The sequence below is a fragment of the Magnolia sinica genome, chromosome 19 (genome assembly GCF_029962835.1).
Source record: "Magnolia sinica isolate HGM2019 chromosome 19, MsV1, whole genome shotgun sequence".
NCBI classification, from domain to species: Eukaryota; Viridiplantae; Streptophyta; class Magnoliopsida; order Magnoliales; family Magnoliaceae; genus Magnolia; species Magnolia sinica.
This window is the reverse complement of record NC_080591.1, coordinates 19,618,246-19,732,500: the sequence shown is the minus strand read 5'-3', so window position 1 is coordinate 19,732,500 and position 114,255 is coordinate 19,618,246. Positions and strand designations below refer to the sequence as shown.

The following is a 114,255-nucleotide window of genomic DNA, read 5'->3' as shown; positions in this document are numbered from 1 at the left end:
TTGTGTATGCCATCCCATCCATTCAGAAGAGGCAACCAGCCAGATGAGTGGACATCCCAAAATCCCACCATCCCGCGTGACTTTAGAGGTTTTAAGCATGATTTTACATGGTGGGGCCCACCTGAGTATTGGACCGCCCAGGGAGAACCTGATGAGCCGCACATGATGTACGGATTGGATGACATGCACACATCACGGTGGGCCCCACAGAACATCCTAAATTTAAAGAAGAAGAACGGACCTTGATAATCCGGTGGAATATTACGTTGTCGTAATAGCCCCGGCGGGAGAGCTCGACGAAATTTCTGCAGGTTTTCGGGGCATGTTTGTAGTACATCTGCGGGAAAGGGGGGAAGGAAATGAAGAGAAGGATGGAGAATTTCAGACGAAGAGAAGGGTAAAAGGGGAATTGATGGAAAATACCTCGACGGTGAGAGGGCCCATGGAAGTCTCTAGAGTCACCTCCGGAGGGGCGCCTTCCGCAGTTCCCCACATTTTCCTTCCAGGTGGTAGCAGGGAGGGAGAGAGGTTTTTTGAAAGGCTTGTGGTTGTAGCTAAAATACGCAGGGGTCGCTGATTATCAGATTGAGAGCTTGGCTTTGAAATCCATGGACTGTGAGTTGCGTTTTGTGGAAGCGGATTGGGAGGTGTGACGCAACCCCCGGACCTCCATGGGGAAGCGGATTGCGTACTGAGTAAACTCTGTGGGGCCCACCGTCATTTATGCATTTTATCCACTCCGTCCATCCATTTTACCCGATAATTTTAGGGGGTTATGCCAAAAATGAAGCATATCCAAAAATTAAGTGGACCACACCACCGGAAACAGTGTGAATTGAACGTCCACCGTTGAAAAGTTCTCGAGGGCCACAGAAGTTTTAGATCAAGCTGATATTTGTGTTTTCAGTTCATCCATGTCTGTTGATCTTATGAGCACGCTGGATGACCAATAAACATCACTGGAGGCTTTATAAAGGTTTCGACGGTGAAATCAATACTTCCATTGTTTCGTGTGGCATGTTCACCTGAGCTTTAGATATGCTTCGGTCTAAAATGATGAGGAAAACGGATGTGAGTCGTAGGTAAACCATGGGAAATTCAGTGGGCTCAGCAAAGTTTACTCAGTACGATGAGAGTATACTGAGTAAATTAGTAGGCAATCTAATTTTCCTACCTAGTGCAATGTCGTGGCAAAGTTTCATGGGTCCTACCGTGGTTTTTGTTTTAGATGCATGTCGGCTATCCATTTTTTCAAGATTATTTTGAGAGCATGATCCTACAAACACCCCACCCCAAGCTTTATAATCTGATTATAACCAATGGATGGACATCATAAACCTTAATACTAGAGGTTTAAATCCAAAACTATAATCTTAAGTCCTAACCCTATAGGCCTAAACCTTAAGAACCTTAAATTTGACCCAACTCAACCTAATCAACCCAACCAAACTAGTCCTAAATTCTAGGAACCTATAACCCTAGAGCATTGAGTCGACTCGCCGTGTCAATCCATCCGATCATCCTTCTCAGTCGAACAACCCAGTTAGCTCACTTAATAAGCTCAAAATCAAGCTCGAATCAAAGCCCAAAATCAAGCTCAATCACAATACAATGCACGGCCTTAATGCAGTATCCTTCACAATAGAGCATCCACACGAGTGGGAGAAGTAGCTTGCGAAAGAATGAGTCCCATGTGTGGACTAGTGGCAACCTGGTTGCCACCAACCACGTGGCACTCCCCCTCTTCAGGCTGGCATCCCTCAAGCATGTGGAATTTCTCTTTTGTAGCTTTTAAGTGTACGGTCGATGTGTATTTAGTCCGATGCCCTTCTCTTTACCCAAATTTACCATTTTACTACCACATCTAACTCATGAGATGATGCCATGTGGCAATCCCAAATCCAAACCACCAAACCATATTTTGTCCCTTGACTTTGTTGGAATTACAAGAAATCGGATTTATATGCTATAAATAGCCCACTTCCCTTCTCATTTCAAACTTCCAATACACCCAAGAATCAACTTCCATTTTAGAGCCCTCTCATCCCTTAGGGCCTTAGCCATTTAGTCATCCTTTTCACCAAAGTGAGTGTGAGAGTGAGAGGGAGAGTGATATTAGATTGTACATCTCTCCAATTATGTAATATCCTATATTTAGTACCTAGGGCTATATTTAGCACCTAGGATCTTTCTTACCAGCCGTGTATATTGCTTATCAATAGGTTGTAATCATATTATAAAGATGGTATTTTTCCTCCAATACAAAATACACAAAAATTCTAAACGTTTTATGGTATCAGAGCTACTTTGATTAGGGTTGTTGATCCAAATTTTGAACGGTCGGGATCTCTTGACTACTCAAAGTATATACTGATCTTCAGTGTATAATCGTACTAAACACATCTCTACTCCCACCAACCCCATTAGCACGACGGTTCTCATCATCTGCTACTCTCCATCCTCTCATGTGATTTTATCATAAGCTGTCCGACATCTGCCAGCACTAGAATCCAGATTGTCCATCTGTCTAGCTGATCCAGCAGACCGTCCATCTGTCCAGCACATCAAATCATCCATCTAACTAGCATCCAACAACAACAACAATATGGCTACTTCAGAATCTACTAAGTCTGCTATAAGCACTACTCTTACATCACAAGATTCTTCAAATCCACTCTACCTTTATCATTCGGATCAACCAGGTATTGTGTTTGTTTCTCAACAACTTAATGGAGATAACACCACTTAGAGTCGTGCTATGATTGTCGCTCTTAGTACGAAAACTAAATTGTGCTTCGTTGATGGTTCCTACCCACAACCACTTGCTACTTCACCTGATTTTGAATCTTGGACTCAATACAATCATATGGTTCTCTCTTAGGTTCTCAATGCCCTCACAAAAGAGTTATCCAATAGTGTTGTTTACACTGATAATGCTCATGATGTTTGAATTGATCTACTTGGCCACTTTGCTTAAAGCAATGGTCTATGTATATTCCAACTCCAACATTCCATCTGCTCTCATACGCAAAATCAGTCCACTATTGCTTCATATTTTTCTCAGTTGAAATCATACTGGGATGAATTATCTTCTTTCTCTACACTCCCCACGTGTACTTGTGGAGCATCCAAAGATTTCGCTTCTCATCAACAGAAGGAACGTCTCATGCAATTCCTCATGAGACTTAATGAAAGTTATTCTGCTATACGAGGACAACTACTTCTTATGCTTCCTCTCTCGACGATTAATAAAGCATATTCCTTATTGCTCCAAGAAGAGAAACAACACGAAGTCGCTACGTCTCCCAAGCCATCTGACAATACCATGGCACTGGTCGCTGCCAATCATCCATCTCATATGGTTCCCAGTCGCAATCCTGGACGTAACTCTTATAAAGACAACTATGGCAAGTGTCGACTCAATCTCACATGTAATCATTGTGGCTGGATTGGTCACACAAAAGACAAATGTCATGCCCTTCATGGATATCCACCCGGCCATCGTTTACATGGCTCCACTCCATTTAGACCAATCAGACCACCATCTCGTGACAATAGAAGTGCTACCACTTCTACCCCATCTACTCCATCTCTTACTCCAGAGCAGTATCAACAGCTTTTATCTCTACTCAATAAAGGTACAACACAGCCTGAGGCACATCTTGCAGGTAATTCATCTTGTCTCTCTGCTTCCTCCTCTCCTTCCACATGGATTATCGACACTGGTACCATAACCCATATGTCTCATTCTCCATCTTTATTTCATTTATTTACCCAATTTACCACATTCTCCCCCATCACATTACCTAATGGTCATCTTGCCCCTGTTACTCATATGGAAACCATTCCTCTCACCCCATCCATTTCTCTTACTAATACACTCTGTGTTATATCTTTTCGTTTTAATCTTCTATCCGTTAGTCAATTGACTTGTTCATTAAACTATTTCATTACCTTTTTTTGTTGACTTTTGCCTTTTTTAAGACCTAGCTATGAAGATGACGATTGGACTGGGTAAGAAGCAAGGCGGTCTCTACCATTTTCTTCCACAAGCTTCTTCCACTGCTCTATCCACCTCTTCTCCTTCTTCTCCTCAGTTATGGCATCGGCGCCTGGGCCATCCCTCACAAGCTCGCATCCACACTTTATCAAACACTTTACCTTTTATTGTTTTTTCTAAACAATTTAATTGAGATGTTTGTCCTTTAGCAAAATAGACTCGTCTACCTTTCTCTTCCAAATCTATTTCTACTGTTGGTATTTTTGATTTAATTCATTGTGATATCTGGGAACCCTACTCAGTTCCATCTCATTCTGGTGCTTATTATTTTTCAACAATAGTTGATAATTTTTCATGAGGAACTTGGACATATCTTATGCAATCTAAATCTGATACCAAATTTTTTCTTAAATCTTTTTTTGCTATGGTTAAAACCCAATTCCAAACACAAGTTAGACAAATACGCACAGATAATGGAATGAAATTTTTTTCTCATAACATGCACTCATTCTTTCAAGACATTGGTGTTTTCCACCAACATTCTTACACTGCCACTCCGCAACAAAATGGCATCGTTGAAAGAAAACATCGCCACCTCCTTGAAGTTACCCGTGCATTACAATTCCATGCACACCTTCCGCTTGAATTTTGGGGAGAATACATTCTTATTACTATGTATCTTATTAATCACATTTCAACTCTCCTCCATTCTCATCTCACTCCATTCTAAAAACTCACCAAAACCCCCTTCATACAAACATCTCCGGGTTTTTATTTGTCTTTGCTATGCCTCCACTTTGTCTAACCATCGTGACAAATTTCAACCTCGTGCTCGAAAATGTATTTTTTTGGGCTATCCATATGCACAAAAAGGTTAACGTATTTTTGAACTTTTTATCTCTTGGGATGTTGTTTTTCATGATGACACTTTTCCTATGGTGGCTCTTCCCCTCTCTACTCCTCCAATCTTTCTATTTTCCGCTCCAAATATTTTGGACACCTCCATCCCTAACAAACCATCCTCCAACCCACCCCCTGCCTTACTTCCAATGGTACTCTCTCCATCCCCTCTTCCCATTCATCGCACTACTCGTCAGACATCCACCTATTTGTCTTTGTGATTTTGAGTGCTCTAATGCCGCCATGCCTCTTTACCAAGCCTCGTCTATTTTCACGAAGGTCCATCCCTTTCCCTTATCTAATTTTATTTCTTACACTACTTTTTCTTCCTCACATAAATTTTTCCTTACTAGTATTTCTTCTCTTGTCGAACCTACAAGCTATTCTCAGGCTGTGAGAGACCCAAATTGGCACGAGGCTATGGCTATTGAAATTAACCCTTTAGCACAACAAGACGTGGACACTCACTTCCTTGCCTCCTGACAAAACTCTAATTGGTTGTAAATGGGTGTATAAACTCAAGTTTCGTTCAAATGGTACTCTTGAAATGTACAAAGCTCACCTTGTCACTAAAGGCTTTACTCAACGAGAGGGGTTGGATTATCATGAGACATTTGCTCCTATCGCTAAAATGGTCACCATCTATTGTGTAACACCCGTAAATTTTTTAAAATAAATTTTAAATTTTAAATTTTAAGTTTCAAAGTTTAAGTGAGAAACAGATCCATTCGTCATCTTTCCTCTTATCTCGTTCATCGTATCTCGTAGTTCCCTAACCAACCTTCCTTCTTTAAAAAAAAAAAAAAAATGTAAGAGAGTAAGAGTTCTATTAAAACTGGAATAAGTAAAGAATAACTCGTAGAAAAAGAATACGGAAGGGAAAGTGGGAAGGACAAATTTCTTTAGAATTCACTTATTGAGGTAAGTAATTTTATATTATTTTTCTTATTTTATTTATGTAATATGTAATTAGCATGATCTACACATTGGATGGATTGGATCAATAAAAAATTCATTGTGTAGGTTTAATTAATTCATGTAAAAAGGTATGTGCATGACTTGCTAAAGTATAGAACGTGATATTTTAAGGTATGCGCAAGGCTTTAGAGGTAATATGTAGAATGTGATTATTTTTTTTATGGACAGAAACCAGTATGATTCGTACCGTTCATGGGTGTTATGACAATTAATTATATAATATTTTTTTAAAATCAAATTAATTTGACACCTTAATAGACCATACTGGTCATATATCTATCAATCTTCTTCTTTAACTAAAAAAAAGAGAAGATGGAAGAATAATTCTCTGCGCAAAAATACAATTTGGGACAATTATATGACATAATTTAAAATGTATGATTAAATCATCATCATTCATTAGTTCCTTAATATTAAAATAAATTAAAATCTTAAATTCTAGACAGATCAGACCATTGGATGGGCAATATTGATCTGAATAAATAATAGATCATACGTTGTATTCATTATTTGTAATCATAAGATTTAAAGAAAATTCTTATTTATGTGATTTTAGGAAGTCCTAATTCAATTCAAACCGTTGGTTCACGGAATCATCTCCACCACATCAAGGTGAGTGATCCCGATGTGTTTCTCATTCATCAACTTAAAATAGATGGATTGTTTGATGTGTTGTATTATTTTCCTGATTTAATTGATATAATTTAATTACCATAATTTAATTGATATGATTTAATTTCCATGTACTCTTAGTTAATTTAAGGGACTGTGATTTCTGTATTAATAATGATATGATTTGATTAAGGTGTTAGATTATGTTGATTTAAATATGATAATCGAAATAACCTATACAATACACATGATTATATGGTGCATCTATCAATTGCATGCACAACACGTGCTGGATTCCTGGGGGACCTCCCTGGATGGTATATCCTGGTACAATTGTTACCAGAAGCCCACTATACTAGTGGAAGCCTACTCAATGAGTAAATGCGGGCCTTACCTATGCCTACCAGATGGTAGAAGCCTGCCAAGGGGCAAATGTGAGTTGACGGGTTTCTAACTCAAGCAAGTGGACGGATTCCCACTTGATGCATTATTGCATTTAATTTGCATTTAATTTTTTTAATTTATATTGTGCATGATTATTGGGCATTCTATTATAATTTGATGTAAAGAACCATGTCGAAAATTCTCACTAGGCCTGGCCAACTTATCTTTTTTATTAATGGAAAAATCGTACAGATGTGAATAAGGGTGAGCCGGTGGCTCAAAAATAGGAATACATAGCCAAGCCGGAGGAAGATTTAAGAAACACATAGCCTTACTTGACAGAGGAAGAAATTACTGCTTTAGAGTAGCCATGATTTTATCTTATTATATATGATTTTCTTAGACTGTTAATTAATTTTTTCAAGTTGTTGGACATGTTTATTTCATTTCATAAGACCCCGAATGGGAGGGTCCTTAACTATGTTTATGATTAGTTATTTGAAATTAATGGTTATTTCTTGTTTATGAGATGATTCTTAGTATGAATGGAACGTAGATTTACGATAAAGCTACTGAGTAGATGAGTTTTTTGTAAGCAATTTAATAGTTTAAGTACACTTAGTGTACAAGTCATGACATGGATCTCAGGTCCCTAGTATACGCTAGGTACCTGAAATCTGGGTCGTGACACATTGCCTCCTTGCCATTGCTGTCATTCGCAAATGGCCCCTCTATCTATTGGATGTTTATAATGCTTTCCTCCATGGTGACTTGGATGGAGAGGTCTAAATGTCCCTTCCACCCGCTTTTTTCCGAAAGGGGGAGTCTCGAGTTTGCCTTCTTCACAAGTCTCCTTATGGACTCAAATAGGCATCTCGACAATGGTTTGCTAAATTTTTCACAGCCTTACATAGTGCAGGCTACATACAATCCAAGGCTAACTATTCTCTTTTTGCACAACACCATGGCAAAATATTTACTGTCATTTTGGTTTATATTGATGATGTTATTATTACTGGTAACGATCTCCCTCCCATCAATGCTCTTAAAACCTTCTTGCATCGCCAGTTTCAGATTAAAGATCTTGGATACCTTAAATTCTTTCTTAGCATTGAGGTATCTCGTTCCCATCGCAGTATTTATCTAAGCTAGTGTAAATATACCATTGATATCCTTTCTGATTCTGGATTACTTGGTGCCCGACCGACTGAGTTACCTATGGATGTTAACACCAAGCTTTTCTGATGATATTGGCGATCTGCTCTTTGATTCGACCCCCTATTGTCGCTTGGTTGGCCGTCTTATCTACCTTACTATTACTTAACCAAATATTGTCTACTCGGTCCAGACTCTTAGTCAATTCATGAGCAAACCACGACGACTACATTGGGATGCAACACTTCGAATTCTTTGTCATCTCAAGGGAACACTAGGACAAGGCTTGCTTATATCTTCTTCCAGTCCCTTGACCTTGAATGCCTATTGTGATTCTGATTAGGCCAGTTGTCCTATGACTCATCGCTCTCTGACCGGTTATTGCACTTTTCTTAGTGACTCTCCTCTTTCTTGAAAAACAAAGAAGCAATCAACTATTTCTCTTTCTTCTGCAGAAGCCGAGTATCGCTCCATGGCCTCTTCAAGTTCTGAACTCACTTGGCTCCTTTATTTGCTTTATGATCTTAATGTTCGCAATGTCGGCCTAGCCTTATTATTTTGTGATAATCAAGTTGTTTTTCATATAGCTGTTAATCCTGTCTTTCATGAACGAACAAAACACATTGAACTTGATTGTCATCTCGTTCGTGACAAGATTCAATCAGGATTATTTCAGACATCCTATGTTCCATCACATCTTCAAATTGCTGATTTATTCACCAAACCTTTGGGAAAAGAACTATTCCATCATTTGAGCTGCAAGTTGGGAGTCTTTAATGCTCACTCTCCAACTCAAGGGAGAGTATTAGATTGTACATCTCTCTAGCTATGTAATATCCTATACTTAGCACCTAAGACTATATTTAGCACCTAGGATCTTTCTTAATAGCCGTGTGTATTGTCCATCAATAGGTTGTAATCATACTATAAATAGGGTGTTTTTCCTCCAATACAAAATACACAGAAATTTCAAACATATTAAGTGAGAGAGTCTAGCGCTACTCTAGCTTAGCCTAGCCAGAGTTTAAATTTCCTGACCCACCCACGTCCTAATCCAAGCCACTCGATCTTGCCTTTGCGATGTTACTGTATATCTAATCATTCAAGCTTCTCTGAGCTGCATTCAATTATGAGCATTAATATTGTGCAACACTCGTTCCATTTTCAACCATTTGCTCCTCAAATACATTATCACTACATTACATTTCATTATTTTCATATATCTAACTAGCGAGCGTATGTTATGTAGCTTGCCCATACAATTCGAGCCTACCCACCAGAAACTCAGCCAATTAGCCTTTGTTTTGTCATAAGCATTAAACATTTCATACATCATAATTTTAGCATACATTACACTCAGTACTCGGTCAATTTGAACATATACAATGCAGCTTACTAATATAATCGGATCTTACCGATCAGAATTTTAGATTGATTAGCTATCATCATCATTGCATTATATTTCAATCTTTTGTGTGTGTGAATTAATCTTATTTCTCATAAATTAATCAAATCTTACGAAGTAAATACCATACATTTATAAAGGCAGAATGAGTGTCTAACACCTTCCCTCTTTATAACCATGGTCCTTTACTCAAAACCTTTGGAATACAAACTCAATGGTCATATTAGGATTAAGGATCTTCATATTCTCAATAAGGTCTAATTAACTATAAATTCAAAGTAATTGGTTAGTAATGAATCTGGTCAAACACAATACCCTCTTATCCCCAAAAGCCCTTGAGAGACTCGTGGAAAGCGAGTCAATTCTCCCACCCGGAATCCAACGTCCACAAATATTAAGGCAAATCCAAACCTCAACTAGAGCACACTCCATAAAGTAGCGTAGATTGAACACCTATCATTGAAAACATTGAAAATTACTTGGGCAAAAGAAGTTTTCGATCAAGCTTATATTTGTTTTTTCAAATGACGATATGAGCAAGTTAGATTGCAAATAGCGTCAAGGTGGGCCCTAAGAAGGTTTCAAGAGTGGGCTTCATTGTCACCAATGCTTTATGTGATGTAATCCGATTGGAGGTTGGATCTATCTCATTTATGAGCTCATGCACTAAAATGATCTTGCAAAGTCAATGGATGGTATGGATATAACACACACATCATGGTGGGGCCCACAGAACTTTGTCACGTCAACATAGGATGGTGGCCGGTGCACACCATGCAATCGGGCTTCCTTTGTTGTAGAATCCAAAATTTGTTGTAGGGCCCACTGTGGCGTGAAAATGGAAAGGGAGCTGATTAGGTGTTATTTGAGTAACAATGGATAAGGTGTTACCTCCATTCTGCATGCAGAAGCTGCCACGGTGGACATCATCCATCTATTTTCCTATATTATTTTAGGGCCTGACCCAAAAAATGAGGTAAATCTGAAGTTCAAATGGAGTAAACCACAAAAAATAGTGGAGCAAAACTTCATGTAAGCCATAGAAGATTCAGATCAAGCTAATATTTTTGTTTCCCTTCATTTAGGTCCATATGACCTTAGGAACTGGTTAGATGGCAAATAGACGTCACAGAAAGTTTCAACTGTGGGCATCATTGTCCCCGTTACTTTTTGTGGTGTCGTCCACTCATGCTTTGGATTTTGCTTATTGTTTAGACTCACACACTGAAGTGAAATGATAAGATAAATGGACCATATGAATATAACACATATATCACAACAAGGCCAGTCCTAATCCATTCTACCTCACATATTTTCATTGGATACCAAAAATCAGGCCCATGAAAACTCAGGTAGGACCCACCACTGGGAACATATGAGAATCATACTATAAAAACTTAGATGAGAAGTGCACCACACGCACCCACGAGGTTGCCTGGATGGAAGCTATGCGGGGTCAAAGACATGTCCATGACAAATCCACTCTGTTCATCAGTTTCTCAAGATCACACTAATACAAGAATATGAAAAATAGGTAGATTTAAGACTCAGGTGGGCCACGCCACATGGAACAGTGAGAACTAAAACTTCCACCGTTGAAAAATTTCTAGAGATGAACATGATATTTATATGCCATCCAAACGGTTCATAGGTTATTAGTACTCAGTTAAACTGCAGGCTCAAATTTTCATTCTGATAAAATACTTCTGTTGCCCCTACAAAGTTCCAATGGTAACCATTCAATCACTACTGTTTCGTGTGGCGTGTCTCACCAGAGTTTTGGATCGGCTTGCTTTTTGGATATCTGTCCTACTGTGATCTCAGAAACTGATGGATGGAGTGGATTTTTCACAGTCATCTCTGTACCACCAGCTTCCTATCACAGTAACTTCATGTGGCCTGGGCACGGCCATTCTGGTCCCTTGGTATTATGAATCCCACCCGTCCCGTCTAGGAACGGATGTGGCTCTGAGTGGCCATTGTAATATGTGGATTTTATCCCTACCGTCTATCTATTTTTTCAGGACATTTTAGGGTGCAACCCAAAAAATGAAGCAGTTTCAAGGCTCAAGTGGTCTACAAAAGGAGGGATTAAACATTTACCGTTGAAGACTCTTTCAGGACAGAAGTTTTAGATCAAGCTGATATTTATGTTCTCCCTTCATCCAGCCTATGTGACCTTTTGAAGTCGTTGGATGGAAATTAACCACCGCAGTGGGTTCCAGGAAGGTTTTAGGCGTCAATGTCATTATCACCGCTGCTTCCTATGGTGCCATCTACTTGAGCCTTGGATCTAACATATTTTTGGGGTTGTACCCTAAAATGACATGAGAAAATGGATGGACGGTGGGGATAAAAATTGTACATCATGGTGGCCCTCAGAGCCCCTGCCCATTTCTTGCTAGTGACCGGGGCGGTAGCACCCAATCCATGTCTCCTAAAAACCTTTCAGAATGTAGCTGTGGCCCACTCCCATCATCTAATCCATTCAAAAGATGCGTCTGACCAAGATGCATGGACACTCAGATATTTGGCTACCCCATAAAATAAGGTAAACTTTTGATTTTGCAACCCAACTTTTGGAAGTAAGGGTTAAATGGTATAAAAATGCATTAGGTGAAATTAACACCATTATGGCAGAGTGATTATGTCACGCCCTACACTTCGGATACAAAGTGTACACCCTCATACCTGAATTATGATTTATGACTCGTATACTAAGCCACTCATTATATAGTTATTAAGAAGCATAATTTACATATATTCTATACCATCATCACATGAACATTTATATATGTTGATGCAGTTTTTCGGCAAGCCCTCCTTAGACCCTCGAACACCTGCACACAGGAGAATAAAAGGACAAAGGAGACCCCGGCTTATACAGGGGACTCTCCGATGCTTAAGTCAAGAATCCGGGTCTTTGTAGGAGAAAATCTTAAGGAAAAGAGTCATTAGTCGTATTTTAAATTATGAGTTGGGTGTGTATTTTTGTGCGTGAATGCACCTTTCACCGTCTAAAGTTGAGAGGGAAGATCACACGAGCGAGAAATCTTCTCTATTTAGAGGGAAGATCATACCATTAGAGATCTTCCCCGTTGGAGATTTCTGATTCATCGGAGATCTTCCTTAGATCGCGAGTGTCCAAGATCTCTAGGATCTAGATCTTATCCTCTAAGATCTTCGGGGGGAAATCCCCAGGAGAGATCTTCGGACCGTTGGACTTGGATAAGGTCAAACAGTAGTGGGAAACCGATAGGCTTATCCAACCTTTAGGCAAAATCGGATGGATGAGGCGGATGACGCCTCGGAGGCAGACAGTACTAACCTATTTATAGGTCGGTATCATTCCGATGTCAATTTGCTTGTAGTATCCTTGTGATCATTGGCTCCAGTGGTTGTCGAAGGTCGCGCCGACATATGATTGCACCAACCTATGAGTAGGTTGATCTACGGTCGAGTCGACCTGTGACTAGGCCAACCTATGAGTAGGTTGATCTACGGTCGGACTGACCTGTGACCGGACTAACCTATGAGTAGGTCGATCTATGGTTGAGCCGACCTGTGACTAAACCGACCTATGAGTGGGCCGAGCTATCTTATTGGTCAGTTCTTCCCAGTCAGTAGTTCTCTTTCGGGTAGTTTGATCCACGGGTTTATGCTTGTTCTTGGTTCAATTTTTTTTTTTTCGTGGACCATCCTATCTTATCCCTAACAATACATTCAACTGTTTCCACTTCATTTATTAACACTTCATCTATAATATTCTCATTCATAAAATAAATTATCAAAATTAGTTTAAGTCCATTCATTTGAGACTTTATTAAACTAAAATAATCAATCGTCATCTTACAAGTCATGACTATATATATTTTTCAAATTTAATCAAATCAGCAGTAGTTGAAACGAATGGAAATAAAACTCATAAAATCAATTCCATAACCAATTCAACTATCTAATGCAGTGAGCTCATCTTTCATCAAATACAACCATTGGTCTTGAGTTTCACCCACCAACCTGACGTCATTTTTCAGCACTTGATTAGATTATCCTGCATCGTCTGTTTATGTACGGTTGTTAATGCACAACGTTAGTTGGCCAGAGTAGTGAGTGAACCCAACATGGTTCATATCTAGCACAATATAAGATAGCACATTATAATTGAATTAGTGTATTTGTAGTATGAGCATTAATGCAGAAATGTCAAGAGGTTTATGTCGAGTGGGATGATCCTCCACTTGTTTAGGTTGGATATCCGCCAAACTGAAAACCGTGCTATTCAGACATCCACTGTAGGTAGGCATGAGGCAATCTGTACCTATTAGACATCCACCTAGATAGACACGGGTAATCATACATATACTCCATGAGTAGGATTGCAATAATGTACCAGCCATAACCATCCACGGAGATCCCCTAGGAACCCATGCATAATGTGTGCATGCAATCATAATATACACATGTAATGCATGCTCAATGTTAATGCATCATCATGTGTAGGTTAATAGATACATCTCTCTGAAGGGGAAACAACGAATTCCACAATATTAATAATTTGCATGTTCAAATTATAAATCATATGGCAAGAATCATATTAACATAAGCAATATAACATGACAACCATATCAACCCAAACAATCACAACCACCAATACATTTATCTTAATCATACATATATGAAATATATTGGGATTCACTCACCTATTTGTGGTAAGGTTGAATCCTTTGAATGATAGGATGTTTTGGAATCTATACTCCAAATCTCTATTAAGATGATTTAGTATACTACAATTCAATCATATTATTCCAAGAAGTGAGGTCCACATTTGAGTCAAGCAAGACGACCCAACATTAGTTCTTAAATTTAAATTTAGAAAATAACAGAGATCGTCGATCAATACAGTTGATCGACCAAGATAGCTCGAGGGCCCTTAATCGATTGACCATGGATCGATAAAATTCGAATTTAGTCCTTAAAGTCTCTAGACACTTTTGACCATTCTCGATCGATCAAACCTTGCTCGTCAAACGATCGAACTTGCTCATATTAAATTAATTTATTTGTTGAACAAAAATAGTCAACTTTGGTTGATATGTTTGATTGATCGAGACCAATTGAGGTTTTCCTCGATCGATTAAACATTGATGTTGATTAATCGAAACGGATCGCGAATTATGATTTTTGGTCTCTGGATGAAAATCAACATCATCGATCGATCAAAGTCGGAAAGGTTTAGACTATTACACAATTCAAAATTATTTTTTTTCCAACAATTCTAAAGTTTTTTTTTCTTCTTCCTTAGTTTTAATGATTCCCACTGATCATAAAGTTGTGTCCAATCCATCCAATGGTTTTTCTTATAATCAAATTTGGAAAACGAAAGGATCGATCAAAACCAAGATATCTGGGATCTAAAACTTTTAGTTTAAAACTGTTTTCGACAAAACTATAGTTAACTATACGATTTGCATATCACTATGGGAAATCTATTGTCAAATCGACCCCAAGATTTGAGGCCCTAACACGATTTGACCTTAAGATTTGTAGATTCAGGTTTCCTTAGATCAAGGCAATTGAATTTCTCACAGTGGACCATCCTTGCTGCAAAAAACTCATTTAAAACCGATCTCTATCATAAAAAATTGCCTATAGATCAAAACAATGACGATAAGATTGATATATTTCATTCATTGGTCAGATATAAAGCTGATAGATACAATTTTAAAAGTAAAACAAGGAATCTGATTGAAACTTACCGGTAGAGGCTTCTTGTTCTCAAGGCTTCTCTCCCTCTTATGGCTGCTCTTTTGGTTATAGGGTTTTTTATACGAATTTCCTGCATATCTTCCCTTTAATTAGAGGAAGAGTGGAGTTTTGATATAAAAGATTCTATCAGACACTTGAAAATTTTGTCAAAAAATACAATACTTCCAACGTAGGGAATCAATCCACTAACATATCCCTCTACTGAGAGTACTCGAATTAACTATCATCACAGGCTACGCCATCATATCATTATGGGCTATGCTGACCCCTTTATTTTGGTCCACCACATGCCTGAGACAAATTTAGATCAATATTTTACTTTGTAAGCTAGGATTGGACGAACCTCAACGTGGCATGAACTTGGCAACAGATACAAATGCGAAATACTTGGATTTTCCAGTAGAGTGTAATAGATAACGTGGAAGCACTTCTTAATTGCATCCATGGCATGTGAGGAAATCAAGTTAAACCGTTCAAATTATGAGCTAGCCATATTTTAGATTTTTCACGAAATTGAAAGATATCCATGGCTCCATTTTCAGCAGATGCTTGTCCACGAATGAAAGGTTAGAGTTGCTCAAGTAATTTCTTGGGTTATCTATTTAATTTGAATTAATGTAGGTCACCTGTGCAATTTCTAAGTGACTATGTATCAACCATCTTACCATTCTCTTGTATAAATTGTCATGGGTGTAAATTGCTTGTAAACGATGGTTATCGGAATTTGTTGGGATCTTTTTTAGTGACTCATTGAAAAAGCGTCGTAATTAATTCTCACAGATTTGAACTTATTCTGAAAAAGGAATATTTAGTATGCCAAAGCTCAATAAGCCCCACTATGACATATGTGTTTTATCCACGCATTCAATCCATTTTGCCAGCTCATTTTAGGGCATGGCCCAAAAATTAATCAAGCCCAAATCATAGTTCAACCGCACTGCAGGAAAATAGTACTGATTGAGCGTCCACCATTAAAAACTTCCTAAGGCCTGCTATATTGCTTATTTGCCATCCAACCTATTGACAAGGTATGAAGGGAAAATAGTAATATAATCACAATCCAAAACTTCGATGCCCTGATAAAGTGTTTATTTTCCATCTAACCTATTGATAAGGTCACAAAGGCTTGGATGAAGGAAAAATAGTAATATAATCACAATATGAAACATCTATGACCCTGATAAAGTTCCCAATGATAAGCATTCAATCCCCACTATTTCGTGTGGTGTGTTATTATCAATTTCTAGACACGGGCTCCATCCTCGTCAAGGCACATAATTGACGATCCGGATGCAACATGGTACAGTGGATGAGTTCAGCTTCCCATTGACGTGGGATCTGAAAGATCTAAATTGTGGTCCCTATCAAGCATAGAGCATAGGACGAAAATCACACTAAAGAATGATATTAAGAATCCAATTCTACACGTTAATATTGAGCCGCGGATCATTTATTTTCAACCATTCATTTGATTGTAAGAAATTAGGCCGACGTGAAATTTGAATTGGCTGGAAATGTGTAGGTATAACGATTGAATACTAATATAGAAATACTATTTCACTCAGCCCTCGGACCATGTGAGCGCATCTGGTGTAGTGGTATCATAGTACCCTCCCACGGTACTGACCAGGGTTCGATTCCCTGGATGCGCATTCCTTTTTTCTTTTTCTCTTCAGATTTTATTTTATTATTATTGTTTAAATCAACTAAAACTAAAAGTTTCGTGGACACAGGTCAGACGGTTAGATCGCAGGCCACATCCACAAAAAGGACTCTAAGAGTAATATGCACCATTCATCTAATGAAGTTAACGTGGTCGTGCCATGATCCAAAAACCAAAATGCAACATTCCATCAGTTTGAACCGTGCAAATGCAGCCCTCTCTTGTTTGGTCGGGCGTACCAAAGTTAATAGATGGATTCGATCGTTAGATCTTCTTGGCGTGGACCCATGGTCCAATCTATATGGAATGTAAAATGATCTGCACCATTAATCTTATGTGTTGCCATCGATACAGTGTTCTCTAAGATATGAATGAATCAGATGGCAAGGAATTATCTGCACTGAAGTAAGCATGGCCCATTTGTAGATGCCAGACTGCCAGTAGACTATATATCAAAGGATATAACATATGTATATATAAAATCAGATTGGTTAGAAGTGAAGTGAGTAATTGATTGGGCCATGCATGCAGGCTTAAGCTATTAAGGCATCCAATGTGCAAGTTATCACCGTTAAGGATTAGAAGATTGCAAGGAGTTTTAAAAGCTTTTGATATATATAGACACACAATCCTTTAACGGCTTGATCTTTTTAGAAAAAGTGGTTATTTGACATAAGCCTAGCCCATTCCCATTGGAGTTGGGAAAATATATATATATATATATATATATATATATATATATATATATAAACTGTCCTTTATTAATTTATTTTGGTGCTTTGTTAGTGTACCTTTGATAGATATTTTCTTAATTAGACCGCTATGCTGCTACCCATCAGATCCTGATACCAGGGGTGCAACCTGTGTGAATTGGGTCAGGTTGAGGTTCAACCCAAGTCCAACCCAACTTCAAGGACATCCAACCTGACCGGAATTCTAATCCTACGCCCAATTTGAACCTAATCCAAGTCCTCATGCTCAACCCCTCCTAACCTGACTTCAACCCAATTCAAATACATGTGATTATTCCCGACCTGACTCATATGCATGTAATTATTCCTAATGCAAATTTGCTCAACCTGAACCAACACAAAGCCTAACTAGAGTTTGCTCAACCCAAACCCAACCAAATTTCAAATTGGGTTAGCTTTTTTCCATCCTGAATCCAACCCTTGACAATCTGACTCAACCCAACCCGAATTCGGGTTGGGTCAATCAGGTTTGGGTTGACCTAAACCCAAGTTGCAACATATCAAATATGTTTCAGCTCCTCATCTACGAATTTATATGTAATTTCCCCCCTCTTTTATCGGATTATCCATTTCAAGTACCCATTCTATAGATAAATTCGAAACTCTTTGAACTGTTTCCATTAAATTAAATGGATCTAGTAATGCTTGATAGCTCTCGTCTATGAGAAATGTCGACAACGAGAATAGTCTTTTTAAGCTATATTGATGGAATTGTGGTAGAACCTAAATCTAATGGTTAATGGGATCTATAGAAAAAACTATTTGCTAACACAAACAATTTTGATATTGTTTGTGAGGTATGGGCATTCCTTGAGGAAATATATCATCCAAATAGCCGACGAGAAATTTCAAATCAATAGTTGAACCTCTCCATGCAGGAAAAATCAATCCTCTTGAGACTTTCATTCTTCTATGAAAACAAATATGGAATGCCTTAGCCTTCATGGACCATGTTTTAGCTATGGACCAAGTGCCATGGTTGCTGAAATTTGGGTGATTGAGTTTTGTTATAGCGATTTGTCTAGAAGCCATTGGTGTCCATAATGCAATGCAACACTGATAAACTCTTCTTTCCAGCTTGATCCAGACTCTTTCCAAATTGGTTGTAGAATAGTCTAAGGTCAATCTCTTAACATCAGTTCCATGGAAGTGGCATATATGTAGACAAAATTTACTGGAGCCTCTGAATAGAATTTATCTTCTATGCCATCTTAAATGCATCATTCAACGAATTTAATCACCATAATAAGCTTGGTCATATGAAACACACTTGTTGAACAAAAATAAATTAAAAAAATAAGAAGAAGAAGAAGAGCAAAACACATTGTTGCATATGATTGGGCAACATTTAGATGACAGTTTCTGGATTCATTTGTGATGTATGACATGTTATAGATGTATTCATTGTACGGCTAGACAAAAAAAAAAAGAAGCTCAAACGAAAGTGGAAATAGACCATCAAATCCAGGCCATTCTTACATAGGGCATGGCGTAACTGTGCCCAAGGTGCTTCCATTTTGAAAAAAATTATTCTAGTTATGGAGAAATTGTCATTCGAAGTGTAGATCGTAAATCAATCATAACTTTTGATCCGGACATTGTCACAACATGTGTAACCTATCGATCTTTATGTAATGATGTTTGTGGGGCCAATTGGCCCACTACGTTAGCCAAATTCATTCATTTAGCCAGAAAACACACATTTAATTTAATATTGCAATTTTTAGAAAAAAAATATTATTTTTAGAAATTTTCATTTTTGTTTTTTTTTTTGGAGTTTTAGGAATTTACATCTGTTTAAAAGCTTCTCGTAATTAGGTTGATAATATTTCAATAATAACTTTTTATTTTTTGCAAATTAGACTTTAGAAGAGTTTGTTAGAAATTAAGTTTTATAAGAGTTTTGCTATTTTAAATAATTTTAAATTAGAGCTGTTATCTTTCTTTATTAGAGGCGTAATCAAGAAATCATCCACATATTACACATTATTCAATAATACAATTAATTTTTTTTAAAATCTTATAAATTTAAAAATTATCTCGTGGCTTCAATGTTTCACCTACTTAAAGAAGATGATGATCTTCTTTTCATTGTTTTACACTTTTCCTTGCGTTAATTTATCACTCTGGCTACCATGTTGAACTATTACTCTTACATTCAAGTTGTAGTATGCTTTTTAATCCGGCTTCTCTAGCCTTTCCACTTCCTTTGTAAGTAAGCTCACGTTACTTTTCAATTAATAGACATTTGGACTTCGTGCCATATAAATGTTTCTAAAGTTTGAACTATTACCACAGATATTGGCCATCTGGTAGCTTAAAGTTTTCTAGTATTTATCATTTTCCACCTATCAATATTAATATCTTTTAGACAACCAACATATCCAGGACCAGTACAATTGTAACATGATATTTTCTCTCTCTGATTACTGTAGCTCAAAATATCAACTTGTGTTAGCCATGAGCCGTGTCAAATTGAGCTTTTCCAAGTTGAGTAGAGCTGAGTTAACCTAGCTAACTCGGTTCGTGTACAGATCCAGGTGAAACTGGTAGATGGAGTAGATATAACACATGGATAACGGTGGACCCCACATGGCTGACGGCCGCACGAACACCAGGGTTTGTGGACTATACGCGACCTCTGATGACAGCGTGCATGCATGTCAGCGTGTACAATTCGTCAATTCCTCCGTGCAGGCGTCCGGAGCCCTACTCGTCATCCAACCTACCATTTCCTGACCCACGTGATCCGAGACATGTGAAGCCGTATTTAGGTGATTCACACCGTTGATCTGATGTAATGTACAGTTATCGGTAGATGCCTTGAAAATCTTCAAGATTGGAAAGTCGTAATCTTTCATCTAGTGGTCCACAGGAAGTTAAATGGACGGTCCACATCGAAAATAAAGCAGTTGACTGATCTAAGGCTTTAGAATAATCGGTCTAGGAAGATTTTTTTAGTGTATCCCACTCCCTGGGAGGCCCATGATATAAACGGTTTGGATCACTGGAAAAGGTCCCGTGATGTACGGTCCTGCACGTTGACCCTCCAATCCTTCCTCGAGAAAACGCCATGGACCGTCCGGTAAGATGGCGGGTATCCCAACTAGGAAATGATACGGTAGAGCGGGAGGAACCGGAGTACCGTATATCCATCTCTTTAAAGTACAGGTGGAAGGTTAATGTACCAATCGTATCCGTCCGTATATTTATATCCATCATGGATGGCCCACCTGTAAGAAATGAAGCATATGGACAACAAAATCCACATAAAATTTCATTTTCCTGAATTGAATTTTGACCGTCAAAAATATAGATTGACTATCGCCTCAATGAAGGCCACTATCATATGGTATGTCATCTAACGTATGCGTCTACCGAACTATTTTCCATCAAAAGTACGGAAAATTGATGGACGTTCCAGATTGACGGTTCACCTTACCACGTGTGCTGTGTTCTACCGTATGATTTCCTCCCACGTCCCCGTCGGTCTCTGTCCAACCACCGCTTTTATCCTCTGCATTTTGTATTTGAGAGTTACATGATACTCTGTCAGCGCATGACACTTCATACGCAGGTACTGAGAAATTGTACACGTGGCATACACTAGAGCAAGGTAAACCGACTAAATCGTGGAACAACTGTTGCGAAGTCACAGTCCCATAATCAAATTGGTTAAAAAGCTCTAACGTATTATTCTTAGACACGTTAAAATATGACCATTGGATTTTTTTTCATTTCTAACCGTCCGATAAGTGTCCACTAATCCGATGGTAACACAGTCAAATATGCGTAAATTTTTTTTTTAGGTTCACAATACATATTTTTCACAGTTTAATTTAATCTACTTATTTTCCACGTGTAATTTTATGTGCCCTTGTATCATCCATATAATCTTCCAGAGTATCAAATTCTTTTCTCTTTACTGGATTTAATACTCTGTCAGACTGATATGGATGATACGCAAGCACTTAAAATTTAGAGAAATTTAAGACTGTAGACCTTGCCTTTTATCCAGCGTTTTTTATGGAGCAATACAAACTTAACTTTCGAACTTAGACCCGCTCGGACAAACAGCTGTTTTGATGACGAAAATACCCCTCCATTCACGAAAACGGATTCGGTACTCCCCCGCCACCTGCCAATGGCGGATGATAGGTGGTCTGTCGACCCCACCATGCTGTATGCTTTTCATCCATGCCGTCCATATATTTTTCCACATTATTTTATGGTATGAGACCAAAAAAGAGGTATATCCAAATCTCAAGTGTATCACATTACATGAAACAGTGTTGAATGAGTGTTGACCATTAAAAACTTTTGGGGGGCTATAAAACTTTTTAGGGGTCCACTGTGATGTTTGTGAGAAATCCTCCTCATCTAAATTCATTCATAGGGTCACAAAGACATGAATGAAGAGGAAAAACAAATTTCATAATGATCCAAAACTCCTATAACCCCAAGAAGGTTTTCAATGGTAGACGCTCAATTCCCCACTGCCTTTGACAGTGTGGTCCACTTGATAGTTATATCTATCTTATTTTTCGTCTCAAGCCTTAATATGAGCTCGCCAAATAGATGCACGGTTTGGATATAACACAGACCTTGTGATGGGATCCACAAAAGCAACACAAAAGGGGAAAAAAAAAAAAACAGACGGTTGTGGTGCTGAGGAAGTCTGACAATTTTTTTTATTTTTTTATTTTTTTTTACAAGGAGAACTTTTTTTCTCTTACATTTTTCTCTAATACATAATTATGTAAATATGTATATATAAGTATATAAAAATATTTTTCTATCTTTTATTTCATCTCTTTGTCTATTTATTCAATAAGCATTTCTCCTAAACTAGAATGATATACTTAATGTATCACATATGATTTTGGGGTAGGAGAAGCTAATTTAGCCAACCAACCTAATTATTTTCCAATATTCCATCGGATCGATGATTGAAAATCCATTTTATTCACTTCGTGGTTAATTTCAATCACTTCGCGATCAAACTATAAATTGAGCGGGGCAAACATGAAATCAACCGGGGCAATTTAAAAATTCAGTAGGGCAAACTAGAAATTGAGCGAGGTAAACATGAAATTGAGTGGGGCAAACTAGAAATTGAGTGGGCCAAACTTGAATTTAAGCGGGGCAAACTAGAAATTGAGTGGGGCAAACATGAAATTCAATACAATTCTATCTTAAATTGTCTATAATACTTCGTGCTTATAAAACCATATATACCCAATGTGATTAATTTAAACCAATTATTGCATTATCAAATGAAAACATGTCATACATAGCTAATGATTCCAACATTCTCTAACTTGGGATAATCATGATGTTCTTCAATATGCAATGTATTATATGGTAATTCATTAATGATCGAGATTCTACTAGATATTTTAATGGATCCTATAAAGTATCCTGAATTATTTGGTCGATTGGAACTATCGACACTAGACCACAGTAATCATCACCTCATTTATCAAAGTGGGACTAGGCGTGATCACAATATCAGCATTTCCAACGACATAAATACTGAAAACATTAGTGTAAAACACGAAAATCTCATGTTAGGTGTAACTGGCATGCATACTTCTAAGTGATCCAATCATCTCTATCAAGAGATGCCTTAGCTTATCATAGCCATTCATAACTGTTCATTTCACCTTATGCATGCATAATGAGTATATCTAAATAAACAAAAATCAAAACTTGAATCAACGGTTAAATCTTAATTTACTAAAATGCGTATGCCAACTAAATATTTTTACTCGCATTGAACATGAGCATCCTACGATACAATTAATAGATGGGGTTTACAAGCAATATTTGATGATTACAGATCATCTTTCTTTGAAAGAACCTTAATGCATGCTCATTTGTACTGCATTACCAATTCAAAGACCCATGAGAAAATTAGTACAATCCACTGTCAGTACACGCTCCATTATTAGCCACCCCCACTAGGGAATCGATACCAAGACCTCAATGTTGAAACGAGGTATCTTCCCTTAGTCTCCCACTTGAGATATGGCCAAGGGTGTAATCCTTTCAAACACTTAAGCATGTCTAGCAGTAACCCTAATATTGATTACACCAGTATATATAATCAAAATTATAAATAAAAACAAATTGCATAAAAACACTTAAAACCATGTAACCTATCTATCCATCGAGTCAACCAGTCGAAACGCTTTGATCAATCGGGTTGACATGTTAACTAAAGTTTTCGATATGTCGAAAACTCCAAAAATTGTCTAAATTTTTTGTCAAAATTTTAAATTTCTTTGATAACCTTCAACCTTCATGCTTGCCCCCGCTGAATTTCATATTTGCCCCGCTCAATTTTCGGTTTGCCTTGCTGAATTTCTAGTTTGCCCATTGAAATTTATGTTTGCTTTCTGAATTTCTAGTTTGCCACTCTCAATTTCGTGTTTGCCCTCAATTTCTAGTTTGCTCATTCAATTTCATGTTTCCCGCTCAGTTTTCAGTTTGCCCGCTCGATTCATGTTTGCCCATCTGATTTTTAGTTTGCCACACTCAATTTTATGTTTGCCCATGAATTTCATGTTTGCCTTGAATTCCATTTTCCCCGCTCAATTTCAGTTTGCCTATCGATTTCATGTTTGCCGCTCGATTTTGAGTTTGCCGCTCGAATTTCATGTTTCCCGCTGAATTTCTAGTTTGCCTCGCTCGATTTCATGTTTTCCGCTAATTTCTAGTTTGCCTCATTGAAATTTCTAGTTTGCGCTTAATTTCATGTTTACCCCATTAAAATTCATGTTTGCCGTTGAATTTTCGTTTGCCCGTTAATTCTATTTTGCCCCACTCAATTTCATTTTAGCCTCGATTTAAGTTAAATTTTTTTTGAATTTTGTTTGCATACAATGAATAAATGATTTAAGACCTAGAAAATATCTAGTTTTAGCTAAATTACTTTCTATCCAATATTATCAATATGTGAAGTGATTAAGAAATTACCTTATAATTTAAAATAATTGTTGGATAAATAGAAAAAGAAATGAATTAAAAGATAGAAAAATATTTTTATATACTTATATATATATATTTACATAATTATATATTGGAGCAAAATGCAAGGGATAAAAAGTTCTCCTTGTAAAATTTTTTTTAAAAATAATATGCAGGACTGCCGTGCCGCAGTAGTCTCTGTTTTTTTTATTTTTTATTTCTCTCTTCTAAGTTGCTTTTGTGGTCCCATCATGAGGTCTGTGTTATATCCAAACCGTCCATCTATTTGACGAGCTCATATTAAGGCTTGAGACGAAAAATAAGATAGATCTAACTATCAAGTGGACCACACTGTAAAAGGTAGTGGGGAATTGAACGTCTACCATTGAAACCCTTTTAGGGGTTACAAAAGTTTTGGATCATTATGAAATTTGTTTTTCCTCTTCATCCAGGCCTTTGTGACCTTATGAATAGATTGGATGGATAATATATGTTATGGTGGGCCCTACAAAAATTTTAACGGTGAAAATCATATTTCCCGTTGCTCTTTGTGGTGTGGTCCGGTTGATCTTTGGATATGATTTTTTTTTTTTTTTTGGATAATGCTCCGAAATGATCTCGAAATATAGATGAACGTTGTGGATATAATAAATACATAGCTGTGGGGCCATGTAACTTCGATATCTTTCGAGCTGTTCGTACAACTCTCAAAGGAGCGTCTGCCCTCGTCTTCGAAAGGAAGGGAGGGGTATTTTCGTACTCAAATTCGCTGTCCGTACGAGAAGGTCTAAGTTCGCAAGTTAAGTTTGTATTACCTTATAAAAACCGCTGGATAAAAGGTAGGGTCCACAGTCGCAAATTTCTCTAAAATTTACTTAGAAATTGCAACCGTGATATAAATTTAAGTCAAATTAAACTGTCCAAATTGCTTTTCCCACGGTCATACGTACCACGAAGAAAAATTACTGTCATTTCACTATCTAATTATCGGATTGGTGGACATTTAGTGGACGGTTAAAAATGAAAAATATCCAAGGGTCCTACTTCAACGAACAAGTGTTCCCAGATCAGAGTTTAGGATCATTCAAAAAGACTCATTTTGGGGATCGTGAATTATCGATAGTTGGTTCCATAATTTAGTCGGTTTACCTTGAGTGAATTTTTGCCACGTGTACAAGTTCTGAGTGCCTGCGTATCAAGCGCCATTCGCAGCCTGAGTATCATATTACAGCATCTAATTCTTCTTCTCCTCCTCGTCCTTCCCTCGTCCCCTCTCACTCAAAGCCCTTAAAACCCTCTCTTAGTTTCTATATTTCCATGTGATCGTTTTGATCGCAGCCGAGCCGAGGAGATCAAAAGATCGCAGGGAGCGGGTGAGGAAATGGCGATTCTTTACGCTCTCGTAGCGAGGGGAACCGTAGTCCTCGCCGAGTTCAGCGCCGTGTCCGGCAATACGGGCGCCGTAGCCCGCCGCATCCTCGAGAAGCTTCCTTACGAGCCCGATTCCAGACTCTGCTTTTCGCAAGATCGGTACATATTCCACATCCTCAGATCAGACGGCCTCAGCTTTCTCTGCATGGCCAACGACACCTTCGGAAGTAAGTAACGGCTCAGATCTCAGATTCTCTTCTGTGTGTGTGTGTGTGTGTGTGTGTGTGTGTGTGTGATGCTCGATCAGGCTGTCCAGATGGTGGCCCGCTTTGTGAATGCTTTGGTGAAATGTAATTTTAATGATCGTGCTTGATTGGACCGTCATAACTGCCGATTTTTTGCCTATCGAATTTGGACCGTTGATCATTTCTTTCATGTATTGCACATGAAATTGAGACCGGTCGGATTGTGGGCGCCTTCGTGGATGCAGTGGAGTTTAAAAATAATTCACACTGACTGAATGATCTTAACCGTGCATTTTACTATCTGAATTTGAACTGCTGACCAAATGTATGTATAATAAATCCAGACAGTTGGAATCAACTGCTCCTTTGGTGGTGCGGCGTGTACAAAAACGATGCTGGTTCCACAATGTTTGCTACATGTGGCATGTATATATGTTAAATCAAGACCATCCAAATAGTTGGTTTCTTTCTTTGTGAACGATGGTTCCAAAATTGTGCTGATTGGACGATCTTAAATATCTGATTTTACCCTTCTTAATTTTGGATTTTTGACCATTCTGTCTTTATTACAGTTCTTAATTTCGAGTCATTGAATGGTTTTGAATTTGAATAGAGGATGTAGCATGACAGCATTGATAGCATGATCTCTCAAAGTGGTAGGGTAGTTTAGGATCAGACTGGTGAATTGGTCAAAGTCTCAGGATTGGGGAGAACTCGTAGAATTTAGGAAGTCATGTGGAAAAGAGAATAAGAGAGTCGAGGATTCCATATAGAGGCTCAGAGAATATTGAAACAGTTATGGAGTCAAGTTCAATTTTTATCATCCATAGAAGATTCAGTATTGCATTTGGCATTAGAGCTTTGATCAATGGTGGTGGAACATGCTTCTAATAATCCAAGAAAGTAGATCATGGGCTGAAACGGATAATCCACGAGAATTCTGAGGATATCTGAGAGAATTTCATGGAGCAATCAAGCTTTTTCAGACGGTCGGAACCTTATTTGGCGACACACGAATAATATAATAAGTTAATAGCATTTGTAGCTTGGGTTCGAGAAGAATTTTCAATTTGAAGACCAACACATAAGCAATGAAGCTGTACCTCTGGATCTTCATTGAGTTCATTCCAGCAAACAAAAAATAAAAAATAAAAAAGAAGAAAAATCCTCCTGGTTCGTCACAATCTCGAAATATTGAGTTCTAGTGCTTCCATAAAGAATCATTGGCAAGTTGGGTATACTGTTAAGAACAATTTTTCTCCTTCCATCATATTGTCGAAGCCATATCCTCTTAAGGGGTTGTGTGGTAGCATGGATTTTTTTACATTAAGAATCCATATCCAAGATTTTCATTCCATCATGTCTTTGGTATCGTAGATTTTCAGTCCTGACTCCTGTGGAATCCAGAAATTGTGTTTGGTAGCCTGGATTTTGACTTAAGGGGATCCAACATGAGGTAAGTTATCTTAAATATTTCAAATTGACTTAAGTGTGCAACATGTAAGACATTCATTGTACTGATCCCATTGTAAGATAGCCTTGATAAAAAAAATGAGACAATTCCAAGCATTAGGTGACCCAAAAAAGTGTGCCAAATAATTTTATAAATCAAACAAAATCCCAAAGTTAGATAGACAACACCAGATGGATGAAATAGTTGGGTTGGGACATCCACCATTAAAAACATTCTAAGTGGAGAGAGAGGAGTGTGATTAATCTTTTTATAAAAGAGAAGACAATGATAAAAAAATGATTGTTGGTGAGAATTTTAAATTCTCGGGAGATTCTGCATAACTATAAACCAACAAGAAATGAAAAAGACCCAATTTGGAGATTTTGAATCTTAGGTAGATTCAAAACCCTCCAAAATCCAAGTTGCAAAACATGTTTAAGAAAGAGGAATTGAAATTTTGAATCCAATTTTCCAAAATTCGTATGGTGAAACGAACCCCAATATGGACGTGATCATGGCGCATTTTCAGTGACCGTCTTTTTCCAGGATAAAGAGATTTCTCCTAGGTGCTACATATGGTGTACAAGCCACAATCGCAAATTTGAGGGTAGATTTCTAGGAAGAGCTAACAACATCATAAGCAGATCTATACTATGTTTACAAGACTTTAGTCATCATTTGACATCATGGATTTTAGGAGAATTGGATTTAAAATACAAATGCTCCCCTTTTAAACACATTTGATGGTTTGGATTTTGGAAGATATTGAATGTACCTAGGATTCAAAATCCTTGAAAGGGCCCTTTTCGATTATTATCAATTTACTGTAATGCAAAATATCAAGATTTTAAAATTCTCAATAATGGTCATACTTATGATCACCGTGCCTTCTCTTTTATAAAGAGGCTATTTGTGCTCAACTCTCACAAGCTCTCTCTCTCTCTCTCTCTCTCTCTCTCTCTCTCTCTCTAGTAATAACTCCATTTGTAACAACTCCACCATTTCACTAGAATCCACCACCTTGTAAATGGTACACACCCTTTCCCATCTCTCTATCTTCATTTTCTTTTTAATTTGGTTTCTGCGTTGAAGTTGAGAAGGAGACAGTTTCTTTTTCTTGTGAACGAAGAAGAAGACCCATCGATTCGAAGAAGATGGGTTTTGTTTATACTCCAGCTGCATATAGTGCTTAGTACATAGGCACTTCGAAATTGTACATGTCGCATACATTAGCTCAATTTAAACTAAGTAAAGTGCGGACCTTATTTTTGCTAATGCATTGTTCCAAGATCATATTGGTTGATCAATCATAACCTCAGATTCATGGGCACTTCATTGTGGCAAATGGACCGTTGAATATTTTTAACCATCCATTCAATGCGTGCCAATCAGATTGCTAGATAACCAAATGATCAGATTGCTAGATAACCAAATGAGTGTGATTTTTAATTCATGATACATATACTATGGGAACCATGATTTGGAAAGTTTACTTTGAAGATACTATGCAATTTTTAATTAATTTCTAAGTTGGTGCGTATCATCTGTAACACTCGCAAAGTATCAGCATTTTTCTATGAGGCATCCCAATCCCAATAATTCCCTCTGGTGTGGCTCACCAAAGTTTTGAATTGGCCTGATTTTTAGACTATCATTGAACGTGGACATACACATCTTTTGGATGAATTGGATGGCTTGTACAAAACAAGGTGGACCCCAAAATCCGCTTGAATTGTTTTTAATGGTGGGTGTTCCAATGCAACTGTTCTATCTAGAGTGGATACTTGAGTTTTAGATTGGCCTGATTTTTGGCCCACCCATTTGTTGTGGACATAAGAATCTTTGGAATGGATTTGATGGCCTATACAAATTAAAGTGGGCCCCAAAAGCTGTTTGGACTTTTTAATGGTGTATGCCCTAACCTAATTGTTCCATCTAGTGTATACCATTTGAGCTTTGGAATTTTGCTTGATGTACGAAATTATTGGGTCTATTTTCCTGGACTACTTAATGTTTGGAATTGCCTCATTTTTGGGCTAACGCATCTTATAATGTGTTCATCACAAGGAATTCTTACATGTTGCAAACTTATATCATACTAGAATATTTAAGATGATATTCCTCATTAAATTTAGTATCCTGTGAATGTATACAATATAATTCCAGGATTCCTCTTGAGTCAAAATACAGGTTGTCAAACACAATTTCTGAATTCTATAGGATTGAAAATCTACAATATTAATCATATCCCGATTGAATGAAAATCTCAGTGTTTGAAAAATCTTGGTTCTAGATTCTCAAGTCAAAATCCAAATCCATGCTACCAAGTGACCCATTATTGTTATTTGGTTTTGACACAAAAGAGAATGTGCCAACAGGATTTACCCTAACCCGTTTTTAGGTTGTGTAGATTTCTTATATTTGGAGATTGGGACAATCATTTTCTAAGAGCATCCAAGCATGTAATCCCGTTTCCTACTTCCTTTTTTTTTTTTTTTTTGAGAAGTTACTCTGCAATCATCCTTGAATTGAGCATTGAGTGTTGAGGCCCAAGCCCATTCAAAGTGAGTTGATGCGGCTTGAAGGGAATTGTTTCTTAGATTTGGTAGGGGGTGGTGAAACTCTGTTTCAACTGAAGGGTGGGCTGGATTCAGGTTCATGGTGATCCTAAAAAAAATGAAAGAGCTTTTTACAGTTTGGAGGTGAGACCACTTTGGTTCAATGGGGAGCGCCAGGTTAAAGATCCATTAGGAGATTCATGTGTTAAATTGCAAGGAAGCCCGTCAAAATCAAAATTTAGAATAAGTGGTGGTGAAACTCTGTTTCAACTGAAGGGTGGGCTGGATTCAGGTTCATGGTGATGCTAAAAAAACTAAAAGAGCTTTTTACAGTTTGGAGGTGAGACCACTTTGGTTCAATGGGAAGCGCCAGGTTAAAGATCCATTAGGAGATTCATGTGTTAAATTGCAAGGAAACCCGTCAAAATCAAAATTTAGAATAAGTGGTGTTTCAACTGAAGGGTGGGCTGGATTCAAGTTCATGGTGATGCTAAAAAAACTAAAAGAGCTTTTTACAGTTTGGAGGTGAGACCACTTTGGTTCAATGGGGAGTGCTAGGTTAAAGATCCATTAGGAGATTCATGTGTTAAATTGCAAGGAAGCCCGTCAAAATCAAAATTTAGAATAGGCCCGGTCCAAATAATTCAAAATCCGGGCCGAAACCCCAGGAGGAAATAGCCAAAAGAAGATCACAAGATGCAAGAGGAAAATACATGAAGAGGAAATAATGTGGAAACGATGCTCAAGTTAGTGTGGCTAAAGGAGGGAGAAAAACACACCAAGTTCTTCCATAGGATTGTTGATGTTTGGAAAAGGTAAAATAGAATCCATAGCAATGTTGTCATATCGCATATGCGATCATGTTTGATTGCATGTCTGTGCGCATATGCGATCGCACAATCGCATATGCGGTCTCATATTTTAAAAAAAAAAAAATCAAAAAATTTTAAAAAATCGGAAAATAAGAAAAAAAATGAAACAATATAAGAAAAGTATGGAGAACTTTCCTAAGTTAATTGATAACTAATTTTACATGTTTAAAATACATTTGAGTGAAATAAAATCAATTAAACAATAGATTAAACATAAAGTCATCAACATTCAACAATATAGTTAACAAATAACAATTAATACTTTTAAGAACTAAGAAGTAACAAAAGTAACTAAATAAAATGATACTAAATGCTATATACATTGATCTATTTGCCATTGTGGCATTTGATCACCACCATCGTCATCATCATCCAAGTCATCTCCTTCTTCCACATGCACTTCTTCTTCCGTCTCTTCATCATATGTATGTACTAATACTTCATCAACGTCTAACGAGAGATCTTCAGCGTGATCATTGTTTCCTCCTCCTATCTCCTCAATCTTTCATGGGTTGACTGCTACTCCTCCCCCTCCCCTCGAGAGGAAGTAAAAGTACATTCTCCAAGTATCGATTCGTTTGTGGCATTTTCAACTTACGCCCATGTCAGGTCCTCTCCAACAAATACCGAGTCATTCGTCTCTACGAGCCACTTGTTATCTGCATCCAACTCAACTAAAAAGGTCAAAGAAACCGTGCTTTTCTTTCTTAGTCTGGAATCGTTCCCGCAATTTTTGATTGTATTGGACGAACATCATGTCATTGTGTTTTTTTTGCTCAAGGCGATTCCTTTTCTTTGTGTGAATCTGCATGAAAAGAAGTGCATTTGGCATTAGCTATTTAGCTAATTAACTTACAGTTACAATTATCCTAATTTGTGAGTCTGTAACATACTAACATATTAACATTGTCCTTCTAAACTTACCGCCTCGAACGTGCTCCAGTTGTGCTTGCAATATTGGCGGAACACGTGAGTCCAAGAATCCTTATGGCTAACTTCTTTGAAGTTGTATCCTTCTTGTTCAGGTCAACTCTATAGGTAGCCTACTAGTCAGCTAAGAAAAACAGTTTAAGTAGGTTAGACTTTGTAGATTAGGTTGTAAAAATATATATTTGTAGGAGAGCTAAGACATTCATACTATTTACTGGCCATCCATGATGGGATTCATTAGTTGAACCATTCTGATTGTAACGTCACCCCTTTATGTACAAGAGAGATTGTTGATTCATCTTCTGATTATAGTTTCTCAGCTTCCAATGTTTCATCTTCCATTCTTCGGAAATAGCTCTAGGAAGTTAAGAGACCCTCTGACAGAGTATGACACTTGATACACATGCACTCTGTGCATGTGGCATATGCTAACTCAAATTGAAACTAATTAAATTGTAGAACCAAGTGTTGTTCCAAAATCAGATTGGTTGGACAATACTATCCTCTGATTCATGGGCCATACACATAACTAATGGTGACAGTCCCCATCTCAATTTTGCCATGTGGGGTAGCCCACCTGAGTTTTGAATCAGCCAGCTTGTGTCGAAACTCCGTGTGGCAAACTTGATGGACAGGGTGGATCTTGTCCACATGAAGCCGTGTGATCAACGTCAGTGAAAGACATGCCATGCCCTACATGACCACATAAATCAAGCATTTTCCAATTCTCTCATGGCATTATGTTCTTAATAATGGAATTATAGGATAAAATCCTGTCTCAATTCTCATGCAAAATTCTCTCCCATTTCTCTCTTATGGCATTAGTAAAATGTAATTATGACATTAAATTCTCAATACAAAGTAATTATGGCATTAAGTTTCTTAATATTCAAATTACTTCTACGTCCATATCCATTATTAATGTATAATATAGCACAAAGTATTAATCGGGTACCCTTCGTTTACCTGATACTTGACCCGTTCAGGCCCAGTTTTCTAAATGGGTATAATCATGACCAGGTCAGGACAGATCATGAGTGAAATATCATGATCAGGTTGACCAGGTCAGGCCTGATCGTGAGTGAATATAAAATTTAAAATGTACATTACTGTTCCAGCTGAAATACTTGGAATAATTCTATGGCTTGTACGGGGAGTAGGCTTTTTAGTGCTAGCTGAATGTAATGGCTTTTGTGCAACATCGAAAGGTTGTAGTGGGATCGTTCGGATTGCCCAACTTGTGGTCTTCAATCCCACCTGCCTAAAGACTATAGGGAAGAGCAGATCTGTAAATCCCTTCCATTCACTTTCCTTACCCTACTAAATAATCTAGTAGGTTCCCTGGTCAATCAATAAGATCTTATAACTATAAATTGTGGTCCTGAACCTGTCGACTTAATAGACGGGAGATAAAATAGGAGCCAAACCCATTTTAAGCGGGCTGAGGTCCTCGGGTAGCCGCTGGTCCGGGTACCCATTGACAGCCCCAGTCCTGATGGTCTTCTTCCAAGTGTTTTGGGAGACCGTTAAAGGGAACCTATTGCAATTCATCTTCAAAATTTATAGCAGAGGCAAGATTTTAAAGACGTTAGTGCGTCATTTATTAATACCATCCCTAAGGAATGTCTTGTGTGTTTGGACTTCGGGCGAATTAACCTAATTGGTAGCCCATATAAAATTCTTTCTAAGATTATTGTAACAAGGTTAAACAGGATTCTTAGCGGTTCATGTCTAAATCTTAGTGGGCATTCGTCTTTGGTCAGCAAATTATTGGTGGGGCATTGGTTAGGAATGAATGTATCAAATTGAGCTACAAAGAGGGTAAGCTAGGGTTGGTATGTAAGCTGGATGTTTTGCAATATATGCTTCTTTGCATGGGTTTTAGATTAAAATTGTGGCAGTGGATATTGGCATGTGTTTCTTTGATTCAATATTCAGTTATTGTCAACAGAGCGCCTCTTCATGGAATCAAGAGCGGTTCGCCAAGGAGACCCACTTTCTCCCACCTTGTTCGTTGTAATTGCAGAAGTCCTTAGCAAAATGATTGGAAAAGCCTCAAAGGTAGGCTTGATCAGAGGCTTTTAGGTGAGCAAACTCAGTCCACAAGAGACCCACCTTCCAATACACTGATAATACTTTGTTATTATGTGATGCTAAGGAGAACCTGATGGCCAATCTTCGTAAGGTCTAAGGTGATAAGATGGTTCAAAATTGTTTCTGGACAAAAAATGAATATGAGAAAAAGTGAGACGCTTGACATCCATCTTCTTGATTGGTGGTCAACCTCTTCTGTAATTTCTCTTCGATTGGTGGGTCAACCTCCTGTAATTCTTCTTCGATTGGGGTTAATAAAATTCTTTGTTGCCATTAAGAAAAGGATGGTGTGGTGTTCAATGTGGAATGCGGTCTTATGACTACTACATGGTAACTAGGATTTGTCTAGAGATCGCTAGGATGAGGGCTGTGGAAATTTCTGTCTGTTTATTTTATCAATAGCTGAGTAATCAAGAAGAAAAGAGAAGCCAAGGAGAAAGAGAATAAATGAAATTGGCCTGTGAAAAGGCTAAAAGTTGGTTGTAAAAATTGATAACAAACTAGCCAAGGCTGAACAAATAAGCTAAGTAGAAAGAGGCGTTATTACTGAAAAGCCATAGAAACACCAAAAGTAGCATAGTTTAGTTGGCACCCTGGTTAGCCAGTGAATCTGCATCATGTTGCCTTGGGGAACCGAGTGGAGTGGTCCTAGATGTGCACAATGCATGATTGGTACATGGTGCATATTTCATCATGCAAGGGCTTGGTGTTGGAGGATCAATTTTGCTAACTGAATGGAGCATGCTTCCTCTTAAGTGATTAATTATGGAAAAGTCAAGTTGATGATGGTTATCATGGCAAATAATGGAAGCCTATGCATTTATTTATTTATTTTTTAGTTAGATAAAGAGCCTTTTAATACCTTTGTTCTTCCTCAGGCTGGGTTCACTAGTTACCATTTTTACAAGGCTATGGGCGTATTATGGCGGGCAACTGTGAACTCTCAAACCATGAGGAGTTGGAGGGAGTGTATTTTATTGCAGAATTCAGGTGAGGGAAGTACAGGTTTCTCTAGCAAGAATGAGAAAAAGAAAGTCTGTGAGGACAGATGTACCAATAGTCGTGCGGAGGATACTAGCCAGATTAGGTTGGCTAATTAATCTTCCCAAGCAAATATGCGGACAAAGAAAATGCCTGATGAGCAATTTCAAACTTGCTTGAAAGGAAAAGTAGATTCACAAAAGTGCACAACTATCTGGGGATCAAACTTATGGATCACACTATGAAGCTAAGGGGGACAAAGACTAAGACAAGAATGTGGATTTGAAAGATCAGCTTGCCTTCTTTTAATGTTTTGGTCAGTTTGCGCTCATCCTAGGAGGATCAACAATCAAGGTTGTTTTCTTAGATAGTAGATGGAAAAGTATAAAGAGGAGAGAGAATCTACACATGGCTTTTATTGACCTAGAGAAAGCATGTAATGAAGCGTGCAAGATGAAGGTTATGTGGTGAGTGCTGAGGGAAGGGGTCCAAGGAAGATATATTGACATCATTAACATATGTATTAATACAAGGGCATTTTCACATTGGGCTCGAGTAGGGTAGCCTGTGGGATGCGGGAACACACTCGGGGTGGGCGGTCTGTGTGAGGCGGTGCCCATGTGATTTGGGGCCCACGAGAGGGGTTTGGCTGAGGTCCTAACCCATGAGATGTGGGGCCTGGGCTATGAGATAAAGGGATTAAATGCGCCATGCTCTAACAGTTTGAGCTTTTAGAGCAAGTGGTTAATTGTCCTGCATCATGTATGAGGGTGCTATTACCAACTTCAGAATGTTTTGTGGTGAGACAAATGGGTTTACTGCATAGATGGGTCTTCATTAGGGCACAATCCATACCTTTTGCACTTGTCATAGATGATTTAACTGCTAGACTGCTAGTACTTACAAAATGATTCCTTGGTGCGTGATGCTTATGGATGATGTGGTGCTGGCCGGCAACATTAGGAAGGGGCGAATGCTAAAAATTTTGAAAGTTTGGGGGAAAGGTTCTAGAAGTACAAAAAGTTGCAAAACAAAGGCATAGCATGGAAAGCAACTTTAGCAGGACTATTTATAGAGGCAATGCTTTTGTTAGAATCAAAGACCATGTTCTCAAAGTGACATGTTTTGTTACCTTTGTTTTATAATTCAAAAGGATGGAGAAATTGATCAGGATTTTTCCAATAGAAATGGAGCTGGGTGGATGAAGTGGAGATGTGCTTTTAGAGTGTTGTGTGATTGCCGCATGGCAACTGAACTCTAGGAAAAGTTTTATAGTGACTAAATATGCTATATTTGGCAGAGCGTTGAACAATTAGAAGCGACATGAGCAGAGATTGAGCATCCAAAGAAGAGGATGTTGAGATGGATGTGTTGGAAGATGAGGATGGATAAGAATAAAATCATTTTAGGAGTGGCCCTAATAGGAGATTAAAATGACAGAGAGGATATTGAGATGTATTAGTTGTATGCTAAGAAAATTGGAGATGACCCCAATATGGACGAACAATATCTCTATTTTATGTTGAAAGGCCTGAAAGTAGGATGAGGGGAAGATCTAAAGGACTCAGATTTATGTGGTGAGAAAGGATATACATGCTTTTTCACTTAATGAAGAAAGGGCTTTTGATGGAAATGATTCAGAAAACAGAATTCCTAAGGATTTTTGAACCATTGGTATGATCGATCTTCAAACCATGAGCAAAGCTTTATTGGGAAATGGCTTTGGAGATTTGGTAGTGCGGATGATGAGTTGTATAGGATTGACTAGATTCATCACAGATTTCAACCTACAGGTATTTAGCAACTTCAATAGTTCAGTAGATGATGTGACGTAGAAGATTTAGCAACACCTTGTGTGGGATTAAGTAAAAGCACTTAACAATAGTACCACATGGATCGGCCCTTGTCCGTTTGAACACACACACTCCCCTATCATTGTACTTTTCCTTCTACACTTCCATCTCCAGCCCTTCTCCGAATTCACGACTTCCCTTTCTCCTTTTGGCACCACCACACCTCCAAAGGTTGCTGCCTTCGTTTGGCTTATGGCCAGAGGGAAAGTGCTCACTTTAGACAACTTGCAAAGACGGGGGTTGATTCCTCCAAACATATGCCCTCTTTGCAACAGAGATGCCGAGTCTATTTCCCATCTCTTCCTTCTCTGCAGTTTTTCTGTTGGAATCTGGGACAATATTTGCTGTTTCTTTTCTGTATCTTGGGCCATGCCAGGTTCCATGCATCACATCCTCCATGCCTGGCACCACCCCTACCTCAACAAGGATACTACCTCTGTGTGCCGTCTGTTAGGCCCAGTGTTGTCATATGTGATCGCATAATTGCATATCATGGCTCAAATCGCTTATGCCATGATCACATATGCCATGCAGGAAGTATGCCATGATTTCGCATAATGGCCAACAGTCAAGTTTCTTGTAGATTGTAATAAGTTGTAACTTTTAACTTGTATTGTATGCATCAACTCATCAAGATTCAAGTCATCAATACAATTTCTATAATGGTAATTTTCAATAATTAATTCTTTCTTAATGTAACTTGTTAATTATTTAAATTTGTTTTATTATATATAATATAATATAACTCAACATATAGATGGCCTAATAGTCAAACTACAATGACTTTTTACATAAACCCAATCCAATCACTTGTCGTAATTATACATAGTTTTTCTTTTTCTTTTTTCTTTTTTTATGTATTTTTTAACCATTTTTTCGAATTTTTTAATTTTCAAAAAACAAAAAAAAAAGGCCATCAGCCTGGGCGATGGCTTATGCGATTTGAAAACATTGATTAGGCCTAGCAGCTCCGTGGGGAATTTGGCGTAAAACGGAACTTGAGATGTTTTCAAAACATTCTCTCATCCTCTGTTTCAGTTTCTCAACGAATCTTTCGAGAGGCGAAGGAGTGGTCTCTCTGTCTCCCCCTCGAAGACAGACCCACTCCCTCTCCTTCCTTGGGATAAGTTTGTTGGTGGTTTCTGTGTTGTCTCGGGTTGTATAGTGGTTTCCTAGGTTTTTGCCTCTTTTCTATTTCTTTTGTTTGTTCTCTTGTAGTTCTCTTTGCCTTGCTTGGGCTATTTCTTTGTTTTTCCCTCTTCTAATATATTTTTCAAGCTTCAAAAAAAGAAAAAGGAAATTTAAAAAAAGAAAAAGAAAAAGAAAAACTATGTGATTGCTGTCTTACAAATGTGAGATTTTCACTTGTCATCCAAACAAGATCTCTAATGTCGGAACCAAGGGAAAATAGCACTCATGGAAATAATGATTAACTTTTTCCATTTCTTTCCCATTTCTAGTGCAATCCAAACATACCCATTACATTTGCCTTATTTTTCTCATTTTCACTCCTCCTATAGATTATGTTCTTCTTTGAAAGGTGTCTTGTTCCATCTTATTACTCAGCCTTTTTTAAAACTGCTATTTCATGCATACTTTTTGTTTATTCAATGCTTTATTCCAGGGCGAGTTCCATTTTCTTACTTGGAGGATATTCATATGAGATTCATGAAAAACTATGGGAGAGTGGCTCATGCAGCTCTAGCTTATGCAATGAACGATGAGTTCTCTAGAGTCTTACATCAGCAGATGGAATACTTCTCCAGTAATCCCAATGCAGATACTCTCAACCGCATAAGAGGTGAAGTTAGTGAGGCAAGTATTTTGGATTGAACCAGATCTATTTGTTGCTTGAAGATAACAAAAATTCCTTTGTATTTCTAATGGTAGTTTGATATTGCTTTTGCTGAATCAACATTGATGAGGTAATGATTTTAAAAAAAATCATGGTTGACAAGGTGCCTTGCTGGATCAAGATTGTCCAGTCAGTTGATTTTTGAGTTGTGGAATTGCATGGTAGATCCTATCTGTTGACTGTCTGTCTTGATCTCTCCCATGTGTGCCACATGTTTACGGGCATGAAGTTCTGCATCCTTGGACTGACACAAAATTTGGCTCTCAAAGAATTTATCCATTCTCAGCAGTTTGTGGAGCCTTGAACCAGAGTGAGAAATCTGTCTCAGCAATTTTTTGGCCGGGAAATTTCTCAGGAAAATTTCAAATTTTGAGAGTTTTCTCGGGATATCATCGGGAAAATCTTGCAGAAAATAAAAGTATTTAAGAATATTTATTGTAAATTATTAAATAAATTCAAAATAATACATATAATAGATATTTATATAACAAATTCCATAATTTACTCTCTCTTTTTTTTTTCTTTAATTTTTTTTTTTTTTCATGTTAATATTGCGCTAAAAACAGAATATTAAAATCTGCAGAGATTTTGAAATCTCGCGATAATATCGCTTAGTGTATTCTCGTGATAATATTGTGAGATTTTCAAAATCTCGGTGATATTTGTCAAACTGCCTTGAACATGTTTATATTGCTTCATATGTATGTCCTACTCATTTCCACTAAAATTACCATCCAGATGCGCACTATCATGGTGGAAAATATTGAAAAGATACTGGAGAGAGGTGACCGGATTGAGCTTTTGGTTGACAAAACAGCAACGATGCAAGATAGTGCCTTTCATTTCAAGAAGCAGTCGAGGCGTCTTCGCCAAGCTCTGTGGATGAAAAACTTCAAACTTTTGTAAGTACCCAAATCTTGCTATTGCCTATGGCTAAAATTAAGACCACCACTCAAAACAGTAGTGTTTCTTTATTCGGAAAAGGAAAAGAAATGAAGAAAGAAACTGTTTCCATTTCGACAAATTCCAAATCACACACACAGCAAAACAAAAAGAGGAAAGGAAAGCTCTTTTGTTTTTTTTTTTTTTTTTTGCTTAAACAATCTTTGGAATGGTAAGCTGGGTTAGAACCTGCTTCCTCAACATTGGCACTCTAACGTATTAATCACCATTGCACTAGGCTTGATACATACCTCTATGGCTGCTGTACATTTTCTTAGCCAGTCTGAGGATTGTCTTGATCGTTGGCATGCTGAGAGTTGCGGTGGGTTCCCAATATGAAGGCTGCTACTTAGTAAGCCTATGTACAGGCATGCATGCCAACATGTTCAAGATTCAAGATCAACAGGTGGGCCCCAATGTGTGATGCCCTGGTCCAAAAGTTCAAGCAGGTCGATTCCCTATTTGGTGGACCACTTATATGAAAACAACAGGTTGGTTTTAGAAAGTTGTCAACTAGTCACATTCAAACCACTCATGTCACCCAAGGTTCCAAGTATTGGTATCCGAGGGTGCATTGGCCGGGCAGAACATGATACTGTATGGGGCATATCAGATCATATTGGACCGTATCAGCATGATTCATTCTGACAAGCAAATTCGAAAAAGTATCAGAAAAAAGAGATACAAGAATCTAGATTTATTTTTTTGACATATTTTCGATAATTTACCAGACTGTCCAGACCATTCTTCGGCAAGTATGTTGTCCATCTGCCTGATCTGCTGAAAATGAAGTTTTTAGTCTTTGACCTCTAAATTCGGTGTTAAAGCATTTAGGAATTATAAATTCTTTAATTGATCTGTATCCTTACTAGAATGGATCTTGTTAGATCTTTTAACCGACCATCACGGAGATCACAAAAAATTATCCAAAATCCAAACTAGATGTGATTAAGAGCTTTGCTAAGCCCACATGAGCGTACAAGTCACCTAATGCACAAGCTACCACATATGCATCAACATGGCAGACATGTGAAATATCCAAGTCATCCATCAGGTAGACCTCACATGTAGATCTTACTACCCAAGGACAAAGTTTGTCCATTGAGTGGATGTGCCATGATATTAGAAATAAGTTGATGGGTTAGAAAATGTTGGCTGATTTTTTCACAGCCGTACATTTGTTCAGTTAATTGTGGACCAACCTGATTCTTGGGATGTTGAATAACATAGTGGTACCCTGCTGATGGTTGGCTTGGATATTGCACCTGTCCGCTAGTGTCCACCACACTAGCGTATGTGGCGGTGTGTGCATTAGCTGCCTTGTACACACTCATGGGCTTAGCATGGCTCTATGATTAAAATAACAAATGTTGTGAATGTACATATCATGTAATAGACAAACATGCTATTATAAGTAATTATATACAATTAGATCAGTTCCTCTCCACTTCGATTCGATGAATCATGATCGAATATTGTGTTTTGTTCTCCAAAATAGATTTAGATCTAGTTGAAGCTGAGTCCCTAGCATTTACACTTGAAATGTAGAAATATATGAAAATATGAGAAAACAAGAGAGAAATTTGTATAGGCGCTCGCATCTCAGCTGTATCATGTGATGCAAGGAGTGTATTGGGACCTATAAAGTTGCCAACTAGTGTTTTAAATAGCGAATAGTGTGTAGTGTAGCGTTCACTCCTTTGAAGCATGAGGCATAAGCTACCTAGTGTGTAATGTAAGCTACACACTACTTCTAGATTTTTAATCAAGGTTGCGCTTGCTTGCACCAATTTCCTTCTTTCGTGTTTTCTTCTTCTTCTTCTTCTTCTTCTTTTTGGAAAGGCACTTGGTTGCACCAAACATAACCTAAAGTAATAGGAAAGGGCAATGATTAAGTATAAAGGTAAAGAAAGAGCAATGAAACTGATTTAATATTGTTACTTGTACTATTGTACTAAAAGCATGGTAAAGATTACTAATTTTTATTGAAAATAGAAACATGTAACAAATCCTTGAAAACATTAATTGATTTTAATGTCATAGTGAAAATTAATTTTGTAATGTGAGCTTTGTAGCATATGCAAATAATCATGTAGCTTAAGCTACATGCAACTTGAGCTATTTTCATGAGGTACGAAGTGTTAAGCTATGCTATGTAGCGTAAGTTACAGGCTACATGGCGTAGCTATTTAAAACACTGGACTGCCAACACACCCACGGAGCCGATGCAGTCTCGTGTGGGCCAATATGCCCGTATCGGCCAATACAGGACCAGTTTGTGATCTTTTGTTGCCTTCCCAACATTTGCACTAGCCTTCTCTTTTGGCCAGGGAATCCTCCTAGTGGGGCCCACTTCATGTGATACACAACGGCACTTGTCGCTGCATCTAGCCAGGGCTTAACCAAAACCCATAATAGTGCACATCCCAATCCTCGGAAAAATGAGAAAAAAAAGGCTTTGATCTATATGTTGATAACATCTGCAATTTTGGGGCACCATATCAATTTCAGCATGGTTGCATTTCTGTAACATCACTCATGAATACTCTCAGTAACAGGATATAATTTTCGGGCCACTGCAGGGCTTTGTTGACGGGTTTGATAGTGGTGTTGCTGTACATAATCATTGCTGCTTGTTGTGGTGGCATCACCCTTCCATCATGCCGATCTTGAGATACATTACAGTGCGAGCTCCTGTGGCGTTTGTCTTGTAGTTGGTTTTCAGAATTCGCAAGCCTCTTATGTTATGGGAAGAGTTGTCGGTCTTGATGCATCTGGACTGAATGGTATCCTGATTTGGCCATTTGGTACAGGCAGGGCCCATGATGATGTGATCTAGACCATTGATTGGATGGCTTCCATGGTAAATGAGGGTGCTCTAAAATCCTTCTAGGCTGTAAGATCCTTGCCATCCAATTTACATTCTCTAAGTGTCTGGTAATGCAACAATCAAGATGTTTTGATCTTCCAATCTGAGGGATTTTCAGGGTGTCTGCCATTCACCATGGACATGCCAGATCAACAGTCAGATCACCAGACCATAGGCCCACCTATACGGACTGCACATCAGAATGCTATTCACATCCCAATGCATCTGGACCTTGATAATTCCTCCTATGACATGGAGCCTCCCGTCTCCAGTGCCGATTTATCTGGCGAGTTTGCATGCAGAAGTCCACATTCACGGCGGCAGAAATATTCATGTTGAATCTGTTCTTGTTAGGAAGTTGGTATTTGCTTTGTATAATAATGAGTGAAACCTTCTTTTTCTGGTGATTATTCTCTGTAAATTTCAATAATTTTTTGGCATTTTATCATATCGTCATGATTCTTATTTATTTTCTATTTATGTTGGGACGGTTTCTTCTGTGCTTTTGCTAGGTTTATCCAATGAGATATTTGAATTCATCTTCTGCTGTTTTTTTTTTCCCCTCACTGAAATAGTGTCAAAGGCATCTCTCACCTTCAATTGGTTGTATGTGAATTCCTATGCACGTTATGAACAGGATTTAATTTAATTTAATTAAATTTTTTTTTTTTTGAATTCTGGCCCCTATCAAAGATTTGGATGTGAATAGGATTCCCACCTGTGTGCTCTGAATCGTCTGATGGGCGGTGGGATATTTGGTGGAGATGATTGTAGAGAGTGGAACAGCTGAGTTGCTTTAGTATGCAGGTGGCTGGGATATGTTTCACTTTCGGACAATCTCAACCCTCCATTAGACGAGCTTTTAGGGAAATAATGAACATTTGAACTTTCTCCTGCTTTTTCTACAAAGCTTTCGCCAATGGAAGGTGTTAGCTGCCAGCTGTGCTTGTGAGCATGACAGTCTTCAGCCGCTGATGAAATACTACTGCTCATGATTGAAACTCTCACGTCCTACACGAATTTATAATTTGGAAAAAAAAAACGTGTGCAGATCATGAGTTTGATCAATCTCCATTTTTTTAAATGGAAGTGACTGATCCACAATTAATTTGGCACGCATTTGCACTAGTCGGATCTTCCAAAATTGCGGGATCCATCTAGGACTTGACAGTGATTGATTGACCCAAAATTCAATTGGTTTCCTATCAAATGTACTGCTGATCTATGTCGAAATTCAAAGATGGAAATCAAGATTGTTAAGATTACTAGATTAGTTTGTGCTCCACCCAGCAGGCTCATTACAGTGGTTGGGTGCATTGGACCAGCATCACCGTTTTCAAAATGTCTCCTTGTAGATAAAAAGGCAAGTACACAAGTAATTAATTATGAGCTTTCAGTTGTCTCAATGATCCTGTCTTGGTTCATGAATCCCTACCACTGACAAATGATGTGCGGCAGGTGAATCCGAACCATACATCAGGTGGGTCATACAGTGGATGGCCAATGATACCAAAAAAATAAAAAAACCAAATCCAGCTAATCGACTTTTCCTAGTTGAAGATCAACCACTGGCCAATTCAACTCAACATCCATTTGCTGCCAAACCCAAATATTTTGGTTCAAGGGTGCAATGATGATCATGATCTGAAATCCCAAATGGTTGAGAAACCCAGATCATGATCTGCACAGTTCTTTAACCACAGGGGACCACTCAGTAGGGCCCACTAGATAAATGATCTCAACTCACCAAAATATCAAGTGACAATGAACCAAGATAGGTGCATCGAGTAAAGGGACCCAGACTCAAACCAGTGCCTGGTTCCATTTTAAAAAAAAAGGGGTTTCTCTTCCATTACACAAAAAGCAAAGCTGGGATTCCATTGATATCACCAAATGCAAAATAACTCGGTTTGCTATAGTTTGACTAAATTACATACCCATTTCTCAGCGTCCCATTTCAATATTACAAAGCTGCCAATTGGCCAAACCTTTAACATGATGGTCTCAGTGATTAAAAGGACCCATTTTCAGTTGCAGACAACCAAACCAGAAGGCCGTAAGGTTTGGTTGGATCCACTGTTACATTGAATTGCAATGAGTCTAATAAAGTGGAAATAACCAACTTGCAATTACATCTCTTAGCATTCACATTGAGGGAATGGGCCTCAAATTGCACCTAGGTCTTGTTCAGCAGCATGGATAAGAGGGACTAGTGGATTTATTTATTTATTTTTTCTGTTTGTGTGTGTCGGGTTCCAAGCTGCCGAACGAGATTCCAACTTAGATCTAAAACAAATATAACTGCATTTTGTGGGCTACTTCCTCACTGTAAACACTGGGAAACATCAGAGTAGTTGATGTTTGTCATTTCCTCTTTCCTTAAACTGAATGTTCTCAATTCAATTCACTTGCCCAGAAAAAGCAGCCTCAGCCATCCCTTTCTCAGCATCCTCAAAACTCCACATGGATTGGTTGAATAAAGATGGCTGAAGTCCTTCAATGACCCCAGACTAGTTTCGCGATATTCCTGCTGGCAGCTGCACTGATTAGACTACTCTGCTTATTCAACATCTCCTCCTGAGCACGAATGTCGCCCTCCTTCAACAATGCAATCACACCCAGTTTCATTTACTCGAACATATATCATATAAATATTAGACTTCTATAAAATGATTGGGAACTACTTGGTCACTGCTCAAATTTTTGCGGACAAAAGATGTCTAGATGGGCTTCCAAGGATGCATTTATGTGATAAGAAGATTTGGGATGGAAAGGGCAGGAATGGAAACCTACCCGATACGGTTTTCTATGCAGCCTCAAGTGCATGGTGGATTGGTTTCCCATAGAAAAGTGGAACTGACCCCGATCCCCAATTTTTGGAAACATAATAGGGGGCCCGTAGATTAAAAAGGACTACAGTAAAGAGAAAGAAGCATGTTTCTTGCTCTTTTTTTTATTTATTTATAAAAGGATGGGGTTCAAAAATACACTTTAGACTTCTCAAGGAAGACAGAGATACGGTTCATAAACACCGAGCTTTCTAAGCCCACGTGTGTGCAATAAAGCTCATGTATACACCACACGTGCCAGCATGGCATCCATCTGTTAGAAAGGAACCAATACATTGATACCCTGGCCCAAGGAATTAGTTTGATCCACTAATTAGGTGGGCCACATGTTGTAAAAAAAAAATGTACGGCTTTGAAAACTTGGCTGAAGTTTGCTAACCCATCCACCTGTTTACAATATTAGGCCCACATGCTGAGAGGATCAGATTTTATTTAGTAAAAACATATACAAGGTCGGACCAACTTGATGGATGGATTAGATCTTGCACCTATGTGCGATGCGGGCGCATGTGTGGAGTATGCAGGAGCTTTATTGCACTCTTGTGCACTTCAGCAAACCTCCATAAAAACCAAAAAGAAAATGAAAAGATTGTGCGCACTCAGTGTGCACGAAGAGTTGGTGCACACATCTCCCACCACAAAACTGTGGATGGGGATCTTAAAAGCGCATTTCAAAATGATTTTTTTTTTTTTAATAAACATTGATAATTTATTGATGAAAGGCCAAAGCCTAAAGATACAGAAACGGAAGCAAAATAATATTAGAACTCACACCAACTATCCAGAAACTGAATGATGAGCTTCGAAGCTTTTGCCCACTCTAGTTCATTAGATTTAGCCCTTTTGAATACTTCCGTTACTTGCCTTTCCAATTTCTGAAACACCTCATTCCTTTCTAACCATATAAACCATAAGCCCTCTAATAAACTTAATTGCCAAACGTTCCTCCCAATTTTCCACTTTCCCCCACCATGCCACGCCATAAAGAAACAATCAATGGATTTTGGCACCACCCATAGTACTCCAATTAATTTGAAGAAATTGCCCCACAACTCTCTTGCGAAAGAACAGTGTATAAAAAGATGATCTACCGATTCCTCATCTTGATAGCATAATAGGTACTCCAATTAATTTGAAGAAATTGCCCCACAACTCTCTTGCGAAAGAACAGTGTATAAAAAGATGATCTACCGATTCCTCATCTTGATAGCATAATAGGCAAATATTTGGCAGGATCATCCACCTCTTGCGAAGGTTATCTATTGTCAACACCTTATTACTTCCCACTAACCACGCAAACACCGCAACCTTAGAAGGAGCACTGTAGCACCATACAAACTTTGTCAGACTACACCCCTTCTCCGCTGCTCGTCCCGCTTATCTCCTTGTAGAGAGATTTCACTGAAAACTTCCTGGACTCATCTTTGAGCCATCTCATCAAATCTGATTGTGAAGCCACCGGGTGCACTTTAGACAGCAACTCCATAAGGCTAATAAATTCTTCTATCTCCTCGTCTTCTAAATTCCTTCTACACGGCGGAGCCCACACCATTTCCTCTCCTTGAAAAGAGACATCTTTCCACCATCAATTTTACTTCAACCGCAATTCCTGCAAAATGCGGAAAAAATACACTCAATGTTTTGTCCCGCACCCATACCGTCCTCCCAAAACCTAATATTTTTCCGTTCTCCCAAATAGAAAACTACCCCCATTTCCATACTTTCCTTTTAATCGATGCCACCGATTTCCTTATAATCATCATTATCCATACAATGATGACAACAAACCCCCCCCGCCCCACCTATTTCCTTCATGTCACCTCTCTCGATTGAACATTATTTTCTGCCCCAAACCTCCATACCCATCTTCCTAACAAACCTAGATTCATTGTCTCCAACTTGCTTAACCTAGCACCATCTTCTTCCCAAGTCTTGCAAACATCCTCCCATCTCATGAGATGAAACTTTTGCTTCTCTTCTGCACCTTTCCACAAAAAATCCTGCCTTATTTTTTCTAGTTTTTCCAAAACTATTTTCAGACATTTAAACAAAGACATAATATACCGAAAGATTAGACATTGCTGCCTTGATCACCGTAATTCTCCCAACCAAAGATAGGTAATAGGTCTTCCATTGAGACAAATTTCTTTCAAATCTTTCAATCATTTATCCCATAGATGTTTCCTCGGTTTCCCAATGCATAACAGGAGGCCAAGATTTGTTGTGGGAAAGGACCCCTCCCTACATCCAAAAATCCCAGCATACTCCCCCATCTCCTCCTTTGAAATGCCCATCCCCAGGATCTCACTCTTACTAATGGTTACCTTAAGCCTTGATATAGCCTCAAAACAAACTATTATTGATTGGAGATTTACCAATTGGTCCAATTGATGAGCATTTGCCCCCACAAAATACTAATGTATCATCTACATACTATAAGTAACTTGGAAATCTGAGCTATCCACCCCAAATCCTTTCACCAGACCCATCTCTACCTCTTTACCTATAATTCTACTGAGACCCTCCATTATAACCACAAGTCAGTAAGGGAATAGGGGATCCCCTTGAATAAGCCCTCTAAAGGTTGAAAAGAATCCATTCAGGGATCCATTAACCAAGACTGAAAATGTTGCCGACAATACACATGCCGAATCCAAGAGCGCTATTTCATCCCGTTGAACAATTTGCCTACCTCTTTCCTCCACGAACTCAAACAACTCGACATTGTCCTCCAGTTTATTGCCAAAAGAAACCCGCACTATTTGTGCAACCTCCATCGTAAATACCTTAATCCGTTTCATCCCCTGTGCCATAGACATCATTTTGCTCTGTAACTGCAAACCTTGCAAGTGTGACTTCTTCTGCCTCATTCATCAATTTTCTGGGCCTGCTAATGGTACCACCTCTCCCACATTAGCCAATTGCCGAACAATAGCCTATGGAATTATCAATTCAGGGCCCAGACTCCGTATCATTTCCTCTGAGATATTTTCAGACTGGTTACTGAAGTTAGTTACATCTCTGCGAGTCAAAACAACAACTGCTTATGTTTGGTTTACATATGCGTCAGGCCAAACTAAGGAAAGATCGTTTGAAAATTCGTTGTAGGGGATTAGTTGAAGGCCAACATCCTCTTCCTGTTGACCCAAGTCCTGACTACTGTGAATAAATATACCGCTACAGCCCTTCATTCGCACTCTGCTTCTGTTGCGAACTAACGTCGAAATTTGGAAGGCAGTCCCCATCTTCTACGTATTTTGAGATACCACTGCCACATGTGTCTTCTCTTAAGGCTTCCTCCACCCGTGGTATATTATTTAAATCTCCCACATGTGAATTCCTTCACACGTACCTCTGCATTTCCAACGTCGTTATTTTTAAACCCCGACTACATCACATCCCTTAGAGAGAAATAGGCACCAAACTTTCAGTCCGGATCCTCTGTTATTCGGTAAACAGGGATTCCCTGATTGCCTAATTCTCATTAGTCCACGTCCCCACTCACTTAAAATAATAATAATAATAATAATAAACAAAAACTAAAAGAAAAAATCGGACTCCAAACCATTATGAAAAAAACCAAAGGCAAAAAAAAACAGAAACAGAAAACGAGAAGAAACAAGCCAACGGACTCCACTCGTTGCTACGTCCCTCCTCTCCACACTTCTTCACATCTCTCTCTCTCTCCCTCTCACTCTCACTCTCACTCTCACTCATTGCTTCTTCCTCAATTCTCTCCACACTTCTTCACATCTCTCTCTCTCTCTCTCTCTCATTGCATTTGGCTAAACAACGAAAGTTCTCTCTCTCTCTCTCAAAGGAATTAGGAAGGAAATACTTTTGTGGTAAGTAAAATGCTCTTCTTCTTCTTATTTGTATGTATGCCAAAATCCAAGTATTAAATTGGTCCGATTATAAGGCCCGTTTGTTTCTCCATTGTAAATGTAAATGGTAGTATAAAACTAGTTTTCACCGGTGCTTGATAGAGAAGAAAATTACCATTTTAATTACCCTAAAATCGGATGTAATGCTACTAATCGGATAAGAATTGTATTTCATTAAATATGTAGGGCCCACCATAATTTGTGTCTGATCCACGATGTCCATCCGTTTTACTAATTCATTTTATGGCATTAGACCAAAAATGAAGCATATCCAAAGCTCAAATGGACCACACCACAGAAACATGTGAAACAATGATGTCTACAATTGAAAGCTGAAACTTGGATCAGAGCTTACAAGGATGTGCATCTATCATCCAACCTGTTCATAAGGTCATACAAAGATGGAGGAAGGGTAAACACATATATCAACTAGATCCAAAACTTCTATGGCCCTAAGAAGGTTTCAACGGTCTATGTTCAATTCCCTTGTTTCAAGTGGTGTGGTCCATTTGTGAAATAAATGGCCAGTAGCGTGGATTAGACACATACGTAACGGCGTTCCCTGCGGATCTTACTCTTGCATTTTAATTTCTCAATTTTATTGCCGACCAATCCAAACAGTTATAACTGTCAATGTCACACGAAAACATCAATATATAATCCTAAACCTGACTCCCACGGCTGGTTTGGGCCAAAAATTTGAGCCCATTTAAAATTGGGCCTGGTTTAATGTCATATCTTGTCAGGCCGGATGACCCATCTATGATTTCAAGGGCATTTTGGTCTAGATCATGCATGATTGGTACACTTAAGGGGTGTTTTGATTGTAAGTTATTTGGATAAGCAGGACTATCACAAAAAGTATAGCAGTAGAGAGCAACTAGATATAAAAACAGGTGCGAATTTACCCTCGGACAAAAGCTAGTTGTCTTTCAAACAACTTCCTTCTTAATACCAGTGTTCACATTCAACTGTATCTTTTCCCTTCTCAATTTCTTTCTAGGTGTAGTACTGTAATCAGGAAAATCAAAACGTACATTGAGGGAAAACTGATCATCAATAGCCCTTTAATTCTTGTAGCCAATTCAGTTTCATTAAAGGAACAAATCCCCCGTCAACATTTAATTGGAAATTTGTAAAGAAGAAAGATTTTGTAGGAGTAGAAATATCAACTGAAGATAGTCACCAACTTAAAGACCAAAAGATGAAAATGAAATTAATTACTTGCATTAGGTATCATCAAAGAGAAGAAATATGGTTTAAAAAATCTCCCATGTTCGTTCTTTGTCAATTTTCCAAACAATGTGTTTCTTTCATTTGGATAAGTTGAATAGAGGAGGTAAACCACGACTAACAGGAAATATAATAAACCTCCATTCCTAACCATTTCAAACATTGATGATGGTCATTATACAATTAAAAAAGGCCTTCATGTTCAAAAGCAGGGTGAGTATTATGTGCGCCTCATGTGAATTGTTTCAACACAAATTTTTTCTTGCCTGAAGCAATTCATCAAACAAATAATATTCAGATTTCTTTATATAAAAAAGATCAAATACCACATGGAGAAACAAGTGAAGAAAAGAATCCGAAAAAAATAAAATAACATGGCATACAGGTGGCAAGGAATGTAGCCATTCATTGCACAACGTCCATGGCATGGCCTAGCTCTCCACTTAAAACCCATTCACATCCTAAAATGGAACCAAGTTATACTCTTGATCAACCACATCACACATTTGACCATACCATTACACCCTCAAGTAAGCCTCATCACTCAATTTTGTACGTTCCTCAGTCTTTTACTTTGAATATTGATGATTTAGGTTAAAGTTATTTAAAATTTATATATGGATCGGAGTAATTTTTTTTCCTATGTTATCATCAAGTTTTCTCTCATCATTTATTTGTCTTATAAACAGGATTATATTCTCATATTATGACATCATATTGAAGTGGTTTTTGGTATACCATGGTGAGTTATTTTACCCTCTCTTTCAGATAATATCAATCAAATTTAGAATGATTTAATATGCAATATTAAAGAGGTATGTGATGAACTCATTATTAATGTTTCTCATTGAATGTAAGAGAACATTCACTCACAAAAAGTCAATTACACTATTAGATGTGCGTCGTCAAAGTTTTATAATTTTATCAAGAAAGTAAATTTGAAGGATGAATATATTAAAGTGATAGAAGATACTCCATTTAAAAGATTTATACATTTTCCTAAGTTTCCAGTTCAACGCACATTTCTAAATACTCTTCTTACTAGATGGGATGACGAACATAATTGTTTCCTCCTCGGAGGAAAGAAGATCTTTCTTAAACCCCAAGATATTGCCATTATATTGAGATTGAATATGAATGGAGAACATATGGATTTGAGAAGGGAATTAAGTACGAGTGAGAAAGAACTAAAGAAAAAAATATTTTGTAAATGTTTTTCTTAAGAGAGAGTTAATATAGGAGAATATTAAGAATTTGTTGGAAAAAGTTCAGAAGAATCTATATCTGATTTTGCGAAATTGTTCATCCTCTATTCATTCAATACAATTCTTTTTCCAATTGCCAACGAGACAACTCCTATATTTCTCTTGCATTATGTGAATGAGTTGGAAATTTTGCATAGTTGTGCATGGGCCACTGCCATTTGGACATTTCTGGTTAGGAGTATTTCTGAAAGCGTGAGGAAGAAGAAAAAGTACGTGAATGGATGTATCATGGTATTGGAAGTAAGTATTACTTCTTATATTAATGAGGTTGTTTTCAATCAAAAATTTTTTTTTTTTTTCTCTTTGCATGTCTTTCTCATCAATGATATTGTTTTCAACAGCCATGGTTACACGAGCATATTATTCTTCCGTTATGGTGATCAACGAAGATAGTGTATCTACGTATTTTGAGATGAGTCGATAGCAGTTATTGACAGACAGGCACACATAAAAAATTCTTAGACACTCTTATCTGCACACAGGTATATACATTTGTTAAAGAATTATTTGTTTAAACATTCATCACTATTGTATCCAAGTGTACATTTATATTGATATATTTTATTTCTATCAGATTATTGAAGATATAAACCCTACAAATGAGGAGAGTCACCTTTACCTCTCACTGTAAGTGCTTTATATTTATGTTTTTGCCCATTATGTAATTACCCCATGGTTGCACACTTGAGATATATAAGTCTTTGTTGTGATTGACATACAGGAGACATCAAATTCAATCAAAGAGATACATCAATGGTTAAAATCATGTCTTGTGAAGATTGAAGAGAAAATAGTAAATATTCCTCATATAGTGATTATTTTGTTTATATCATAGATTCTTGGTAATATAAATGATCTCACACTTGATCATATAAGTAATGGTTGTGATATTCATATAAGACGCCTGAAGCTTGAATAGAGAAATACGTCAGTGGTTGGAACCCATACTTTTGAAGATTGATGAGAAAATTGTAAGTAAAATTTTATATATTGTCTATATATATTTTTAGATTATATAACTAATTTCACATTGCTTCATATAAGGTGACCTCAAATACAAACAAAGAAATTCATCAGTGGTTGGAACCCATACTTGTGAGGATCGAAGAGAAAATTGTAAGTACTTTTCACATAATGGTTATTTCATTTATATGCACGCACATATTTCTAATTAGAAAATCATTTTGAAATACTTTGTTTTTATTGTGATTTATTTCAACTTGTATTGGATTTTTTACTATTGAAATAAGACTAGTTTATGACTCAGAATAGGAATTACGAAGAGAGCTTACATTATAAAGAAATGTTGAAGGAGCGTAAATAATTATTGGAGGTGTTAAAAGGAATGCAAGATAAGCTAGATGCGCAGGCAGCACTCATCACAGAGATATTTGATAAATTGACAAAGTTAGAGAAGAAATGCAATTATGCTAGTCCAATGTGTGAGACAACAGAGGATAATTGGATGACAGCATATAGTCCACAACTTTCCCCTCCTATAAATGTAATATCGGATACAACATTAACTACAAATAGTCCACATATTTTCCCTCCTATGAATGCGATGGCCACCAAGCATGATTTTGTACTTGTAAGTCCGAGTTCCTTAGTGAAGTGTGAGAAAGAGAGTGGTAGGATTTGAAATGCTTCAAAGGTCTTACAATCACCGTACATGATAACATATCATAAACGTAATACTAAAAACAAAGTAAAATCACCTGATAATGATTCAACAATGGAAGAGAGGGCGGCTGGGCTTATGTTGTTTCAAGAAAAGGATGTTGCAATTAAAAGTTCCGTTAACATGACTGATTGCAAGTATGACACATAAATTAATTAGTTTGTCATTATTCACTTACTTTCATTGTGGTAGTTCCTCACACTAATACCTTATACATGTCTTTAGGGAGGATTCTTATGGACCACTTCATGTCCTTCGAAGTTCATTAAACTTATTTATTAATCCTATAGGATGGCTTGATGATGAGGTATATCCACATATATTGTTTTCATTCTTTTAGTACCTCATGCAGCAGTATATATTAATTTACTATTAATGGATACAAAGAATATAATCATTTAACATATTATATATATATATATATATATAAATTGTGTTTTAGGTTATAGACAAGTATAGTGAATTAAAACACAATTAAACTCTACTCCCCAAATCATAAGGTATCGTCTCAAAGACACGTTGAATTTGAAAACTAAAACTATTATTCGTGTCTTCACTTTTCTTTCTTTTTGCCTTATCATTTCTCCTTGAACATATAAATTGCTGAAATAGTTCAATCAAGAACAAATTAAAATGCTTGTTAAACACATCAATCTTTGTATGAACATTGCACATTTATATGAAAACCTGCATGAAACCAAGTATTAAGGAAATGACATTTTAATAAATCTCGTCTATCTCTATTTTGTCGACTCTTCAGCAATTCACTATACTTGTCTATAACCTAAAACACAATTAAAAATATATATATATAATATGTCAAATGATTATACTCTTTGTATCCATTAATAGTAGATTAATATATACTGCTGCATGAGGTAGTAAGAGAATGAAAACAATATATGTGGATATACCTCATCATCAAGCCATCCTCTAGGATCAATCAATAAGTTTAATGAACTTCAAAGGACATAAAGTGGTCCACAAGAATCCTCCCTAAAGACATGTATATGATATTAATGTGAGGAACTACCACAATAAAAGTAAGTGAATAATGATACACTAATTCATTTATGTGTCATACTTGCAATCAGTCATGTAAACAAAACTTTTAATTGTAACATCCTCTTCTTAAAACAACATAAGCCCAACCGCCCTCTTCCATTGTTGAATCATTATCAAATGATTTTACTTTGTTTTTAGTATTACGTTTATAATATGTTATCATGTACGGTGATTGTAAGACCTTTGAAGCATTTCAAATCCTACCACCCCCTTTCACACGCTTCACTAAGGAACTTGGACTTACAAGTACAAAATCATGCTTGGTGGCCATCGTATTCATAGGAGGGAAAATATGTGGACTATTTGCAGCTAATGGTGTATCCAATATTACATTTATAGGAGGGAAAAGTTGTGGACTACATATTGTCATCCAATTATCCTCCATTGTTTCACACATTGGACTGGCATAATTGCATTTCTTCTCTGACTTTGTCAATTTATCAAATATCACTATGATGAGTGCTGCCTGCGCATCTAGATTATCTTGCATTCCTTTTAACACCTCCAATAATTGTTTACGCTCCTTCAACATTTCTTTGTAATGTAAGCTCTCTTCGTGATTCCTATTCTGAGTCATATACTGGTCCTATTTCAATAGCAAAAAATCAAATACAAGTTGAAATAAATTGCAATAAAAATAAAATATTTCAAAATGATTTTCTAATTAGAAATATGTGCATGCATATAAATGAAATAACCATTATGTAAAAAGTACTTACGATTTTCTCTTCGATCCTCACAAGTATGGGTTCCAACCACTGACGAATTTCTTTATTTGTATTTGAGGTCACCTTATATAAAGCAATGTGAAATTAGTTATATAATCTAAAAATATATATAGAAAATATATAAAATTTTACTTACAATTTTCTCATCAATCTTCAAAAGTATGGGTTCCAACCACTGACGTATTTATCTATTCGAGCTTCAAGCATCCTATATGAATATCACAACCATTACTTATATGATCAAGTGTTAGATCATTTATATTACCAAAAATCTATGATATAGACAAAATAATTACTATATGAGGAATATTTACTATTTTCTCTTCAATCTTCACAAGACATGGTTCTAACGACTGACGCATCTCTTTAATTGAATTTGATGTCTCCTGTATGCCAATCACAACAAAGACTTATATATCTCAAGTGTGCAACTATGGGGTAATTACATAATGGGCAAAAACATAAATATAAAGTGCTTACAGTGAGAAGTAAAAGGTGACTCTCCTCATTTGTAGGGGTCATATCTTCAATAATCTGATGGAGATAAATATATCAATATAAATATACACTTGGATACAATAGTTATGAATATTTAAACAAATAATTCTTTAACAAATGTATATACCTGTGTGCAGACAAGAGTGTTTAAGAATTTTTTATGTGCGCCCGTCTGTCGATAACTGCTATCGACCCATCTCAAAATACGTGGATACACCATCTTCGTTGACAACCATGACGGAAGAATAATATGCTCGTGTAACCATGGCTGTTGAAAACAATATCATTGATGAGAAAGACATGCAAAGCTTTAAAAAAAAAAAAAAATTGATTGAAAACAACCTCATTAATATAAGAAGTAATACTTCCAAAACCATGACATATCCATTCACATACTTTTTCTTCTTCTTCACGCTTTCAGAAATACTCCTAACCAGAAATGTCCAAATGGCAGTGGCCCATGTATAACTATACAAAATTTCCAACTCATTCACATAGTGCAACAGAAATATAGGAGTTGTCTCGCTGGTAATTGGAAAAAGAATTGTATTGAATAAATAGAGGATGAACAATTTCGCAAAATCAGATGTAGATTCTTCCGAACTTTCTTCTAACAAATTCTTAACATTCCCCTCTATTAACTCTCTTGAGAAGAACATTTACAAAATATTTTTTCTTTAGTTCTTCCTCACTCGTACTCAATTCCTTTCTCAAATCCATATGTTCTCCATTCATACTCAATCCCAATATAATAACAATGTCTTGGGGTTTAAGAAAGATCTTCTTTCCTCCGAGGAGGAAACGATTATGTTCGTCATCCCATCTAGTAAGAAGAGTATTTAGAAATGTGCGTTGAACTGGAAACTTAGGAAAATGCATAAATACTTTAAATGGAGTATCTTCTATCACTTTAGTATGATCATCCTTCAAATTCACTTTCTTGATAAAATTATAAAACTTTGACGGCGCAATCTAGAGAAACAATCATGATGAGTTCATCACATACCTTTTTAATATTGCATATTAAATCATTCTAAAATTGATTGATACTATCTGAAAGAGATGGTAAAATAACTCACCATGGCATACCAAAAACCACTTCAATATGATGTCATGGTATGAGAATATAATCCTGTTTATAAGACAAATAAATGATGAGAGAAAACTTGATGATAACATAAGAAAAAAAATTAGTCCGATCCATATATAAATTTTAAATAACCCTAACCTAAACCATCAATATTCAAAGTTAAAGACTAAGGAACTTACAAAATTGAGTGATGAGGCTTACTTGAGGGTGTAATTGTATGGTCAAATATGTGATGTGGTTGATCAAGAGTATAACTTGGTTCCATTTTAGGATGTGAATGGGTTTTAAGTAGGGAGCTAGGCAATGTCATGGACGTTGTGAAATGAATGGCTACATTGCTTGCCACCTGTATGCTAGGTTTTTTTTTTTTTTTTCGGATTCTTTTCTTCACTTGTTTCTCCATGTGGTATTTGATTTTTTCTATATAAAGAAATCTGCATATTATTTGTTTGATGAATTGCTCAGGCAAGAAAAAATGTGTGTTGAAACAATTCACATGAGGCGCACATAATACTCACCCACTTTTGAACATGAAGGCCTTTTTTAATTGTATAATGACCATCATCAATGTTTGAAACGGTTAGGAATGGAGGTTTATTATGTTTCCTGTTAGTCATGGTTTACCTCCTCTACTCAATTTATCCAAATGAAAGAAACACATGGTATGGAAAATTGACAAAGAACGAACATGGGAGATTTTTTAAACCACATATCTTCTCTTTGATTATACCTAATGCAAGTAGTTAATTTCATTTTCATCTTTTGGTCTTCAAGTTGGTGACTATCTTCAGTTGATATTTCCACTCCTACAAGATCTTTTTTCTTTACAAATTTCTAATTAAATGTTGAGGGGGGATTTGTTCCTTTAATGAAACTGAATTGGCTACAAGAATTAAAGGGCCATTGATGATCAGTTCTCCCTCAGTGTACATTTTGATTTTCCTGATTACAGTACTACACCTAGAAAGAAATTGAGAAGGGAAAAGATACAGTTGAATGTGATAACTGGTATTGAGAAGGAAGTTGTTTGAAAGACAACTAGCTTTTGTCCGAAGGTGACTGCGCACTTGTTTTTATATCTAGTTGCTCTCTACTACTATAGTTTTTGTGACAGTCCTGCTTATCCAAATAACTTACAATCAAAACACCCCTTAAGTGTACCAATCATGCATGAACTAGACCTTGAAATCATAGATGGGTCATCCGGCCTGACAAGATATGACACTAAACCAGGCCCAGTTTTTAAATGGGCTCAAATTTTGGGCTTAGACCAGTTGTGGGAGTCAGGTTTAGGATTATATATTGATGTTTTCATGTGACGTTGGTAGTTATAGCTGTTTGGATTGGTCAGCAATAAAATTGAGAAATTAAAATGCAAGAGGAGTAAGATCCACAGGGAACGCCATTACGTATGTGTCTAATCCACGCTACAAGCCATTTATTTCACAAATGGACCACACCACGTGAAACAGGGGAATTGAACATAGATCGTTGAAACCTTCTTAGGGCCATAGAAGTTTAGGATTAAGCTGATATATGTGTTTACCCTTCATCCATCCTTGTGTGACCTTATGAACAGGTTGGATGACAGATGCACATCCTTGTGCTCTAATCCAAGTTTCAGCTTTCGATTGTAGACGTCATTGTTTTACTTGTTTCTGTAGTGTGGTCCATTTGAGCTTTGGATATGCTTCATTTTTGGTCTAATGCCATAAAATGAATTAGTAAAACGGATGGACATCGTGGATCAGACACATAAATTATGGTGGGCCCTACATATATAATGAAATACAATTCTTATCCGATTAGTAGCATTACATCCGATTTTGGGGTAATTAAAATGGTAATTTCCTTCTCTATCAAACACCGGTGAAAACTAATTTTACACTACCATTTACATTTACAATGGAGAAACAAACGGGCCTTATAATCGGACTAGTTTAATACTTGGATTTTGGCATACAAGCAAATAAGAAGAAGAAGAGCATTTTACTTACCACAAAAGTACTTCCTTCCTAATTCCTTTGAGAGAGAACTTTCGTTGTTTAGCCAAATGCAGAGAGAGAGAGAGAGAGAGAGAGAGAGAGAGAGAGAGAGAGAGAGAGATGTGAAGAAGTGTGGAGAGGATTGAGGAAGAAGCAATGAGTGAGAGTAGGAGGGAGAGATGTGAAGAAGTGTGGAGAGGAGGGATGCAGCAATGAGGTGAGTCCGTTGGCTTTTTTCTTCTCGTTTTCTTTTTTTCCTTTGGTCTTTTTCATAATGGTTTGGGAGTTCGATTTTTTCTTTTAGTTTTTTTTTTTTTTTTTTTAAGTGAGCGGTGACCTGGACCAACGAGAATTAGGCAATTAGGGAATCCCTGTTTACCGAATAACAGAGGATCCAGACTCCCAAACTTTTCATTCTCAACAGCATTTAATACAACCCCAGAACTCTCGCCGCGTGTCACTGCATTAGTGAGCCCTTCGCCACCTACCCCCACTAAGTCATTAATGTTTGCTTCAGATGACGATGTCAGTTTCTGTCTTCGATACGTCTCGTAGTCAACAGAGATTTCTGCATTAACTTTATGAAAGCAAATGGGGTTTTGACACCTCGTCTCTGTTGTATCCGGTACCTTGCTGGTATATTTCTTTTGTGCTCCTTCACCGACATTCTTCCTTTCCACCATTGACGGATTCATATCCTTAGCTCCAACTACAAACAACAAATCCTCCCACTCTTATACCACTTTCACAGTGATCGTAACGTCACCAACTCTTAATTTAATCTTCTCCAGTGATGGTTGCAGCTTTTTCTTCCTAATTCTGAGTCTTGCAAATAGCAACTCTTCCCTATCTATCGTGTGAGGATCAATCGCCATCACAGTTCCAATACAGGCTCCAATCTCTCTGAATACAACACTTATCCAAAGCTCCAGAGGGATATCCCAAATTTTGAACCAGTGTTCCTCCATTGCAAATACAGACCACTCATCCCACCATTGAATTTTTTAAAACCATCTCATCCCAATACAAACTGCAAGATAGGTACAGTTGATTAGCGTTCTCCTAGCCACTAATAGAAATCAGCATAGCATCCGACTTAAAACACTTCACCAAAATATCTTCTTGATCTAATCCATTACAATTCTGGACTAGCCAATCCACCATCTCTACATCGATGGTTCCAGGTCGAACAGTGAGTACGAAACTCAATTCCAAGGATTTTATCAGATCCTCCAAAAGATTCCCATGAATGCATACCATTGGCCGCGCCACTGATCTCATCCTCCATATCCCTTTCTCCTTTGTTGATTTCGATGACTCGTCTCTGTAACCCTTTTCAAACCATGTTTTGTAGTACCCGCCACCATGTCTTTGTACGATCTACCCAACTCCATGTCTTTTAACATCAAAGTAGAGCTCTATGAGTAGGGCTGTCAACGGGTTGGGCTTGGGGGTGGCCTCGGCCCGGATTTTGAACTGTTTCGAAACAGACTATTGGGTTGGGCCTATTCATTTTTTTTTTTTGGCAGGCCTGAGCCCGGCCCATTGACAACCCTATCTATGAGCCTTGAATTCTTCTTCCCTCTGAGAGAGAGTCAGCCTATCTGTGTTCCCATACTTCTCCTTCCTATTCCCCCCCTTCTCTGTTTTTTTGTTCTGGTCCAAACCGAGCATTCTGAACCCGCAATTTCATCCCTCTAGCATTTTAACCGCCATAGGCAACTCCAATCTCATTCGGACGAAGGTGAATCCCCGAAGGTCAGAGGTATTCTGTCTGAATACTCTTTTAAAGTTTACCAATAGCCACCCTTCCGGAAACCCTTCCACAATGAGTCGGGTATTCTGACAGATTGATTGAGCCTCTCCTTTCGATTTTCTGTACATTCTTTTCGTTTTTGGAAACTGCTGTCCAACCTTCCTATGACTCTGAGAGCCTATTTGGTAAAACTTATTTTGAGCACTAATCGCTGAAATGAGACATTTCTAGTGAGTTTCCTTGATTTAGATTGTTTGGCAAATTCAAAAAATTAAGTGCTTAATTTGGATTTCATTGAAAAATGTGTTTTTTAATAAGCTTCCCTCACTTAACACTTAACACGGAATGCAGTAAATGATTTGCATTAAATTTTTTTGCTAATTTCGACTAAAATATCCTTAAAAGCATTTACTAAATGACAACTTTGTGCTTTTTCAAGTTACTCCGGTGAAAGCTTTGACGTGGCAAAGATCTGTGGGCCCCACCATGATGTAAGTTTTATATTTTGACACCGTTCATCCATTTTAACAAATCATTTTAGGGCATGAACCAAAAAATGGGGCAAATCCATAGCTCAAGTGGACCACTCCATAGAAAGCAGTGGGGCAATGACGCCCACTGTTGAAACCTTCCTAGGGCCCATCATGATGTTTATTTGCCATCCAACCTATTCATGAGGTCACACAAACCTCAATGAAGGGAAAACACAAATATCAGCTTGATCCAAAACTTCAGTGGCCCTAAGAAGTTTTTTGGTAGGCGTTCAATCAACGCTGTTTTCTGTGGTGTGGTCCACTTGAGCTTTTGCATTTGCCTCATTTTTGGGCTCATACCCGAAAATGTTCTGACAAAATGGCTAGACGGTGTGGATATAACAGATATTTCATGGTGGGGCCCATAGAACTTTGCCACATAAACACAAAAGCAAACTAGGTGCAGTTTCTATGCTTCGGAATCAGAGTCCAACAAAACCAGATTTGGGAGCAGCTACGGGATACCTTGGTAACACATTAGTGGGTGTTGCCCTAACCGTGGGGCCTACCTTGAAGGATGTGTTGTATCCACGCCGCCCATCAGTTTCCACCATCTCACTTTTGGCCATGGTTCCAAAAATGAAGCATATTCAATTCTTAAGGGGACTGCACCACTGGAAACAGTGGTCATTGAACACCCACCATTAAAACTTTCTAGGGCCCACCATAATGTTTATTTGCCATCTAAGCTATTGATAATGTCACACAAACATGGATGAAGGGAAACAACAAATATTGACTTGATCCAAAACTTTCGTAGCCCACGAAAAGTTTTTAATGGTGGGCATTCAATCCTAACTGTTTGGTTAACTTGAGATTTGGATTTGCTTCATTTTTGGGACCATAGCCTAAAATGAGTTGTAAAAATAGATGGATGGCATGGATATACGACACATACATTGAAGTGGGCACCATGGTTAGGGCAACACCCAATAACGGGTAACACCTAATCCACTCCCAAGATGAACGCGGATTAGTTGCGATGGTTTTGCGATCAAATGGTTGATAATCAGGCCCACTGCAAATGACGCACATAACAAGATTTTGTTAAAAACATGGATCCTAAAAAAAAAAATCAATGGATAATCCGGAACCTTCAATTGGGTGGCCAACAATTAGACGGTTGAAAGAAGTGGTTCAAATCCAACTGAGAAAGGGTGAAATATTCTATAGCTAGGATCTTCCAATCTGCGGAATTAGCATGGCTATCCATGGTGAGGCCCATCATATTTATGGATCAGTTAACTATGGGCCACACTCCACCCGTACAACTATCAACCCAAACCTCAATCACACCTCTTCACAAAATAATAGAAAGCAAAGCCGGACTGATTTTATCCTAACAACAATGAATTAAGCACGTCTTCTTGTATGTGGATGTATTTATATACGTTAATAATAAGAAAGAGAGCACTCACAAGAAGAGCATATGCACGAGCAAGTGAGAGAATTGTTGGGTACAGATCTAGAACAGCGAGTGCAATCTCCTCTGTTACCTGCGGAACCTGCATTTGTTATCACAAGGACTGCGTCAAAAATCAAGATGCAAACTAAAACCAGCATAAACTTGACTTTAGTGACATTAGTGGAGAGAGAGAGAGAGAGAGAGAGAGAGAGAGAGACTGAGGTGAAGGGTACGGCTACACGCAGAGAGAAAAAGAGAAGGGTTTCAAGGGTGGGTGACTAGTGCCCACTTTTTCTGGTGTCGCGGCATGCTCCAGCTTTAGATCTGATTCTTTTTTGGGCTGATATCCTAACATGAGCTGGCGCAACAAATGTACAGTGTGGATTTTACATAGTCGTCATGGTGGGCCCTGCAGAGCCTTTGCTACACGGTCCCCCTCATACCCCACTAACATGCAGGCTATATGGAAAGAGGAAGAGAAGTGGAAGTCGGCTACTCTCAACAATAAATTGAAAAGACAAAAATACCTCTCGGCTGAAGGGCCAGTCACACCCAAGAATTACTTGTTAATGCCCCTCCCTAGTAGTAAATGTAGGGTAAAATTGGACAAACGCTACTCACATTTATATATAGTATGGATTATTAAAGATTTTCAGTTAAACTTCTGCAAATTTAAAATAAAGATTTTGAAAAACAGAAATTGTGAATTGAGAAAAGAAAGTGGTCAGGTGGTATGTGGATTGTGGCTCATTTAACGGGGAGGTAAATGTGGAACCCATTTATCCAGTCATTTATTGTCCAATATAATGTTCCACCTCTTCCCAGAAAACGAAGATCTTGATGCATTAACGCAGGGTTAACTGACTCAAAGCTAAAGAGAGGAAAAAGGAATCCACATAACCCATGATCCTTTGTCCAAAATACTGATGACCGTGGGGAGAAAAGGATACTTAATCTCAGTAGTATGCAAGGTATGGATTGTTTACCTGCATGAGCTGTATAGCAAATACATCGCTGATGGTCATTTTGTCAAGATCTTGACACTTCTTAATGAATTCATGAAAGGAAGGGCATATTGTATTGCATTTCTTGACGTCATTGGAAAATTGCATTTTGTAATAATTGCTTATCGCTTGCGTAAGATAGCCATATTTCCTCAGTGTATCATTCAAGCCACTTGTTCTGTGTACATCAAACCCTTCTAGAATCTCTGTTGTGAAACAACTGCAAATACAGAGAAATTTGACATCAAAGAGAAAAAGAGGAAGAGGAAAAAGAAGAAGTAAACTAGCATATCTTTTTAGCCAAATGAGCATGAAATGTATTCACAAGGAATAGAAGTTCACATAAAAGGTGCAAAATTCATAAGGATATATTAAACTCCGTTTAGAATATCTAGGAGTGTCAATGGGCCAGGCTCGGGCCTGCAAAATCAGAATTTTGAATAGGGCCAGCCCGACAGCCCGGCCCAAACAGTTCAAAATCCAGGCCAAGACCAACCCCAGGCCCGGCCCATTGATATCCCTAAGCATATCATTATCTAAGCCTTATCCCAATAATTGGGGCTGGCTATATGAATCCCGTTCCGCCATTCCACTCTATCAAGGGCCAAACCTTCAATTAGACCATAGGTCATCAGGTCTTTTCATACTACCTCCATCCACGTCCTTCTAGGTCCTCCCCTTGCCCTTTTAGAGCCTCCAACTTGTACCACTCAATCCTAACTGGCGCAGTTCTTGGTCTCTGTTGCACATGAGCAAACCATCTAAATCTACTTTCCCTCATCTTATTACCTGTTGGTGCAACTCCTAAGTTCCCTCAAATGCATTCATTTCTAATTATATCCTTCCTTGCCTTTCCACTCATCCATCTAAAAATCCTCATTTCAGCTACACTCATCCGATGAGCATGTTATTCCTTAACTGCCCAACATCCTGTCCCATAAAGCATGGCTAGACTTATAACTATCCAGTAAATTTTCCCTTTCAATCTGAGTGGTACATGACGATCACATAAAACTCAGAGGCAACTCCATTTCTTCCACCTGGTTTGAATTTTGTGGGCAACATCCTTCTCAATCTTTCCACTCTCATGAATTATTGACCCAAGGTATTGAAACTGACCATTTGGGGAAACTTCTTGGTCAGCAATCTTGGCTAATTCCTTATTTTCACTCCTATGCCGCATCTTGTCAATCAAAACTATGTCATCAGCAAACAATGTATAGTATGGAATCTCTTCCTGCAAACTCCATCTAGCATATACAGAGAAAAAGACCAAGTTGAAAGGTATTGGCATCCAGACAGTTTTTGTCTGCCTTCAGATTATTTAAAAGAGGGAGAAAAAAAAACGGCAGTGTGAACCACCAATGAGATGTCAAAAAAGAAGATTATGTTTTCCTTCCATGACCTTTTGCATTCAAAGTGGTAGTTTAGATTATGTGCTGTAATGAGATTTGACAGTTGAAAAAGAAAAGAAGGGGAAAAAAAAAAAAAAGACCCAGGCCCAAATTGGCAGTTTGGAATATGTGACCATTTTGATTCAGCTAATGCCCATGAAAACGCTTTTTCTTGTTGGACATTAATTGTCTTAATTTGGTACCTACATCTTCAGATGACAGCCCAAATACATCTTCAGATGACAGTCCAAATAGCAAAGACCAAGTTCTGTCGAATCGGCTCTCTTGATAAGGTTATCAATGATCCAAGAGGTGGGTGGAAGGTCTGCTGCACATAAGTGAAATTGAGAACTATGAAACAATGAACTGAGATGATATGATGGGTACCCAGTGTATGAATAGAGAGAGAGAGAGAGAGAGAGAGAGAGAGAGAGAGAGAGAGAGAGCGCTAAAAGTAGGGAGGCATTGGATTGAAAAGAAAAGTAATATCAACAAGACCAGGCTAGTCTTCTGCCTTGTGCTTCTTCTTTTGTTTCCTTTTTCTTTTTTAATAGGAAGCTTTGCTAGGTGCATATACAAACTGATTTTTACAGAAAATCCAGCTACATGTGTGACCAGGTGGCTCAAATTTGAGTCTCTTATGTGTGGGTTTGGGTTTGATTTCATATAGGGACTGTAACCTAATTTGATCTAGAGGACCCTTGGCCTCACATAATCTGACCGTTGATTCGATCTGGATCTGTCATCAGGAATCAGTCTGATCCAGATCCTCAATTGAAACAATCTGGACCCTCGATGCGGTCTATATCTGCAATTTAAACGGATGGATAGTCCAGATATTCAACCTGAACAGGTGGACTTTCAAACCAGACCCTCTGAAGGAGCTGATCTGAGCCTGATTTGCAATCGGATTGCATCGTTGATTGGCCAAATAGTGGATTAATCAATAACCCATCTGAATGACGTGTGACCAGGATTAATCAACAACCCAGTGCAGTGAAGGATGTGCCAAACTGTTAATAATATGTCCAGTAGGTTACCCCAAACTGCAGCCCCTTACCCTGCACTTTATCAGCCTCTCAAACTTGTTCCAAAAATTGTCCCCTGGATTTCAGCTCCATTTACATGCCAACTGTTCCCACTACCTGTCCCAGATTTTTGCCCAAATATAACTCCAACACACATGAGTGCGATGCAGATGCACGTGCACACACACGCGTGCATACACATATATCTGACTTACTCATGCGATTTTGAGGAGAAGCAATTCTAACTACCTTACTTGTTCCTTGCAACAATTCCTATCCAAACTCACAAGCTTATTACAGTCATCCTAAATCCTAATCGATCTTCCTATTTTCCCAATCCCTAACTATCTTCGAATTACTGTTTGGAGTCTCATGCCTATCACCTCCAGTTCCTACTTATCATCCTATTACAATTACAGAAAACCCTATTAATTTCCACTCCTTCTTGAAGATCCACCACAATCCATCGGCTATTCAGAAGTGACATCTCGTGGTTAGGAGCCATCACTAGAATCAAAGAAGATTGACAGGACGTGGAAGGAGGTGGAAGAAATCACTGGAAGATGGATGTACTTGATAAAGAGATGGAATTCACCCCAACTTTATGTTAATAGCTAATGTCAAAAGAAAGTTCATGTTGAATCTCAGTCCATAGCATCTCAGACTCAAAATCTAAATAAAGACATGTCAGAAAGTGTCCCAGATGATGAATGCAAAGAATCCCCCGTTAAATTGTTCAAAAGATCCACAAACGGACCATTTAAGAAAAGTACGAATCCCAGAGGGTATATAGAAAATTACGAATCCCGAAGGGTATAGAAAAACCAGATGATGAAACCATGACCGGGTCAAAACACCAGGTGAAAGAAAGATGACTTACTACTCATGGGTCAAATAGGCAAATTCTTATGTTGAAGTTGAGATGGATGCATTAGTCCTAGCCAAATAATGACTAGAGCACACAGATCAGAGACTCATGAACAGAACGAGGATGCAACGTGATTAAAAAAAATTGATCAGGAGCAAGAGAAAGTGCCTCAAGCGGCATTCCAATATTCAAGACCAGAAAACCCATTGCCAAAGAGGAAGCGGAAATCAATGCCCAAGACATAGGAACATGAAGGACAAAAAGTCGAATGATCTACAATGCAAAAGTCGAATGATCTACAATGCAATCTCATATAAGAGATTCCGATCCGACACCTAGGCCTTTCTCTTAAGGAAGTACATGAAAGAGTGAGGCAAATACAGATCATGGTGCTCAAGGACATATTCTTTCCAAAGCTGGTGGAAGCTGATGCAGGACCATCCAATCATCCAACGGGAGACCGCTAGGGGTCCCATTGCTGGTTAATCAAAGACCAGGCCATCAGATAGCAGATATGGCTACCTAGCCCATCCAAAGATCCCTAGTACAGAGCAGGACTATCCAATCATCCGGATTACATAAATGATCATCCAACCATCCATATTGCATATTTGAATCACATTTAGGGTCTAAAATGGCCTTATTATGATCTAAATCAGATCGAATACCTGATGAATTACCAAGACCAACTCAACAGTCTGATTGGACTGCAAGGCCCACAGATCCAATCAGATGGCCCATCCAATGGTTCGACTGACTTGTGGGATCACCCAGACAGTAAGATTTACTAATCAGATACCCCATACGATGCTTTTATACCCTTTCCGACAAACCATATATATAAATGCCAGTAATTGGTACTGAGATTCATATGGTTGGATATAGCTTATTTGCTTGGTTTATTAAGTAGTTTAGCATAGTTGGTCTTATTTTAAATGGACTCTCATCTACTTTTCTTATTTGTTGCCTGCATTTATTGCAATTAGGGGGAAAATAGGCCATTTCTTTGTGAGAGCCACTAGGCTTCTAATTTAGCACACTTCTGTTTTTGGTAGGAGACTATAAATACTATATATGGCTATATAGACCAACGTACGGAGCATTACAGAATTTTTTTTTGAGACAATGAAGATGATTATGATGAATGAATGAGATTTTTAGAAGTTCATTCTTGTTTCATGCAATGGAATTCAAAACTCAATGCTTCTAGAACCCTCGTGACGTGACTCCATAGGTTTTTTGTGGAATGATTGTGCATGTCTATCCTTCTTATTTATTTATTTTATTTTATTTTGAAAGGTAAAACTACTAGGGATTGAACCCTGGATTACTCACACACACTATACTGTCTCTACCAAGCTATATGAATATTTGAATATTTGTCCATCAGAATATAATTGCAAGGTTGGGGAAAAAAAAAAATTGTAAACAGAAGAGACTTTGTCCAACGACAGACACTATGGAAGAGACTATTTGTCGAACAACGATGATCTCTCCCTACCTCCCTCCCTCCCTCCTTCCTTCCCTCTCAAAATAAATGCAAATGAAATCTAAAAGATACACCATTATCTCCAAGAATGTTGGTGCACAATAGAACAATCGAATATGTGTGTACTCTCATATTGAAATACATTGCAATGCACCTACACCAAAGACTGCACTCTAACAATGTTAATCATTACTTTTAATCCTTTATTTTAGGTATCAAATTGCCAATACATTATTTAGAAGAGATTTTGATGAGGACATCACTTCATGTACACCTTTGTGTACGTATCAAAGGAGGAGGCGGGCCGCACCGATTTCCCTATGGCTAGGTGAGTACCCGTGATCATGCTGAAGACCACATGTGCATGTGCGAGCATATGGAAGATCCACACTCGGAAGATGCACATGAGCTACTTTATGGAGTGATCCAGACCGTTGGATTGAAGGGACGTGACGATCAAGCCGTTGGATCACATGATTGGGTCATTGATCGTGGATCATCCACAGTAGATTTTCTTATATTTTATTAACTTATAGGATTTAGTTTTGTTTGTGTTATGTTTGGACACCATTATGAGTGTTTTTAGTTTATTTTATTTAGACTAGGGCTATTTTCGTCAAAATTCAAAAAAGAAGGTGTTTATTGTAATTTTTGAACTTTCTTAGAGCTATAAAAGAAGGTAGGCATGTGACCCTCTCCATCATTAGATTTTGTGATTAAAATAAAATAAAATAAAAAAACATAGAAAAAAGTTATTGCTTTCTTCTTCTTATTCCATCTTCATGAGATTTAAAGATACTTTCATGTGATTTGGAAGGGAGATTGGTGTGAGGCTAATTTTCATCAACAGAGGTGCGAGATGTCCTTCTATCCCCACGTCACCATATCTTTTCCCATCCATCAAGGTATTTTCTTCAAGTTCTTCGATTCTCCCATCCTAAGCCGTCATCTTCTCCTAAACTCATCTTTCCTTTACCTATCTACAATCTCAAACCATAAGAGACTTAACACATTCATCCCACACCACACGTGCGACCGTACGGCCACACATGTGAACCTTCTGGGTTGGTCGTACGGCCACACCTTGTCCTTTTTGGCTTCTTTTCACTCTTAAATCAAAACCCCATTTCCTCTCTACCAAAACTCTAACCCTAAATCTAAAAATCCCCAACTTTCCTAGGTTTTTCCAATTTCCTAAATTTACCATAGGTTGTATTGGGCCTTCTACTTTGAAAATAGACTATACCCAATGCTAATAAGATGTCCCTACATCCATTAAATCATAGTTTCCTTTTATTTAATTATGCATAATGTTCTTTTCGTTTTCATAGTATTCGCGATGATTATGGCAATGTTTGTATGTTTTTGTTAATTGTCTTAATTCTGCTACTTGATCTCACATGTTATTTGGTTCATGCATCAATCCTACATCAGGTTTGATAGCAGCCTAACACCACATGCAGAGCAGAGTTCATGCAATGAGACATCTTACATTGCATAAGCTAGCTCCCACCTCGAATATCCATGTGTGAACATGATGCCGGTCGACTCATCAAGCAGGCTATTCATGCATGCAGATTGTAGACTGTTGGAAAGTTCTCTTGAACCTTTTGTCCTTTCATATAGAAGTGATGCACCTGATGCTTGGACGTTGGACCAGCCTCAATTTTGTGTATGGTGATCTACTAATCTTCAGTGTCAGTCACCTCATGCAACATTCAGATTTCCCACAAGGTTTTCAGTTGGCATGTGTGCTTTTCAGGAGGCTTGCAAACCTCTCACATACATACATCCAATATTTAAATTTCTCAGTTCATCTGATCAGAAACAAGATGCAAAAAATTAAATATGAAAGCCAACGTAACCGAGAAGCAAGGATAAATAAACGCTGCCATTAAAATAAGAAGGAAAATATGTATCTTGGCATAAGTAGCTTTCTCCTATGAGAACTAGGGGAATGAATGGAGCAAATATCACAATCTAAAAATGCTAGCTTGCTGATAGGGCAGGTTGATGCAGAACAATGGTACTTTCTCTGCTTCTATTGCAGATTGCTTCTGACGATTCTAAAGAGGAAATCTTTAACTTATAAAAGGTGTGTACTGTGTAGGCTCACACATAAACCAAACAATGTTTAGCACTGTTGAAGAAATTCTGAAAATAGCTATAGATAATAAGTGCGGACTTGTAAAAATATCCTACAAGAAATCCTTACGCTGTCTTGATGCTTTCGGCTGCTTCACAAGAATTTGGGTCCCCTTCCACCAGATATATTAGCTTCTGAAGTCCACACCTCTACAAAAAAGCATTTAAAAGAGTAGAGTACATAAGAAGGGGGAGGAGAGAGACCTTGAGAGGGTTGGTTGCATGTGTCTCCTTTATTTAATCACTATATTTCAAATAAGCATCTTCTTAGTACAAGATCTCGAGTTTAACAACTGGAACTTAACAGTTAAAATGTTCATTTGAAAAGTACAATGAAGCAGTTGTATGAAACATGAAGGGAAGCAGCAACAAATTCAGGTGCTGGAGCGGGGAAGCTTTTGTTTCAAAATGCTAGCCGCTATAAACAGCTAGGAAGCGGGAGCAAGAGCACAAGTCAATAGTGGGATTTGAATAGAGCGGCGCCTAGTTGAAGGTTCTACAAACACCCCATTTTGGCATCCTGTCAAGTACATTTCAAAAATCGCTTAGAGCACATACATGCACACATGGGTTCATTTCATCCATTGTTTAGGTTTCTAGGTGCACCAAATGATGTACCCTAGAGATGAAAACCACAGAAAAGGTCAAGCATTGCATGCGTTATAGGTTTGAAAACACGAGACAAAATGCCATGCTGTTGCGCTTCAAGTGGCCAACGACGTGGAAGATCATTGACAAGTGGTCGACAAGGGCGTCAACACAATATGTTGGAAAATCATCATGGACTGATCATTTACAAGGAGCTATACAAGGACGGCCAATTTATGCCAATCTTGTAGACTAGAGGCTTGTACATAGTGTGTAGAGAATTCTGAAGTATGGTAGAGTTTTGTATAGTAGTGTGGAGATCTCTAGAATGTTTTAGAGTTCTCTAGTGGCTTCTTGTTGCTAGAGTAGAATACTCTAGAAGATCTCTTAAGTATTCCTAGCCACTAGGTAATCGGCACATAGCATCATCCCATTTATGTAAAGAGAGTAGAAGGTACTTGCCCCTATATAAGAGGGAGGGCTCCTCATTTTGGAGGTGCCTTAGAAATTCTTAGCATTCTTGAGTTCAAGATCAGTATAACTTCTCTTGCCTTCAGCTCTCTAATGTGCAAACTTTTCTTCCAAGTAGCTTAGCTACACAGGTGGTGGGCTGACTCATCCCCAACAAGATTGCCTAAGGTATACAATAACCATAACGGTGGCTGCAATGACCAGCCTTATGGCCATCACATTACGGCCCTATAATGGTCAAATAAAAATTTTGAGGAAAAAACTGTAAAGGCCCCATGTTGCGGGCCTGTATCAGACCCTCACACCCCCATATCGGCCTTCTTTCAGTCAAGTGCTTTCAGCAGTTTCACTGAAATGGGACCGTTACAGCCATTATGGGCCATTTTTTTTTTACAGCCCTATAACACGTAACAGATCCCACCATTGCCGTCGTGTAACGGCCATTAAGTAACCGTTTTTTAATACCATGGGATTGTCAGTCGAGTTTCACACGGTCTACGATTGGGGGAAGCATGTGGGACATGAGAATGTGCTCCATCCACACTAACCCCACAATTAGGACAATCCAAACTGGCTTGCGAGTATGCCAAGTGTATGGTGGATGAGCTACTGCACATTAGTGAGTGCAGCTTGCATGACAGCATGCGAAGAGGGTTCAGGTTTTAGAAGAAAATCTAGGGTTTCAGAAAGGAGAAAGAGCAAGTAACTGAGAGATGAGATTGGAATCCACTAGTTTTGACCCATGAGATGAGAAAGGGGTCGACAAAGTCCACTACAATCTTGTTTGTTGTTTAAGGTTACTCTTTGCTTGGGTTAACAAGCATGACTTGGGGTGGGAAATCCTCAGATCTCTCTTTCCAAATTCCCATAATATTGCATACGGGAGCACTGGGATCGTAAGTCATAAGATGGCATGCAAATGGAAGTTCTTGTAAGAAAATGCAACAAAAGAGAGAATTGTATGATCCTTGGTACGAGGACATATACAATATCCTCAAGTTCAATTTGAAAAATCAGGCCCGTTGTTCGGTGACCTCAGATGGTTGATCTGATGGACCAAACCATGAATGGAAGTTGCCCCCAAAATCTGCCACATTGTAAAATCCCAAGCATCCAATCTTTGGCCTTTTTTCAATTGAGTGTGGATTGTCCCCAACTGAAAGGTTATGTTTATGGGGAGGGGCATCCCATCCTAAAGGATATAAAAAGACAAAAATGCCAATGGTGAAAGAATGCAACTTATTCTCTAAAGAACCACAATTTTGAGGTAGTCAAAATCAACTTATTCCTTCTTTTTGCCTGTCCATTGCCCCATCCTTCAACCTGCAAATCATCATCATCCACATACAACTTTTCCACAACCTTTGTGCATCAACTTTCTTCCAGTTCCCAATCCCAACTGATGCAGTAGAGATAGAATTTGGACCCGGAACCAAAATAGATTAAGGGAGATTGCAAGTAGCAGATTTAGGGCTCAAAAAGGCTAAAGAAGCCATGCAAGTTTTAGAAATTTGAAGGGGGAAAAAAAGGAAAAAGAAACAGGAAACACTTTTGAATGAGATTTGCAATTTCTAGTGGAGTGATTCATCTCTTAAAGTGAGGGAACGTATGTGAGCCTTATGAGAAAGGGGGAGCTAGATTAAGGATTTTGGAAGATATGAATTTAGCTTTGCTAGGAAAGTGGGTTTGGAGATTGGAGTGTAAGAGGGTAGTCAATGGAGGGAAGTGGTGGGAAGGAAATATGGGGTGGAAATTGGGGGTAGATGGACAAAATCTTCATCCTTGTATTGTATAAGACTTCATCTCTTTGGAAGTCGGTGGCCTCATTACAGGAAAAAGGTTTGGGAAGGGATTGGATTTTCTTTGGGTATTGGCGAGAAGATTAGGTTTTGGGATGATATATGGATGGGGGGACAGAAATTGAGTGATATCTTTCCTCATTTTGCAGTGGTTTCAGCGGAGGTGAATTTGTTGGTTGCAGATTGTTTTAGTTTTCATGGCGATCAGGTTGTGTGGTCTCTAGCATGTAGAAGGAATTTTTATGATGAAGAGATTGAGGAGTTGGCCTCTCTTTTGGAATTGTTATCCAAGGTGCTTCTTAGGGTATCAAAAAGGGATTCGATGTGTTGGTTATCTAAAAAATCTGGTTTATTCTCAGTCAAGTCATTTTATATATGATAAGTGGTAGAAATAGCAGTGATGGGGGCAGCCACATGGCTCATATTTTGCGGTATGGTGCTTCTCCAAAGGTGACTATTCTAGCATAGTTAGTGGGAAGGAACAAGGTGTTAACAATCAATAATCTTCGCAAGAGGTAGATGCTTCTCTCAAATATATGTTTGTTGTGCTATCAAGATGAGGAATTAGTAAATCATCTTTTTATCCATTGTCCATTTGCTCGACGAGTTTGGAATAGTTTGTTTACTCTGTTTGGAATTGCATGGGTTTTGCTAAGGTCTATTGATCATCTTTTCTTAGCCTGGCATGGTGGCAGGCAACATGGAAAAGATCGGGAAGAAAGTTTGGAACCTCTGCTTATTAGTTGTGATTTGGTTTCTATGGGTGGAAAGGAATAATAAATGTTTTAGAAACCAAAAAGGGTTAGAAGCGAAAGTTTTTCTAAGGCCAAAATGCATGCAATGGAATGGGCAATTGTTTCTTAGGCGATTGGTTATTTCCCTGATAATTGGTTGCATTTGTAATTTAATTCTTTCTTCCTTTTCTTCTTTTGTATTTCTTTAAGGTTTCTCCTTTTCTTTTTTTAATAAATTATTGTTGTTATAAAAAAAAATCTCCTACAAGCCAATCAAAGACTATTCGTTGTCCTTTCATTCTTTCCCATGCTTATAATACCTGAATATACATTTGAATCTAGTTGGTTTTGTACTAGTTTTTTTAAGAGGTAATGCAAGGGCATTTTCACACTGACCTCGAGTGGGGTGGGCCTATGGGATGCAGGGGCACACTCGGGGTGGACGGCCCGTGTGAGGCGGGTGGCTCGTGTGAGGTGGGCCCCACCCGTGTGAAGCGAGTGGCTTGTGTGAAGAGGAACCCACATGAAGTGAGGCCCACGAGGGGGTTCGGCCGAGGTCCTAACCCATGGGATATTGGGCCTGGGCTATGAGATAAAGGGATTGATTCAACATGCTCTATTAGTTCGAGCTTTTAGAGCAAGTGGTTAATTGTCCTGCATTAAAGTGGTATCAGAGCAGGAGGTCTTGTGTTCAAGACTCCTCACCAGGGGTGATTAATGCAGGGGCATTTTCACACCGGCTTCGAGTGGGGTGGCGTGTGGGATGTAGGGGCACACTCGGGTTGGGCAGCTCGTGTGAGGCAGGCCCACCCATGAAGCGGATGGTGTGAACCGGAACCCATGTGAAGTGGGGCCCACGAGGGGGTTTCGACTGAGGTCCTAACCCATGGGATGTGGGGCCTGGGCTATGAGATAAAGGGATTGATTCGCCATGCTCTATCAGTTCGAACTTTTAGAGCAAGTGGTTAATTGTCCTGCATCGAGAGGTAACAACAATTTTATTAGAAGCTTGCAACATGAGAAAAGAATACAAGCCCAAAAAGACAACAAGCCTGAAAAACCTTCAAAAGGAAGTCAAATCAGCTCTAACAAACACAAATCAATCCTTTACAAGGCCTCCAACTTTTCTAATGACCTCATTAACTCCCTCAACAACATTTTTGAAACATCTTCCATTTCTAAACTCCCAAATAGACCAAAGCACCACCATAAGAGTCAATCTCCAAGAGGTATTCCTAGATTAATTCGTATTCCCACCATGCCAAGCCCATCGCAACTCCTCAACTGATCCCGGAATCAGCCAATCAGTACGAAGCAAAGGAAAAAAGTTACTCCAAACTCTCGCGCAAACAAACAATGGATGAAGAGGTGGTATATAGATTCTTCATTCCTCATACACGTGAGGCATATATTGGGTAGGACCACAACTCTTCTTTGGAGGTTATTGACAGTGAGAATTCTCTTTCAGCCCACTAACCACACGAATATCACCACACAGGGAGCACCATAAAACCAAAAAAGGAATAGGTGTGAGGGACCCAAGCTACGACACGGATCTGAAATCAAGGAGAAAAGCGATCTAGCTGAGAAATTCTCAGAGCGGCTCCTGGGCCAAATCGTCGAATCTTCTAGGGAGGTATTAGGAGTAACTTCCTGAAGGACCTCCAACATATCAAAGAACTCAACGATCTTGGCTTTCGATGAGTTCCTATGACAAGGGGGGGCCCACACTGCCTCCTCTCCAACCATAGAAAAAATGGACTAAAATGAAATGATCGGGAGCAAGCCAAGCGACCCTAGGGAAAAGAGCCCGAACTGACTAATCGCTGCACCAAATGTCAACCTATAAGCGAATGCGAAGCCCATTACCCAACTAAAAAGATATCCCCCTAAGAAACAGGTGCTCGCCTGTTCGGTGCCTGCCACCCCTTTCCATATTGCAGAAGCCCTGTGGATGGAAGATCTCTTCACGAACCAGCCGCCTACCTGGGTACCATACTTGAAAACATTATGCTACCTCCAAAAGACTACTTTCTCAGTCCCAAATCTCCAAATCCATTTGCCGAGCAAAGCCAGATTCACCTTGCAATCTGAGGCCTGCTCCGCCAACCTTTATCGACTTGCACACCTCATCCCACTTAAGTGAAATTACCTCCCTTCGTTAGCTCCTTTCCAAAGAAAATCTCTCAACTTCTCGAGTTTGTCCAACACAGATTCAAGACATTTGAAGAGGGACATAAAGTGCACTGGCATATTGGAGAAAGTTGTCTTGATAAGGGTTAATCGCCCTCAATAGCGGCATTTCCAAGAAACTAACTCCCTTTCTATTCTCTTAATAACTCTGTCCCATAAATGCTTGGGAGGTTTCCCAATACAGAGGGGCAACCCCAAGTATAAAGAAGGGAAACGCCCAGCTTTGCACCCAAAGATGCCCGCGAACCCAATGTCCTCTCTATCTACATGAATCCCTAACATTTCTGATTTTGCCACGTTAACCTTCAAACCAAACATTGCTTCAAAGCAAACAATTAACTTGCGAAGGTTATCGACTGCTTCTTCTTTCACCTCACAAAAGAGTAACGTGTCATACGCATACCGAAGGTGGGAAATTTGTTCGGCATGGGCTGCAACCTTGGAGCCATTCACCAGAATAGAAAAAGAAGCAGAGTGAGTACAAGCTTTTATCCACTTCCTCCACCTTTGCCCAGATCTCGGCCTATGTAGCATATAATCTAGAAACTACAAATCTACGTGGTCATAGGTCTTCTCCATATCTAGCTTGCACACAAGCCTGGATTCTTCTCCATGTGTCTTGAATCAATACATTCAAGAGTTACTAAATCAGAATCCAGAATTTGTCTCCCCTCCACAAACGCGAATTTGTCTCCCCTCCACAAACGCACCCATGTACTCAAAGATAACCTTAGAGAGGCCTTTCTTAAATCTGATTGCAAGAATCTTAGCGAGGATCTTATAAGGATCGCCAATAAGACTAATTGGCCTATAATCTTTCAACTACCATGCCCCTTCCAATTTCAAAATGAGGGTTAAAAATGTAGCCCCAAGCTCATAGGAAAGACGTCCATGTTCTGAAAATTCAGCAAGATAGTTTAGAACATCCCTTCTAATAATTTTCCAAAATCTCTTATAGAATAAAATGGGGAAGCCATCTGGGCCTAGCGCCTTATCCCCACACATCAACCTCAGGGCTTCTTCAACCTCCTCTTCTAAAATGGGTTCTTCTAGCCCGGTCGCTTCCTCGACAATAATCTTCTTGAATTGAAGGTGATCCAATCTCAAAACGAATTCTTCAAAACTATTCTCCGTACTGTTAGAGTGTCTGCTAGAAAGTAAAAGTCTAGGTCCAATCCTATTTCCTGATTTCTTGGATTCCAGTTCCTACTAGGTCCTTCATCACAAAATCTATGATTACGGCCCTCGGCAATAAAATAACAACTCCCAATACCAACCCGAGTAGGGCTCCATCAACCTATTGATTTCCCTTTCTCTTGAACTCCCAAAATTAGGATGCCTCACAAACCTCTTTCCCATCTTCTGAATACACTTCTAACATAGGGACCTATTGAGTGTAAAATATTACATATTTTCTCCTATTTATACCTTGGTTTTATAAACATGATAGTGTTTAATCGATTTAATTATGCATGTTTTCATATGTGAGGTGATTTCGAGAGCTTAAGGTGAAATTGATACCAAAAGGAAGACTTATGCTCAAAAGATTACTAAGTGAAGATTTGGAAGTCATTAATGAAGAATTCACATGCCAAAGATCTAAGAAAACCAAGTGAGGAATGAAGAGAATCAAAGATTTGAAGTGAAAAAAACGAATCCTAAAATTGTCCTGAAAACAAACATATTCCTGAAATTGTCCTAAAAAAACATATTCTAAAACTCGGAGTGTATTTTAGTTGTGTAGAGTGAAGTATATTTTGAGAAACTGCAGAGAGTGCGTAAATCTGAGGCGGTTTCTATATTTTTCCAACTAGGTGTGAAAGTTGGAGTTCCACAACTATAAATAGGACTCCCTAAGATGCTCTAAAGCATCTTCGAGGGTTTGGAAAGGTCTTAAGGAGCATAACAAAGGGGTGGAGCAGCCGCCAAAGAGTTTTTCTTCTTCCCTAGTTTATTTTTCATGCTTTGTTTAAGAGATTTGGTTTCAATCATGTCTATGGTTGGCTAAACTTCTTAGCTAGGGCTAAGAGGTGAAGCTTGTAGCGTGTTGGAATGCTTATTTTGCTTTGATTCTTGTTCTTATTGAACTTCATTGATTTCTAGTTTGATATTAAAGGAATATTTTCAGTTTTCTATGATTTATTGTGACTCAAATTACAATAGATGTTGTGATAGCTTTGGATATCTTATTTTCCTGTTTTGAGATTGTGAGATTGGTAAATCCCATTGTTCATCATCGTCTCCCGAACATGGTAGGGTGATGGAATCCCTTCCAATCTTCACAATTCTCCTCCATTGAGAATTAGGTCAATGAAAAGTTCAGATTTGATTTAAATTGCTTTATCTTCCAATTGGATAGGACATGACTCCAATTCCAATTGTGTTTATTGAATCAAGCAAGGTAGCATCTTAATAGCTACAAGTGGATCCCTGGCACCCTAGTTCCCACCTTTAATTGATAGTTTAAACATTATTCACAATTACTCTCTTTTATTCCAAAATTCAGATTTAGATCTTCTTCTAGTTCTAGTTCTAGTTCTTTTCAGAATACGTAGAAGTTTAGTCCCTGTGGATTCGACCTCGTTCTCCCGAGTTATTACTACATCGTGACCCTACACTTGGGATTGTGAACAGGACCCCTTTCTTATTGGTTCTAGGGACCTTTATTAGGTCCAATCATCAAAGGACACATGAAGATTCCGCTCACCACACTATCAATCTTCTGCGAATTTTATTGTATCGCCTTCCCAATTTCTGATCGTCCATTTCTATCTGCTTCATGTACCATTAAACCACCAACCTTGATACCACAATTAGCACTTAGCACTTATAAGCATAAGTAGATAGGATCTTGTCGCACTACCACCTACCCACTAAACTAAAATCATCTCATGCATTTCATTCTTTTTTTTTAAAACTGAAAACCTCCCTCATTTGTAATTAGACATGCCATGTTCGACTCCACAAGATGGTAGTTGTGAATTCCTCACCTACTTCTCTGTAGGATATCTTTATGAAGCCTTTCAAGTTAGACCAATCACTTTCACCTGACATTGGACGATGAAATAAACTACACCTTAATGTTGGTCAGGACAGCCTTGACTAATATAAAATGCAATCTCCCAGTGGTAGTGTCTCTTTCCCATAGCTAAAGGCCTGTTTGGATGCTTAACTAAAATAGACAGCCTTGAATTGACTGAAATTTGATAACATTCTATTCAAGTAGCATGCAATTTATTGATAAAAAAATGTAACATGCGATTCAACTGATTAGTAGCCTGTTGCCTGTTTGGCTACAAAGTTAACAAGGTCTTTAGACAATGGAGTTGAAATGCATCTTGCCTTGTGCATTCATCCTTCAAAGGGTTAGACAAGGTCACTGTCAACAGTGTATTAAGGGAAATTCCTAAAAGGATAGCTGATGTATTGTGCATACGAATCAGATCTTATGATATGCAAATGCAGAACTGATGTAACTCAAGGTTTTCCCTCCTCTTTAGCCTAGCTTACCCAAAACTATCATTCATTCCTGATATGCATGGATCAAGGGGATTCACAAATTGTTGATTTAGATCTAACAGGTAATTCCAACTCTGCTGCTGTGAGTTTGTGAGCTCTCATTGCCGTCCCAAGATCAAATAAAGGAGGGCTGTGTCAAGTAGGCAGTGGTGTAAAACTTCTGACATGGCTTTTTCACTTGTCCTGACACAACATTTCAAGCTCATGACCTAATGGGTAACTACTACTGGAACCAACTGCACCAGCCAGTCCTCAGCCCAAGGAGAAGCCTTGATGTTTGGCTGGTAGCTGATAGTTGAACTTTCACCAAGCTACAATGAGAATTCCTGTTTGAATCTCTACCAGTGAAAAGAGAGTTCATATTACCAACCCCAAATATCCGGATGATGATGATAAGTGTATTCATGGACCATCATCCATCTTCTATGGGTGGGACTCTAGACCACCAAAAACCATGTGCACCAAGGTATTCAATAATAGTAATGGTGGCCATAATGGCCACCGTAATTACCATTACAGTACAGGCTGTAATGGCCATTAAGGCCAATTAATAATAATAAACTGTATTGGCCCCATAACGGGCCGTTACGTGCCATTTTCTCCATAACGGCTGTTAAAGCCCCGTAATGCATATAGTTCCCACTGTTACCATTGCATAACAGCCATTATGTAACCATTTTTTGAATATCTTGATGTGCACAACTCATGCCAACTAAGCACCGAATGATACAATAGAAATCCTCAAGTTGAGGATTATGTAGTTAAGAGTAAATAGATTACCAAATATAAGGTGTGCTTGACCAAAAATAATTACTTTTCTCTATAGGAAATAGACATCTATACTTTCACAAAAACCTATGCAGCATGTCACTCACTGCCAAGAAAATGAAAGATTCTTGAGTTGCACCAATAGCTACATTCCTTTGCTCCCATGTCCATGTAGCATGGCACAAAGATGATTTTACATATGGAACTACAAAGGTTGTTTAGAAGTGCCAGGACTCAGACACCACTCCGTTTCAGCGTCCCTATTTATTTGATGATTTAATTGATAAAGTAACATGTGCATTTAATTCTCTTTCTAGTTGACTTCCAGTTAAAGGAAATATCTTCCACCCTCATGTTGTGTGTGTGTGTGTGTGTGTGTTTTCCTTTGTTCTTTTTACATCCTTCGAACAAAAATGTTGCATGCCTTTCCTTTTCCTTTTGACAAAGTGAAAAGCAAAAGAGTTTATTAATAGAAGGCAAAAAGAAGAGCCCATCAGGATACATGACGCACTTAATTACAAATAAGAAATTTTCCAAATTACAAGTTACCTTTGAGTGAGCCTCTACAAATATGTAAATCGACTGACTGAAAAATGGCAGGGTGCTCAATATCCTTTAAGCTATAACTTACTATCAAATACCAAGGGGAAGAACTACATCAAATTATGGTGCTCCTCGACAAGTTTGATCCCAAATGAAGAGACAACAACTCATCATCTAGTGCATTCAGTGCTCTCATGACTAGTGAAAGGCTTCTAAAACCTACTTTCCTAGGATTGCCTTTGCTACAACCATCAGTTTTCAACCAACCCTGAGGGGGTGCCCTTCAGATTTCTCTCAATCTGAAGATGAGAGATTAGCAGCCCACAGCTCCCTCCAATTCCTCAACAGTTGCCCACTAAACTTTGATTCTTATTGTGCTACCTCATAAACTTATTATAATTTCCACATATCACATTTCCAGCTAAGCAAAAAGTCTAAAACTTACCCATTTCCAACCAAATGCCCCATAATAGAAAGAAATTAATATGCTACAAACAGCAGGCTCTCCCATCTCCAACCATGTGATGCCGCATGTCCACACTTTCAGTAGGTCAGGAGGGCCTCTATAAGTTAGTGGAATTCTATTGCATGTCATCAAACACATTCAAATAATCCATTCATCATTGTTCACGTTTTTACATATTGACCAAGAATTTTCTAGAAGTTAACAAAAGAACCTGTGTATTACTAGATTTACATTGTAAATTTGGAGGATAAGAAAACACCAAAATTCAACATAAAAAGAAATTTTGATTATTTGGAGAGAAATAACAGCATTGCATGTGGGTGGGACCATGATTTGGGGATCCAAAACCATTGGTATGATGGGAACCACCATGGAAGAGCAATGCCTAAAAATCCCACAGATAAGATAATCTCAACCTTTGATTGTTCACCGACAAATACATGGTTGAGAGAATACATCAACAATTCTCATTCAATGGGAAAAGGGGCCAAATATTGAAGAGTTAGAATCTTCCAATCTAGGGATTTCCGGAGCATTCCTCACCAAGGGCGGGACCCATGAGGCCAACGGTGGATCACCAGACCAGGAGCCCTACATGAGTGGAATGATATGGATCAGCAAATTGTATGTTTGTTGATGAGCAGGAGACTATAATTTCCACTTATCCAGATTAAAAACCATACCAGGAGCCTCAGTTTCTGATCTCTATAGCGGCTGTCCCTGATTGAACTGCCCAAATCATCAACTTCCTTCCTTTCAACAATAAAATCAAGCACGTATTCATTATCAAGATGTTTATGCCGAGCTATCCAGATTCCATCACCAACAGGTAGGCGCCTGACCTGGGGAATGTCAGAAGCGAAATATAACTAGTTAGAAGCAATGAGAAATACCAAAAGGTGGATAATTCATATGTAAACATATACCCACATGCATGCAAATTGTGAGCAGAGACAAAGTATTTGGAATGCAATTTTAGTAATAACAGTTGGCAAGGCTTTAGCTAAAACCAACAGTCAAGGGATCCTCAAAGTATGGAATTGTGATAGCATGTAAATGGGACCAAAGATGGTGGATGGTTCTCTAGGCTGTTTGCTCAGTATGCCATAAGGCATTTGGTCTTTGGAAACCTATGCTCAAAGTGGGCTTCCCTCTTCCATAAGGAGATTTCTCTCTCTCCAGGTATGGGTAAACTTCGATTCTGGATGACGGTTGGTGTGGGTACAACCGTCACAGTTCTCGTAAGTGTCGTTTTTCCAAGGCTCTTCAGACTTGTCACTCCAAGAGAAACTCCCATCTCCCAGTGTCTATTAAGATGGGAAACCATGTGGCTTGGGCACCACAATTACATAAGAAGCTTGGCTGATGAGGAAATTGTCAACTTTGTGGGCGTCACGGACATGTTGCAGGGTCAAGGTTTCACTCCTATGGGTTGCAACAGGAGGGTGTGGAATTTTGATCGCTTGGGTCATTTGTTGGTCAAATCCTTCTGTTCAGCCATCTCTATTTCCCCTTCCTAGTGTTGTTTTTCCAAGGCTCTTCAGACTTGTCACTTGAGGAGAAACTCCCATCTCCAAGTGTCTGTTAAGGTGGGAAACCATGTGGTTTGGGCACCACACTTATGTAAGAAGCCTGACTAATGAGGAGATTGTCGACTTTGTGGGCATCACGGACATGTTGCAGGGTCAAGGTATCACTCCCATTGGTTGCAACAGGAGGGTGTGGAATTTTGATAGCTTAGGTCGCATGTTGGTCAAATCCTTTTGTTCAGTCATCTCTATTCCACCTTCCTCTAGGTCCCCAAACCCTACCCATCAAATATGTAAGTATTTAGGGCCACCTCATATTCTAGCTTTTGCATGGATATTTGGGGAAAACATGGTGCTCCTTCTTTAATTGAGATTGAGATGGAGAAAGGGAGAGAATATGAGAAGCAGAGAGAGAGAGAGAGAGAGAGAGAGAGAGAGCGAGGCTCAAGAGAGTGGTAACGCCCCTAGCCTCTCCCTTACATATCATTAGGGCTTTTGTATTATTTGTCAAGGTACAAAAACATCCCCCATGCATAAGTTGTTACATGGATCAAAGTCCATTTACTTAAACACCAGTCTAATGCATAACCTTAAGGACTAAATAGGAAAATAATAATACCAAACAATAGAAACAATCATCTCCATGAAAGTGGGCCATACGTGAGATCATCACCGTCCACCATGGTCCGTCAACACTCCCTTCAAGCTGGAGCATGTATATAATGAATATCCAGGTTGTCAAAGAGATGATCCAAATGAATGCAAACAAGACCCTTAGCAAACACATCTGCCAACCAATCTAAGACTTGACAACCGGCATGCAAATTTCAATACTTGCAACTTTTTTCTGATGAAGTGACAATCAACTGCGATGTGCTTGGTTCTCTTATAATAAACCGAATTATTTGCAATACGAGAAGTAACTTGATTATCGCAACATAGCTTCATGGGAATATCAACCATAAACCCCAACTCACTCATTGATGTCTTTAATCAAACAAGCTTACACGTAGCATGAGTCATTGCCTTGTTCTTTGCCACTGCACTTGAACAAGCCACCACATTTTGCTTCTTACTTCTCCATGTAACAAGGTTGCCTCCTACATAGGTAGGATAACATGTAGTAGATCATTTGTCAGATGGAGAACCAACCCAGTCGGCATCTGAATACCCTTTTACTTGAAGATGGCCATAGCGCTTATACAGAATACCATGATCAAGACCTCTCTTTATGTATCTTTGTATACAAAACACGGCTTCCACATGAGGAACTCGAGCCTGCATAAGCTAACTAACCACACTCACAGGAAAAGTGATATCTAGTCGAGCGATCGGTAAGTAAACATTTTCTAATGAAACGAAGATATTTGATTGGATCATCAATTATCCCTTATCTGTGCCCAGCTTCTAATATGGTCCATAGGAGTGTCACTCATTTGGCTCTCAGAAGACCTGTCACAGCTAATAAATTCATCACATACTTTTGTTGTGATAAATCAATGCCTACCTTAAATCTTGTTATCACAATACCTGAGAAATATCGAAGATGGCCCAAGTCCTCTATATAGAAGTTCTACTACAAAATTTTCTTCAGTTTGTCAATACCTACACTATCACTGCCAGTGACAATGATATCATCCACATGCACTACTAACATAATGACGCCTACCTCACTTCGCTTTACCAAGTTATAATGGTTAGCTTGACTCTATTTCAACCCATATTCAAACACCACTTTACTGAATTTCTCAAACCAAGATCGTGGAGTTGTTGCATTGATTCAAGACACGAGGAAGTTTTTTTTTTTTTTTTTAAAGGTGTGTAGTGCAAATTGGACATCAAAAAGGTGTATGAACATGTGGAAAGGGGTTTCCCGGAATATATGTTGAGAATAATAAGTTGTGGTACTAAATGGATAAGTTAGATGCATGAATGTGTGTCATCAGCCTCTTTCTCAGTGTTGGTCAATGGTTCACCAAAAGGCTTTTTAAAGCTTCGTGAGGCCTAGGGCAAGGAAACCCACTCTCCCCTTTTCTATTCATAATGGTTTCGGAAACTTTAAGTGGGATGCTATATAAAGGTCAACAGGTGGGCCTCATATCCGATTTTCATGGGTTGAATGATGGGCCAGAATTTCACACTTACAATTTGCAGATGACACGTTATTATTTTGTGATGTGGATGTGGCCATGGTAGACAACTTAAGGAAGATCATGGGGTGTTGTGAAGAGGTATTAGGGCTGAAAATCAACGTTAGGAAGAGTGAGATGTTTGGTGTTGGGATTTCTAAAGAAGAAGTGTCTAGCTTTATGAATGTTTTTGGGTGTAGAGTTGGCTTTTTTTCATCCATTTATTTGGGCCTTCCATTGTGCTTGGGTGAACCTCCAAAGCATTTATGGAGAAGGGTGATTGAAAGGTTCGAGGGGAACCAATTGGAAGGGGAAGCGTGTGTCATTGGCAAGGCACATCACTCTTATCAAGGTAACACTCTCCGGTCTCCCTGTATATTTCATGTCTTTGTACAAGTGCCCCAGATCCATTTTAGATAGACTAGAAAAACTGCAAAGGGATTTCTTACAACAAAGGACGGAAGACAATCACAAGTTCCACTTACTCGAGTGGGAAGAGGTATGCAAACCATTAGCCGATGGAGGTTCGGGTATCAAAGTCATGGAATCTATGAACGTGTCTCTTCTTGGCAAGTGGCAATGGAGATTTGGGTCTCAAGAAGGCAATCTATGGAGGGATGTCATTGCATCCAAATACAGCCTGGAAGAGGGGGGGTCGGCTGGTTGGATGATGTAGGACATGGAAAATTAAATATGATATGCAAGATTGCAGGCTTAGATCACACCAATTCAGAAACAATCACACAAATCCCACATCCCACATGAAAATCCAAACATTCAATTAAAGGGGAATCTATGCAGGTCCAAGCCGACACAGGCTAGGACTGGACCAATAAAATTATAAACCAAACAATGTCAAAGGGAAATAAAATCAACTACTCATGCATAAAAATCAGTCCCTAATCCAAGGGATTCCCTAATTTCAATTCAAGGAACCCTAAGGTGATAAAAAGGGGCAAATCAATTAGGGATCATGTAATATAGGGTTAGGATTCATGAAAAAATGACTATGAGAGGATAAAAGAGGATAAAAACTTGAGCCAAAAGATGATCCCGCGTGTGGACAACAACAATGGCCCAAACGGACGTGCGTGTGATCCCGGCCGCACGTGTGTGGGGCCCACTATTCAGAAAAAGGCCACCTTGGCCCTGGTCAGCCAGGGATGGACTCCAAAACCTCCAAATTTCAGCTCGATCCGATGTACGGTTTGTGCGTGGTGCTCCGCCGAAGTTTCAGCTCGCCTGCGGGCCGAAATCTGGAAACCTGCTTCAATGAAGAAATCTGATGCAACAAAAGGACAAATTCAAAGTACGGATGGTGGGGGAAGATGGGAAAAAAAAAAAAAGATAATGGAAGATGGGGGTGAATTGGGATCGATGTGGCTTCGCACCACGGTAGTTAGCCCTTCGAAAAGGGAGGGCTTCGCACCCACTTTTGAATTCTTCCACAACTCACGAAGAGAGCAGAAAAATAAAGCAGGAATTTTTTATTAACTTCAATGAATGAAAAGAACTACAAGGGGTGCCTATTTATAGGGAGAACCCTATACCCAAAAACTCGCACCATGTGCGACACCTATTACTTGGCGATTAAGTAAACTAAAATAAAAATCAAACGAGGAAATCTAAAGCGTTCACGATGTTCTAAATAATAACAATAAGCAAAACCTAAAATATAAAACCAATCCGATGAGTGGGCCACGATCATGAGATCCCATGGTGGGCTTTTCTTGACTATCGGGCCACTTTTCTGAACCAAAACTTGTCTTCTAGCTAGGAGGCCCTCTCTGGACGTCGTCATTGAGCCAGATCGATGGTGGGGTCCTCTTTCTGCATACGTACGTGCGTAGGGGGGGCGGCGTGAGTGCGCGTGTGCGCGTGATGTCCCCATCATTGGAAGGTCAACTTGTCTTCGTACTACTGCGCTTTGGGAATTTGGAAGGCCATACGGTAGCCCCTTTTGTTAAATGTGGATTGATCTTCTCTCTATAAGAGTAGTTGGATACATTTTTGGGAGGACCCATGGTGCGGTGATAGGCCCTTGGCAGTGGAATTCCCACCATTGGCTAACTTGACTCCCTCGAAAAATATTTTTGTGGCTAGTTGTTTCTCCTCCAATGGGGGGAGGGGAGTTTGGTGCCCCCCATGCCGTAGGGACTTGAGTGATGAAGTGGCGGAGGATTTTACTAGGTTATTGGATCGGCTTCATAATCTCCATCATTCTCTAGTTTCTAAGGATTCCTTGGTTTGAAGTGCTTCCCTATCTGGCAAAATTTTCGGTCAAGTCCTTTTATATGAAGATTTGGGGCTTAGTGGATACTAGAAGTCGTGAGATTTTTCATGCTTTCTTATCCTTCGGTGCTCCTCCTAAGGTGGCTTCCTTTGCTTCGCTAGTAGGAAGGAAGCGCATCCTAACCGTCGAAAACCTTAATAAGAGGGCTATGATTCTTCTCAACATTTGCCTTCTTTATAAGAATGAAGCAGAGTCGATCAATCACTTTTACATACATTGTCCCTTCGTGTGTCAAGTATGGTCACATCTTTTAAGGATTTTTGGCATTAATTGGGTGATGCCTCAGTCAATTGTCTAAGTGTTATGAGTGTGGCGCAGTGTCTAACTAGATAAGGAGAGGCTTGTCCTTTGGCGTTTGAGTTTGCTCGTAGTTCGTTGGAATATTTGGGGCGAGTGTAATGCACAATGTTTTTGTAACAAGTAGAGGCTGTGGGAAGAAATATCTTGTAAGTCTAAGGGGGATGTTCTAGAATGGGCGGCTAGGTTCAGTCACATTAATATTCGCGTTGCCTTTTCTGTAATGGGGTTGTAAAGTCTTTTCACTTTTTGTGTTTTTATTTTATTATTTTATTTATTTATTTATTTTTGTATTCTTTGTTGTATTGTCATTTGTCAGGCAACTCTTCATAAAATAAACTCATTATCCTTTTTTGTTAAAGCTATTGGAGTTGTTGTAGACCATAAATCAACTTCTTAAGAAAACACACTTTGTTTAATTCTCCCTGAGCAACAAAGCCAAGTGGTTGCTCCATATAGTCTTCTTCAATAAAATTCCCATTAAAATTTGCTTTCTTCATATCAAGCTAGTATAGAGACCAATCCAAATTTGTGGCAACCAAAACGATTACAAGCACTTTTTTTTTAGAGATAACAGAAAATATATTAATAAGCTTGCAAATGGTGGTCGGTGGTATGAGCAATAAGAGATTTGCAAAGGAGAGTAGGATTTGGCATTATGAGTAGCACCTAGGTATAAGATCCTTGGAGCTAAGTAAAAAACCCTAGATCATTGTTATTTATCATTTATTATTTTGATTTAGTTTTCAAAGAAAATGGTTCCCCTACTACCTTGGATCGGGATGTTGGTTCAGCTTAGGATGGGATTCACTACCGGATTTGTGGATGTCTAAGCTTCAATAGAGAAGTCCACTTTGGATTGAGAACTTTAAAGATTTGCCAAGAGTTATATACTTGAACATCAATAGGTCCACACTACAACTAGCCACATCATTGCATACGCTACATATATCTCTCACTATGGCGGTCACAACTGGATGAAGGATATGTGTCTTCCTCAATCACCTCATTCTCCTCATAAACACATGAAGTAGAGGTAACAGAGCTCTATGGTTTTGACTTCTTTAGTATCATCGTCTCTAAATCAAAAATCTAAATTACGTACCTTTTCATAAATTTTGTTATTTGAAAGATCATTCAACGGACTGATTATTGTACCAAGCTAAATAATGCTAAAACCATAGGCATTTTTTAATTGATGAAAACTTTTGAACATTAGCCTTCTATGGAGAGAATTCAAAAGTCAAATCATTGAGCAATCAAGAAGGCAAGAAAACACACACACACACACACACACACAAAACTCAATTGATCATGAAAACAAGTGTTTCTTGAGCAGATTTATCTGACAAAGACTTCTTGGCAGTTATTTGGGCTATATGGGGAGAAACAAACAACCAGAGTTTTTGGAACAAATGTGGGTCGGAACAAGATGTTTGTAAGAGAGCAAGACTTGATGTAATTAGTTGGGCTTCTTGTCTTAGGGAGTTTGACTAAGAAGATTGGCCTTTGCTTTTTGGTCTTTAGTTGTAAAGATTCTTTGAGCTTTTTCTTCATTTGAATAAAACTTTGTCACCTTTCAAAAAAATAAAATAAAAAACAAAGACTTATTGTAACTAACCTCTGCTTCTATTTTGAATTCGATGCATGTATTTTCAATTACTTTTCTAGAGCGGGACCTGCAAATCATTAAGATGAATAAGGGAAAAGGAGAAAAAAAAAAAAACATCTAACTCATACAAACACGGATCAAAATTTTTAGCTAAGGGCACCGTATTTAAGATGGCAACTTTAACATATTATAATATTACAAACCATGTGTAGACAATTATGAAATCAACTACGCAAGAGAAGGTTGTAAAAGAGGAACTTTGCATCAAAGTATAATATGTTGAAGCCATGTAAGTTCAAAAGGGGCAATGCTGATGTACCCCAAATAACCAATGGATCGACAATCCACATCAGATGGATATCGTGACTCACACAAGCACTTTTTTACTGAACACGTCTAAAATAGAGGTGTTTCCACCCTAAATCCCCATTCAAAGACCAAAAGTTAGAGGGACAACAAGGTGAAGAGCACCCATCCATCAAGAAATGAAAAAATACCAAAAACTACTTTTTAGAGTGCTTAGGATGTATCATGCATAACCAACTTTAGCATGCCATCTCAATGTGGAATTGCCAGAAAATACTGGCAACCAGTGTTCAAAATATCGGTATCGTGTTACGTATCGCACCCTTGGGATACAGATACGTATCAGTTATCGCATGGGATATATCGGTTGTATTGTGTAATGTATCGTTGTTGTTGGAAACATGGGGAAACATTGGAAATTGTGGAATTTTTCAATGAAATTCCAGTGATTGTTAAAAAAGACATCAATACACACTTACAGATCAAAACATTAGCAAAAAACACATGCACATAATAGGTTTTCTTTGTATGGGGTCGTAATCTATGCGTTGTCTGACTGAATTGATCCAAGTATATTCAAAGTTTACTCATATAATTTATAAATGTAAGAAGATTTGTGGAAACACAAGCAATACATTCAAAAGCAAAAGAAGAATCACTATATCAGGTTACATCCATGTTTGATTTTATGTTTGGACATAAAGATTGCAACTGATTTGCGAGAAATTGGGAAATTTTTGATTTTTTTCAATTTTCCACAACTTGGTCATTTTGCTCCAAATCTCAAAATCGAAGCTTCCAATCCATGATTTTTCACGCAAAACATGAAAAATCATTGATTTGTAACAATTTCACACTGATTTAACATAATTTACAGAAAAAAAGAAACTGATCGGAAATTTTAAAAAAACTGCTCATCGGATCAAACATGTGGGATATATCCCACTACTTCTGCGTTTCGTATCACATAGGTGGGAATAGGATACAAGATATATTGTGGGATATATCGGCCGATATCATCAATATCTAAAACACTGCTGGCAACTACCCTACACCCATGTGCTTCAAATCGGTGCCCAACAAAAGGAAAAGGTGGAAAGAAAAAGAACATAAATGAGGTCTGTCACTTTTACTGCATGAGTTACGCCACATGTATTTATTGAAAGCAAGTTAGGTTTTGCATGGGACCTCAACTCTATCCAAGAGTAACATATATAGACCTGATAATGTATCCAAGAAAAATAAATAAATAAATAAATAAAAATTCGAGATGAACTCTAGGAAACAGCTTATCACAAATTTTAGCCAACTAAGGTAGAATGTGCTTCCAAAAACATGTAAACCAATGTTTTATGTCTAAAGAGTTAATGATTTGGAAGCTCGTCATAATAGCCCATGAGCCCTTCAAACAAATTCAGAAATTTTCTATTCCTTGATATCAAGTTGAAAAGCACACAAAAGGCGAGTGGAAAAAATAAAAAAATAAAAAAATTTGGGAATTTAACAATGCAAGTGTAAACATTAGATGATATTTTCAATTTAAAGCTATATTTTCAAAACAACCCGGTCATCATCCTCTATTGCTAAAACCTACAGATGTCATTAAACTGAATTTCAGAATAAACTAAAATAAGAGTCGAAAAACAATTGCAGAATGTAAATCATTCCCAGCATAAAAAGACACCCAGAAATTTTCAGAATTACATCTTATCCATGAGCCATTGTATTTTTTTATATTACAAAACAACCAAAAGTGCAACCAGAAAATAAACAGTGATACAAGAACAAACTGAAATCAACAACCATAATTTCAATGCAATATGAGAAGACAATTAATCTTACCCACGATTATTCTTAGCAAATTTCTCCCGATCATCCAATATCAAGATCACATCATACACATCCTCGAATTTCTCGCCAAATCTGAGAGGTGGCATTGCTAAGGCACACATATTGGTTTCTGGACCATTAGAATCCAGTGACTTTTGCATGGGATAATCCTGCAAAAATACAGTGGAAAGTGAAAATGCCAATAATAAAGCAATTATGACGTATTGTCATCACATTAAGGCCAACTACTATCTGTCATAATCCAAAGGATTTACATTGACCAAATTACACATACAGATGATGTGCAAGCGTGCAAGTTGAGAGACCCAAGTGCTGAATGAGTACGACGTAAAGACTCTAGACCATGCTGTGCACCACCAGAAGTAAATGTTATCCTATCATTCCCTTCCGTAGCAACATCTACTTGACCTGAATGTCAAGTGGGTGTAAGAACAAGGCAGCCGATTTAAACTATTTATTGCAAGTAAAATTTTTGATGAACTCTTTTAGCTTTTTATATACCGAAGTTGAAAAAAGATACCAATGTCTGCAGAGATGCGGGTGGTTGGTAACACAGGACACTCCTTTCCAGTATTTTGCTCTGAATCTGAATGTAACGATTCAACTAGATTTAATCGGAGATGAAACAAAATGGCAAACCAAAGGGAAGAAGACTCCTTAGTCTGTGAATCTTTCAAAACTTTTGCAAAAGCAAGATGAATTTGCTCCTTAGAATATCCCATATTTGAAAGCTACAAAAAGCAAAAGACTAGTTAGAAGGAAAGACCCTTTTTTTTTTACTGAACAAGTAGTAAAATATACAATGACCATAAATCTATCAAAAAAATTATACAACAACCAAAATATAGAAGAAAATTTGACCTTCAAATGTTTCCATTGTGATAATCCATGAATATAAGGACAAGGTAGATGGCTGCAGCGTAGCAAGCATTTATGGAATACTTGAAACAAAGGGTGATGCAATCATGAGAGAAGCTGTTAGTAACAAGTAACAAAAATAAATGTGGATCCCCAATGGAGCAAGTCAGGCTGCATCACACTCTGTCACTCGACCAAGTGCAATACATGTGGAAGTGTTGGGACTGGGGCCTCGTGGCAATGTTGGATTAAAGCAGGTGCCTTGGCAGTTGGCACTGTGGTAAAGGTTGTGTATTTGGTCTGAAAACTTTTCTGTGAATTTAGCAATTGAAGGGGGCTCCCATAATGTCATTTAGGCCTGGTTTTTTTATCCAGTCCATGGAAGCTTGCATGCATTCTGCATTTCAAAATTTGATCATTTCGGGCAAATAGGAAGACAACACTCTCTAATTTATTGAAGGGGGTATATGATCATCATCATCATTTAAGACCTGTCCCAACTAATTGGGATCGGCTACGTGAATTCTGTTACACCATTCCACTTTATCACAGACCATATCCTCAGTTTAAACCACAGGTCCTAAAGTCTTTTCCCGCTGTTCATTACTTGGGACTAATTATCATACCAGTAGCAATTAGAAGAGTGATCGATTTCCTCAAAGTGGTACTTTTAATTATTTTCTGCAGTCGAGTTCAAGTTCTCTACCTTGCTACATAAGGGATGAGTCAGTTGATGAAGACATTGACAAGCTCTTCTAGTTAGCAAGCCAGACTAGCACGTAGAATCTGACTAATACTTGACAAGTTGATGATGCAAGTTACCAAGCTGGATTGAAACTACAGATCCCTGTGGAACTAGCGAGAATGCAGTTGTGGACCACTTGAAGTGCTTTTAATTGCCGTACAAATCTCGTTAATACTTAACAAACAAGCCACTATTCAGAAGCTTCAATCAGAGGCTAGTTTATCTGATAGAAGATCCAATAGGTGCCCTACATCTCCATCGGGCAGCACAAAGCAAATAAAGGATTTGGAAAACAATATGTCAAGAAAAGAAAGCAATGCTTTCATTTAATCTAGAGAAATGAAGCATGTGGTGTACAAGTGTGCAATAGTGCACGTATATCATTGGCAGCAAAAGGAAAGAAATTGGTAGGAAAATGTACCTCACTACTACCAGTTAGACCTAGAAGGGAAGTTCCATGGTTCAATGTTTCCTGACTTCCCATTCGCATAAAGCACCAAATTGTTAGAGGTCCAACATATTTTGCAAGTTCAAATTGTTGGAATAGTTCAAATTTTCTCATAGTTTTGTATTACTGGTTGATGGGGACATCACGCGCACACACACACCCCCCCTACACACGTACGATCTAGATCAATGACGATGTCCAGGGTGGGCCTTCTAGTTAGAGGAATGCGTTTTAGTTCCTTGGAGTGAACCCAATCGTCATGTGAATCCCACCATGGGTTCTTATGATTGTGGCCCACTATTCCCAACGATCTAGTACTTTGCATTTTGGTTATTATTGTTATTATGAACATCATGGACGATTCAGATTACTTTGATTAGTTGTTATTTGTAGTTACTTCGTCTCTAAGAAATAGGTTGCACACATGGCGCGAGTTTTGGAGTATAGGTTTTTCTTATAAATAAGCAACCCCTTGTTGGTTTTTTTCATTGAATATTATCAATAAAATTCTGCGTTTTCCTACTTCTCTAATTCTCTGAGTTGTGGAAATCCAATTGGGTGCGAAACTCTCCCTTCTTCGAAGGGCTAACTACCGTGGTGCAAAGTCACACCCATCCCAAATCGCCCTCATCTCCTACCCTCCATATTCATCATCTTCTACAGCCATCCCCTCATCAAATTCACCCACGTTTGCAGCTAATTTTTATCCCTACAACAGATTTCTAGAATTTGGCCCTACGGGAGGGCTGAAACTTCGGCGAAGCACCGTGTTCAAACCGATCATTCGTTTGGCCTGAAATTTGGAGGGAAAGTGGCCCAACCCTAGCCGACCAGGCCCTAGCTGACCGATTCCAGATTCGTGGGCCCCATACACATGCGGGCTGCCATCCACGCACGTGCGTCAAGCCGGTTTGTTGTCCACACATGCGGGCTGATCACAGGTCCCCTCTCGTCTCTATTTCACTCCTCTCTCACCTTGTTTCCATAACCCTAACCATATATCATCTCAAATCCCCAAGTTCTATTCCACTTTTGCAACCCTAGGGTTTTCCGAATTAAAACATGTGAATCCCTTGGATTGGAAAATAATCATTTGCATGTGTGGATGAATCTACTATCCTTTGATCATTGTTTGGTCTATAATTTTTAATCGATCCAGCCCTAGCATGTGTAGGCTTGGACTCTTATAGATCCCCTTTGTTGAATGCTTGACTTTATGTGGGATGTGGAGTTTTTGTGATTGTTTCTAACTTAGTACAATCTTAAGCCTGAAATTTTGCATATCATGTTTAATTTCCATGTCCTGCATCACTGGTATTAAGATATCAAAACTTCTTTGAATCTGAATGCCTGATCAAACATTAAATATTCTGTCCACATTGTGACTTGTAAGAAATAAAATGGGTACAGCCAAGAACTTGTATTTCTCTAGTTATTGGCAGAAGTGTCATTGTTTACTCATATAAATCACAAACTAACTCTCAGATTCATGTGGCTTAGATTAAGTAGTTGTTTTGCACCTGGTTGCATGTCTATCTAATCAGCAAGAATGCATATCAGCCCAAGCACCAGTTTTAACAAGGAATCCCATCTTACAAATCGCTTATCAGGGAATCAAATACCCAGTAGATTCTTCAACCCCCTTCAACCTCTTGGGGTTGAAGCTCGGAAACTAGAAGAAGGTTCAAACAGAAAGAAAACAGTTGCAAAAATTTTCAGTCAATGGCTGTGATTAGATTAGGCTATGGTGAAATAAGAAAAAGTATCATCTTTCCTTTACTGTTTTTAGCTTTCATGACAATATATCTTACATTAGGTAATGGCTAAGCAAAGAAATGACAAAGTAAAAGCAGTGGTCTGTACATAATGACAATAATACTGACTGTATGCAATTGGTCCGCCATGTACTAAGAAAACCGATGAAATCCCCATGTAAGGAAGGGAGATTTGATTAGGATTAGGGCCTGAAAGGAGGATGCAAGCACAAACTAATAGGATTTCGATAGAGCCTTGTATATGAATCTTTGGCAAAATAGGATTCTTAAAGCCGACTCCAAATAGTTGTGACAAGGCCTTCGATGGTTGTCTGCCTGATTGCTTGAGCCCCTACCTGTTCACAAATTCTCTCTATTGGTAGGGCATGCTAATTGGGTAATATGCAGTGGGGGAGAAGAACATGTTGGCATGCTAGTAGTGTTTGGTAACCATGGATCTGCAGGCTCGTTGCAACTCTATGCAGCCAACCACTCAAGCATGACCCTCCATGTGTTTGTGCCACTCGTGCTCAATGGTATTGCCTGGCAACTATACTCCATAACCCTATTTGTTTACATGCTCTTTGGGGTGCACAAATAATTTCTTGACTGGGGGTTACGACTCAGTGGGAACATGATGCCATGCGAATACTTTCATTATGAGCCTCTGCCATGGTCAGTTTCTAAGAGAGTAGGTGAAAGGGAAAGTTGATGTCTGGAAGGCAGCCAACAATAGAATTTTTGGCAATAAAAGCCAACTTTGTATCATTGGTATAAAATGAATAAGATTATGATGATATTAGATATCACTAATGCCAGCCTTTTAGTCTTATCAAATAAAATGTCTTCTTGCTCCTGTAGACTCCATAAGTCTATTCAAGTGAAGCAGCAGCCATGCCTGTAAATCTTTTTCTTTGAACATAAAAGGTGGATTTGAAAACATTATGGAAGGGAAACAAGTAAAATGTGGAAAGAGTAGAGTTTACCCTTTCAAGAAATTCAGCAGGAATATCAGTTGATTTCTTTTGACTACACAAATTAATAGATGGCAATGCCGCTTCTTTGTTAACAGAATTCTGGTGAACAGACCCCAAATCAGATGCAGTTTGTGAAGTTACAAAACTTAGAAGTCCATTTGCTGTGGTTGAATGTTCAATAGAATCGACTAAACCAGAGCGCAAGAGGCATTCTCGAGCTGCTTCTTGCCCTTCTTGAGTTAGCATGTACCTGTGAAATCAAGAGTAGGAAGGGTCAATAATACACATACCGAAATGTGTCCAAGTTCGAGGTTGTACAGTATCACAGTAGCAAAAGAGAAGCACACCACCAATTTTATGTAAACAAAAGTATAAACTCATATAGTAGAAGAAACCCACTTGGAGTTGAGAAGCCAATATTGGAGTTTAGTTTGGTAAACATGTATCTGTGGGCCCCCAGCTATTTTGTGCAACCACCTACTCGAGCCTGTCCTTTCCACTTTTGGTTCAATAATGGTATTTGTTTGTAAAATAGCCCTCTGTGGTTAGTGGAAAATAGAAGAGCTAAGGTGAAATGTGGGGCATGACTACATCAGCATGTGAGTGGTGTTCATGAACATGTATCGATGGGCTCCCTGGAATTTTGTGCAGCCAAATTACCCAAGTATGACCATTCCATTAAATATCATCAGACCCTCTTAGTGGTTGGTCATCAGTGGCGTTCTGAGTCCCCTTGAATAACCAAAAAAAAACACCTGGAAATAGTGCCCTCCTCCAGATGGTGTATCAAAATTGAATTTCAACATTACATGACATCCAGTGGTCATTGGTCATCCAGCCCACTCCGGGTAGATGCTTAGGGATGACCATGGTTATGTTAATATGGTGTACCTGGGTCACATCTCTCTGGGAGTGGCGCATGTGGCAGAGGCCCTCTCTTTTAGGGAAGCCTTTGCATTTTCAGCAGAAGGTTCAAAAGGGAAATCATGGTAGGAGATACATCCAACAAGGCTTCATTTTCAATGAAATTAGATCTCTTGCTTCTAGCAAGGTATTCAATAACAGTAATGGTCGCCGTAACAGCCAACCTTATGACCGTTACAGCCCTTGTAACAGCCATTATGGGCCTATAAATTCAAAAGAGAGAGAGAGAGAGAGAGAGAGAGAGAGAGAGAGAGTTAAATGTATCAGCCCATTTCGGGCCATTTTTTTCATAATGGCGTTACGACTCCATATTGCGTAACAGGTCACACCATTACCATTGCATAATGGCCATTAGGTAACCGTTTTTAAATAACATGTTTTAGGCTAGAAATTTGATTTACTCCCATGGGTATAAACTAAAGAGCCTAACTCCATTGGAATGTGTTGCCTAAGGAGGGTGTGTGCTTTTTGGCCCCGGGTATTGGGAATTCATTCCTTCCATATTAAAGTTATTTCTTAAAAATAAAAATAAATAACCAAACACGACCCTGCATGCTTGTGTGTGAATTGTGCTAGGCATATATCTAGCATGCACCCTACATGACCCTCCTTTACTTGCCCTGTGGGGTGTGCACTAAATATTGGTTGGGGGCTCTTATTCCTGTGGGACCTTGTCGACATGCGAGTGTTGTCAATGTGAATGTCTACCATGCTTCCAAAACCAAGGTAAAAGAGGAAGGTTAATGACCGGGGGGCAACTGATCATAAAACTTTTGCTAATCAACCATATAAAAAAATAAAACAATCCTAATTGCTGAGAATAAGGCTAAGATGATGGTAATAGTAGAAATAAAATCAACAAATTGTTAAATGGGCATATTTTCAATATACAATAGATGAAATGGATCCATTGTCACTAATGCCTCAATTAGCTATAAAGAAGTAACTATTGGTATTTGGACCAATGTTGCGAGACCATGATAGCACCACCCTAAAAATCACACTCATTGCATGATCCTAACCTCTAATTGTCCCAGCCAACATGCATTGCTCACATGGTCCTAGATCCATACTCCATAACATGCCCCATGATAAGTTTCCATGAATGCCCCATGTTATATCAGTGGAATCAGTCTTACATCATTTATTTGTAGAAAGAGACCTACAACCCCTACAATAAAGCTTAGTAATAGGTTCATAATTCCAGAAGCATAACACCCCAATTTCAGTTTGGATGAAAATTAGGTTCCTTTCACCATTTCAACTGAAATGGAACCAGAATAAAAACTAGCAGAAAATTTTTCATCTTTTCCTTCACCAGAATCTTAGTTTACCAAGTTGCACTTAGCCATTAAAAAAGAAAAGACATCCCCTCATTTGTATCATTTTTATATGGGTAATGTGGCCTAATATAATGTAAGAGCATTTTTTTTCTCAATCTTCCACCTCTTTTAACAAGCAACTTCCAATGGACTACAGTTTGTTGCATCAGACGGAACAAGTCATAATTCAAAGCGTAAAAATATGAGAACTGATCACCAACAGACGGCTGCATTCCTGCCAATGTGTCACTTATGCAGAACATCAGACCCATGCAAAAGGTGGTCCCTGCCATGACGATCACATGGCACAAAAAATCATACTGGATTCCACTCTCAGGCAGGCTACACTGTCAAAATAAATGGACAGGGAACATTCTGATTCAATGTAGAGCTGGGGCTCATCTCCTTCACAACTCAGATGTCCTGCATCTGTGACACATTAGCATGAAAGATGGAGCTGAATGATAAGTACACATATAAATAGAGATTGCTGAACAGGATTCATGTAGCCAACCCCAATTAAGTGGGATAAGGCTTAGATAATGATCATGATCATGATGGTAGGAGAACACACTTTGCTGGGCAGCTTGATTTCACAATTAACCCTTTTGTTACCAGCGTCTTCATGCAACTCCATCCACTGTACCACTCCCGAGGTGAACTTCCAAATTGCCCAGCTTTTCCTTTACCCTTTTCCGGCCTATTAACGGGGAAATCAGTTAAAAAGTCACTCCTTGGTTCATGCCCTTCATAAGTGATTTTTTTTTTAAGGTACACCGTTCATAAATGATTCAAAAAAGAAAAACTCAGTTCTCAATTATAAAATGAAATAACTCACACAATAGGCCCCCGTGAAAGACCACTAGCTTCAGCGGCATCAATAAGTTCCTGTTTCCGCATAAAACCATCTCCATTCGCAGTCCCCCTGACAAAACCAGATTTACAAATCATGATAGCACCAACATTTGATAAGCTACAAAGAGAAATGCTACAGTTATGCACACTTCATGTAAGTTTCACGTAGCATGGTCCTCACCACACACGTGATGAATGTAAATAGTGATTGGGGCCATTGCTTTGGCAGACTAGGATGTGGACAGTCCATATCCAGAAATTGAAACAACTCAATGATATTGATCATCCCATTATTATGAGTTCCACACATTAAATGATGAATCCTGTTCATATTTTGCTCAACTTTGTATTATCCATCCATTTGCAAGACAATGATTGGAACGTTAACATTATCCAATGGCCTTGCTAATTGGGTCATGGCCCATCGACATGATGGCCTACCAAATCAACAGTCTCTATCATCGTACATATGTCCACATGTACAGTGGAAATGTCATGGCCAGACTTCAGGCAACCCCATGAAAAACTAGAACGAATTCAAGCCTGTAGCTCAGTGGTAGGCAGCCGTCATTTCAACATTGAAGTCTCGGGTCAGATCCCGGCTTATCCACCACCAAAGAACTCACAAGATATAAAAAATTAAAAATTAATAATAAAAATCCTCAAATAGAAAAGAGAATGAGAAGAAGCAACAAATGCATCTACATAGAGAAATTAGCAAGTGGAGAAAGAAAACCCAAAATTCAGTTCAGAAAATACCTATAAAGAGCAATTAGTAATGCATATGCCACAGAATTTTTTTGTGGCAAATATCGTTTTGGTCCCTTTGCTTTCTTCCCTGAAAAATTGAAGATGAAATACAATGCTCATACAGAGAGTTCATACAGTCCGCTCAGGTTTTTAGTTTGTGTTCAGTGATCCAAACCGCTGGTATTATGGAACCACAAGTAAATAGCCCATAAATCTCCTAGATGAAAAAAAATTAATGATCCTTTATTGTGGACAGAAAATAAACGATTGAGAAAGAAAATACATCAATGGTCCACATTCAACCAAAATAGCTAAATATTTAATGGCAGGGATCTTCCAATCTGGTGGACTTTTAGTGCATGGGAACCCGTGGCAATGCCCATAATATCAACAGTTTGCATCACTGAACCATAAATCCACTTCTACAAGCTGAAAACCAAGCCTTGTATAATATTATCATAAAAGATACCTTTTGGAGCCAGTTCTTTGGATCCAGAAGCCTCCGAATGCATGTGGAAGAAACCCTGCATAAGCCTCAGAGTCCAATTCCCCACACCCCTGAACTCAAGCAAAGTTGGTCCAAAAATTAATGGGAAAAGATTAAGTGCACAAGGTTGATGGAAAAGGGTTGTGTGTTCAGTGTGAGGGAATCTTAAAATGCTCCTGTGCACATATCTCCCACCCACCAGCACTGGTGGGAGGGGATCTTAACATGCATTTCAAAATGGGACCTTGAAAATTAAGATTTTGAAATGATTGCTAGATTCCCAGCAACCACCTTTAAGGGGTGGGATCGTAGTTAGCAAAACTCAGTATTTTTGAAGGGGGAAAAGCACCCATAGATGTGCTTTCACGCTTCAAACTCCATATATTTCAGAAGATTGGTTTTAAAAAACCCATTTGGGGGGGGGCAAACCGAATTAAATGCATTTCTTTTCTTCAAAAAACCCATTTTTCACCAAAAAAAAAAAAAAACAAAACAAAACAAAACAAAACAAAAACAAATTTTAAAAAAAGAAAAGAAAAAAAAGAGAAAGAAAGAAAGAAACTTTTAAAGGTGGCTTTAAGACAGAGATTGGTTATTGTCATACATTGATACAGAGGAGTGGAGGGTTTGAAATTTTGGTTGGCAAAGATTTGTATGTAGGGACTACTTGGGAAAGAAGGATGTGAGAGAGATAGTAACGATATTTACCCACTATTTGATTACCTATGTACAAAATTACCCATGCACAAAGAAACTCTAACCACTATAAATGAATTTTCCAATTTAATCTTATGTATATACACACACGCATGTGTGCATATATTGCTGTTCTTTTTGCTCCCCTGGGATCGTAGTCAGCAAAACTCCATTTTAAACTCCGTAATTTTGAAGGGGGGAAAGCACTCATAGATGTGCTTTCATGCTTCAAACTCCATATATTTCAGAAGATTGGTTTTTTTTGTTGTTTTTTTTTTTTTTTTAAAAAAAAAAAAAAGAAGAAGAAGAAGAAGAAGGAAGAAAGAAAGAAAGAAAGAAAGAAAGAAACTTTTGAGGCTGACTTGAAGACGGAGATTGGCTATTGTCATACATTGATACAGAGGAGTTGAGGGTTTGAAATTTTGGTTCGCAAAGATTTGTATGTGGGGACTACTTGGAAAAGAAGGATATGAGAGAGAAAATAACGATATTTACCCACTATTTGATTACCTATGTACAAAATTACCCATGCACAAAGAAACTCTAACCACTACAACTGAATTTTCCAATTTAATCTTATGTATATACACACACGCATGTGTGCATATATCTCTTTTTGAGCCGATAATGTATTGCTAAATCCAGACTTTACACTCCTCTGTTTTTCGTCCTTTTTGTTTCTTTGACCGAATTTTTGAACCATTTTGTTAAGGGTTGAAACAAATCAAACACATTCATTTCCTTTACCATTTTTTCCATGACATTTTTCACAAGGTGGGATATCAGACACATGCATTCCCAGTGCCCCCAGCCCACTGAACTTGCATCTAAAATTAATTAGCATAGAAATAAAGAAGGAGATTATACAATCCACCATCCAACCACACTGCAGTTTGAAGTCCAGGCCAACATTTTGTGCGGGTTGGTGAGACCCAGCTTTCAACAGTCCAGATCTCATGAGCTCCATTGCAGATGGTATATGGACCAAAGAATCAACTCCAATGAACAATTCCAGGTTCCAGCCATACAGCAGGTAGACCATTGCTCCCATTGTAACTCAACCTTGCTGGGTGCAACTCACCCCTTTTAACCATCCATTTTGTGGACCAAAAATACGATGCCAAAGGGGACAGGTTTCTTGTCTGCTCACTAATCACCATTTGGGCCCCCACATTAATGGTCCCAATCATTGAGAGGCAAATCCAATCTCTACAAAATGTGGCTGGGAGTAACACTGGTTGCGGTTACCACATCTCCAGATGCCAAACATAAACGCCCCACATATGCCAATGCTGCACATGGGGGAGGGATTTAGATGGTGAATTTTCCTTGGCCAAAAGACCCCTCTTGTCCATTTATCAGGTGGCCCATAGGATAACCAACCGTCCACATCTAACTTGCATGTGGCACTAGCCGGAGCAGTGGACCAGCCTGATTTTTAGGATGGGACGGGGGACCATCTAATGAACACCCTGGGTCCCATGCATGTGCAGGAAATAGGCATATGTGGGTGTCAATTTCCTAAGCTAGCTAAACAGGGAGACCTGGCTAGCTTGGCCCTTGCACAAAAATACTAATTTCCCCTATGTAAACCCCTGGCCAGATTATTGAAAATGAAAGGAAAGAAGAAAAACAACAAAGAAGAGAACTGATCACCCGCACTAGTTCTTCTTGAGGAACCAACCTCTATAACTGTTCCATGTGAGGCACACTTGGGTGTGTCTATGTGTAGCATCCCAAATTCATATAGCCAATCATACGCACCTAGACAATACCTACCTGCCTCACGAGCAACACATTGAGAATGTTTACATAATCGATCAGTGATGATGATAGGAGGAATTTTGGGTAGAGTATCAGATAATCAGATTAAGCCGTGATAGCATAGTGGGCCACGTAGAATTACCCGTACGATATTCCCCATGAATTAAGAACAATCGAGATTATGGACCGATGGAACCATGTTTGGATTACAATACCAACAGATCTTCTTTATTGCGCAAGCAAAGGGTCTGAGTATCTAGCTCAAACCCGCAACAACCATCTTTTCATGTTACCTCGAATACAGGAAGTAGGGAATCCGTAGATGCATGGAATTTGACTCGGATAATGGAGGTACTAAATTTCAGGGGCGAAATTACGTTTAAGGGGATAGATTGTAATGCCCCGAACTTTTCAATACTCGAGCATCGAAAGTTCTCGAGCGTTACTATGAAATTTAACATAATACGTACATGTGTATGATAGCAAACTAACAATCCTAACCTTATATCTATTCTATGACACGAATTTAATCGTTGGGAATGATCTCCATGCATAGATCCAACAGTCTGACCGTTGATTTTGGAGACAGGACCATCCATCAGATGATTTGACGCACGTACCTTCCTTCAAATAAATCGGTGAATGACTCCTCATCCATGAGAATTTATATGTAAGTTCTTTTATAAAAATTACTTGGAAACATGCCTACAACCATCTAGAATCATTAGATTTTCCAAAACTCTTAGATCAGAAATAATTATGAAAATGCCACTAACATAAACCCCAAATCCCAAATCACATGTTTCCCACAATCCGGTTAATGTGAAATTTAACACCAGGCCTATACATCATAAATTAATCATACATGTCAGTTTTCATCCATTGGATCCTCATAGCAGTGGCCCAATTGGGAAATCAGCACTAACCGTCGATTATGATCCACTTGATCTTATGATATGCCTCAAATTTGGGCTCAACCCCTTAAATTTATATGGAAAAACGAATGGACAGTGTGGATTCACTTGCAGACATCACAGTGGGCCCCACTTGTGGCACGGGCGCACATTAGGACCGCGCGGTGCACCAAACCAGGCATCGGGTCAAACGAGGTTTGACCCGATAAAAACCCGCTTGTTCGCAGTAGCTGCGGACGTACGTCCGCTGTGATGATGGTGGGCCACCATCATCGTCCGAATGCATGATCTGAACCGTCCATCGCATTCAAGGGATCGATCTGATCAAAACCTCGCCGACCAAATACACCCATGCAAGCACAGGTCCGCTGGAACTAGAACGGACAGCGTTTGAGGTGCGATCATTGTGGCCCACCCTGATCGTCCGAAAGGATGATCTAAGCCATCCATTGGGTCTTTAGGTCAGAATCGACCAGGCCCTAGCTCTTTTCCTGTGCTTCTAAGCGGTCACCCGTGCACAGGATGGATCACGGCCACGCATTGCGAACCGTAACGCACGAACTGTCGTCCGATGGGATGATGCGTGGGCCACCAACAGGGTCCAAATGGAAGATCCGAGCCATTCATCTTGACCCTGGGTCAAATGCCGACCAAACCTCTGCCTTTCCACACTCGACCCAATTGTGTGGCCAAACAACAGCCGCATGCAGATTCTCAGTTTCGCAAGAAACTTCTGGAAACCGGAGGGTGTTGCATCCGGTTTTCTTCTTGTGTGAGGCGAGATACGCAGAGAGGATCTTGCCGTGAAAGCAGCCTATAAAAGGGCTCTCCACTCCACTGTCTAAAGGAGAGAAACGGTAGAGAGAGAGAGAGAGAGAGAGAGAGAGAGGAATCAGTTGTTGCTGTGAGAGATGTCGTCCAGCAAGGAAGCAACAGTCAGCCGCTGCCAAGAAAGAGAAGAAAAAGAAAGGAAAAGAGAAGAAGGAAGAAAAGGAGAAGAAAGAAAGAAAAGAGAAAGAGAAAAGAAAGGAAAGGAAAGGAAAGAAAGAAGGAAGAAAGAGAAAGAAGAAAGGAAAGAATAAAGCATAATAACGAGCAAATGAATGAACGAGAGATGAAAGGAAGAAAGAAGGGAGAGAGAGAGAGAGAGAGAGAGAGAAGGTGTGACGAGTCGACTCACCGAGTCCTAGGACTGAGTCAGGGCCAGGTTCAGGTAAAGTGTGTAATATCTAATGTCTTGATTCAAGTTTTTTTGAAATAGGAATTAGTTAAGCCCTATATCTAGGCCATAAACATAACCCTAGATTTAATCCTAACCTTGTGAGCCTTGTAGATCTTATGATATAGGATAAGATCGAATGTGAAGGAGTATGCATGAACACCTAGCCTCGGATGAGAACAATTTGAAATTAAAGGTGAGGGTTTCATCCTTTAAGCTTACGTTAATTTAAGTTGATATATTTTATGCCTTCATGCTATTTTATCACGCCTTTAACATACTTTTTGTCTTAATTGAGTTGATGCATTTTATCTTGCCTTTACACTTGTCCTTTACCTGCCTTTTATCTGTCCTCAGATTTCCATTACTTTCCTTCTGTTTTCATTTTAAATTGTTGTCATCAATTATTGGCCCTTTTGAGATTTTCACCTAATATCCATTGTAAGGAGCTTTCCTGGATTCATGGGAGGCTATGGATACAAGCCTTGCTCTTGCCTTACCATTGATTTGGCTCTGCCACTCTCCGTATCCAAGAATCAACGGTAGTCGCTCTTCTACTTAAAGAGTTGGTCATTGCCACCCTCCTTATTAAAGAATCGGCCGTTGCCGCTCTTTTATTTATTGAGTTGGCTTTAACCTCTCTCCTCATATTCGAGTTGACCTTCGTCACTCACCTCTTATTTGAGTTGGTTATTGTCACTCGCCTCTTTTTCCTTAAGGGATCGACAGGTGTCTTGATATTCTTAACCTTCCATGGATTAAGGATTACTCCTTGATGCAAGTACTATGTTGGGAATCCCTACTCTAGCGATCGATTAAATATCATGGACGTAATGCGCTTTCGGTAGTGGCCCTGGGGCTACACGTAATTCTATGTTTCTCGGGTGATGTTGCCTTGGTTGTTGTACGTGAGCCGTTCTGTATACGCAGTACATCAATTCCTTTCTTTGGGGGGGTTAGTTGTCACAAATAATCGCTCCAATCTCTGGGGGCGTATTCACCTGGTCATGTGTTATGGTCGTCTTGGGATAATCGCATAAAACTATGTTAAACGTGGGACACGCCGGCAAATCTCGGTATTATGGGATGCGGGGCAAGTTGGATAACTATAATCACATTCTACATTGTGGCGATCGCTAAGTGTGATACATCGCATATGCTTTACTAGGCATGCATCTCATATAGATTGCTTGTGCATTGATACCTCTTGTAGTGTGGAGTACTTTACGTATCAAAACATTTACATCGCTTTTATGAATCTGTTGAATTATTGTTAATCTTAAAGGATAATCATCACTATGAGTAGGGCATTGATAATCTCCCAACCCTACAGATGTTGTAGGTGATATACAAATTGAAGACTTAGAGGATCAACTCCCTATAGAAGACTGCATCGAAATAATACGAAGATAGTTTATTTGTTTAGTTTTATACTTCCGCTACAAACTCAATTGATGTAATAGGCTTCCAATGAGAAGGCATTTGATTATTCTTTTTTACTCTGATGAAATATAATCAATACAGTTGATTTTGTTCTCGTGAATGAGTACCTTCATGAATATATCTGGATGTAATCCAAACGAAAAAAAAAAATAGGGCACGATTTCAAAGCATCCAGTTTATGCATTATTAACACCCGGATTTTCTCGGGCACGAGCATAAACTCTGGCCGTGAAATTTCGGGCTGTTACACTATGGCATCGATCTTGTCCCATGAAAATGCAATGCCACAGAAATCAGACCAATCCAATCATCCGGCGTGCCACATGTTAGAAAACAAAGCAATGTACAACCACCAAAAAACCTTCGAATTCACATGGTGGTCCACGTGATGGTTGATTGGCCTGATTTTGGGGCATCCCCCCATCTGGATGGATCAGATGATGCAAACACTCAGACACGCACGCACACAACGGTGCCCTCCACCACCTACACACACTGGTAGTCCCCACATGCACCAGCTGTAGAGTCCATTTCCTCTGATCACCTACAACCAGAGGTTGGGTATAACCCATTTTTTAATGCATTTAGAAACTTCTGTTTCCAGTTTTGCCCTTGAAAGTGACACATACTTTCAAGGAAAATTTGCTCATAAAAATCTTCGAATTCACATGCTGACCCACATGATGGTTGATCGGCCTGATTTCAGGCGCACAAATGCTCATAAAAAACTTCAAATTCATATGCTGACCCATGGTGAGGCCCACATACAACAGTTGCCAATGCCAGTTCCTCGGATCACCTACAACCAGAAGTTGGGTAACGACCCATTTGCAATGCAATCTACAAACTTATTGTTTCTACTTTTGCCCTTGAAAATATCATATATCTTCAATCAAAAGGAAAAAAGAAAGAAACTTTGCTTGTAAGAAAGGGTCGTAGTCGAAATTAACCTACAGCCGGTTGTAGGTAATCAGCCCTCAAAAGAAAGAAAATTCCAATTATATTACAAACTTTCTTGGGAACACCGATAGCGTACTTGATTTTGGAGAAATCTTGTGGGGTTTTGATGGGATCTTTGGAGGCGCAGACATTGCGGTAGGCTTTGCCGAGCGTGGAATCGATTTTCTCCGAAATGGCGTTGGCATCGGCCATTTCCTGCCTCTTTTTCCATATGTAGGATGCCAGATCTTCGTTTCCTGGACAGACAACGGGCCTTTCATTCTCCATTTCTGGACAAAGAAGGAAATCGGACGATTTTTTTCAACCGAAGGTAGAAGAGAAGTGAGGAGAGACGGACTAGGGATTTTCCCGCCCAGGTGTTCATTTGTCAGTAGGACTGTCCATATAATGGGAACGGATTGGCTACTCTCCCTGCCACCATCCCGGTGGCTGGTGGTCGGTGATATGTGGGACCCACCATGATGTATGTGTTTCATCCATTCCGTTCATCCATTTTTACAGATCATTTTAGGGCTCGATCCCAAAAATGAGAGGGATATAAATCTCAGGTGGACTACACCACAAGAAAACAATAGTGATTTGATACCCACCATTGAAATCCTCCTAAGGCCCACTGTACTGTTTATTTGACATCCAATATGTTGATTACATCATACATACCCGGATGAGGGGAAAAACAAATATCTGCTTGATCTAAAACTTTTATGGCCCCAAAAAGTTTTTAATGGTGGATGCTCATTCAACGCTGTTTCATTTAAGATTGGGATATACCTAAATTTTGGTCTCATATGGTGAAATGATCTATAAAAATAGATGGACGGCATGGATGAAACACATACATCATGGTGGGGCTCACTGAGCACCGACCATCAGCCATTGGTTGGTGGCAGGAGGAGCAGCCAATCCGTTTCTGTACCTGGACCCTCGTACTGGTTGAACCCGACCCGGTTTTAACCTATTCGGGTCCTATTTCCTGGACCCCCTTAGAGGTGTACTCAAGCGGAGCTAGCTCGGTTAGCTCGCTCTACTCGTCTCGAAAAAGCTCGATTCAACTCGGTTCGAAGCCGAGTTCGAGCCGAGTCGAGCTTATTTTTTTAGCTTGAAAATGAGTTTGAGCCGAGTTCAAGCTAGCCCTAGCTCGACTCGGCTCATATCGAACTTAGCTCGAATCGAACTCGGATCAAACCAGTTTGGTGACTCGGTTACTTTGATATTGATGTCGCTCACCAAGTGTTTGATGAAATGACTCAAAGAAATGTGGCTGGTGGTAATGAATGTATATATATGAAACTAACACCCTTTTTTTCTTGACTTTTATGTTGCTTAGATGAAACCAACACTCTTTTTTTCTTGACTTTTATACTGCTTAGAAGGTGTTTGATAAAATACTTGTAAAATCATTGTTGTCGTCTCAAATACAATGAGATTTTGAAAGTTCAGTCTAGATGTTTGTGAAAATGTTGCAATGATGAATTCGGCTTAATCTTGGCTCGAACTCGGCTCGAACTAGCCCAAGCTACTGATCGAGCCGAGCTGAGTTTGAGCTGAGGTCAGCTAGTGGCCGAGCCGAGTTGAGATGAGGCCAGCTACTTGGTTTGACTCGATGTGCACCCCTAGACCCACTAAGAAGTCAGGTCATGGTTCGAGCCTCACTTCACCCTTTTGGACCTGGTCAAAACAGGGTCTGGTCGAGTTCAAGTAGGAGGTGGGCGTGGTTAGAGATGGGTTCTGAGTCTTCTGAACCCAACGATGTCAATGCTCTTTTAGTTAGTTGGACACAGTTTCACTAGTGACCCCAGCATCCCAATCATGATGTGTGTATTTTATTCACGCAGATCATCCATTTTTTTCAGCTCATTTTACACCATGACCCTAAAAATGAGGTGGATCTAAATCTCAGGTGGACCACACTAAAGGAAAATAGCATTTATTGAACATCCACCATTAAAAACTTTCATCCAACCTATTGATAAGGTCACATAGACTTAGACAAAGGGAAATTGTAAGCATTGGATCCTTGTTGTTTCCTGTAATGTAGTCCATCTGAGATTTGGAACGCATCATGCCTTAAAATGAGCTGGTAAGTTAGATGAACAACGTGGACAAAACACATATATCATAGTGGAGCCCACAAAGCTTTGAGGACAACTAGCTTGTAGCTGGTGTTGGGGTCACTAGCCAAACTGCATTAGGTCTAGTTAGTTTAATAGTAAACTTATATAAATATTTAATATTATTTTATCAAAGGACACTAGTTATATACTATGCATGTGTTGAAGTGCACATATGTGTTTGAACTGAATCATCCATTAGGATGGGCCCGACCATTGCTTTTATTTGTTTTGAACCTATGCTCTTACGGTTAGAGTTGGGTCAGGTTCAGTCTAGCTAGTTTGATAATAAAATTATATAGATTTAATATTATTTTAACAAAAGAAATGAGGTTTGGAACGCCACACACGTGTCAGAGAGCCTGTTTATATACCACGCATGTCAAAGTGGCACGCGTGCGTGGTCTGATTCACCTATCGTTATGGGCCCCAATATGTAAATGCTCTTATTTATTATGAGCCAGCTCGATACTTGGAACCATAGTAGCAGTGGGTATTTTGTTGAGTAGGACAGTGTGGGTGGTGCCCCTTTTATCGGCCACCTCGATGTATGTGTTGTATATCTATGTTGTCCATCTTTTTTTTTTTTCCTGTTCAATTTACAGCACGAGGCCAAAAAATGAAGTAGATAGAAATCTCAGGGGACCACGCCACAGGAAACAATAGTCACTGAATGCCCACCATTAAAAACTTCTTCAGGCCTGCTGTAATGTTTATTTGCCATCCCGCATGTTGATAAGGTAAAGCAAAGCTAGATGAAGGGAAAACACAGGTATCATCTTGATTCAAAACTTTCGTGGCTAGTAAAAAAGTTTTTAATTACCATTCATCACTATTTTATGTGGTGTTGTCCACCTGAGATTTGTTTTTGCTCCACTAATGGGCTCAAGGCATAAAAATGAGTTGGCAAAATTGATGTATGCAATGTACACATCAGGGTGGGCCCCACAGTGGGTACAACCCTCATTGTTGGTTCTAGGGTCCCATCCAAGTCTCACCCATACGACTAGCCAGGTATATGTACAATAAGACTCACCCAACCTCACCCAATGAGAACCCTATCTGGGGACACGAATGTTAGCGAACTAGTTGAGCGGTTTAGGGGCTGGGGTCCTTTCTGTTACATTGCTTGCTTTTAGGACCTAAACCCTGGTGGATCCATGGGTCTTTGGATCTTAGTATACTCGGGTTAGAAATTCCCTGAATTTGAAATACCATGAACTGTGAATCTTTCAGTTGTGTTTGTGCCTTGGATTCAGAATCCTCCGTAATCCAAAAGTAGCTATGCAATAATACTTGAAATGGATTGAATTTAATTACTAAATCAACTTTAATATCCCTAATTAATGTATGTAATGTTCGACATAATGATTGTAATAAGCCCATTGAAATATATACTCAGGGTGAAAATGATGAAATTCTAGTCTAAAATGATCCACAAGCATAGGATCATAGCTAAGCAACTAAGCAATAAATTTTAACCATTGGTTTACATGGACAATGTTTGGACCACGCGAATCATCCTATTGAAGTAATTTTAGTGATGTAATTGATAATTCAATTGTTTTGAAATATCATCAGTGGGCCACATGCTTAGTAGATTAGTAGCCCGGTGACACACATGTTACACATGTAACTCATGAGAGGATTTTCAATGAAATCCCGGCTTACACGTTGGATTTCAAAGTCTCCCTCTCTCTTTGACGGGATTTGAAATCCCCTGTTACTATATTGTGCTAAACAAATAGGAATTTTGAAATCCCTCAAATCCCCCCAAATCCATGATGTCAGGCTACCCCAAGGGGATTTTAGGTGCAGATTAGGTGAGACCCCGGCCTTAGTCAAGACGCTGCGGCCCTAACTGTGGGGCTTTACCTTGATGTATTATGTATCCACATCATCCGTCCGTGGTAATTGACCATTAATGTACTACAAAAGTTTTGGAAACTGATATTAATTTTTTCTCTTCATCCACGCGAAACATTAAAGTACCCCCTGAGAAGTTTTTAATGGTAGGATGTTCAATCATACTGTTTCCTATCATATGGTTCACCAGGCAATTGGATATCTTTATTTATGGGGCAGTGCACTAAAAAGGTTTGGAAAAAAATGGATGGACAAAATGGATGCAGAATAAATACATCAAGCTGGGCCCTGCAGTAAAGGCCACACCATCTTGGGTGAGCCCGAGGTCTCACCTAATATGCTTCCAGGATTTGCACAGATAGGGCCCACCCAAATGAATGGATTAAATCAAGCATCAAGGGAAAAAGCTAAAAGTTTCCTTTTTAATTAAACAATTAAATAGTGTTTTTTTTCCCCTCATTCATGGCTTAGTGGTAGACTCTTAAGTGTTTCAACACGAGATCATGGGTTCAGATACCCATTGTGGTGAAAAACCACAGTGGCGTGTGAGTGCACAGTTAAAATTTTCTTTTTGTACTTTTTTTTTATAAGTTCATTGAAGAAGTTTTATTTGCTTAGTAAGTTACAGTCACTCGTTTTTTTGTCCACTACTTCTTATGAATATAAACAAACGAGTTATGAAAAAACTAGAAAATCAAATAAATAGTAATCTTTGACAAACAGGACCAATAATCATTATTATTTCAACACAAGAAAATGGTGGAAAATTCCTTTTATTGGGTGAAAGATTAGGAAGACGAATAATCCCTCCTAAAATCATTTGTTCCTCTCATTTTTCCGCATGTATTGTTTGTAAAAAATTTAAAAATAAATAAAAAAGAGCAGATTTTCCATTTTCCAGTTTAATACATTTGTGGTGTAAACAGGTTATTGTACAGATGCATGGCTTAACAAACATTGTCCCATTGCTAGAATAATTAATATGCTAGATTGATAATTTGAGTGGACTGGCATTAAAAATGGACCGTCTATTTAGTCCAATTTGAATGCCTAGTCCAATTAGGTTGATTTTGGAGATAAATGACTTAATTGTGATGAAATTGGATATGAATTGTCCTATTGAGTTCATATTAAAAATCATCTAGAATTGTCTAGACTGATGTTAAAGACAAACGCTCTGATTAGACCAATGTAAAAATGAACCTTCATTGGTCCAATTTTTTAATCGATGTTGAATATGAAAAGTTTGTTTATGCTGAAATTGGATGTGAATAGCTATATCGAGCTAATATAAAAAAATCAATGGACCAGTTGGTTTGATGTCAAGGATGGGTGGTCTAATTGGTACAACAATAAAGGTGAAGGATCATTCTAGACTACCATCAAAGATTAACAGCCAGAATAGTTTAAAATTAAAGATCAATAGTTCAATTAGATTAATGTTGAAGATGAACATCTGTAGACACCTAAACCGTTGGCCAGCGCTTGGTCGATAGACACTAAAATGTTGGCTGCCCATTAGCCGATGGACATTTGGCACCCCTTCGGCCCACCTGCATGGCAAATTCTTGATAATTGTCCACCGTTGACCAACTGTTGGCGGACGGTTTTTGCCTATAAATTTCGCTTCATAATCCTATCCCAAGGACGGACAAAGATGAATGGGAGAGAGTAGAGAGTTTAATGAAGGGGTGGCATAAGACCCCAATACACTCAGTTCATTCCGAAGAGAGAACCCTACCATCCATAAAAGCCTAGATCATGCCAACTATTAAAAAATCCGTTCAGCAAAGCAAGCAGTCAACTCAAAAGCAGAAGATTAAGGATGTCCGACTATTCATTTCTTACTTTAAAAAGGGTATTTGACCCTATTATTCATTATTTTACTGCATTTATTTTCTATTGTCTTTATTTCATTTTGCTCGCCTAACCATTGTCTTCTGAATATTGGAAGCAAGGCTAGGATTGCTTTTATTTTTCTTTTAGCCTGCACGGCTCTCTCATGAAGTTGTACGAAGCATGGCTACATGATTAACATATTTGCAAGTACCATAATTCTGCTAATAGTCATACATCCCTTAAAGTTGATGCCGTAATTAGTACGGGCAAGAGAGGGTGTCTAATCCTCTCCTCTCTTGTAACTGAGGCCTTTATTCAAAATCTACAATCCTAGGCCAACCATAGGAGTCACTTGAGTTTGGGAACCTTGTGATTCACTAACCTATAGGTGATTTTACGGTTTCTACCTGACCATAAATTTCAAACTTCATCTGGTTAATGGCAACTCAAAAAATCAAATGCATTCTTACATATAAGTCAATTCTACATTCCCATCTATGCAATTGATAGACAAAAGCAAGGGTAATCACCTACGCGTCAGGCGATCTTCACAATGTCTGACTAGATAGATATAAGAGTTTAATTAACAGTCTTAATTTGGTATCAGAGAATAAGATGATTAAACTAAGATTATAGATGAATTGCTTGATCTCGTTACTGCATATCAATAATCCATTTGGGTCAATACTAAAAATCAATGGTTGCATTACATTGA

At 38.7% G+C, this 114,255-nt stretch overlaps 3 protein-coding genes and 1 non-coding gene across 13 annotated transcripts in view; 2 read left to right on the top strand and 2 right to left on the bottom strand.

The window, feature by feature from the left end:
- The window catches only part of LOC131234934 (peptidyl-prolyl cis-trans isomerase CYP18-2), a 22,603-nt gene extending 21,916 nt beyond the window's left edge, over positions 1 to 687 (bottom strand). For 2 of the 3 annotated variants that reach the window (XM_058231938.1, XM_058231939.1), the window contains exons 1-2: positions 424 to 687; positions 242 to 337 (exon numbers count right to left, since the gene is read on the bottom strand). In XM_058231938.1, coding sequence (XP_058087921.1) covers positions 242 to 337; positions 424 to 495 — 168 coding nt within the window. In that variant the 5' untranslated portion in view covers positions 496 to 687. The remainder of the gene's footprint in view (positions 1 to 241; positions 338 to 423) is intronic. The other variant, XM_058231937.1, reaches the window with a different exon arrangement.
- Positions 688 to 16,781: 16,094 nt separating this feature from the next.
- TRNAG-CCC (transfer RNA glycine (anticodon CCC)) lies at positions 16,782 to 16,852 on the top strand. Its single transcript has one exon. It is a non-coding gene; the product is annotated as a tRNA-Gly (tRNA).
- An 8,991-nt stretch (positions 16,853 to 25,843) lies between these two features.
- On the top strand, positions 25,844 to 43,079 carry LOC131234811 (vesicle-associated membrane protein 714). Its single transcript, XM_058231787.1, has 4 exons — positions 25,844 to 26,185; positions 38,569 to 38,759; positions 39,538 to 39,701; positions 42,324 to 43,079. Exons 1-4 carry the CDS (start codon positions 25,969 to 25,971, stop codon positions 42,412 to 42,414), a joined length of 663 nt encoding a protein of 220 aa, XP_058087770.1. The 5' UTR covers positions 25,844 to 25,968; the 3' UTR covers positions 42,415 to 43,079.
- A 1,748-nt stretch (positions 43,080 to 44,827) lies between these two features.
- On the bottom strand, positions 44,828 to 108,097 carry LOC131234810 (crossover junction endonuclease MUS81). Of its 8 annotated transcripts, XR_009165785.1 has the most exons (20): positions 107,801 to 108,097; positions 100,711 to 100,799; positions 100,251 to 100,329; positions 99,475 to 99,561; positions 99,211 to 99,336; positions 96,400 to 96,640; positions 92,129 to 92,339; positions 91,883 to 92,016; positions 91,600 to 91,757; positions 89,461 to 89,518; positions 82,275 to 82,433; positions 70,581 to 70,660; positions 63,569 to 63,806; positions 62,596 to 62,682; positions 55,941 to 56,081; positions 55,630 to 55,849; positions 55,452 to 55,523; positions 55,307 to 55,378; positions 54,437 to 54,518; positions 53,989 to 54,306 (listed from the first exon to the last, which is right to left on the bottom strand). XR_009165785.1 is itself a non-coding variant. In XM_058231785.1 (16 exons), exons 1-15 carry the CDS (start codon positions 107,989 to 107,991, stop codon positions 56,925 to 56,927), a joined length of 1,959 nt encoding a protein of 652 aa, XP_058087768.1. In that variant the 5' UTR covers positions 107,992 to 108,096; the 3' UTR covers positions 44,828 to 45,208; positions 56,893 to 56,924. The 8 variants fall into 8 exon arrangements, 5 of the variants coding, with proteins under 5 accessions (XP_058087768.1, XP_058087766.1, XP_058087764.1 ...); XR_009165787.1 differs by lacking the exons at positions 53,989 to 54,306; positions 54,437 to 54,518 and adding an exon at positions 54,967 to 55,173; XR_009165786.1 differs by lacking the exons at positions 53,989 to 54,306; positions 54,437 to 54,518 and adding an exon at positions 54,967 to 55,173 and having other exon boundaries at positions 55,307 to 55,523.
- Positions 108,098 to 114,255: the final 6,158 nt, after the last annotated feature.

Bases quoted from the DNA above. Each gene is read 5' to 3' on its own strand.
- LOC131234811 (XM_058231787.1), top strand. From the start codon at position 25,969: ATGGCGATTCTTTACGCTCTCGTAGCGAGGGGAACCGTAGTCCTCGCC. The intron at 26,186-38,568 runs GTAAGTAACGGC...GCTTTATTCCAG, and splicing joins GGCCAACGACACCTTCGGAA to GGCGAGTTCCATTTTCTTAC. The intron at 39,702-42,323 runs GTAAGTACCCAA...GGGCCACTGCAG, and splicing joins ATGAAAAACTTCAAACTTTT to GGCTTTGTTGACGGGTTTGA.
- LOC131234810 (XM_058231781.1), bottom strand. From the start codon at position 107,991: ATGGAGAATGAAAGGCCCGTTGTCTGTCCAGGAAACGAAGATCTGGCA. The intron at 96,641-99,210 runs GTGTGTTCTCCT...TTGATTTCACAG, and splicing joins AAATCAAGCTGCCCAGCAAA to GTACATGCTAACTCAAGAAG. The intron at 63,807-70,580 runs GTAAGGATTTCT...CTGTATTTGCAG, and splicing joins GCCGAAAGCATCAAGACAGC to TTGTTTCACAACAGAGATTC.